General features: G+C 36.5%; 1 protein-coding gene across 1 annotated transcript; it reads left to right on the top strand.

Annotated features, from left to right (window-relative positions):
• Positions 1–41,262: 41,262 nt before the first annotated feature.
• On the top strand, positions 41,263–121,990 carry LOC131074132 (uncharacterized). Its single transcript, XM_058010703.2, has 4 exons — positions 41,263–41,397; positions 57,433–57,633; positions 73,939–74,133; positions 121,691–121,990. The coding sequence occupies exons 1-4, from the start codon at positions 41,263–41,265 to the stop codon at positions 121,988–121,990; spliced, it is 831 nt and encodes a 276-aa protein (XP_057866686.1).
• Positions 121,991–144,179: the final 22,189 nt, after the last annotated feature.

Below are 144,179 nucleotides of genomic sequence, written 5' to 3'. Positions count from 1 at the left end.
ACGCTAATTTTGCTCTGGAGTCATTGAAGATTATTGCGCTTTTTAGATTGTTTGAATCCATTTTCCATTCATTATTGCTTGCATCCATTGTTGCTTGAATTGATTATTGCTTGAATTCTTCATCCATCTTGCATCCATATAGCTTAATATCATATAGATTAAATCCTTTGTCTTGGTGTAGTCTAGTCACTGGTATTGCTTATAAAAATCTGAGAGCAATCTTATACTCGCATCTTTTAGAAGGCAATTGGTCACTTTGCTATGGTTTATTACTTATTGATTATTGATTACTAACCATGCATATAATGACTTAATTGAAGTGTTGTGCTTATAGCTATAGGTTCACTTTTTCACACACACATCTCTGGCACCCACCGTGGGGCCGAAAGACTACACTTTTTTGGCCTCCAAGACTGACCACTTTTTTTGGTTATTTTCCAGATTTCAGATTTTTTGATTTTTTTTTCGTCCATACATCTTGTACGATAATTTTTACAAGCTGAAATGACAAACTTTAGGTGTTGCATGAATTGCAAATATCCTATCATACGAACAGATCCTCTGTCATACAAGAAGATCCTCTGTCGTACGAGCATAAATCCTCTGTCGTACGAGAAGACATCATCAACAATCTCCTTTTGTATGATACTACATCCTATCTCGTACGAGTCAAGTGTCTATCGTATGATTCTGTATTTTCTGGTAAAAGAGGCAAATTTCATAATTTTCTCATTTTTGATTGATTATTCTGATGACTGACCTTGACTGTTTATCTATCTATCTTAGAATTTTTCATAGCCTAACTAGTTTTTGCAGAATGCTTGTCAAAGAATATGCTTGTCGCACAAAGACAATACGACTACTGATTCGTTGTCTTTGCAAGTTGCCTGAGGAGAATCGACTAAACGTCGTGTATTCTTTAAATTCATTTTTAGGCACCTAACTTGCTATCTGGTTAATGAACAAAATCTGTCTTGAGTTTTACAAAATTCTGAGAGGTAGGAGAGTATGCTCTTGTCTTTTTCTAGACAATCAGAAATCCAGATCCTTGAAGCTTTTTCTTTGTTTGAGATTTGTACATCTTTAGTAGGCCTGCCCTCCTGAGGGGTTGAAAAACTCTTAAAGCCGTTATGGCCGGTGTGAGGGGAACAACCTAAGTGGGAACGGCTAGATGCCAAGTACTCCAAACCACTATAAAATAAACATGATTTGATGAAATTCAAGTCAATGGCAGTGCTCAGGAATAGCTCTCCTCCATACCTTTGGGTATATTAAACCTTGGTTTTTAAGGCTAGGAGACCTCTTAATTGAGTTTATACTTCGACGTGCCAAACGAATCCCTGACTAAATCTAATTTAAAATTAGAAGCTACCCAGTTCACCTCCAAAAGGGGGATAATATTTGTGCAAGAGAGATAGTAACTCTCCCAAGATACTTGTCATTTCATGCCCCCATTAGCGTTTGGAGTCTGATAATACGACACTGAGAATCCATTGCATGAGATTCAGCGGTCATATTCTGATTAGCTATTGGGTGTGTACCTGAGTCTACAAGAAAAGGTTTTCTTTCCTCACCAAATTCCTTAGGGTTTGCATGCTGTGATTGGAGTCACTATACATACTACTTATTTTCTGGGTTTTCATCCCAGAAACAAAAACTGAAATACCAAAAATTGGTGAAGACCAGAAACAACTCATGAGTCAAAACTCTATCTATGTCAGAAAATAGTCCATCCTAAGTCAAAACTCTATTCGTGTCAAAAACTAGTCCATCCTAAGTCGAAACTCTATCCGTGTCAAAAACTAGTCCATCCTAAGTCAAAAATCTGTCTGTGTCAGAAACTAGTTTATCCTGGTCAAAAATCAGTCCATCTCTGAATTAGTCATACTTAGTTATCATACTCAGCAATCAAAAAAACTCAGAATTTCTAGGCTCTGTCTTGTGAACAGTCTTATGAGTCTGATAATCCATCGTGCTTCACCAAGTCCTGTGTCGCACGAGTCTACTGGTTTGTCGTCCTATACCATATCATCTATCGTACGAGTCTGAGTCATCTATCGTCCAGCACTGTATCCTATCTCATATGAGACAAAATTTCCTTCAATCTCTTGTTGTCCTGCACATGCCCATTTGTCATATGGTATGAGGTAGCAACTCGTATGAAACATAACTATTGTCGTCCTGTAGCTGCCTAATTATCATCCAGTCTAGAAAATATTGTCGTATGAGTCTCTGGTTTTGTCAGAACAGAACAGCCAAACTTGCCTAAAAATAGCTTATAGCAAACATAATACTAGTTATCATTTTCTTGAGCATAAATAGATCAAGATAGTGTACCTCTACCATTTGCATTGCACGATTTGGTCGATCACCTTTCAGCTAGTTCAATCAACTACCTATAAAATTTTAGTCACTTAGATAACATCTTATACAAGATAGATCATTCCTAAAACTAGACTGAATCTTACACTATGCTTAGAATCAACTTAGATAACATCTTAGACAGGATAGATCATTCCTGAAATCAGACTAAATCTCAGTTGTTTCTCCTAAACAATACTCTAAATAGAACAATTAGCTCTGAAATTGATCTTGACCTCTGCATCACAAACAACTTTAGGTCACACAAATTCATAAAGATGCCTATTCAAACCAGGAGTTCTCGTAAGAAACAAGCCAAAGACAAAGAACAAACCTTCACCTATTAAGATAATCCATTCTACGTGAAGGATCCACTCACTAACATGTTGTCGTCATCAAGCGGACAAATTTTTAATGAACCGAAATCTCCCACCATACATGAGACATAATACAATCATGGAAACAAAAATGACTGTAATATTCCCAAAAATCATAATGACTCCTCATCATCAAGTGAGATTGATGAAGACGTTGAACCTCCAGAAAAAGAAATCCTTGACTATCAGAAAGACAAAGACTCTAGAAAAATGATGAAAACTATCATGACCCGAGAGAAGGAAGACTATATCTTAGAACTAGCAAAACAAGGTGCCAAACTTCCTATTGGATATGATGTTCAGACACTTGTTACTAAAAAGGAAGACTCACCTATACTCATGGTACACAAACAGTTACTAGCTTTGCGAATGGAGGTCACAGAATTGAAGAATAAGGACAAGTCCCCAAAACAATATTCTCTAGAAACAATATGTCCCTTTCCACTTGACAAAAAGATACACGTGCCTCCATTTCCTCCACAAGTGGAAATCCCAAACTTTGACAAATATGATGGTACCTCATATCCTCAAGATCATGTTAGGGAATTTAGTGCTGCTTGTATGGAGTTCATGCATGATCAAACGTACCTCATGCATCTCTTCCTAAGGAGTTTAGGGGGTCAAGCAATGGAATGGTTCTCAAGTCTACCCAAAGGAATAAATACATTTGAAGAACTAATCCAACTATTTTTACAACAATACTCATACAACATTAGACATCCTGTGACTATGATCAATCTTTGTATTACTCAATAGAAAACAGGGGAACCTCTTCTTACTTTTCTCCAACGCTGGAGAAAGATGTTCTCTAGGTACCCACGACCTATTCCAGACTCTGAGAAAATGGATATATTTGTCAATAACTTGGTCCCCAAACTGAAATATAGCGTACAAATGCAAGTACACTAATCATTTAACAAAATGGTAGATAATGCCATTCGAATGGAAGATGTGCTCATAAAGAAGGGGGATATCACACATTGGAAAGAAACACAAACGGGGTCTAGCTCTAAAGAGAAGAACAAGTATTGGAAATTTTCCAAAGACAACAACAAGAATATTGTTAATGATGGATTAGTAGACACTGTCAAAACCAACTCAAAATCCACAATATTCAACTTGGCTAGTGGTACACAAGCACTTAAAGCTACTGAGATTGCAACAGAGAATCCACCAAAGAAAACAAAGGAATGGTTCAAAGAAAATCCTTGGCTTTCCAAACCTAAGCGTGATTTTTCTCCTCTTAAAGAATCATATGAATCCGCTTTCAAAACTCTATTGACAAACAACTTGATAACACTACTTGATAGCTTGAGACCATATGATCCAGATGTCAAACCAAGATGGTGGAGAGAAAATGAATATTGTGACTTCCATCGGAATAAGGGTCATAACATAAACAATTGCATGAAGTTAAAACATGAGATTCAAGATCTCATAGATGCTGGTAAAGTTGTTGGGAATCATCCAACCAATGCTGATCATAAAGCATTTAAAGACCCTTTACCTGCTTACGAACAAGGTGATTCCTCAAAGACCAAAGGAGGTTCCAAGGTAAATTATACTTATGCCAGCCAGGACAACATTATCAACATGATTGAGCCTTCACACTCTGAATATTGCAATGTGATTATAGTTCAAGATAAACCAAATGAATCACAATATGCAAGAGCTCCGACCCGATCTCAAAAGAAAGTTACCCTCCAAGGAGCTAGTTATTCCAACCCGGCTCAAGAAACATCAAATCCAACAACCTTTCCAAACAAACAAAAGGAATCAACCTTGGACAAATTTAAAAGGTTAACCTCATCATCATCCTCTGGATACAGCGTGGTTGAATAGTTAAAAAGGACAAATGCTCAAATTTCAATTTTTGAATTGCTACAACTCTCATCTGCTCACAAAAAAATCCTAGACAAAGCAATTCTCACTACCAACGTTCCAAAAGATTTAGACATTGATCGGTTTCAGTCTATGGTGGGTCATCTGACTTCACCTCACTATTTGACCTTCTCTGAAGAAGATGACAATTCATTAAATCATCCAAATAACCAGCATTTGCATATTGAAGCCATGATCCACAAACACAGAGTTAAACATGTTTTGATAGATGGAGGCATAGGGTTGAATATCTGTACTTATCATCTACTTACACAACTAGGATTCTCTAAAAATGTCATTGATCCAGGAAAGAAAATAACAATTAAAGCCTATGATGAGGAAGAGAGGACCTCCAAAGGTCTGGTATCATTACCAATCAGAGTGGGACCGGTAGAGAGAGATGTCCTTTTCCAGGTTCTCGCTATTCCATTGTCATACAATATTTACTGGGCAGGTCATGGATTCATGAAATGAAGGTAGTACCGTCAACATATTACCAATGCTTAAAGTTTCCTTATAACGGAGCTGAAGTCAGTATTCCTATTGATACAAATGTCATCTGTAATGCATTGACAAAAGGTGCAGATACTTTTGTGCCACATAATAGGGCAGCCTCTCCAAATGAAGATCTAGAAACATTGATGAAAGACTTAGAAAAGGGATTGAAGATTACTGATACCGGCATGGATGGCTACAAGATAGAACCGGTACTATCATTAGTTTCTCTCCCTCCATCACCAAGACAGTTGGGAAAACCATTAGAGGCTATGAGAACACAAACTTCAACTCCGAATACTATATATGATGGTCTCTTTGTACAGTCTTCTACCTCCTTGGTGGATGAAATAGAAGAGGATGATGTTCTTAACTGGCTCTTTAAGGAGGATAGTCAAAATGAGGAGGTACGACATTGTGAGATTTCCTCAAACCAATATGGTCGTGGTTATAAAATAATTCAACATATGGAATACTCAGGTACTGGTCCTCTGGGCAAACAAAAAGAAGGTATTACTGAACCAATTCAGCTACAAACCAAATCCAGACATGATAAGGCTGGACTGGGAGATAATTCGAAAAAGACATCAGACGAAAAACATGTTTCTAAGTCTAAGTGCCTGAAAAGGATATCACCTTTAACATTACACAAAGTAGATCATAAACAAACAAAAGTAGAGTGTAGAAAAGAGAGAGAAGAATCGGTAGTCAAGAAAGAAGAAATAGTTAGTGCTCAAGCTTCGACGGTATCAGCTATGATAATACAAGAAGTTGAGGTTCCTGAGGATATAAGAGATGAAGTTGTAAGAATTAGAGAATTGTTTGCACCATTAAAAGTTCTAGTCACATATACTGGCAGGCAACATGTAGATGATTCAGAGACTGATTCAAACGAGTATGAATGGGGTCTTTACTATCTTTCAGACACATCCACTATAGAAACTCTAGAAGAATCTAGTGGTGTCATAGATGATACTCAAGAGCTGATGCACATAAAACTAGAGAAGAAAATACAAGAAATTAGACAAAAGAGGTAAGCAAATTATGAACAAGGATTAAAAGAAGGAAGAATACCAAAAAGCTTCTCATCTATGTGCCCTTATCCTAAAACAAAACAAATCAGTTATAGCACTACACAAGAAGAGTTGGAAGCTACAGAACAAGAACTATTCATCAGTCCAGAGGAAGTTGAATGGAGTAGATGACAACAAATCATAGAAACAATGAGATCATGTCAACAGGTGTGTCAGATACAAATGACAAATGAACCACAACATGAAGGAACTTGTAGCATTAAAGATGTTGGTATTGATACCATACATATGCTTACTAAATTACCTGAAAGAGGCTTGGAAACTTCATCCGATGACTCTGATGACTCTAATGATAGTCCTATTCATGATGATATCCACTCAGCCTCAAATTCTAAATCATCTAATACAAACAATAAAAAGTTGCTTACTAGTCTTATTGATGTTAAACCATGATATGATGTCTAGTCTGGCATAGTAAACGATGTTACAAGTATGTCTATTGGATTAGATCGATTAAATATTAACGTGAACTTTAATAATCATGATCTGACTCTTCCTAGTCTTGAGACACTTATGCAAGGTATCATTCTGGAACTTGACTTTTTGATCCATAGCTGTGATAAAAATACCGTGAACACTTTTGAACCTATCCAAAATTTGTCCTTAGTACATCCCAAATTGATTGACTGTACTTTAGAGAATCAACCCTTGGATATACCTACTTTTGCCAATGACTATACATTATCCTATTATCTCAATGCAGTCAAACCTATAAACTCTTCCACCAGTGAACAGAGTGAAAATATGACTGAAGCAGATATCAAGTATCTTAGTCGCAAAAACAAGAAAAATAAAAATAAAAGATCTAATGGCGAAAACCATATTGTGGCAGTGTCAAAATCTAAAAAAGAGAAAATAAAGGATGTACCTAAAGGTGAAAACCTCTTTGAGGTGCCTGAAGGTGAGATACTTGGTATACTACCCAGTCATTTCCAGGAGCGGTCTTCCATATTGATCGAGCCAACTCAGCCAGTGAATATCGGGAATGAAGAGACACCACAAATCATTCATGTAGCTCAATCACTATGAGCAGAAGAATTGAAGGAGTTCACTCAACTATTCTTAGAAAATAAAATAAAATTTGCATGGATGTAATCTGATATGCTAGGCTTGGATCCTGATCTCATTATGCACCACCTTTCAATCACACCAGGAGTAAAACCAGTTAAGCAAGAACTCTGCAAGATGCACCCACATGTAGCGTTATTGGTCAAAGCTGAACTAGAGAAACTACTCAAAGCTGGATTTATTAGAGCAATAGATTATGCTGAATGGATTTCCAACATAGTGCCTATGTCGAAGGCAAATAAATCTATCAGAGTTTGTATAGATTTTAGAGATCTCAACAAAGCATGTCCAAAAGATGACTTTCCATTGTCAAATATTGATATGATAGTCGATATGATAGCTGGGTATGAAATGGACTCACTAATGGATGGATTTTCTGGCTACAATCAGATTAAAATTGCTCCTGGAGATCAAGAAAAGATAACTTTCACCTGTGCATGGGGAACCTTTTGCTGGAATGTCATGCCATTTGGGTTAAAGAATGTAGGGGCAACCTATCAAAGAGCAGTTACAACTATCTTTCATGACATGATGCATAAGAATATGGAAGATTATGTTGATGACACCTTAGTGAAGACTATGAAAAGATCAACGCATATTCAAGAGTTAGGTCCTATACTTGACAGAATGGAAAAGTTCAAGCTCCAATTAAATCCAAAGAAGTGTGCATTCGGAGTGACATCTAGTAAACTACTTGGCTACATCATTTCAAAGAAGGGAATCGAGGTTGATCCTGAGAAGGTCCAAGCTATAATGGAAATGCTGCCTCCAAAGAACATTAGTCAAATGAGAAGTCTACAGGGACGTCTCCAATCAATTAGAAGATTCATTTCTCAACTAGCAAACAAAGGTCAACCTTTTACAAAAGTATTAAGAAAAGGAATAATATACAACTAGGATCAGTAGTGTGAACAACATCTTCAGTAGATAAAAAAGTACATGTCTAATCCATTGATATTGATGCCACCTATTCAGGGTAAACCACTCATCTTATATATATCAGCAACCGATTCATCACTGGAGGCACTTCTGGTGCAACAAGATGACAACAAAAAGGAAAGAGCTATTTATTATATCAACAGGACATTGGTGTCTTATGCAATGAGCTACAATATAATAGAAAAAGCATGCTTGGCATTAGTCTTTGCATCACAGAAACTGAGGCACTATATGCTAGCACATTCAATCAAGCTGGTGGCCAAAATTGATCCACTCAAGTATCTTATTAATAAAGAAACACTCACCGGAAGATTGGCGAAATGGGTTATGATCCTTACAGAGTTTGACATTGAATATGTGGAACGCAAAGCCATAAAAGGATAGGTAATTGCTGATCAACTTGCTAAAGCTCCACTTGAGGATACTCAACCACTACACATCGATTTCCTAGATGAATCAATAATGCATCTTACTCAACAACCCTGGAAGATGTTCTTCGATGGTTCCTTTACTCAAAATGGTTCAGGTGCTGGCATATTATTTATTAATCCTCAAAAGTATTCAATCCCAAAGCCTCACAAGAATCTGTTTCCCTCCAGAAACAATATTGCAGAATATGAAGCTTTGGTGAATTGGATAAAACTAGCCATTGAATGGAAGGTTGCTGAATTACATATCTATAGAGATTCTCAGCTGGTTATCAATTAGATCAATGATACATATCAGACTCAAGATGAGAAATTGATGCCTTACAAGAGGATGGTGGATGATATCAAGAAGTACTTTGCTTTTATATCATTCTAACAGATTCCTAGATCAACGAACAGAGCAGCAGATGCTATGGCCACCTTGGCATCTATACTTGAGCTATAGGAGTCCAATTTTCACTCTGATTTCCTGGTCAAAGAGTTATACTACCCTGCTTATGATTTTCCTGAGACCCAAATAGTTTGTTCTATTATTGAACATGACTCATCCTGATACAGCCACATCTATTCCTATCTATGTGATCAAGTTATCCCTAAAAACCTTACTCGTAATGAGAAAAGAAACCTAACTTGAAATGCTTCGTGGTATGTTATCATAGCTCACGATTTATTTAGACAAGGTTTGGACAGTACATTGCTTAGATGTCTAGAAACTAAAGAATCTAAACATGCATTATCAGAAGTCCATGAAGGTATTTGTGGATCTCATTGGAATGGTTTTACTTTAGCTTGGAAACTATTACGGGTTGGCTACTATTGGCCAGACATGGAAAAGATGCCATTAAATTTGCGAAGACTTGTGAGAAATGTCAGCTTCATGGAAATCTCATACATGCCCCAACAAGGGACCTCATACCATTCATTACACACTAGCCTTTTTAGCAATGGGCCTTTGATCTCATTGGTTAGATATATCTGACTTCATCCGATAGACATAAACTCATCATAACTACCACTAAGTATTTCACCAAGTGGGTAGAGGCAGTTCCGCTCATCAAAACAACTGGTAAACAAGTCGCCTTGTTCATCCTAAACTATATCATTTGTAGGTATGGGATACCTTCGTCCATTGTAACTAATAATGGAGGACAATTCAAAAAAAAAGATCTAGATGAGCTTTGTGAGAAATTCAAAATAAAGAAACACTGGTCATCAGTATATTACCTTCAAGGTAATGGACAAGTTGAGGCATCTAACAATTACCTATTGACTATCTTGCACAAAACAGTGAACAAATCAGGGAAGGATTGGCATCTGTAGCTCAATCCTGCACTATGGGCTTACAGAACAAGTATCAGAACACCTATTAGGGCTACACCTTTCTCTTTGGTATATGGGTCCAAAGTAGTATTACCTATTGAAGTAGAAATACCATCTCTAAGAGTTTCGTTGCAAGGTCTTGTTACTGATGAAGATCATAGAATATCTAGATTGCAAGAACTTGAATTGCTAGATGAGCATCGGCAAGTGGCGTTTGATCATCTCATAGTGTATTAGAAGAGAATGTCCAGATGATATAACAAGAAGGTTCAACAAAGAGAATTTCAAGTTGGTGACCTAGTTCTGAGAGAAAATCCAAAAAATCAACAGTTTTACGACAATAAAGGGAAGTTTAAACCCAACTGGCTGGGTCCCTACATTGTTACTGTAGCATACAGCTTTGGTGCTTATCAACTCTCAAACTCAGAAGGAGAATAGTTCTGTGAACTGATTAACACCATCCACTTGAACAAATTCTTTGCTTAGCATTATTTTCTCTAGCAAACATGTACAGCTGAAAAAAGTCCTGAAAAAAATCCTAAAAATTAGAAAAAAATCTGAAGAAATCCAAAAAAAAAGAAAAAAAGAAAAGAAAAGAAATATATATATAAAGAGAGAAATTGCCCTGGTGAAAATCTGGTAAACAAGCACCTTGGTAAAAAAACTAAAAATGAATCTCTGCCAAGCAGGTAAAAACCTGGCAAATAGGTGCCTCTTGTACTCAAGCGCTCCATCTATCGATGCAACGTTGGCATTTCCCACTTTCATGCATCTTTTGCTTTCGCTTGTACATATTTTCAATCACTTTTATGACATCCTAGTTCGTTGGAACCCTCATGACTAGAAAATGATCAACGTCCTAGTCTTAGGTTACTCGACAGAGCATATTACATATCCTAAGCAGTGTCAACCAAGTCATTTTCCGTCAGTGAAACCTAGTCATCCATTCTGAGTCAGTCACCTGTCTCCTAACTACCAAAGAGTTTATCACTGAGTTCACAAGCAAAACAACAAAACGGAAAACAATCACTAAACAATTTGAGCTATGAAAGAAAATTTTCTTTGTATGTTGTCTTTTATATTGATTTTCGATTATTGTCCCTCTGAGTAACTCGACGAAGTCTATTGTGACTAAGAGGAGCAAGGATTGGGGGCATAATATTTTCTTTGTTTTTTGCTTGTAGGAATGATCCCGATGATCTGGAAACATATAAATTAGCTAGGTGTCTGTGATAAGAGCCTTCACATCAAGGTGAAATCACCTCACATACCTCAACTCCGCTTATTTGTATGCTACAGGGAGGTCCATATCATTTCTTTGTTTGTTTTGAGGGAATTTCTTTATGATGCAATTCGGGTCCCTGCGAAATCTGTCCAAGGATGTGAACGAAAAAAGGGTCATTGCGAACAAGATAATTAATATTGCACATTGAAAAAGAAAGGAACTCTAACCTGCCTATTGTGTTCATTATGCTCAGTGATGAATCTTAAGTATTTTAAATCTAGTGACTAGGTTTAGGTTGCATTTTGCATATCATTTTGCATTTCATTCTGCATTTTTGTGAATTTAGAGTGATTTCAGGATGATAATAATTTCTTTATCTTCTAAAGGAGAGCTGAAAGCATCATCATTTCTTATGCTAAGTGGTCTATTTATCATTATTTCTCTGATCAAGTACTTGTGTTTTGAGATGTTTAGCTGCATACATAACATTTCATATAGCTTCATATATTTCATTATTACTCATTTGAATTATCATTTATTTGCATATACAAGAAACAAAAATATACATTCATAATCATTTGCATTACATACATTCATATGGAAAAGAAATGCATACATATAGAATAAAGCATATAAGAGACATCTCATAAGTGAATCAACACAAGTATAGTGAAGTCAAATTAGATCTTGTATATATATAATGTCAAGTATAAGAGTACAAAATGATGTCCAATGATATATACAAACTCCCATCAGAGAAAGAATCATATAGGCTACAAAAAATGGGTGTGTCTACAAAAAAATATCTGAGCTACAAATGAATCATCTAGCTGGCGCCCTCTCCCTCATCGCCTTGTGGAGGAGGAGGAGCCTAATGTCCAGGATCCTATCGAGGTGCTCGTGCTCCCTCTGATCTAGCCATATACTATGAATAGGGTTGCACTTGGTGTGCAACAGGAACTGTGACACTATATGCTGCCACATAATATGCTGCCCTACTGCTCTGGAGAAGAACCTCCTGTCATAGAGACTCTATCTCTGCTCTCAACTCTACTCTCAATGTTGTGATCTGGCGATCACGCTTGACCCTCACCTTGACCAGCTATCGGTCTTGCTCTGCCAGCTGAGTCTAAGCCACTGTCAACTATGACTACAACTCTGCAAGACGTTCTCTCATCAATCGTCCTATGTCATCCCCCTACTCTCTCGTAGGCTCTCCACCACCATCTCCACTTGTGGCTCCACCCTGCTCATCTCGCCACTGCCAAACCTGCCTCAGAGCTGCTCGCTCCTCCTCTCCACCACCCAACCTCATGCCTACTCTCCCAAGGGATCCACCCTCACCCCTCTGCTGTCCAACATCAGTTGGCACCCTACTGCTGTTGGCACTAGGATCACCACCAGTCTGTCATGGAGCCTCTGATCTCTGTTCTTGTCCCTACCTATGGCCCTGCCTCTGGCCCTGTCCCTGTACCGATGCGGGGGCATCATCCTCTACATCCTCAATATGAGGAGCCTGCTCTCCTGGATCTATAAATCAAGGGAACGGATGCTGCTGAAAGTAATCCCTATACTGGGGCAATACCCCCACATCCACTACATCCTCCAGGTAATCCCATCTCAGGCGATGTAAACCTATCAGCTCCTGCATAGCCAAAGCATACGACAACCGTGGAGACCATCCCTGCCTTTCCTCATCAGCATAGCATGCGTAGGCTGTATACTACTACGAGATCCCCTAAGGCCGGCCATACTACCTCATCACTCGTGAAACAACGAATCACTCCACAACATACTATGATCTCCCGATCAGTGGGCATGTCATAAAAAGGTCCCTGCGAACTCTTTGCCAATCATCCCATAGCTCCAATCCTCTATATGGTCTCCAAACAACTGCTATAAGGTCATCGAGCTATCGTCACCAAAAATTTGTCTTGCCTAGATGGGGCTGTGTGATATATTCGGCATACCTGTAAATGATCGACTGCTCGAGCTCTCTATTGTCATCTACAATCGGTCGACAAATGGGAAGGTGCTCCCAAGCCCACACCTGTAAAATGTATACACCCACGGCCATGCTCCACCCATCTCTATAAACAATCTCATGCATCTCCCGATACATGTGGGCCAATAAACAAGAGCCCCAGCCAAGTCTTTGAGGGGTCTCTATCAACCTCTTTAGCATCCGGCCCCATCCGCTCTGGAAACCCTACTGCCCTCTGTCCGGCATCAAGAAGCAACCAATGAACCCTACTAGAACACATGACAGGGGATACTCCTCACTATACCTACTCATAAGTATGTCCCAACTCATGGAACGAGTCAAAATGTCTAGATCCTTGAATACGTTCCTAAGAGCCTGTAGTCCAGGTAATAATGCAATATCATAATCCACCTTATCCCCAGCAAAAGGGATACAACGATCATCAGAAAACATTCCAAATAAGCCTACAAGAGAAGTTAAACATCACACAAATCCAAATAAGTCAAATGCAAAACCAAAATTTCATGTTTACACTTTCAAAAATGATCGTTGTCTTTTGAACGGCAAAACACAGTCAAGCAGCATCTCGTACGAGCCAGGAATGGCTCTCATATAAGAAAACAACCTCGAATGATAAACTTTTACACATCGCATGACAAAATGGTCTTTTAATAGTCATTTCGTATGACACGAGGGTGAACCTCGTACGACAAAACTAGTAGGCTCAAACGAAAAAAGATTTTTTACCAGTTTCTCCTATGAGACAGGATCCCGTCTCACACGATAAAATGAGACACTTGACTGAAAACCCATGAAAAAATTCAAAAAAGCATAAAAAAATTTCAAAATTGGAAACATAAAGAGGCTTACGATCGATCACTTACCGCTTGCTCATAGTTTCAGGGTCGATTATGTCTTCTCTGGCGCTCAAATCGATGCTGAAAAGTAGGGACCACCATTTTCTTCGCAGAAGGCTTTTTGAATTTTCAAACTTGGAGGACTAAAATGATTTGAAAATGACACTTTCATCCCATATATAGCCTAAAACCTATTTTTTCAACTTGCTCTGATGGTTATGAAAATTGTACCCTTAGCTAATTTGCCTGCTCTGATTCCATTTTCAGGATCGAAATCAAAATTTGAGATCATTCTGCTAGTCAATTTCACAATTTTGACCACTTAGCATTTTTTCTTTCATCAAATGCTCATTCTTTCTTCAAATTGTGCTCAAATTTCAATGCTGAATCTTAATTTAATTTTGTTCTACACATCAACATTTCAATCAACTCTACACTCAATTTCTCATCAATCATCGCTGAAATTTTTCAAAAAATCCTCAGAATCAATTTGTGCTCAAATAACTTATTTTCACCAAACAATTGCCTATAATCAATCCCTCGCTATCTTTTGATTTCATTCCTGAGGGGGCATACTCACGACCTTATGACTTCACATCTCACAAGTCGAGAAATTTTTTCAAATCTTCATCAAAAGTCGAGCAAAATCTTTTCAATTAAAGAAAATCAATTCTTATTTCTAAGGGGCATCTCAGCTTCATTGCTTCACATCAAGTTGAGATCTCATGATCATCTGAATCGAATCAATCGCTAGGGGCATATCAGTTTCATCGCTTCAAATCAAGCTGATATTTGTCTTTCATCTGAATTAATCTCTTAATGTTAATCAGTTTCATCTCTTCAAATCAAGTTGATTATTCGTTTAAACTCAATCAAAAGTTTCAAGAGTATCTTTGATCACACTAATCTAAGTAGGTGTTCAGTATTCATTTCTTGATCAAGCTGAACGGTTCATTCTTCACTCATTGTGTCTTGATCAATCAAGTTCAAGATTGATTTTAATCATCATTCAATGTATCTAAGATCAATCAAGTTCTAGATCAGTAAGATCCGCTTCTTGATCAATCAAGTTCAAGTTCGGTATCTTTGTTTTCTATCGTTCCTCAGTTCAATCAAGTTCGAGATCAGTATCACTTTAATCAGACTTTATTTAGCTTTGTCACTTTGAATCAAGCTAAACACCTTTCTTTTCATCTAGTTCATGATCAATCAAGTTTATAAATGGCATCTCCTAGACATCACACATTCTTTGAACCAACGCACTGCTTGCACATTAATTCAAAGAGGGGCAAATGTAATACCCTAAAATTGGTCATCTAAACCTTGGGCCACTAATCTCGACAACATCACCAAGGTCCTAACCAAAGGCAATTAAATCAATCTTGAGCACATTATTAATTATTTAATCATCAAATATCACATGACAAATAAACTACTCAATATTAATTAAATAATTATTTAATTAATCAAATCATTTCCAATAATATCATTTTGATCATTTATCCCATTTTAATTTATTAAATATCCTTGCATATTTAATTAATTAATAAATTTGCTAGTCAATCATGCAAAAGGATTAATTTATTACAAAGAGTTGAATTGAAAAATAAAACAAAAAAAGAATTGAATTGAGAGAGAAATCAAACTTGAGATATTATTTCTTTTTCTAAATTTAGAACTTGAAATCAGAAAAGCAATTTAATTGAATTATTGAATTATTCTCTAAAAATTGGAACTCAAAGCTTTTCTTAAAAAAGAAGTTCAGTTGCATTGAAAAGACCTTTTTCTTGAATAAATCAAATATGTGTATGGAATTATCTATTTTTATCATATGTGCATGGAATTATCTATTTTTATCAGATATGCATGGAATTAATTTATTATTATTTTCCAATGCAACTTGGACTTCTAATTTGAATGCATTTCAATTAAACTATAATTGGAATCTATCTCAAGGTTAACTGAACATGATTTCTCAATTATTTCAATTAATCCAAAATTAAGCTTTTTCATCATCTCTCTTGTGATTCTCTGTAAATTTAGTCTTCAGCTCTCATTCCAATTCACCCCAGAGATTTTTGAGAACACGCTTGGAGATTATTATCACGCTAATTTTGCTCTGGAGTCATTGAAGATTATTGCACTTTTTAGATTGTTTGCATCCATTTTCCATTCATTATTGCTTGCATCCATTGTTTCTTGAATTGATTATTGCTTGAATTATTCATCCATCTTGCATCCATATAGCTTAATATCATATAGATTAAATCCTTCATCTTGGTGTAGTCTAGTCACTGGTATTGCTTATAAAAATCTGAGAGCAATCTTATACTCGCATCTTTTAGAAGGCAATTGGTTGCTTTGCTATGGTTTATTACTTATTGATTATTGATTACTAACCATGCATATAATGACTTAATTGAAGTGTTGTGCTTATAGTTACAGGTTCACTTTTTCGCACACACAGATATAGGGGGATAGAGAGAGGTGGATAATGAGACATGGATGTAGAGGTAAAGAGGTGGAGAGGGAGAGATGGAAAAACCTAGAGAAGAGAGAGAGAGGGTGGGAGGGAGAGGTGTTGACCTAGACAATAGAGAGAGGGAGTAAGAAAGGGAGAGAGAATAAGAGAAAGTGGTGAAGGTAGAGGGATTGGGGTAAGGAAGGAGGGGAGATAGAGAGGGAAAGTGGAATATATGGACAAAGTGACCTAGAGAGGGAGAGATAGGTATAGAGTTTGGGGAATATAAAGAGAGTGAGATAGAGAGAGTGAGAAAATGATGATAGAAGCATGTTGATTATTGAAATTTGACAAAATCTAAAAATTTATATGATCTTCTAAAACCTAGAGAGATCTGAAAACTCTCTCAAACATCCTACCAATATATACATGAAATATAATTGAAAGTATTAGACAAGAAAATAAGTGTATATATTTTAATATATTTTTTTTATTCCTTGTACTTAAATATTATATTTCATGTATATATTATTGTTTGGAGATTGAGTTTGACTTAAAGATAAATATGGGGAGTTAAAACTATTTCTACTTCTTCAAAACATTTAATCAAAGTGGGAGGGGGGAGAGAGAGATTGATAGATAGATAGATAGATAAATTGACACTACCACTATTTGGTGCTCACCAAATTCAAGACTTGCCAAATGTTTTGGATTGAAAAATTCCACCCTTTGGGTTGGATTTGTCTTAGGTTGGATGCTAAAGATTTATTTTTTGAAATGGTAAAAAATATTACATGTTTTTGGTCATGCTCTTCATCAAGTTTGCATGTGTTTCAATGTAGATTTTTAAAAATACCATGATAATATTAAGTTTTCTATTAGCTATCTCAACATATATTTTTTTTCAAATTTTGATTATTTAAGATTTTCATCTTTAATTTCTTTTGTTAGTGTGTATTATCAAAAACCAACATGTGACATTTTTGGTATAGTTTTTAACAAGTTCATCAAATTTTAAAATAAATTACATTTTTAGAAACTAGAATCCATTCTACATGTATTTAAAAATTATTTTCAATTAGTTTTGAAAAAATTTAGGGGGGAGAAATCTCATATTTCTATTTTTTAGGATGTGTCTACTTAAAAAATAAGTAAAAATTCATATGTTCATTAAATAATTAGCCAACAAATCGAGAATAAACTACATGGTGTTAGATAATTTCTCATTGAAGTGACTTTTAAAGTCTAAAAAAAGTTAACATTTTAGTGGAGCCAAAACAAACACTATGCTATGTTTTTTGATAAAAATAAGACCAAGTTGTGTGGCCCCACTTTTTTAAACCCTTAATCTCCACCATTTAAAAAAAAAGTAGTTTAGAAAGTAGATTCAAAGCACTAAAACTCTTGTTTTTGTTGCATCTTCAAATTTTGAGCATTATTTCTCATTGAAGTTTAGACTTTGCTAATTGTGAAAAGAAAGTGGCATCTTGAGACCCCCTTTTGGTACTACATCTTGGTGCACTTACCCATAAAATTTTTTGAGATATATCCTTTTTGAGGTGCCTATTTTTTAATCAATATTTTTATGTTACGGTGTAATAGGCATTTAGAGAAGGATATCTCTCAATGAATTTTATGTATATTATTAAATAAATATATGCTAGTTCTAGATATTTATTCTCAAAATTTAAGGACTAAGTCTATTACATTCCTCATTATTCATTTTCATAGTTGTGTACAAATATGTGTAAACATGAGTGTAATTAATTGAACAATATTCTTTTACATCTACATTGTTTTTAGCACTTTTTCATATGTGGAATAGTATTAGAATATACCTAATAATATTTATAATGCTAATAAGGAAATTTCTAAATCAATGTGCTTTTTAGAATTCACTACATTGAAATAGCCTCAACATATCAAAGAAAATTTTAGTACAAGCACATTACCTTACCTCTTGTCAAACCAATGGATAGTTCTAAGATTTAACATATGGACACATATTTTTTCTCTTATCATCACACATGGATGTTCTATAATTATATACATTAAACTTAATCATAAAGTACAAAATTATATTGATAAAGATGAGACACACATCAAGCATGTCCATAAACCCCCAATTCTCATGCTTGATGGGATAAATAATATGAAATAAATAGTGTGAACCAAGAAATTGGTCCTAACTCACATCTATGAGGTTACACATGAAATAAGAGAGGAACCTCTTATCTAACACCTTCACATTTTGGCCTTTTGTTTATTCCAATTTTGGTTGAACCTACTCTTCCTATTGTGTGGTCCTTTCCCTTTCATTTTTTATACTAGTGCTTATTAAATATACCTATACTTGTCTACATATATGACAATTTATTGTATTTTTAACCATTATCAATATACCATGATCTCATATTGTTACACCAAGCCTTTTAGATATTAAATATTGTGCCTACATTAACATATCACAATCCTAGAGCTACATAGCGAGCTTGTATTATACTCTAAAAATATCACACCATGATACAAGGGGACATCATGTCTTTCCTATTCATCACATTTGTTCCCTCATCCTCTTCTTGTTATAGTGTAAACATTTTTATCCACTTTTGGGGCACCACAATCCCCCCTTCTATCATAACCTTAAATGCCACATCTTTACACTTAGAGGTATCATGTTTTTCCCCTTACATCCTATAATATTATTGATAGATATTTTTGATGAAATCATTCCTTCTCCATTAATATATGAATATCCTATTACTATTTCTTATATTATAAACATCAATCCTTCCCCTTTACATATTATGATTTCATCATGTTATCTTCTCCTTAATATCACTTGCCTAGAACACCCTTACTAACATTTAGGACCTAATATTGATGGCTATATGATCATATTTATTAATTTAATTGTAAAAATACAATATTAAAAAAATAATGTTATACCATATAAAAGAAGAGTGTAAACAAACTAAATTTCAGCCACTCATTATCAGATTAGGTATAATTAATCAATACATTCGTTTCTAGGGAAGTGCTCTCTTATCTTTTGCATGAACACATTTTGGCCTTTTGTCTATTTCTTTTTTTAGTGTACCTACTCTTTCTATCATGGCTTCTACATTTGTGGGATTTTTTGTTTCCACCATTCATATTACACCTTTTTCCTATGGTTGTTGACATCCTCAATTATGTGCATATATTATGTATATTATCTTTGTTCATATTCTTCTACTCATGCTTTTGCCTTAAATATTCTTCTTCACTCATGCTTTTGTGGCCCTTTCCCTTTAATTTTCCATGCTAGTGCTAATGATATCTACCTATACTTGTTTATATATATATGAAAATTTATTATGTTTGTAACCATTATCAATATACAATGATCTCATATTGTCATGTCAAGACTTTTAGAGGTTAACCATTGTGCCTACATTAACATATCACAATCCTCGAGTTACATAACAAGCTTGTAGTATACTTGAAATCTATTACACCATGATACAAGGGGATTGATGAATAATGATGAATAGTAAATACCCAAAAAATACTAAGAGGGAGGGGGTGAATCAATATAGACTGAAACTTCTTAAACAACTTAAACTGCAAAGACTGCACTAACTGGTAAATAATATCACCAACCTAAATCAAGGCACTACCGGTAAAACACAGTATGACTGTAAAAGACATAAACTGGTAACATGTAGATCTTCTCAAAACCTAATATCTCATCTCAAATTCATCCATATGCTTAAGAAAGTAATACATCAGAAATACAATGACCATCGAATCAGCTTGCATTACCGCTTAAAAGAAAAATACTAACACATCACATGAAAAAGCATCACACATAACACATTGATTTTTCAAGTGGAAACCCAACTGGGAAAAACCACGGTGGGGATGAATACCCACAAGTTGTTCTTGAACTCTTCTGAAGTTTGCTATATTAGGAGCCTAGTTTGGTTAAACACTTTACAACAGGTTCTGCTAGGAATCGATCCTGCTAGGGATCACCTGGTTAAGGGATGGCTAAATACCCGGTTAGAGGTTAAAACCCTGTTAAAGGTTACCTTGTAAGAGGATTTAAAGAACTCAATGATTTTGAGTCACCCTATTAAAGGATTTACAAAAATCCTGTTAAAGCTACCCGGTAAAGGGATTTTCCAACTACTGAAATGGTTAGAAGTCAATAGGTAATACACTGATCTGATAACAACACTTAATGCCAAGGCAGATCCGCTTCAGTTTCTTTACATTTGTAATCACACTCTGCAAATCTCTTCTTACTCCTTTGGTCTGTTAAGAATCACCTCACATACATTCATTTGCCAACAACTTCAAAAAAAATCATCATCGACCTTATAGACAACAATTAGGTCAGTGGCCAAAACCTAAAAGCCTAAGCATCTATGTTAACAATACAGTCGGTCCAATCCTGGCCATTTAAACACATTACATAGGGTAAAACAATCTTGAACAAATCTCAAGACATTCTCCATCATCCATTCTTCACCGCTTCTAGAAGTTGATAACCCATCACGCTCTCTCCACCATTTACAAAGATTTTGCACATTCCCGAGGTAGATAGAATCAATATTCTTCATGCCATATCCTCAAGGAGATTCTTCATGCGCACAAGGCTGACATGGCAACATGATCTAATCTTCATTTGAATGCTAACCCATCATAGGATGTCATTAGTCGAATCACACAGAGTTGGAATGCATCAATTGGAAACCCTGAAGCTAAGACTACCAATCGGTAGTCATATTAAATGAAACCCCGATACAAACTTTGCATATACCGGTTCACACTCCAATATACTAGTTCACTTTTTGCATGTACCGGTTCATACCACCATACCGGTTCACTTGCCAGTTTTCTTACTTCAATATACTGATTCATACTTTAGCATATTGACATCAATGACAACATACAATCCCATCATGTCAATATCATCAAACTCTGCACATATGCCAACAATCTCCCCCTTTGGCATTGATGACAATACACAAAGATATCTCTACATTTGCTTCCATGTTATATGTCTTCAATAATGTAGACATCTTCTCTTCTTCACATCTTCTCCCCCTTTGACAACAATGCCAAAGTGGAGGCACAAACATCCATGATCTACTATGTTGTTCCTCCTGAGGAGTAACATCCTTCAACACATCAATCCTAAAAAGATTTGACAATGTAATACCTGACTGATGTGGAGCACATACATTTAGTTCACCTCTTGAAGGGGCAGCACCCCTAATTCACCTCTTAAATAGGTAAATGTAGCCTTTGGTAGAGGCTTGGTGAATATATCTGCCAACTGCTCTTTACTGGAAACATGTTCCAATACAACCTCTTTGTTCTGAACTTTGTCCCTCAGGAAATGATACTTGAGCTCGAAGTACTTGGTTCTAGCATGTCATACCAAATTCTTGGAAATATAATTGCACTTGTGTTATCACAAAATATACTCACCGGTTTAGATACAGGGAATTTGAAACCACTTAATACATGCTTCATCCAAATTTTCTGAGTGCAGTTAATAAATGCTACTACATATTCTGCTTCTACTATAGACTGAGAGATACAACTCTGCTTCTTGCTCATCCATGAGACTAGTCTACCACCGAGAAAGAATGCACCACTGGTTATGCTCTTCCGGTCTTCCACATTACCAGCCCAATTGACATCAGTAAACACTTTGAGATTTAAATCATTATTGTATGTATACCACAATTCATAATATATAGTTCCCTTCAGATATCTAAGAATTTGCTTGACTGCTACCAAGTGGGGTTCTCTTGGACTTTTCTTGAAACATGCAACAATGCCCACTTCATGTGCAATGTTCGGTCTGCTATGTACTACATAGTGCAAATTACCAATCATTGGCTAGTATTCCTTCTCATTCACCAACACTGAGTCATCTTCTTTTGACAATTTACAGCCAGTCATCATTGGTGTACCAACCAGTTTGCTGTCTTCCATGCCAAAGGTCTTCAACACCTCTTTGACATACTTGGACCGAGTGATAAAGATACCATCTTTCATTTGTTGAATCTATAGTCTAATGAAGAACTTAATCTCTCCGATTAGTGACATCTCAAATTTCTTCTTCATTTCATCTACAAACGCATGGCTCATCTTGTCATCTCCACCAAAAATTATGTCATCAACAAACACTTCACAGATCAGAATCTGATCTCCTTCTGTCTTCAGATAGATATTGCTATCTTCACTTGTTCTTTCAAATCCAATCTTCACAATATGGGAGTGTAAACATTCATACCATGCTCTAGGTGCTTGCTTCAATCCATACAAGGCTTTATGTAGCCTACACGCCATATCACTGTCTTCTGATAGGTCAAACCCAGCTGGTTGCTCTATATACACTTCCTCTTCAAGTATTCCATTCAGGAATGCAAATTTCACATCCATCTAATACACTTTGAATCCCTTGAAGGTTGCATATTCAATTAGCATTCAAACTCCTTCCAATCTAGCTACTGGAGCAAAGGTTTCTCCATAGTTTTCTCCTTCTTGAGCATTTCCCTTGTACATACCAATATTGCTTTGTTTCTTACCACTGTGCCATCTTCATTCATCTTGTTTCTAACAACCCATTTGGTGCCAATAACATTTTTGTGCTCAGGTTTGGGTACCAAAGACCATGTACCATTCTTTTCTATCTGGTCAAGTTCCTCTTACATAGCCTTAATCTAGTCTTCATCTTTGTGTGCCTCTTTAAATATTTTGGGCTCAAATTCAGAAATCATGCAAGAATTTTCTCTTACCTTTCTTCTTGTAAGTATTCTTGCATCCTTATCCCCTATGATCTGCTTTGGATCATGATGCATCTTTACATACCTAGGAATGATCTTAACTGATTCCTCTTGCTTTTCCTCTTCATCCTCATCTTCATCAGCATCTACTAGTGTAGGAGCACTATTACTTGTACTTGGTTGTTTTGCAACCGGTTCCCAGAAGGTTATATCCGGTTCATCTACCACTCGCTCGCTATTGGTTTCCTCAGGTTTCTCAGAGGTTTCATCAATTCTAACATTGATACTTTCAACAATTTTTTGAGTCTTATTGTTAAAACACTTGAGAGCTTTTCTCTTGGTGGAATACCCTAGGAATATTCCCTCATCACATTTTGCATCAAACTTGCTTTGATATTCACTTCTCTTGATATAACACTTGCTACCAAAAACTCTAAAGTAGCTTACTACTGGAGTCTTACTGGTCCAATACTCATAAGGATTTTTATCCTTACCTTTCTTGATGAGTACCTGGTTCATAATGTAGACTGCAGTGCTCACCACTTCTCTCCAAAAAGTGTGAGCAACCTTCCCTTGAATCAACATCATTCTGGAAACTTCAACTATAGTCCATTTGTTCCTTTCTGCTAGGGCATTTTGTTGTGGATTTTGGGGGCAGAAAATTGCCTCTTGATGTCATTCTCTTTACAGTACTTATTGAATTCACCAGAAGTGAACTCACCTCCTTGGTCGGTTCTAAGGCATTTAATCCTCTTATCACTTTCCTTTTCAACTAGTGCTCTGAAGGCTTTAAACTTTCCAAAAGCTTCAGACTTGTGTTTCAAGAATGTAACCCACATCATTCTTGAGTAATCATCAGTAAGAATCATAAAGTACCTATCTCCCTGAACACTCCTAGTTTTCATAGGACCACACAAATCAGTATGCACAAGATCAAGTAAATTATCTGCTGTGAAAGATTTACCTTTGAAGGTTGAGGAAGACATTTTCCCTAGTTGACATTCTCTGCACGAATGATTCTTTGGTTTTTTCAGCACAGAAAATTCTCTAACTACCTTGGTCTTACTGGCCTTCACAATATTATCAAAATTTACATGGCATAGTCTCATATGCCATATCCAACTATCATCAAACTTAGCCATTAGACATTGACTGATATTTGTATTTAACTAAAATAAGTTACCTTTGGTCTGCATACCGGTGGCCATCAGTTCACCACTCTTTTCTTTTATTTTGCACACTCCATCTTTGAATTCCAGAGTGAGTCCTTTATCATTTAGCTAGGCAACACTCCAAAGGTTATGCCTGAGACCTTCTACCCAATACACATTATCAGCACTACTTTTTCCATTTAGAGAGATGGACCCTTTGCCTTTTACCATGCATGGTGCATCATTACCAAATTGGACTACACCTCCATCATACTCTTCTAGTGACAGAAACTTTCTCCGATCACCAATCATGTGGTGAGAACATCCACTATCAATAATCCACTCATTAAAATTATCAAAGCAGGAGACAAGAGCGTTCTTGTCTGACACATCTTCCTTAATGGCTACAAACACTATGTCTTCACTTTCTTCATCTTCTGATTCATCATCAGTGACACCTTCATCGTCTGCAACAAGACTGTTTCTCCTATTTCCTCCTTTGAACTTTTTAAACTTCTCTGGTTTGTCCTTATTATCACTATTGGGACAATTGATAGCAATGTGTCCTATCCTATTGCAAGAAAAATATTTCAAAGGGAGCATACCTCTATATTTTCTAGTTCCCTTAGGAAGTCTCTTGGCAAGAAGAGCTTCAGAATCCATCAAGATCTCCTCATCATCGATATCCCTACTTTGTGTCTGGGTTCACAACTAGTACCAGCTTCTTTTCCCTTTCTAGATAGTGTAGCAGATGCCCTAAAAGTTGATTCAGTCTTCTAAACACTACCATCATAATTGTTTAGCTCATATGTGGTCAACTTAGCAATGATGGAGTCACGGGATACCTTTGTCTTGTCAATAGATCTCAAATCATGAATAAAGGCAACCCTTATTGCATAGAACGGTAATAAGGATCTCAAAACTTTGCTAACAACGGTGGGATCATCTATTTTTCCTCATGTACTCTTGATGTCTCCTACAATAGTTTTAATTCTTATCCCATATTATTGAATGGCCTCTCCTTCAACCATCTGCATGTCTTCAAATTTTCCTCTACGGCTTTCTTCCTTATCTTTCTTCACATGCTCATCACCGCTATAGATAGTCTCTAGAGTATCTCATACATCTTTGGGATTGTCTTTATCCTGAACATCTAGAAACTCAATATCAGATAGACGGCTGATAAGAGCTTCCAGGACTTGCCCATTATCCTAAATTTCTCTTCTTTGATCATCGATGAGAGTACCGGTAGGGACAACATAAGTATTATCAATATAGTTCCTACATTGAGCACCCATGCTTTTAATGTAGATCTTCATTATGTCCTTCCATATCTTAAAGTTATCTTTGTTGAACTTAGGACCTTCCCTCTTCATCATTAGAATATGATATTTTCCTCAAGTGGTTAAGCTTATAACATAGAGGACCTGAAGGACACTCTGATACCAATTGATGAATAATGATGACAGTAAATACCAACAGATACTGAGAGGGGGGGGTGAATCAGTATAGATTGAAACTTCTTAAGCAACTTAAACTGCAAAGACTACACTAATTGGTAAACAATATCACCAATCTAAATCAAGGCACTACCGGTAAAACATAGTATGATTGTAAAAGACATAAACTGGTAACATCTAGATCTTATCAAAACCTAATATCTCATCTCAAATTTACCCATATGCTTAAGCAAGTAATACATCAGAAATACAATGACGATTGGATCAACTTGCATTACCACTTAACAAAAAAATACTAAAACATCACATGAAAAAGCATCACACATAACACATTGATATTTCACGTGGAAACCCAACTGGGAAAAACCACGATGGGGATGAATGCCCACAAGTTGTTCTTGAACTCTTCTAAAGTCCACTCTGTTAAGAGCCTAGTTTGGTTAAAGACTTTACAATAGGTTCTGCTAGGAACCGATCCTACTAGGGATCACCCGGTTAAGGGATGGCTAAATACCCGGTTAGAGGTTAAAGCCTTGTTAAAGGTTACCTCGTAAGAGGATTTAAAGAACTCAATGATTTTGCATCACCCTATTAAAGGATTTACAAAAAGCCTGTTAAAGCTACCTAGTAAAGGGATTTTCCAACTGCTGAAATGGTTAGAAGTCAACAGGTAATACACTGACCTGATAGCAACACTTAATGCCAAGGCAGATCCACTTCAGTTTCTTTACATCTATAATCACACTCTGCAAATCTCTTCTTACTCCTTTGGTCTGGCAAGAATTACCTCACATACGTTCATTTGCCAACAACTTCAAAAAAAATCATCATCCACCTTATAGACAACAATTAGGTTGATGGCCAAAACCTAAAACCCTAAGCATCTAGATTAACAATACAATCAGTCCAATCCTAGCTGTTTAAACACATTACATAGGGTAAAACAACCTTGAAAAAATCTCAAGACGTTCTCCATCATCCATTCTTCACCGCTTCTAGAAGCTGATAACCCATCACGCGCTCTCCACCATTTATAAAGATTTTGCACATTCCCAAGGTAGATAGAATCAATCTTCTTCATGCAAGATCCTCAAGGAGATTCTTCATGTGCACAAGGCTGATAGGGCAACGTGATCTAATCTTCATTTCAATTCTAACTCACTACAACATGTCATTGGTTGAATCACACAAACTTGGAATGCATCAACCATAAACCTTGAAGCTGAGACTACCAACTGATAGACATATTAAATCAACCCCCGATACAAACTTTTCATATATCAGTTCACACTCCAACATACCAGTTCACTTTTTGTATGTACTGGTTCATACCACCATACTAGTTCACTTACTAGTTTTCTTACTTCAATATACCAGTTCATACTTCAGCATATTGACATCAATGACAACATACAATCCCATCATGTCATGTCATCAAACTCTACACATATGCCAATAGGGACATCATTCATTTCCTTTACATTTGTTCTCTCATCCTCTTATGTGATAGTGTAAACATTTATATCCACTTTTGTGGCACCACAATTGTAGCACCTACCAACAAACCCTAGGAAAACCTACACCAACTAGCACAAAAAGTGGTATAATTTTTTTTTGTGTTTACTAATTAAGATTTCATTTAACATAAACTAGGTAATGTGTTCTATAACTAGTTCGCTTAGTTTCTCCTTAGTGTGAATCTTAATGATTGGTTACCTAACTATGCTCTTGCCACAAGCAGAAACATGATTGTATGGTCACCAAATTCCCTAGGGAATATTGACATCACTACTTTAACTCAGATTTAACCTTATGATTCCTAACCAATACATTAGATTTACAAGAAACATGACAATGCACATATGTGCCTAATGATATAATCTTATCATTGAACACCACTACATGTGCTTAATTGTATACTAACTAACATACTATCCTCATGCAAGGATATGCCACATATGTTTCCCTCTAATTTCATAATGAATTATACCATCAATAATGCTTAACAACTATATAACTAAATATGAGATACACTTCCCTAGTCACTAGCTCCTTATAGGAACCCAATCCATACATTCCTTCAAGTCTATATTCACACAAATACAAAACATGACTTGGATGCTATGAATTACTAATGCATGATACTTCCTACTCCTTATAATGCATGGCATAATATAAGGAGCTACTATAATGTGTATTACCTATGAATACTCATCCTTAAGTCTAGCATAATCATACCACCACTTATGAGAATAATGCATCTAACTTGATGATATGTCACATAATATAATGACTTAAGTTCCATGACCATATAAATTATGACATAACTTATCCTCAATATTGCACACAACTCAATGCATAACCCCTAACCTTTCATTCTTATGCCTTAACATGATAAGTATGAGCTACTTGTACCAAGATAATAATGTCTATATTACTTCCCGCTCACATAATGCATTACTTGTGTGCTATTATATCTATGTCTACCCTATAATGCATACTGTCGTGTATATGTGAAGTGTACCTGTTATACCTACAACTGCAACACAAAACACTCAATAAATCATTACAAGCAATGGCTAGAAAATTAATCAACGAAAGATAAAACCATAGCTAATCAATCTATTTCCTCCTAGTAAATGCGAGTATGAATTTTGCTCTCAGATTTGGCTATGCAAATTCCAGTGACTTGACTACACTTAAATGGAGGATTTAAATGATGAAGATGCATGATCTAGATGAGATAATGATTTAAGCTAAATGATTTCATGATTATTCTAGAAAATAAGCTAGAATGAAGATGCAATTAAGCTAAACTTGAACATGATAACAATTCTAAGAATGATTTGCTAAGAGCTATATGCCTATAATAACAATGCTTGAATGTAAATGAGATGGGATCAATCGAGGGCTCTTTGAACTCCAAAATGGGGTCTATTTGTAGGATTTCCCAAGGCTAGAGGTGAGGTGGCAGGAATCAACGGTCAAGATTGATTTGAAGATATCAATGGTTAAATTGGAGGTGATTGGAGAAGAGATTTAATTAAAGGGAACAATTGGAGGTTGGTAGGAAAAGGGGTTGGATGAAAGGGGACAATGCCATATCCATGGTTACAAGTGTCAAGAAGCTTCTAGAAGAGGTTAGATGAAAGGGAACACTTAGTGACAAGTGTCACAAAGCTTTGCTCATGAGATGGCAAAGTGTTCAAGGAAAGGGGGTATGGTGGTTAGGATGTGCAAGCTAGGATGGGGTTAGGTGAACCCGGGGTTAGATGGAATGGGTTAGGTTTAGGATAATTTGAATTTAAAAATTCAAATAATAGGAAAAGGCTAATTAATTTCAACAACTCATGAATTTGATTTGTTTTAATTAATTAAATGATTTTAGAAGAAGTGAATTTGATGGGGGGAATTAATTAATTTGCATTAGTGAATCAAAGGGAAGTATTGAAATGAACCTATTAAATAAATCTTTAGATTTATTAATAGGTAGATGGATGGGGAGAATTTAATCAAATTTCTAATGAATTCAATTAAATTAGGAAGGGGGATTAATTAAATAATTGCTTATTCAATTAATTATCTTTATAGTATTTTTAGGTGTATACACATACATACCGGCTTATCCATGTTCCTAGGTGCATATTGACTTTTTCTACACATTATTTGTTTTATTGCAGCCATCTTACTAAAGCATGCATATCCATACGTGTTCTTAATTATTCTAATCCTATAAGTTACATTATTATTTTCAGCCTTATGGCTGATTTAGACTATATGATGCTAACTAATATCATCATTGTATCTCATGTTTTATTGCTCTATCATTGATAGCTTGATAAGGTCTTTAGTTTAGCTATCATTAATCAAGTCTAAGTGTCTCAAACAAGAATCCACCATCTATTTATTTTTCATCAACATTCACATGGAAGTACCTTTTTTTTTCATTTACTAGTTCTTTCCATTGTTTTAAGCATAGCATGTTGAAAGTAAATAAAAGCATTATTTCTTTTATTACCACATGATCACATTTATACATACATTTCTTAACATATTAAAGACACATAAAAGATTACATTTTTTATCTAAACTAATCTAATCATGAGCATATTGAGATTATAACTTACTAATTTACACAACAATATAAGCATGGCAAATCTATTACAAAGGTTTGTGTCTTCTAATCAAGATTACAATGCTTTCAAATGAAATAATACTACATGCAATCACACACACACACACACACACACACACACACACACACACACACACACACACACACACACACACATATAATTACATCTCCATTTTACATCACATTGCCTTACAAAGTTTCCACTGGAAGCCTAAGTCTAAAGTGTAGTCATGGATACAATTAAATGCTACCATTACATAATGAGAAATTATCAATAATCATGAAGTCTCAATACATAAATAATCTCCATAGAATCCATAGAAATCATGAAGAAAGAACCAATTCCATGCATGAAGAGATACACCAACAAGGAGGGACAAACCCCAATGACAAAGAGCTCCATCCACCTGACCAATGTGGAACCTACAAAAAACCACCCCCCAAGCTAGGAGATGTCACTATGTCCCCACACCACTCTCTAAACTAGGTTGACACTTAAGAAAAAAGGGACTAACACCGAGAAGGACTTCTCCACACATGAACCAATCAATAATATAATCTGACAATCAAATAAACTCATAGAGGCCAACACAATATATGGACACAAATGTGAAAGCTAGGATCAAAGGAACGCATGTACAAAGGGAGTGTCATCACATGCCATACCAGAACAAGGCTCAAGCCTAATGACATGTGGAGCTATTTCAACCTCTGAGAGACCAAGGGAGATTGGTTTTCCATCTCTATGGACATCTCATTATTATCGTAAAACATCCTCCCTAGAACTAAATCATGAGGCACAACCATATTTTATCTTTTTAGTTATCTAACTACCCATCCCATTAATTAATTAGTTATCACTTAATTAAAATATAAGGTAAAATTTCATGCACCCAAGGGGTGTGTAATTCATGCATCCTTACAAGAAACCTCATGAAGTCCATCTCTCATGACCCTTAGCATCTCAAAGGAGCCCAATCCCTCCACATGGACGCATAAACATCACACAACATGCTCAAATAAAAATAAATAAATCTGAAATAAAACATCATGCCATAGCATCCCACACATAGACAAATGCTCATGAAAATTAAACATTAGCATAAGATGAGAAGTGAGCCTCTTGACCAAGGAGATGCATAAACCAAATCATAATACTACTCTAGATAAACAACATAACTCAGAAAGGTCTCCACACTTGCTGTCCTGAAATTAGTAGCATACATAATGCAACCTCATGGTAATACCTTCATGAGAGTGCTCAAATAATCATAATATTGCATTAAATGGGTATCAAAATTGAGATTAAAGTAAATAACAAAAGCAACAACAGTAAGGTGACCTCCAGTACCAAGACAAGACATACCTCATGACAAAAAAAATCCATGAATGAAAGACAAAAAGAATAAGATGGGGCAACATTTATGTCACGCTTGGCCCATGCTAAAACTAGTGGGATTCACCCCAAACACAACTAAACTCAAAATTCTAGACCCTAACCTATGCACATACCAACTTGGCTCATAGGAGCAACAAAATGAAATCATCAAATATCTACAACTATACTTACACATGAACTCCCTGTCGCTCAAGCAAGAGGAACTCATAACATGGTAAATATGAACTCAACACGAATTCAATTAAAAACACTACATTACAGAATCACAAAAGTGTAAACATAGTGACTTTCTCACAATAGAAGAAAAGGGAGATAGAATTCAAAATATAGAATCATGATGCAAGAACGAGTTCAAACCACAACCTGTTGAAAAGAAGCACAACTTCATATTTCCAAATACACTCCCTACACAATAATCTGCTAAGCAAGTATTCCCCCAATACATTTTATTCATTGCCAAACCCATCAAATGGGTGACTGGCATGGCAGACCACATCATGGTGTGGCCGGTGTATTTTATCTTATTGTAGTTGGACCGAAGCAAAGGAGGGGGCAACATATAATAAACACCCCATAGCATAAGTGTTGGGCATGATACCCATGATATGGGTATTGTGGGTGCTACACCCATAGTATACATATCATGGTGCAACACACATGATACATATATTGTGGTGCTGGGACAAAACAACGACACACAAAGTGGTGTGAGGGGATACAAAAGGGAACTGCCACATGGGCAACATAACAACTATGGTCCCAACACAAAATAGTTTTGCCCTCTCCTTGTTGTTCATGCAGAAAAACAAGCTTGAGAAGAAGGAAAGAAATAATATCAGTGTGGCATGGGCCTGAGAAAATTCAACTCCCAGCCAACTACCAATGCCATCATAAGATAGTCAACAGAAGTACATATAAAAAAAAAGAACAGATCTGGACACATGAATAATAACTCCTCAACCCATGAAGGGTTTTAATAATTAAATTGCTAGATCCAACATAATAGACACCAAACTTGGGAGGAGTGATGGTTTTTTAAATATTTGAATTCCAAATAGAGATTATTAGACACTCAGAAATTAACATTCATTATTCCATTATCAGAAAATGCATAATATCAAAGCCCCATTCTCTACTCCACAACATTGCACTTAAAATTTCATATATATAAATAACACATGAGAAGTAAGCTTTATTCCTATTAAATTCATTTTCAAATAGAATTTTATGTAATAGATTACATAGCAGTATCCATCCTATGAAAACAATTATAGACACAAGGAAAACAACGAAAAATCTTCAACAAAACTAGGGTTTCCAGACCCAACTTGGAGAAATTTGAGTGAAGGAAATGCACGAATGGAGAAGAGCTTCTCCAAATCCTCCAGCAACAACAAGCCACCTAGCCAAGCAATCTTCCAAAACCACCAATTGCAAAGAGCCCAAAATATTTGCAGAAGCAAAGAAGAGTGAAAAAAAGTGGAAGCCCCACTGAAAAATTTCATGACAACATAATAAAAAGCCATCAAAATTCCTAAAATCCCTAACCTATCTTTCCACCAATGGAATTGCTCCCTTTAAAATATATTCCCCTTTTGAAACTATATAATATACTCATAATTTATTATTTTAAAAAAAAAAAATTTTCATTGACTTTTGGATGGGGGGATTTAAAATTGGAGAATAATATTTCAACTTCTTAATGATAGGAATGGGAAAATATATTATTATTTAATTTGCCTAGCTTTATTCCACATAATATAAAAATAATTATCATAAATAGATAGACTTAATTTAATAAATCAAGACAAGATTAAAAATAAATTAAATAAAGATTAGATAACCACTAAATAAATAAATAATAAACAATAAACAACATTATTAAGTAAATCAACTATAAATGGTAATTATTAAATAAAATCCCAAGCAACATAAAGTAATAAATATTGATTTAAATTCAAACGTGAGAATAATTAAATAATAAAAAATCGTTAAATATTAATAAACTAAAATAATGCTCAAATCATTAAATACCAAAATCTTAAATTAATACTAAATAATTACTCCATCACAGTAAATCATTTATCATAAATTAAATAAATTAAATAATCAATCTATTGTTATAATAAAAAAATCACATTTAAATAAATCAAACAAACTAAGTACATAATCTCACCATCCCACATACTCACAAACCATGATGACAATGAGAACATGGTGAATCACACCAGGACTAATTACAACTCTTGGCAACAATCCTAGACCTAGAGTGTGGGTAGGGAACCAATGACACCTCCAAACTACATATTCACCATTGGGAAGAGGCATGCTTGTACTTGTCAAGTTAGGGGAACTTGCATCCGTTTTCTTGGGTGGAATGAATTCCTTAGTACTTGCAACCACAAAGATGGTACATGTGCATATACACATATATAGAAAGCAAGTGTGAGAATATTGCAGCGACACATACCACTCACAATGAGTGATGTGGCATTGATTCCCCACGTAGACAGTCAAGCAGTATACAAACAATAACATAGAGCATCTCATCATACCAAATCAGGATTAGGGTTAGTACATCCACTTATTAATGATGTATGAACAATAAAGTTTATCAAACATATAGTTAGTCAATATAGTAATGCTAATCATCTACTCAACAACATAATATGAATCCATGTGAAATGTGAAATCATCTAATCAACATGAAAAGAAAAAATCAAGTCGTAAGCATAATCCATTACATCAATTAGGTCACATCAAATCTAAACATATATATTATCATAACAAAGCATATATATACACACACACACACACACACACACACACACACACACACACATGAACATTTGCATATGATCTAACAAGTAATGTAGTTAGTAGAGTTACACCTCATCTGCATAATCATTGAACAACATAAACCCGCATAATGTCTAGTATCATACTAAGCAACTGAAATACATTAAATCCTAGCCTTAGCTCGAAACACCATATTGGAACCTTGGCATACCCAATGTGAGTTTCACATCAACTAGATCGAGGAGAGGCACTACAATGATTCCCCCTTCTATCATAGCATTCAATGCCGCATATTTATACTTAGACGCATCATGTTTTTCTCTTACATTATATATTCTCATTGCTAGATATTTATATCGAGGGCATCATGGCTTCTTTATTCATCCAATGAGATCCTATTACTATATTACTATTTCTTACATCATGTTTTTCTCTTACATTATATATTCTCATTGCTAGATATTTATATCGAGGGAATCATAGCTTCTTTATTCATCCAATGAGATCCTATTACTATATTACTATTTCTTACATCATAAATATCAAGACTTCCCCTTACATATTATGCTTTCATCATGTTTTCCATTCTTTAATATCACTTACCTACAATACCCTTAATATCATTTAGAACATAAATTTTCTCCTAAAAGTACACTAAAGTTTTTGAAGAGTTTACCATATAAAATAAAAGTATGTAGACACACTAAATTCCAGCTACTCATTATTAAAATCGTAACACTAAGACGAGTATGCATTCATTTCTAGGGATTTTTTCTCTACAAACTATATCACTAAATCAACACTTGTAAACATATATGATGATGACAAATATTCTAATTCAAACCATCTCATTATTTTTAAAAGAATAATTGCAGTGTGCATTTCTAAATTTAAAGGAATCCATCAACTTGTGCCACACTTCCTAGCAAGTTATTAAGCCTTTTTGACAGTTGAATTCAGGAGTCATTTTTCATTTATGATAGCTAATAATTCATGGAAGAAAGGGAACACTATCTATATATGTTTACATGTCCTAGAAGATCAACAATGGTAGATTTCCTTTTTGTTTGTTGGAGAAAATTGAAATTTGGAGTTGTTGGGAAGATGCCAAATAATACATATATGATAACAATAGGTGGATGGATGAGTGTTGTCTTTTTATGGTTCTTCATGTTATGTGTGTTGAGATCCCTTTTTATTTGGATGGGATCATTTTTTGTTATTGGAGTGATCAGGCATGGTTCTTTCTATCTCTTTTGCTCTCCTAATTTATAAAAGGTTTAGGTTCCTTTCAAAAACCTATTTTTACTTAATCAAAACAATAGGTGGATGAAGTGTAGGAAACATTGTCATGAGATTGAACTTGAAATGAGCAATGATAAGCATGGCTAATATGGGTGGGTACATTGGAATGAGATTGAGATTGTAAGGGATAAGTTATAGAGGTGGAAGAACAAATTTGTCAAGATTGAGGAGGGTTTCAAGGAATTTTGTTTCATGGGTCCTGAGAAGAAAGATATTAAGGACACAAATGAGAACAAAGAGACCCAAGGGAGGTACAAGAGGTCAAAGTTTTTAAACATGTGTCTCCTTCTTATTATTGATTTCATACATATTACAGTTGTTCTCATGCTTGAAATAATCAAATCTAAGCTAATTAGACTAAAAGGATGAATCACAAAATCCTTAACTAATTAAGCTGATTTTAAACACAATACAATGAAATAAATGATAGAAATAGAAAAGATTAAACTAAATTAAAACTCCCTATTCTCCATTTGTGCTTCCATTATTCTTCTCCATTGTTGTTGGCATAGGTGGATCTCATGTATTGCACTTGATTTCTCGCATAAGATAAGCAACAATTTTGAAGACTATGATTCTAGAATGAATTGAGCAAAGAGGTTGAATTTATAGATTTTCAACACAAATGAGGTGAGGATTTGAACTCAAGTTTTGATTGATAGATAACTGAAATTGATTGATCTGTTAACCAAATTTATTGGAGAGTAAACTCAATTAAATTATCACTAGATTGAATAAACTAGCTAGTTGATTGATTTGATTGGGGAGATGACTGATTAGATGGATTATAAGCCCAAATTGATTGAGTGGTTAGAAAAAGGTGATTGAGAGTTTAAAAGGCATGATTGATGAGTTAACTAATTAGATAATTGATTTGGTCAATCAGTTCTGATTTTAGCATGTGTTGTAGAATTTTGAAATTGAATTTGATTTTCATTTTCAATTTGGACTTTCGAATGCTGAAATGCACATGAAATTAACTGAAATTCACATTTAGGGAAATGTGCATTTGGAAGAAATGAAATTCGAATTTGGGAGAAAATGAAATGAAATTAGATGGGATTAATTGGAATTATAAATTTGGGATTTGTAAGAATTAAATTAAATAATTAAATAATTTAAATGAAATTATTTAATCATAGGAAATGAAATTAATTAAATAATAAAGATTATTTAACTAAGGAAAAAGTCACAATTAATTAAATAATCTATATTTAATGAATAATTGAGATAGGGTTGTTATCACTATTTTAAAAATGGATGTTCTCAATCCATAATTGGCTAGGTTTTTGAAGATTTTGAGTCTGGTATGCCCTTGTTGCTTCAAAATTGTTTTAAGTCCTAAGGAGTTTAGGGTTTTAGGTTTTAGGTTTTAAGTCAATTCAATATTTGAGAAAAAAAACCTTTGGTTTCTAATCCTGAGTTACTTTATTCACTTAAGTAATGGGTCCTTTTGTCCTGCAAAGTGTTCCCCCCATTGTTATTTACCTAGGCAATCCCTTTAAATGTTTTAAATTTTATTCGCCTTTAAATCTGCCTTTTCTAATGTTCATCGGGCCTTGTAAAAGTCGATCAACTCTCAGTCAATCGGATGACCCACGTGGATTCACGACCTCAACATGCCCGAAAGTTACCTATTGTGAAATAGCGAAAAGGTTTGGTAGGGCCCAGCAATGAGGACTTCTCCCTTGGCTAAAGGGCGATCGGTTTGCAAAGAGATCAACGACTCACGTTGATTTGCAGCCGGGAGGTGCCCATGGATTACAAGTTGTGAAATGGTGAAAAGATGGTGGGCCCAGGTGAAGGGGTTCGTAGAAAGAGTAACAGTGGTGCAAGTCCCTGAGATCTAACAGCGTGCATTATTTCACGAGATAAAGATGATTGAAGATTACCTATCGCGAAGTAGTGAAAGGTTTTGGTGGGCCTGACGTCCAAGCTTCGACTAAAGATTAAAGACCGATCATGTTCTATCTGATCGGATGGCCCTTTTTATTTCGTGACATCAAAGTGCACATGTTTTCACTATTGCAAAATAGTGAAAAGTTGTGGCAGGTGCCAGAACCCGATAGGTTTTCTAACGAGTAAAGAGTGAGCAGTTCTGAGAATAATCAACGGCCTGCATTGATTCGTGGCCCAAAGGTGCTCGAAAGTTAGCTTTCACGAAATGACAAAATGAGATGGCATTCCAATGAACAGTCCAAGTGGTATGTATTGCAAATTAGAAAGTTACACATGGCTTCCAGGTCACGTAAGTCAAAGAACAAACTCGGTGACAAGGTGGTGGGCCCAACAAACAAAATGATATGAACTAAAGAAAAAGAGGTAACCTGTCAGACATAGGTGGTAATGAAAGAAGTGGATCCCACTAAAGTCTTTCAATGAGTAAGAGGTTGACATGTCAGTCCAAAAGGGATCAAATGCCAAAGTGGAAAGCGCTGACTCAGAGGGCCCACGTCTGCAGGTTCTAACAGTTTGATAAGGGATGAGCATCTCAAGAAAGATCTGACGGCGGGCGTTATATCGCAACCCAAAGATGCAAGCTTGTTACCATTTGTGAAATAGTGAAAATGGTTAGTGGTAACCAATTTGAGCACAGTTAGTAATATAAACTGCCAGGTTAAGATGGAGTAAAGACCGATCAAGTTTTAGTTGATTGGATGGCTAACACAGAGGACAAGATGCAAGATGGTTACCTATCGTGAAATAGTGAAAAGGGTTTTTCAGTCCGTTGCCAAATGAGGAAAAGTCCAAAGCTAAAAGTCGATCAAGTTTCAGTGGATCGGATGGTCGGCGTGATTTCGTTAGATGAACCTGCAAGCACTTTATGCTCTACAAAACAGTGAAAGAAGAAAAGGAAAAAATACTCAAAGTTGTTCTAACCTGTTGGAGCCAAATTTTCAAATTCTTGCATGAATTCAATTCTGAAGGGACGGCCGAAACATGCAATGTTAATGCTGCAGTTAAGGAGCCAAATTGTCATATATGTTCTCACATCAATTGGATGAGGATATCATTCCACAGAAGTAGTTGTAGAGAGCGCTGGTGCAGAGCAGAGTTTCTTCAAGCTAAAATTAGGTTCCCTTGTTCTTTGTTTACCCTTTTCTTAAAGATTATTGAATTGGTGTCTTGTGCTATTAAGAACATTGTTTTGATTGATAATTGGCTCAGTCGCATACTTTTAAAATGGGACCCAGAAGAGAATTAATAAGGAAGGTAAATTACTAGACTAAAATATTTGTGATGATTTTCTTGAGTAGTTAACCATGTCAACCAATGTCGGGGCTAGAGCCAAGGAGTTAGTACCAAAGAATCCCCATCTAAAAATTGGGGATGGTTTATATGATAAATGAAATTGGTTGAGGGACCCTCAAATAGGGATATCCGGTCTCAGTTTGTTTAAAGTGGGTTTTTGTTAGAGACAAGCCTCTTCCCCTATGAATAGTATCTGGGATTTAGATGTGGGAAAACTTGTGGTCCCTAGTGTGTTCATGGACGTTGATTTGTTGACCATAATCACACAAAGTTATGACCCTACTGCCAGATGCATCAGAAACATAAAGGGATTAGCCCTTGTTGAAATCAAGGATGAAGAATTTAGAAATGTTTTTATTCTTAGTGAAGCTTCGATCAATCTTGAGCCTATTTATTTTGAGGCATTAACCCAAGTTTACAATGCCCAAAGAGATCATCTTAGGAGTGGCCCATTGAGAGAAATCTTTGTCAAAATAGGGGGGTTAATAGTTGTAGGTCCTAGTACAATGGAGCCATTTTCCTTGAATCTATTTACCTGGAGAGCTTAGGGTATGTACTAGACACTGTGTCAAATTTTTGGGGAAGATGCCGAGAAAAACATGCCAGTCCATTATATGTTAATGATTGCCCATATTTTGAACCCTTCCGTGGCCATAACATTTGACTTTTCTCCTTTCCTCACTGATGCTATCCATGCATGCCTCATAGGAATTAAAAATGGTAAGGTGGACAAGCCATTTGGATGGTATTCCTTGTTGATGCATATGTTTCTTTTCAAAGGGGCAGATTATTTTGCAAAAGAGATGGACCTAGTTAAGGTCATGGATAAAGAGGAGATGCCAGTGCAATTGTGGAGTACTATTCTATCTTGGGATAGAGAGGATGCAAGTTATCTAAAGTTTGATAGATACTTTGCATCTAAGATTAGAGTGCTTTTATGTGCAGAAAACCCTAGGATTCCCAAGGCTCTCTTGGAATTCCTTCGGCCCAAAGAGTTTGTAGAGGACATCAAGATTGTTCATAACTGGGGAGATATGTATTTGTATCCAATCTCTACTATTCTCAGAGTATTTGGTTTCAGAGGGACACCTTATTTACTACCCTATCAAGCGCCATTAAAAATAGGAATTGTAGAAGTACTGAGGCAGATTGGAGGAGTGCAGGAAGCCGAGTTGACCAACAGGGGTAAAGGGAAAATTTTCCCAACCATCACAATGGCTCATCACTTTGTAATAACCAAAGGTGGATGGAACTATTTTGAAGAATTCTTCAAGTCATACATGTTATCAACTACAATATCTAGGTGTGCAGACCCTGAAGATTTTTTCAACGACATGTTTAGGAAGAGGGCGGTTTGTAAGATCAAGCCTCACCAATTCCAGTTCCCAAAAGATCTAATCAGGAATGAATTCAGTCTCGATGAGAAGGAGCTAAGGAAGGAGAAATGGATTTCCTACAAGAGAGCCCTTGAATTCATCCACCAATTTGATTCTAGCTATGATCCTCTTTCCAGTTTTACCCCATTTGAGGAAAAGATTAAATTCTTGATTCTTTATTTTGAGGATTTAATGCAAACCTTGAAGGAGAAGAGAGATACCATAATGCAGAATGATCCTGATACAGATAAATTGGTCCTATCCAAGCTTGCCTTTGCCAAGGCTATTCCACCAGGTAACTATATAATGCAGAAAAAATCTAAATACACCGTGATGATGCCAGTGTCAGGTGAACCTTCTACTTCTAAAGGGAATAGGGCCATTGAAGATATTATAGAGATTCGAGATTCACCAAAAAGGAAGAGTGTAGGAAAAGAAATTGAAACCGATGACCCTCAGTAATCTACCTCTCAGTCCCCAATTCATATAGGAGATGAGAAAGCTATGGTGGGGCAAATATTACAATTAGGGAGTCTAGGTGAAATTGCATACACCTACAATGAAACTCAAGAAGGAATACCAGAGGAGCCACCTAGTGCTGAAATAGACATAACTAATGGTGAGCTAAAAGGAAAAGAGTTGGACATCACTGTCAAGCAAGCTAGTAAAGAATTCCTAGCTGACAACAATTTTGTTGCATCAGGTGCTTTCATGCAGTTTCTATGGAAACAAAATATTCATCAGTTCAAGATCAAATGTGCAAAAAGAATAAGTGAACAGCCTCATAAAGATACAAATTCAATAGAAGAAGAGGTCAAACAAGAAATCATGAATGAATTCAAAGCCATCACTCCTAAGGCTGGAAGGGAAATGGTTTCAAAAGCTGGTATGCTAATTCTCCCTGAATGGGATATAGCTGATGCATTGGTCCTGGAAGCGGTAAGAAAGGAAACCAAGCCAATGAAAGGAGTGGTATTTAGCAAAGATGACACCTCTCTGGTATTGTGGTCCCTTAAAAGAGATGAGGGTAGAAGAAGGAAGGACACCTCATAGTCTAATCTCTTAGGAGGAATGATACTCAGGAGAGTCCAGGACACAGGAGTGATGGAAGCAGCTAGTACTATTTTGGAGCCTGCGAAGTTCAATGTAGCAGTATTAGAGAAGGAAGAAAAAGAAAGGGTTGATCTTCAAACCAAATTGGAGATAGTTCTAAAGGCTTATAATGAAGCAAAGAAAGAGGTAGCTAGTAGGGATAGTACCATTGCCAAGCTTCAAAGTTAGCTAATGGGACAATAGCAAGGAGATGAGTTCTCTACCTTGGCAATCTCTTCATCTCTAGCAAGACCTCCTCCTACTAGTCCCATCATAGAATTCCCTCCTTCTCCTATGCCTTCTGGTTTTCAACTAGCTAAGACCTATCAACATGAATTGGAGAAGATGAAATAGGCTCAGGCCTTATTTGCAAGAAAATATGAGGAGAAGATAAAGGCTACAACTTTGAGTTTTGCTGATAAAGTTGATGCTCCCATAGTACACATAAATATGAAGAGGATCATGGACACTCTTAGTGAGTTAAATGAGGACAAGGCTATTTTAGAGCCCATTATGAATAAATGGTTGCCCAGAGAAGTGGACCTAGAACTGATGTGTGCATCATATGATGAAATTGGGTCTGATGTTGTTAGTAAGTCCACATGTGAGTTGACCAAAGGTTTGACAAAGTTGGCAAAAGGAAGAACTAATGTGGAAAGGAAGGCCAACTTGTATAGGAAAGAGTATACCAAGCATAAATTTGCATTCTTTCCTAGAGGTTTTGTTAATCAAAATTAGTTGAAATATAAACAGGTATGGATGGATGAGTTAGGGGCTAATCTATCTCTAAGGGTGAATGAAATAATCAATAAAGATGATACCTCACTATTTGTTAAAACAATTGCGGAAATAGAAAAGATCAAATCACATTATGGTTTTTTGGAGTCAGAGGTAAGGAAAGTGAGGAATGCTTGGAAAAAGTTATTAAAGTTGAACAAAAGGCTTATTGGCTACTCATGGCCTACTGATGATATTTTCCAAGAGTGGTCCAAGAAATATGAGGTGCAAGAATAAGATTCTCCAAAACAGTTGGAAGATGCTCCAGAATAGTTAGAGGATATCGCAGAAGAGTTACCAACTGAAAAGGCCGCTGAGATAGAAAGAGACTTGTAACTACTTTTTGAACCAAAATATAGTTGTAACAAATTTTCTTAGGGAAGGCCAAAGCTTTGTATGCATCCATGTGGTTATAAATGGATACTAGGACTATGGAAAATGAGATCGCAGGAAATTGTAAGGAAACGCTGGAGAAATTTATCTGAGCTTTTTCTAAGTCTTATGGAGAACATTCAAGTGTTTTTGTAATAGTTTCTGAATTAATATCAATACACAAACCATCAACTTTGAGGCCTAGAATCTGTGTTGTCTTCAAGTGTACTTGCAAATATTTACTATTTTCAATTTGAGTAATCTAGGGTTATTCATTTGAGTATGGGTTGTAAGGCAATCTTAAATAGATGCGTTTCTTAGCTTTTCTCTTCAGGGGGGAATTAAATATGTAGGGATCATTTCTATCAGTAAATTCCTTGTGGGAGAATTTGAATTTGATGAATGCTATCTAGTTTGATGAGGGTAAATTCTTATGTATGTCAGGCATATGTGGGGTTTATAAAAGCCGAGGTGATGGGATGTATGAAGATGTTTAATTGTGAGATTATTGTTTAAACTTAGATGACTTTGTGGCCTGGATAAGGCACTGGTATCTATTGTGGTTATCTTTTACATATCTTGTAGGTCGATATTGAACATGAGCATAAGCTTTCTTTCTTTGTTTCAGTTAGTTTTGAGGTGATAAGATTCATTGGTTTTTTGACTGGTTTACTGTGGATTTGTCTTTTAAAAGTGTGAACTCAATTCACATAAGGTATACCCACCTGAACTTTGGATAAGTTTGAAGTGTAGAAGGTTCATCAAACCTTGTCATATGTTGCTCTGAAGTTTCCTTCTCCTTGATTTCTCTTTTGTAGATGGAGTTTATTATTTTATTATATGGGATTTTAGGGGGAATCAGAATTTGAGAACAACAAAATTGGTGACTCAGTCGGGGAACAGTCACTGTGTGAATCCAGATGCAAATTGGTGTTTAAATTAGTAAAGAATAATCTTGGTGTTGTCTGTGGTATAGATTGGTGAAGAATATCTTGGTGTTGTCTATGGTATAGATTGGTTTTTTATTGAAATATCAGTGTTGTCTAGAAATATCTTTTAGGATTTCTTCTCTATTTTTGATATGTGATTTTGTTCTGAAGGTTCGCAATATTTTGTTCAAGCTTGTTTTCATATTTCCCATAGTTTTGTGGGTGGCGACTCTGTTAGTCATAACCAGTCCTTGTGAAATAAATACGATTCTTAAAAGGAAACAAGCACAATGCAAGGAGGAAAAAACACCATATCCTTCATGAAAAAGCATCCTCATGAGACATAGGAGGGATTACCTAAATAGTCATGAAGAGGTTAGAAGAGATCAATATTACATGAGCCATTAAATGTTGCCTGGGTGCAGAAAAGTAACAATACTGGTAAGATATCTGATAGACCTGTCTATGCAAAATCAAATTCTTCTTCTAGAGAATCTGAACATGATGTATTAGGTTTCCATTCTAGATTATTTGGAAATATAGATGATGTTCATGCTTTAAATAAAGATATATCTCATGTTAGCTTTTCCAAGAGAGACAGAAGTAGTTCTAATGTAGTCAGACATTCTGTGCCCAGAATGGTCGATTGAAGCATCAGCTTGATTGATATAGACCAAGTTAACATATCTGACTCTCAGGCAATTTTCCCTGATGAAGATAAAGTATCCCAAGAGATAGAGGACCTAAGTAGGAAGGTTAATCACTTAATCTCCTTAAGAGCCCAAAAGGAAGCAAATAGGGAAAAAGAGGTCAAAGCAAAACTGATGGAAAGAGATAGGCTTCTTAGACAGATTGTTGATCTTGAATTGTTGGCCCAAGAAAAGGAAAAGAGTGATAATGAAGGTCCTATGACTAGAGAAATTCTAGTCCCTAAGACGAAGCCAGCATATAAATCAATAATCCAACCAAGCAGAGAAGTTCTTAGTGACCCACAACCTGCTAAGAATAATATTGAAAAAGGAAAGCAGAAGTGTATGGAGGATGGGTCTGGATCCAAGAATACAGTGGAAATTTCTCATAGATTATCAACACATGTAATAGAAATGGAAAGAATGAGAAAAGAAAAGGAAGAGCTAAAAATGGAGCTAGAGAAGGATGAGTTAGAAGCAGCTAACTAAGAGGTTAAAAGAAAATTGGATATCTAAAAGCTCCCCCTATCATCTTCTCATGAGAAGATCTCAATAAGCTCATTCCTCAGCAAGTTTCTCTCCCCACTGTTAAAATTCAGCCCACTTTGCTTGTCAATACAACAATAGCCAGTCAAGCCCCTGTAAGTAACTAGAATAATCAAATCTCTCAGACTCAAATCCCTACTGTGAGAATGAACATGGGTAATAACAATGTTGTTGACCCTTTCCAAAGGAGACCCATCAATTTAGAGTAGTACAGGCAGTTATTTTATGATGGAATTCTAGGATATGCCAACCATGTTCCTATTGAGTTAAGGGATAGACTCCATAAGTTTGCTATAAATAATGCAATTAGTGCACAGGAGCATTTAAAATCTTTTGGTGACTTGATAAATGATTATGAGAAAGTAGATGAAGATTTCATAATGAAATTATTTATCCAATCCCTAATAGATGATGCAAGAGATTGGTATAGGGGTCTCCCTATTAATAGCATTGGTTCTTGGGAGGATTTCAAGAATTGCTTTCAAGAACAATATGGTGACAAAAAAAATGTGAGTTTCATGTTAAATGAATTCAATAATATTAAAAAATCTGATAATGAAATGGTCATCGATTTCAATGCTAGATTTCAGAAAGTCATGCATAGGTTGTATCAGGTGATGAGATTGGATGATAACATGTGCCTAAACACTTATTACAATGCATTTGATTCCAAAATGGCTTATATTTTAAGGGATAAGAATCCACATAGCCTGAGAGATGCTTTCAAAATTTCTATCAATGTGGAGAGAAACGGAAAATTAGGAAGAAGAACTGATGGTAGGCTATGGCAGGAAACAAAACAGCAACCAAACAAAGTTGCTAAGGAGGAAGATAAGATAGAAAAGTTAGTCACTACTATGAAGGATCTAACTGCTAAGGTAAATAAAAATGATAAGCCTCACTATAATTGGCAAGATAGACCTCCCAGATTGCATGATATGCCTTATAATACCAATTGGAAGGATGGTAAACCTCATAATGAGAAGCCTAAGAATGTTCAGAGCCAAGACACCCCTGATCCCTTAAAAGGAAAAAATGTTCACAACATAGAGAACACTCCTTGCTGTATTTCTTGTGATGGGCCACATTATCCTCATCAGTGTGTAGCTGCTCAAGGCCTAGAAGAGTCCATGAGACAAGAGGCCGAGCCTGATATTAATATGTTTGAAACCATTGTAGAAAGTGACGAGGAATCTGTAGAAAGTTTATTTAGTGATGTGTTGGACAGTAAAAGGTCCTTTCAAGGACAACTAACACTTGATTGGTATCCTACTCTGAATGTGGTAACCATTGAAGATGAAGAAGTTCATCTTAGAAGGCCTAGTGAGGAAGAAGTGAAAAATCTCACCAAGGCTACTATAGCTAAGGCAAAGCACAATTATAACTTAAGGAGCACCAAAAAGGATATTGATCAAGGTGAACCTAGTTCTATGTTTGTAAAAGAGGTTTTTCAGAAAAAAGGCAACAAGTAGTGCTACTACCCCTCAAATGGGTCAAGAAAAGAAATATCAAATTAAAGATGTACCCAAGAGTACAGATGATAAAAATACTAATGATACACAAGGAGCTGCTACAACAAAGAAGGTGAGTCTGCTTAAGGCAGAAAGAGTTAAAGCTAATGTTGAGTTGAGAAGAAATTCCACATTTGACATGCCTCAGGCTCTTACACAAATGAAAGTTATTGTCCCATTAATAGAGTTATTGAAAATAAAAGAACATAGAGAAGCTGCCTTGTCTTTGTTTTCTAATATATCTGGCAGTAACACAGTCCTACCCACTGATTTAGTTAAAAATGGAAAGGACCAGGAGTTCCAAACCCCAAAGGTTTATGTTGGAACAACTATTACTCAAGAGACTTCACAGGTAGATCTTTTTTATGTCACTTTGTTATTGAATACCCGGTTGATAAAAAATTGTATGATAGATTCAGGTGCAACTGCTAATGTAATGCCTTATGGTGTTATGAAAGAATTAGGATTATCAGTGACTATAGTATATGGGAAATGCTATGCTATGGATAACAAAGAAGTGCCTGTGATAGGTACAATGAGAGATGTTGAAGTGAAGATAGCAGCATTCCCTGAAGCGACCTATAAGATGGATGTTATTTTCACTGACACTAAACCTCATTATGGCATGTTATTATCTAGGTAGTGGGCAGCAGTAGTAGGTGGAAATGTCCAATTGGATTTATCTTATGCTACCATCCCAATAAATGGGAATCAAGTCAAGTTATATAGAGAACCACGTGCTCCTAGAGTAATTGAAAATCTAGATCCTAGCATGCTCAATTGTATGATTGATGTGGATCTTGACAACTTTAGAGTACAACCAATTTTACCTCAGTTAAAGAGTACTGACTCCATTGTGATTGAATTAGAATCATAACAACATGGTCTATGGCAAATGTATTTTGATGGAGCTTGCTCCAAAGAAGGGTCTAGAGCAGGAGTTCTTTTTGTATCCCCATCAGGTATAACTTTTAAATATTCTTTTTTATTAGCCTTGCAGTACACAAACAACACTGTAGAATATGAAGCTTTGTTATTGGGGCTTGAAGTTGCAAAGAGGCATGGGATACAACTGTTGAAAGTTTTAGGAGATTCAGAATTGGTTGTCTCTTAGGTAAGATCCAAATATGCATCAAAAAATGATATATTGAAAAGATATAAGCATGCAGTTTGGGATGTCATTGAGCATTTTAGTGCTTTTTCTATTAATTGGATAGAGAGATCAAAGAATATCATGGAAGACTTTTTAGTCTATGTTGCATTGAAAAATGATGATGCAACACTAACCGGCATATCCACTGTGGAAATAAAATCTAGGCCTGCCATCCCTGATAATGTGTATAATTGGCAAGTTTTTGCCGATGATGAAGATATTCTTAGGTTCATACAATGCATTGATGATTATGATGGACAGAAAATTGACTACAATGCATTAGTAGAGGTGACTGACAATAGGGAGACAATATTTGGCAATGACTTGGTTCAATTGGAAACAAATGAGATACTGAAAGGGTTGGTAGAGCTTTAGGGCATGTTCAGCTATAATGACAGTCACCTGCACCAGCAATCTACTACCAAGTTAGAAGAATTGGAGGAAGTAAACTTGGGGACAAAATTATCCACTAAGTTGGTATACATTGGAAAAAACTTGCCTCCTCATGTCAGAACTAATCTTATTAATTTATTGAAAATATATAAGCATGTGTTTGCTTGGTCCTATGAAGACCTAAAGGCATATAGACAAGACCTATTTCAGCATGAAGTTCCTTTACTTCCAGATGCTAAGCCTTTCAGACAAAAGCAGAGACCTATTAATCCCCTACTAGAAACCAAGATGCCGGAAGAATTGACTAAGATAAGAGAAGGGGGATTATTAAACCTATAAGACATTCTTCATGGGTCTCTAATTTGGTCCCGGTTAGAAAAAAAAATGGGGACATAAGATTGTGTGTTGATTTTAGAAATTTAAATGTTGCTTCCTTGAAGGATAATTATTCTTCTCCCAATATGGAAGCCATGCTATAGAGAGTAACTAGCTATGATCTTTTGTCAATGATGGACAGTTTCTTAGGGTATAATCAGGTGCTAGTGAAGGAATCTGAGCAATTCAAAGCCGCTTTCACCACCCCTTGGGGAACATATGTTTATGTAAGAATGCCACTTGGATTAAAAAATGCTGGAGCTACATTTCAGAGAGCAATGGATGTAGCCTTCAAAGAATTCATCAAAATCATCATGGTTGTGTACCAAGATGATTTAACATGTTTCTCCAAAAAGGCTGATGACCATTGTGGACATTTGGAATAAGTGTTCAATAAAGCTTTGGAATTTGGTGTGTCATTAAACCCCAAGAAGTGTCATTTTTCTATCCTAAAGGGAAGTTGCTGGTGCATATTGTCTCCAAGGAAGGGGTAAGGATAGACCCTAAAAGAATTGAAGCAATAAACAATGTGCCTGAACCAAAGGGTGTTAAAGGTATTCAATATTTTTTAGGCAAAGTTAATTTTGTTAGAAGATTCATTGCAAACTTTATAGAGGTGGTAAAGCCCATTGTTAGACTACTCAAGAAGGATACAAAATTTTGCTGGGATCAAGAAGCTTCAAAGGATTTTGCTGAGATTAAAAGAGCCATTCAGGAAGCACCTGTGTTGAAATCCCCAGATTATAGTAAGCCCTTTTCTTTGTTCTCTTTTGCTTCATATCATAGAGTAGCTGCAGTGTTGTTGCAAAAGGATAATGAGGGATTTGAACATCCCATAGCTTTCTATAACAAGTCTTTACAAGCAACATAGTTAAGGTATGAGATCATGGAAAAACAGGCATATGCTTTGGTTAAAGTTGTCAAAAGCTTTTAGGCCATATCTTATAAATGCACAAGTAGTTGCTTATGTTCCACATGCTACAGTCAAGGACATTTTATCCCAATCTAAGGTCACAGGCAAAAGGTGCAGATGGATTAATAGAATCCAAGAATTTGATTTGGAAATAAAGATCACCAAATTGGTGAGAGGCTTAGGCCTAGCCAAGCTTATGGCTGGATCTAATCTTATTGATGTTGAAATAAACAATTTTGAAGTTGAAAACATTGTAGTCACCAGCATTGAAAAGCAACCTTGTTATTCAAAAGTAGTACATTTCTTGAGAGATGCTACATTTTCAGAAGGGATGACCCAAAATCAGAAAAGGACATTAAAGCTTAAGTCTCAAAAATATGTTCTCATTCAGGGTGACCTTTTTTGGAGAAATAGAGATAGGGCATTACTAATGTGTTTGGATGAATTCCAGGCCAAGAAAGTGTTGATTAAAATGCACGATGGAGTATGTGGAGGTCATTACTCTGCTAAGACAACTGCTGGAAAGATAGTTCGGGTTGGGTATTATTGACCTACCTTATTTAAAGATGCTCATGAACATGTTAGGAAATATGACCCATGCCAAAGGTTTTCATCCAAGCTAAAATATGAAGGAGCTTTACCTTTAAATCCAGTCATAGTGGAAGCCCCTTTTGTCCAGTGGGGCATTGATTTTATTGGAGAAATTGTTGAAAGATCAGGAAGAGGCCACAGGTGGATTATAGTAGCAACTGGCTATTTTACTAAATGGATCGAAGCCATACCCACCAGGAGAGCTACAAGTAAAGTTGTCATCGATTTCCTGATAGATAATGTTATAACTAGATTTGGAGTCCCTGCAAAATTAGTAATGGATAATGCTATGAGTTTTATGTCTGAAGAGTTTGTTAGATTTTGCACTAGTCATGGGATAATTATGTCTTACTCTTCACCCTATCATCCTCAAGGGAATGGACAAGCTGAATCTAGTAATAAAAGCCTCTTGAATATTATTAAGAAAATATTAGAAGAGAACAAGAGGTCATGGGGTCAAAAGTTGAAATTAGCTTTGTGGGCTCACAGAATTACTGTCAAGAAGGCCATTGGAATGTCACCTTTTGAACTGGTTTATGTTACACAAGCTAGAATGCCAGTAAGTAATCTTCTTCCAGTATATAAATTCCTACAAGCTAAAGACATGGAGTTGTCTGAGCCTATGGAGGACTGAATGATTCAAATGGTGGAAGTGGAAGAAATCAGAACTTTAGCCCATAAGAGAAATTTGAAGATCCAATTGCAATCTAAGTATCTGTTTGACAAAAGGACATCATTGAGAAAGTTTCAAATTGGTGATGTTTTTCTTTAGTGGAATGCAAAAGGACAGGACAAGGGAAAGCATAAGAAGTTTCAGTCATTATGGATTGGCCCTTTTGTGGTCTATGATGTGAATGGAAAAGACTCATACTTTCTAAAGAATATGAATGATGAAGTACAGGAATTTCCAGTGCATGGACAATTCCTGAAGCATTACTTTTCTTGATGTCCATGCACAATAGGTCCTCTATTTGTATATATTTGGGTTTGTTTTGGTTGTTTTCTATTTGGCTTGTTTTTTGGTTTGTTTCTCCAGAGTTTTTGAGTTTCTTGTGTTGATCTTGGGATCAACCATCCCCAGTTAGAGCCGCTATTATCACTATTTTAAAAATAGATGTTCTCAGTCCATAATTGGCTAGGTTTTTGAAAATTTTGAGTTTGGTATGCCCTAGTTGCTTCAAAATTGTTTTAAGTCCTAAGGAGTTCAGGGTTTTAGGTTTTAAGTCGCTTCAATATTTGAGAAAAAAAACCTTTGGTTTCTAATCCTGAGTTACTTTATTCACTTAAGTAATGGGTCCTTTTGTCATGCAAAGTGTTCCCCCCATTGCTATTTACCTAGACGGTTCCTTTAAATGTTTTAAATTTTATTCATCTTTAAATCTGCCTTTTCTAATGTTCCTCGGGCCTTGTAAAAGTCAATCAACTCTCAGTCAATCGGATGGCCCACGTGGATTCACGAACTCAAAATGCTCGAAAGTTACCTATCGCAAAATAGCGAAAAGGTTTGGTGGGACCCAGCAATGAGGACTTCTTCCTTAGCTAAAGGGCGATCAATTTGCAAAGAGATCAATGGCTCACGTTGATTCGCAGTCGGGAGGTGCTTGTGGTTTACAAGTTGCGAAATGGTGAAAAGATGGTGGGATCAGGTGAAGTGGTTCGTAGAAAGAGTAACAGAGGTGCAAATCCCTAAGATCTAACGGCTCGTATTATTTCGTGAGATAAAGATGATCAAAGATTACCTATCACGAAGTAGCGAAAGGTTTTGGTGGGCTCGACGTCCAAGCTTCGACTAAAGATTAAAGACCGATCATGTTCTATCTGATCAAATGGCCCTCGTTATTTCATGAGATCAGAGTGCACATGTTTTACCTATTCCAAAATAGAAAAAAGTTGTGGTGGGTCCCAAAAGCTGGTAGGTTTTCTAATGAGTAAAGAGTGAGCAGCTCTGATAATAATCAACGGCCTGCGTTGATTCGCGGCCCAAAGGTGCTCGAAAGTTAGTTTTCGCAAAATGGCGAAATGACATGGCATTCCAATGAATAGTCCAGGTGGTATGGATTGCAAATCAAAAAGTTACACGTGGCTTCCAGATCACGTAAGTCAAAGAACAAACTCGGCGACAAGGTGGTGGGCCCAACAAACAGAATGATATGAACTGAAGAAAAAGAGGTAACTTGTCAGACACAGCTGGCAATGAAAGAAGTGGATCCCGCTGAAGTCTTTCAGTGAGTAAGAGGTTGACACATCAGTCCAAAAGGGATCGAATGCCAAAGTGGAAAGCACTGATTCAGAGGGCCCACATCCGCAGGTTCTAATAGTTTGATAAGGGACGAGCATCTCAAGAAAGATCCGACAGTGGGTGTTATTTCGCAACCCAAAGATGTGAGCTTGTTACCATTTGTGAAATACCAAAAATGGTTAGTGGTAACTAATTTTAGCATAGTTAGTAATATAAACTGCCAGATTAAGACAGAGTAAAGACCGATCAAGTTTCAGTTGATCAGATGGCTAGCACAGTTTCGCGAGGACAAGATGCAAGATGCTTACCTATCATGAAATAGAGAAAAGGTTTTTTTAGTCTGTTGCCGAATGAGGAAAAGTCAAAAGCTAAAAGTTGATCAAGTTTTAGTTGATCGAATGGTCAACGTGATTTTGTTAAATGAACCTACAGGTGCTTTACGCTCTGTGAAACAATGAAAGAAGAAAAGGAAAAAATACTTAGAGTTGTTTTGACCCGTTGGAGCCAAATTTTTGAATTCTTGCATGAATTCAATTTTGAAGGGATGGCCGAAGCATGCGGTGTTAATGCTGCAGTTAAGGAGCCAAATTGTCATATATATTCCTGCATCAATTGGATGAGGATATCATTCCACAGAAGTAGTTGCAGAGAGCACTGGTGCAGAGCAGAGTTTCTTCAAGCTAAAATTACGTTCGCTTGTTCTTTGTTTACCCTTTGCTTAAGATTGTTGAATTGGTGTCTTGTGCTGTTAAGAACATTGTTTTGATTGATAATTGGCTCAGTCACATACTTTTAAAATGGGACCCAAAAGAGAATTAATAGGGAAGGTAAATTACTAGGACCGAAATATTTGTGATGATTTTCTTGAGCAGTTAACCATGTCGACCAATGTCGGGGCTAGAGCTGAGGAGTAAGTACCAAAGAACCCCCATCTGAAAATTGGGGATGGTTTATATGATAAAGGAAATTGGTTGAGGGACCCTCAAATAGGGATATCCAGTCTCAGTTTGTTTAAAGTGGGTTTTGGTCAGTGACATGCCTCTTCCCTTATGAATAGTATTTGGGATTCAGATGTGGAAAACTTGTGGTCCCTGGTGTATTCATGGACATTGATTTGTTGACCTTAATCACACAAAGTTACGACCCTACTGCCAGATGCATCAGAAACATAAAGGGATCAGCCCTTGTTGAAATCAAGGATGAAGAATTTAGAAATGTTTTCAAGCTTAGTGAAGCTTTGATTAATCTTGAGCCTATTGATTTTGAGGCATTAACCTAAGTTTACAATGCCCAAAGAGATCATCTTTGGAGTGGCCCATTGAGATCATTCTTTGTCAAAATAGGGGGGTTAATAGTTGTAGGCCCTAGCACAATGGAACCATTTTCCTTGAATCGGTTTACCTTGAGAGCTAAGGGTATGTATTGGACACTATGTCAAATTTTTGGGGAAGATGCCGAGAAAAACATGCCAGTCCATTATATGTTAATGATTGCCCAAATTTTGAACCCTTCCCTGGCCATAACATTTAACTTTGAAAAAATATGTAGGGCTATAAAGGAGAACATCAACATCCCTCACAAGAATAATCAGCAATGGGCTATTATTGATATGAATAATATGGAAAAAGACATTCTTACTAAATGGAACCTAATTCATAAGGTCTACAAATTGGACAACAAGAATAAGAGAGATAACATTGTTTGGAGGTTTCCTGATTATGACTGGATAAAGGTTAATTTTGATGGGGCTGCTAAAGGGAACCCTAGAAAGGCTGGTGGAGGTGGAGTTATCAGAAATGCTCAAGGAATTTGTATTGCTTCTTTTGCTTCCCCTTTTGGAACCCAAAATAACCATGTGGTTGAAGCTATGGCCATGCTAAAGAGCCTCTAGTTAGCCCAGGAATTCAAATTTAAAAAAATCTGGCTCAAAGGGGACTCTTTAAATATTATACAAGCCCTCAAAGGTATTAGTTCAGTTTCCTGGAATATTGCCAATATTATTAAAAATGCTAAAGCTATCCTAAATAACTATGTTAGCATTATTATAACCCACACATTTAGAGAGGGCAACAAGGTAGCAGATATCCTTGCCAATGAAGGGGTTAAATTGGAGAAGGCCATCAAATACATAGGGGAAGATCACATCAAGTGGGAGATTAAGGAACAATTATACTATGATCGCCTTAATGGATCAAGTTAATATCATGATTGATTTCTAGGGAACGAGTACCAATGAAAGATTTTGGGGGCGGATGAACTGCTACATGATGAGTGTTTCTTGGCATCATAACCAAGATCATATGTGTGCGAAAGGTAATTGTAATAATAGCCGGGTTCGTATGAACATGAGTAGCAATCTCAAAATTGTGAAAGACTCTTTACAAGGGGAAACTAGAAATTCAGAGCTTTACCCGCGGGCTGAGATTTGTAATAGAGGATATTGTCACCTGGAAAGCAGAATGGGAGGCAACCTTAACAGGAATGAACCTTTAGGTTTTGAGCATTGGAAGAGCGAAAGAAAGGTGTGGAGAAGGCTCCATAGACACAATTTCACTGATTATATGGAGAAGCTCCATGGTAGTAGAAACTCTGTGTCTCACAGGTTCGCTAAAAGCTAGAGCAATAACAGGGCTACCCTGTTTGGGGAAATCTGGCAAATCAATGAAACCTTGATCTCGGAGGTCACTGGACTCAAGATGGAGGGGACAAAATTCTATAGGGATAGAAAGTACGCTGTTGAGGCCTTAAAAAATTTCCCTAAGATAGAGGATGAGAAGGGCAACCTGGCAAAGAAGGACAACATATCATACTTCACCCCCCAATAGGTAAAACCTTTCTGGCAAAAAGTTCTTAGGGCTTTAATGGAATATTTAACTGTGGATGGCAGGTTTACAAAAATTTACAACTATCATTTCACCATCCTGAACTACTTCCGCCATGGGGCTAAAATATCTTTGCCCTTCTATTTAGCCTCTTCTCTAAACAAGAGCTTGGCCGACCATTTTAAAAAGCCCAGCTCCTACCCTCTAGCGCACCAGGGACTCATTCTGTTGATTTATGAATATATTAAGGATAAGACTAGGGCTGCCAAGGATGACCCTTTAATCATCAATGCTCAGATTTCTGAGAAATGCATAGACTTTGATTCAACTAGGGAGACCAGCACCCCTACCCATAAAAAAAGGAAGGTTAAAATCGTGCAGGAAGAAAAGGATGTGCTTTGTGAGGAAGAAGAGGGAAAGAATAAGGAAACTATTTCTAAAATGGAGATTAATAAAGAGGAGAATTATGGGGAAGGAGAGGAAGGGGGCAATTCTGAGAATCGTCAACCTAACCTTGAAGGCTCGAAAACTGAGAAAGAGGATTTGAAGCCTAAGGAAGGTGAACACCCTAATGTGGAGGAGACAGAATAGAGCAAGGATTTTGCGGACACCATTCTGGATACCGCCCGCAATTGCACCCTTGAATTCTTCAATTTTCAGAAGTGGGTGGTTGAAAACATTACCAACATGCAGGGTAAACAAAGGGAGCCGAAAGTTAAGATCAACAAGCTGATCAACATGTTTGACTCTAGGAAAAAGCACGAGGAGACGGAGAATAGTGAAGCGAAGGAGGAAATGGAAATGGAAGACTGGCTGGAGAAAGATTTGATAAAAGGCAACTTGAAACATCTAGAGGATGTCATTAAAATAATGAAGGAACAAGTGGAGGAGGATAAGGACAATGTCAATGCCCGGATGGCTAGAAATGAGAAAGCCTTAAGCCTTATGGACCACAGCCTCTAGGTTCTTAAAGTCTCCTCCTAGAATATGAATGCGCTAGTGAATCATCTAGAGAAGAAAAACTAGGAGAAGAACCTAGTAGTTATTGAAGATGCTCCTACTTCTAGCCTAAGCCACCAGACCCCTAAGTGCAGAACCAAGCAGACTACGACGGAGAAGGAAATGAAGATGAAAGAAAGCCAGATTGCTCAGGAAAATACCAACTTGAGAGAAGCGGCCAAGGCAATGATGCTTTTGGCGCAGGATGCAAAAGAAACCATGAAGAATTTCTAAATTTATGTTTATGCTGGACTTGGGGCCAATTTCTTGCTGGCCTCTTGCTGTCCTTTCCTCTGTTGCTGGTTGTTTTGTTGGTTTTTTGTAGCCGTTGTGTTTTGTTTCTTTCCTGAATATCATTCATATGCAACTCGGTTTCGAGTCCCTTAAAACCTATTTTTAATTAATCAAAAACATTTAACTTTGCTGCTTTCCTCACTGATGCTATCCATGCATGCCGAGTAGGAATTAAAAATGGTAAGGTAGATAAGCCATTTGGACGGTATTCCTTGTTGACGCATATGTTTCTTTTCAAAGGGGTAGATTATTTTGCAAAAGAGATGGACCCGGTTAAGGTCATGGATAAAGAGGAGATGCCAGTGCAATTGTGGAGTACTATTCTATCTTGGGATAGAGAGGTGCGAGTTATCTAAAGTTTGATAGATGATTTTCATCTAAGATTATAGTGTTGTGATGTGCAGAAAACCCTAGGATTCCCAAGGCTCTCTTGGAATTCCTTAGGCCCAAAGAGTTTGCAGAGGACATCAAGATTGTTCATAACTGGGGAGATATGTATTTGTATCTAGTCTCTACTATTCTAAGAGTATTTGGTTTTAGAGGGACCCCTTATTTACTACCCTATCAAGTGCCATTAAAAATAGGAATTGCAGAAGTACTGAGGCAGATTGGTGGAGTACAAGAAGCCGAGTTGACCAACACGAGCAAACAGACAATTTTCCCAACCATCACAATGGCTCATCACTTTGTAATAACCAAAGGTGGATGGAAGTGTTTTGAAGAATTCTTCAAGTCGTACATGTTATCAACTGCAGTATCCAGGTGTGCAGACCCTGAAGATTTTTTCAATGGCATGTTCAGGAAGAGGGCGGTTTGTAAGATCAGATCTCACCAATTCTAGTTCCCTGAAGATCTAATCAGGAATGAATTCAGCCTAGATGATCAGGAGCTAAGGAAGGATAAGTGCATTGCCTACAGGAGAGCCCTTGACTTCATCCACCAATTTGATTCTAGCTATGATCCTCTTTCCAGTTTTACCGCATTTGAGGAAAAGATTAAATTCTTGATTCTTTATTTTGAGGATTTAATGCAAACCCTGAAGGAGAAGAGAGAGACCATAATGCAGAATGATCCTGATAGGGATAAATTGGTCCTATCCAAGCCTACCTTTGCCAAGGTTGTTCCACCAGGTAAATATATAATGCAGAAAAAATCTAAATACTCTGTGATGATGCCAGTGTTAGGTGAACCTTGTACTTCCAAAGGGATGAGGGCCATTGAAGATATTATAGAGATTTAGGATTTACCAAAAAGGTAGAGGGTAGGAAAATAAATTGAAACCGATGACCCTCAATACTCTCCCTCTTAGTCTCCAATTCATATAGGAGATGAGCAAGATGTGGTAGAGCAATTATTACAATTAGGGAGTCTAGGTGAAATTGCATACACCTATAATGAAAGTCAAGAAGGAATGCCAGAGGAGCCACCTGGTGCTGAAATGGACATAACTGATGGTGATCTATAAGGAAAATAGTTGGACATCACTATCAAGCAAGCTAGTGAAGAATTCCTAGCTGACAACAATTTTGTTGCATCAGGTGCTTTCATGTAGTTTCTATGGAAATAGAATATTGATCAGTTCAAGATCAGATGTGCAAAAAGAATAAGTGAACAGCCTCATAAAGATACAAATTCAATAGAAGAAGAGGTCAAACAAGAAATGAAGGCTGGAAGGGAAATGGTTTCAAAAGCTAGTGTGCTAATTCTCCCTGAATGGGATATAGCTGATGCATTGGTCCTAGAAGCGTTCATAAAGGAATCCAAGCCAATGAAAGGAGTGGTATTTAGCAAAGATGATGCCTCTCTAGTAATGTGGTCCCTTAAAAGAGATGAGGGTAGAAGAAGGAAGGACCCTTGGGGAGTCTAATCTCTTAGGAGGAATGATAGTTAGGAGAGTCTGGGGCACAAGAGTGATGGAAGTAGCTAGTACTGTTTTGGAGATTGCTAAGTTCAATGTAGCAGTAGTAGAGAAGGAAGAAAAAGAAAGGGCTAATCTTCAAACCAAATTGGAGACAATTCTAAAGGCTTATAATGAAGCAAATAAAGAGGTAGCCAACAGGGACAGTACCATTGCCAACCTTCAAAGTTAGCTGATGGGACAATACCAAGGAGGTGAGTCCTTTACCTTGGCAATCTCTTCATCTCTAGCAAGACCTCCTCCTAATAGTCCCATCATAGAATTCCCTCCTTCTCTTATGCCTTCTGGTTTTCAACCAGCTAAGACCTATCAACATGAATTGGAGAAGATGAAACAGGATCATGCCTTATTTGCAAGCAAATATGAGGAGAAGATAAACGCTACAATTTTGAGTTTTGATGATAAAGTTGATTCTCCCACAATACACATAAATATGAAGAGGATCTTGGACACTCTTAGTGAGTTAAATGAGGACAAGGCTATTTTAGAGCCCATTCTGAATAAATGGTTGCCCAGAGAAGTGGACCTAGAACTGATGTGTGCATCAGATGTTGAAGGTGGGTTTGATGCTGTTATTAAGTTCACATGTGAGTTGACCAAAGGTTTGACAAAGTTGGCAGAAGGAAGAGCTAATGTGGAAAGGAAGGCGAACTTGTATAGGAAAGAGTATACCGAGCATAAATTTGCATTGTTTCCCGGAGGTTTTGTTAATCAAAATCAGTTGAAAGATAAACAAGTATGGTTGGATGAGTTAGGGGTTAATCTATCTCTAAGGGTAAATGAAATAATCAATAAAGATGACACCTCACTGTTTGTTAAAATAATCAAGGAAATAGAAAAGATCAAATCACATTATGGTTTTTTGTAGTCAGAGGTAAGGAAAGTGAGGAATGCTTGGAAAAAGTTATTAAAGTTGAATAAAAGGCTTATTGGCTACTCATGGCCTACTAATGATCTTTTCGAAGAGTGGTCCAAGAAATATGTGGTGCAAGAAGAAGATGCTCCAGAATAGTTGGAAGATGCTCCAGAACAGTTAGAGGATATCGCAGAAGAGTTACCAACTGAAAAGGCCACTGAGACAGATAGACACTTGTAATTGCTTTTTGAACCAAAGTATAGATGTAACAAATTTTCCTAGGGAAGTCCAAAGCTTTGTATGCATCCATGTTGTTATAAATGGATACCAGGATTGTGGAAAATGAGATTGCAAGAAATTGTAAGGAAACACTGCAGAAATTTAATTGAGCTTTTTCTAAGTCTTATGGAGAGCATTCAAGTGTTTTTGTAATATTTTTTGAATTAATATTAGTACACAGACCATCAACTTTGAGCCTAGAATCTGTGTTGTCTTCAAGTGTGCTTGCAAATATTTACTATTTTCAATTTGAGTAGTCTAGGGTTATTCATTTGAGTATGGGTTGTATGGAAATCTTAAATAGATGCGTTTCTTAGCTTTTCTCTTCAGGAGGGGAATTAAATATGTAAGAATAATTTCTATCAATAAATTCCTTGTGGGAGACTTTGAATTTGATGAATTCTGTCTAGTTTGATGAGGGTAAATTCTTATGTATGTCAGGCATATGTGGGGTTTATAAAAGCCGAGGTGATGGGATGTATGGAGATGTTTAATTGTGAGATTATTGTTTAAACTTAGATGACTCTATGGCCTGGATAAGGAACTGCTATATATTGTGGTTATCTTTTACATATCTTGTAGGTCGATATTGAACATGAGCATAAGCTTTCTTTCTTAGTTTCAGTTAGTTTTGAGGCGATAAGATTCATTGGTTTTCGGACTGGTTTACTGTGGATCTGTCTTTTAAAAGTGTGAAGTCAATTCACATAAGGTATACCTGCCTGAACTTTGGATAAGTTCAAAGTGTAGAAGGTTCATCAAACCTTGTCATATGTTTCTCTAAAGTTTCCTTCTCCTTGATTTCTCTTTTGCAGACAGAGTTTATTATTTATTATAAGGGATTTTAGGGAGAATCAAAATTTGAGAACAACAAGCGTTATTTGATTAAATGATGAAATGATAGAAACTCAAAAATTAGAAATGATCAAGGGTGATGATTGGATGAAATAATTGATTTAATCAAATAATTAAAGAATTACTTAATTAAATAGATGAATAATTAGTGTAAGATTAATGAGATATTTTTAGGTGTCTACATTTGCCCCTCTTTAACACAATGTCAAAATGACATTGTTTCAAAGAAAACAAAAAAAGTCTGCCCCAGTATGTCCCAACGATACTTTTGGTATAAATATGCCCCCTTGAAAAAAGTGGTCGAAAAATTGTAGAATGAAGACCCTTTTTTTGAAAATGTGCTAGTAAGTAAAAATGTGCAGTTTGGTAAGGTTTCGATCTCGTTTGGTATGGTTGCAGCTGCATTGAAGTTGGAGGGATCCACGACCATTAGGGTGGAAAGAAACCCCAATTTTGAGCTATAAATTGAAAATTGGTATTGATTTGAGCTCATTTACACTCACTTTCTTTGTAAGGATTACTTGGAGATTATAATGCTTTTGACATCCTTGGAGGAAAATGGTGGGTCATAGAGCGAGGTTTCATTTTTTTGAGTGGGTACGATCATATCAGAGACCTCCAGGAACTAGTGGCATGGTGAGTTTTCATTAATTTTTCTCATTTTTTTGTGTTTTTTCCAATTTTTTCTTCGATGTCTTGTAGTGTCAAATTTTTTCAATTTGTAGTTGATTGTCGATTTAACCGCATTTGTTAGTAAAAATTTGCATTTGATTTAAACAGTTTGCAATTGATATTTTTTCCACAATTGCAATTTGTAATTCGCATTTGACATTATTAGCTCACATTTGATAAAATTAGTTCACACTTGAAATTTTTAGTTCACACTTAAAATTTTTAGTCTGCAGTTGCCTTTTTTGATTCACAATTGCTTTAAATAACTTGCAATTGCTAATATAAATTCGTACTTGCTATTAAATGAATTTGTTTGTGCTTTGTGAATGATGTATCTAATGCATTTTGCTCTTTCTCAAATGCAGGAGCATTATCCATTCTTGATTGTGAGGCAGACGAGGCTCGATGATCTTGATCGATAATATGAGTTAGACACAGAGGATACCACTTTCCTTTGACAGGTTGGATTGTACCATATAGCACACTTGCCTAAGGTGACAGCCAATAGGGCCATGATTATTGCTTTGATTGAGCGTTGGCACTCAGATAATTTCTCATTTCATCTTCTGATAGGTGAGGAGTCTATCACACTTGAGGATGTGTGGCGTATTTAACACATTCCCATATTTGGTGCTCAAGTTACTTTTGATCACAGTGATGGAGTATTTGCTTTGTGTGCACTATTTGAGTGTTCTGAGGATGATCTCCATATTCAGGGTGATTATGAGATTCATTGGGATGATTTTGATTATGATGATCTCACCGTTGTTCTTGGTTGCATTATTACTAGATTATTGATCCCTGATAGACATACCCATGGTTTCCCTGTTGGATGGGGATGAGTGATTCATGATATGGTTATTGATAGATATGTGTTTTCTTGGGGTCCTTGTCTTCTTGCCACTTTATATCCATTAGATGCATGGGATTGTGTATTTGTAGTAGAAATCCATTGGATGTGGTGTTACTTTGCTCCAGATATGGGCTTGGGAGTACATAGCTATATTTTGTCATGTGATTCATGTTGATTTAGTGCTGGAGCAGCCATATGCCTATAGATACACTATTGGAGTGAGACATAGGGCATCGGGTAACACTTTTTATTGGCATCATCAGATTGATATTTTATAGTACTTCTCATGGAGACCTTATCTCACTTGCCTTAGTTGGGCTAATGATATCCATCATCTTCCTTCTTTTTTTTGATCGGTAAATATTTTTACTTTATATTAATGCGGAAATTTAAATATACAAAATTGCATTCTTCCACGATGCATAAATGTAGTGAACATCAACCCCATATCACCCACATTCATATCTTATGAACTACCCAACCCTACAACTTATGACATCCAAAAGAAAATAAACAGATCCTTGCTAGTTCTACAAACCCAGAGGTTCCAGAAATAATTTAATTTTTAGAGCAATAACTAACAACTAAAAATGCATAAGAACATATGAAAAACACTGGCCAATAGGCTACTCACTCACTATCACCCTGGATCGCCTTCTCCCCTCCCTCCTTAGTGGTCGGTTCTTTCCCCTTTGCCACTTCACCTTTCATCCTTGGGATGCAATCTAGACATCCAAAGTTAGGGTCACCCTCCAAACACACCAATAGTTGAATGGCCCGTCCTTCTTCAAACCTATCTCTCAGGTCCTTGCCAACTTCTATCCTTTCCACCACATGCAAAGCATTTAGGACTTCATCCGCTCTGGTTAATTTCACATAGAGCTTCATCGCTTCCCATCCCACTTGGGCACGTTCTTGGCATTGGTCTCTGATTTCATCCTTTGATCCATGAACAAAGGGAATCAAATCCTCCTGGTCATCCCCTTCCTTAATAAGGATGCCAACTCGAGGTACCACCCATTTTAGGATTGAATCAAGGTTTATCAAAAAATTCCCATCGATCAGTTTGGTCAGTGTGAGTTTTATCTTCTCCACCTCCAGCTCGAACTCACAAGCCCATGCCAAAAACAAGGAGTACACCTCCATGTTCATCCGATATCGATGGCAGACATAAACCACCTCCTCAGCAAGCATGAGATGAGCCGCTGCCCACAAATTCTCTGCTTTAAACCGGAAGAGTCCCTACATCCGCTTCTCCGATACCTTACCTAGAAAAGGCACCAACTTCTTATCCATTCATAGAGTGAAATTAGCTTCCATAGTCACCTATAGATTTGAAACAACAATTCCTACAATGCAATGTCATACAATGCTACAAAGATACAATTAATTCTAGTATAAACAAACCCTGGCATGCAGCTCAATAGGTAATAAATTCTTCCGCCGTTATATAGGGTGGATAATGAGTGTCAAAGATATGACATTAATGCCATGAGATCATATGCATGATTTGTTAGAGTAATCGGGTCTTTACTTGATTAATTAAACAACATTTGTTTAATTCTTTAAGTTCCCTATTATCTCTTTTTACACTTAATCTAACATTAGGTGCATAATAATTAATTATTTTATTAATTATTATGTGCAAGCCTAGGTTTTCCCTTTTAGGGTTTCTTGACCTATTAGAGGTTAATTTTCTTTTTTTTGTATCATTATCACATTACACATTTTGTGAATATTGAGCTCTCATCTTTTTTAGCATATTTTCTGTGTATTGTTTTTTTTGTTATTTGAATCCTTGCTTCTCCTTGTAATAAGTTATTAAGCTTGCAGATATCTTTGCGCTCTTGTGGTGTTGTATTTCTCAACTCTCACATAGTATTAGAGATTCAGATCTACAACTATCTATTCTTGTTTTAAGAATTTTTGCACTAGAAGCAGATCTGGGGTTTCAAGAAGGTTTTTTTATGCACCTAGGGATAGGCCTTTTTTCTGAGCACTTTGGGCCTAAATAGACCTCACCATCATGCCTAGAAGGCCCACAAACCCCTATAGTCATATAGAAATTGCCTAGTTTTGACTGAGCATCTGGGGGTATTTTTTCTTCCGTACTAGGTTGTACGACCTTGGCACGCAGTTCAAGAAAAAAATTTCAAAAAAAATATTTTTTGCCTTTTTACAGCATACAAGCCGATTTTTTGATATTTTGAAAAAAAAAGAAAAAAAAATCAAAAAAATCAAAAATCATTTCAACGAGGCGAAAAAGATTTTTGGAAAATCAAAAATGTTTTAAATTTTGGGCACCGGACTGACAGTCCGGCCGTCGGCCTGCTCGTCTGGCGCTGGCCTTGTCAGTGCGGGCCCCACCCTCTAGCTGCCAGCCTCTGGCCTCTTGTCGGCCACTGTCGGCTCCTGCTCTCGCCACCGGCTCCTGTCGTTCCACCTACCAGAGCCCGCCTCCCTGCTGTCGGTGCCTGCCACTCCGCTAGAGTGCCACCGCTACCATGCCCTGCCAGCGAACCTTCACCCTCTTGTCTCTTTAAGTGGGGGTTCATTTTTTGGCCATATCTTGAGCATATAGAGTCATTTTTTCAAAAACAAATAAGCGTCGAAAAGCTGGTTCTGAGCTGAACCTCGTGGTGTTGGATTTTTTGCTCAATTTTTCTATTTGACTATACTTTGTTCCAGTCAAAGTCAAGTCTCTTTTTTGCACTTTCGGAGCCATAGAATGGGCAAACAGACTCCATTTTTTTTGAAAATGAATAGGCATTGGAAATCTCTTAGAATACTCTATTCAGATGATATTGTTTCTCATATTTTTCATTAGGTACATGAGATTTCAGTTTGTAGTTTTTTTGCTTATGCACTACTTACTTCTCATCAGTATGTACTAGGGTTTGGGTTTATCTATTGTGGGGGATGTTTTTTCTCACTTTCTATCATTTATATCAGAAATCCAGAACATGAAAGCTCTCAGAAACAAACAAACCCTTCTGCATCTTTTGTCGATTCTGAAAGATCACATAATAAAAAACATCAACAAATAGGTGCAAGTGTAGAGTTTTTTCATGGCAGATCCTTCAGTTGAGTTGTTGACATCACACAACTATCACACCTGGAAGCCCCGCATCATGAGGCTTCTCTAGGAATGAGGGTTGTGGTCTTGTTTGAATGAGGTTCAGCCTCTATTGTAGCATCCTTATTAGCTTCTTCAGGACAGAAACAAGATGGATGAGGCCATAGGTTTGCTCTCTTTGCATGTCTCTGGTAGTCTTTTGTTTCACCTTGATGAGTTCCTCACTCCTCACACTATGTGGTTGAATTTTTATTCTCTTCGGGAGGGTTAATGAGATTTGGGCATTACAGATTGAGGCATAGCTAGTTTTGTCACCTGATTCCTTTCCCACCATTGAGGATTTTTTGAACAAGTTCAAGAGTACCAGATCTATTCTCCAGGGATGTGGCAAGATCAAGACACACACAGAGTGCATTCACTTGATTCTTTCGAAGCTTCAGGGTCATTTTCAATTTTTTTCCTCTGCTTTCTACTCCACCATGGATGGCTTGGTTTTCTCTCTTTGCGTTTGCCTCATGAGCAGTCTCATCTTTCTTAGCTGGACTTTCTCTAAGGGTGCAAGAACAAAGCATTGGTTTCTCAGTCCTCTAAGGAGAAGAAAAAGTAGAAACCAAAGCCAAAGAAGAATTTTGCAGGCAGTGAGCATTCCTCCAAGACACCTCCTAAGTCTGATTCTAAACCACCATTTCCTTCGAAACATGGGAAATCTTCATAGTCTGGTGAGTCTTCCTCCAAGACTAAGAAGAAATCAGGAGACACTTGCAGTTTTTGTGGCAAGGAAGGACATCCAGTTTTCAGGTGTTGGAAATGCTTAGAGGCTTTAGAGGAAGCCATGCAACAATATCACATCTCCTCACCTCAGGCATCTTCTCCTTCCACAGGGAAATGTCATTCTCTCACTACTCGGGCTTCGACCTATGGGTCCACTTGGATATTAGATTATGGTGCTTCTCACCATATGACTCACACTCAGTAGTTGGTTACTTCTCTTGCCTCTTGTGGTGCTTCATAGATTGCAGTGGGTGACTCAGTTCAGCTTTCAATCTTGGGTTTAGGTTTTGTCTCTTTGAATGGGGGTAGTCTACAGGATGTTCTGGTTGTCCCTGGCATCTCGATGAACCTCCTGTCCATTTATCAAATTTTCCATTCTATCTCTGGTAAGACAGTTGAGTTCTTACCACATGATGTGGTTATTCAGGACCTCCATGACTCTAATTTGGTTTTGGCTACTAGGAGTGTTGATGCTGCATCTTGTCTGGACAAATTTGATGGATTTGAGCCCTCTGCGGGTGTAGGTTCATTTCTTATAGCACATGTGGATTTAGTGAGTACACTTTGGCATGAACGCTTGGGCCATGTCAATTACAGATATCTTTAGCAGATGAGTACATAGATACTTGTTCTTGGGCTCCCATAGATTTCCTACACTGATGGTGTTTGTCATAGGTGTGTGCTTGGAAAGCATCATAGGGATCCCTTTCCAAAGGGAAGAGCCCCTCGTGCTTTGGCACCCTTAGAGTCGATTCATAGTGGAGCATCAGTTTACTATTCCCTACACCCCTTAGCAGAATGGTGTCGCTGAGCACAAGAACATAACTTTACAAGAGATGGTGAATTGTATGATTTAGTCCAGGTCCATGGATTTGTCTTTTTGGGATGAGGCAGTCAATTGTGCCAACTATATTCAGAATCAAATGCCTCACAAGGAGATTCGACATATGACTCCTGAGGAGGCTTGGTCTCATGACAAGCCTGATGTTTCTTTTTTTTGAGTGTTTTGCAGTGAGGCATGGGCTTTTATTCCTAATGCTTAGAGGAAAGCAATGGAGTAGAAGATTTGACCCCTAATTTTTGTTGGCTACTATGAGGATGTTAAGGCATACAGGTTGTTTGATCCTGATTCCAGAGAGGTCCTATTTTGATGGGATGTTCAGTTTGATGAGCGCCTTCCCATAGTGGATACCTTGACTTTGGTGCCTACTCCTCTACCTACTCCTCCCACTGCATCTCTTTAGAATTCTTTTGAGGATTATTATGATGATGGTGCTGATGATCCACCATCCCCACCCCCACCTCCTCCACCTCAGATGCCCAGGTGGGCTCACTTTACTATTGAGGCTACAAGTTCTATGGCCGGTGATCCTTCAGATACTCATTGCACCCATTCTCATACTGTGGGTTCTAGTATTTTGAGTCATGCCATTTCAGATGATCCTCAGAAGTTTTCAGAGGCTACAGGTCACCCTAAGTTGGATTGTGCTATGGAGGAGGAGTATTCTTCTTTGACGAGGAATCATACTTGGGATTTTTTTCCTCTTCCTAAGGGTAGAAAGATGGTTAGGTGTCGCTAGTTGTATCGCACTAAGTATGTTATTGATGGTTTGATTGATAAGTACAAAGAATGTCTTGTTGCGAAGGTTTTCTTGCAAGTTGAGGGTATTGATTACTCTAAGACATTTGCCCCTGTCGCCAAGATGAATTCTATTCGCTTTGTACTATCTCTTGCATCTTCTCGGGGATGGCCCATTTTTTAGATGGATATGAAGAGTGCTATCTTACATGGGGACCTACAGGAGGAAATATATATGGAGCAACCTCAGGGATTTATGCAGGACAGTTCTTTGGTTTGCAGACTTCGGCGTTCTATCATGCCCAAACTTTTGGGCACAAACGGGATAATTTTTTTTTTTTAAATAACAACCTAATAACATTAAATGTTTCTAATACGAGGTGCACTATCAAGTTTTGTCTTAACTATGTTTTGGGTTAACTCTAACCCCTAACTCAAGTAAACGAAAATAATTTAAATTAAATGTGGAATATTAAAAGAATCATTTATTATCTCATAAATTTTAAATCAATAAATTAATTTAATCAAAACTCTCTAAATACTTGGCAAAGATAATATTAATCTCCAATATCCATTAATTTCTTTTAAGAACTAAATAAATTAGTCCTAGCATTTAGATTATTAATGCCTATAATTTATTTCAACAATAATTAAAATGGGGTTAATCTAATTCGACTAACAGGGTCAATTAAATTCCTAATGTAAATTGACCTATAAAATTTAATTGGGAATAGCCTAAATTTAGGCGGACTATATAATTTCCTTATAGTAAAAAAAAAATATCTTTACTAAAAATCATTTTTTTTAGAATTTAAAAATAAGAATTTAACTCCAAAGAAATATAATTTTAAAACTCATATTCCTATATCCATATGCCTATATGTTTTATAAACATATATATATATATATATATATATATATATATATATATATATATATATATATATATATATATATATATATATATATATATATATATATATATATATATATATATATATATATATATATATATGCATATATAACTAATACACACACACACACATATATATATAGCATATTTTATTTTAGAGTTTCATAAACATTAAACCTAATTAGGAACCCTAAAATTTAAAAAAAAACTATAAATAAATGATTTTACCTTAACCCCTCTTTTATTCCTTTTATATTATTAAATTCACCCTAACCCCAACCGGGTTAGGGTTCCATGAATTTTCTTTTGATTGAAAGGAGGAGGAGGGTCGATGGCCATGACAACTAGAGGTGGAGGTTTTGAAGAGGGAGGGAGCGGTGGTGCGGGGTTTCCTTGGCCGCCATTGTGTGTACACATAGCGGCCGCGGTGCACACAGTGGGCGATACTACCGTGGCCGTCCACTGTGTGTTCACATAGTGGCGGGTCGCAGACGCCACTGTGTGTCCACACAGTGGAGGCCATGGGTCGTCCGCTGTGTGGTGACATAGTGGCAGCCGCGGACCGTCCATTGTGTGTCCACACAGTAGTTCAGCCCTTTGCCCCCCCCCAATTTAGTTTTTATTTTATTTTTAATAACAAATTTAATTTTTATTTATATATATATATATATATATATATATATATTTTTATATATGTATATATATATACACGTAAATATATATATATATATATATATATATATGTAATCCATTCTGGACTTATTTTAATGTTCCGATTCATAAATATATTCTATTTAATGCATGATCATATATATATATATATATATATTAGTGTTAGAAAACTCTGTAATTTAATTTATTTTTTAATACATTTATATATAAGCATGCAGCCCCCTTTTTTTTTACAGCAATATAAAGATCTATATTATTTTGCTTGTTTTAATAGTGAAACAAAACATGTTTTCTACATCATATTCTTTTGTGGATGGGTTAATTTTTATTATGTAAGAAAGAAAGAAGAATGATTAAATGACAGATTTTAACAACATTTGAACTTTGCAAGAAAATACTTAATAAAACATATTGCTTTTCTTTCTTTTTCATTTCCAAAAATCAGAAAATGAATAAATGACAAAATTTAACAACATTTAAACTTTTCAAGTAAATCCTTATTAAGACATATTGCATTTCTTTTCTTTTCTTAAATTTGCAGAAACAAATAGAATACAGAACTCATTATGAAACATAATTTAATTTATTTACAATAGTATTATAGAATACAAAATTTAATAAAATGCACTTTTCTCATAGTATATTCAATTACAAAATCAACCTTTACAATGGATTCTCTTTTTTTTAAAAAGTAAATACAATATGTAGCTTTTCATTTACATTTCTGTAACTAAAATAAAGCATCCATTTTCTTATTCTTTTTCTGCAAACCAAGTAAAAATACCAACTCCTAGCTTGACTTTTTCCTTCCATTCCAAGCAACTTGCAAATAAATCATAAGTCTTGACCATGGAGTGCTCACCTCCTAGCCTAGGCTTACTAGAAGCCACCCCCGAGCTTGGAGAACCAAGCCCTAGACAATAAGAAAGGGGAAACAAGCACAACAACATATTCCCAACCAGGGCTACACTTCACCACAAAATGTGATGATTTTACATGGGTGGTAGTGGACCAAATACCCTAAGGAGACTGTAAGAATAGTAGTTAACAAAGCCAACTCATGGAAAAACAAAGATATATCATAAGTTCATTAACCCCACATTTCTTATGCCTCCCAAGGCATTCATGCCATACTTTCTCCCCTTATGACTCTCAAATGCACAAACCAGGTCATGCAGCAAGGGTCATATATACACCCCTTGAGTTTGCTCTCATAGTGAGAGTCTCTCACTTGAGGGCTATCAAACTTCTACCACCCACAAGACCATCCTACTCTCCCAAGAGTAGAAAGCCTTGGTTACTCCCCAAACACCAAAAATGCATACAAGAAAATAAAAAACAGATTGCATAATAATAATGTTCACAAAAGAAAATACAAGAGAATCACTTTCACATACAACCAAACTTTCCAACATAGACATGCAACGTAAAAACAAAGAGATGAACCAACCTTCAATCTGCCCAAAGGTATGCTTAGAACTAGTTTGAGGATGAGCAGCCCAAATCCACAAATCTTCCTTCCACACTTAGCCCAAAATTTCGAATCCAAAAACCAAACTTTTCAAAATGCCTAGTCTCCAAAAATGGAGAGTGGGTGATTACCCACAAAATTTCTCATTCTTGCCTAAGAAGACCTCAGTGAGAGTTCTCACAGGTTTCTAAAACTATAAAAGGAAAAAGTAGGAAAAAGATGAAAAAGGATCTCTCATCAAAAGGGAAGGATATCTAACCTAGATGGCACCTTCTAATTTTGAATTTTCGCACATCTTAGAAAACTCAGTTTTTGAGGTGACTAAACAGTCACATGGGAGTAGACACATGCCTAAAAATACTCCTAACCCAAAGGTATACCTTATGGACTCTAGGAAACACCTTTAAACTACCCTTTGGAGTCCATTTGACCCCTTTTAAACCCATCTGAAGTTAAATTTCGGGTCAAACCTAAGTTGACCACCCTAAAGATTCTCTACCCAAGGAAAATTTATAATCACATTCAATTATTTGAAAAAGCTATAGTTGAACAACTCCCTTCAAGAGACAAGTCAAAATTCAAGACATAAATCAACACATGTGTCAAGTGACACAATAAAATACATTACAAAATTACACATGGAAATTGTCTCTTGTTGGATTTAATAAATCAATAATAAAATTTAACACACATACATCATTCACTATTACAAATAAAATACGATACATACGGGGTGTTGTCTCTCCAAATAGACAACCCCTGGTTTTACGAACGTACATAGGTCTAGGTTTGGTTCTCCATAATGTTTCCATGGTCACATGGATAGTTTTCCTATGCATCTCAATTACACATTAGTAATTCCAAATACACTCATATAATATCAAACACATGAATAAGAATACACATCAAACACTCTGCATACAATTTACATTTAAACAAATCGATATACCTTATATCCAAATAAATCCACATAAGCAATTATCATAATACACATAATTTTGATCCATACATAAAACATGCATTCCTATTTCTATCATCATAGTAAAGTCCTACAAATCCAATAATGACATACATCATCTCAAATTTATCCTATTCTAGAATCATATAGAGTTCTATATCATAAAGCATATAAATAAAGCATCCATATATATTAATGTTATCGAAATCATGAAATCATATAAGTTCTAAATCCATATTGCATAAAATAAAGCATCCATAATAGTCTCAACTTGAAAATCACTCAAATGCTAGGATGAGTCGGGGTAGGGCCTCACACGTTCATTGTATGGTCTCAAACAAGACCCTCGGGCTTCATATGAGAAGATGGATTGTTTCTTACTCTCCACTGGTTTCACCTACAATCATTTCAATCACACATTTTACATTCAACTTCTTGAGGGTGAGATCCCGATTCTTGTGCTATATGTTGATGATCTCCTCATCACAGGTAGCTCATCCTCTATAATTCAGCATATTCAACAAGCTTTGATGGACTAGTTTGAGATGATAGATCTTGGTCTTTTGCACTATTTCCTTGGTCTTCAAGTGATTCAATCTTCTGATGGGATCTACATTTACTAGCAGAAGTATGATATTGACATGCTTTGGTGCTTTGGCATGCTTTATTGAAAGCCTTCTCCCACTCCTTTTCAGCTAGGGGTTGTTTTGATTACTACTTGTCCTACTCCTTTAGTAGATTCTACACTTTACAGACAGTTGGTTGGCAGTTTGTTGTACCTAACTCACACTCATCCCGGTCTTTCCTTTGGGGTTGGCCTTGTCTCTCGATTCTCCCATGATCTTCATGAGTGTCATTGGCAAGTTGCCAAATGTATTTTGTGGTACATTCAAGGCTCTATTTCTCATGGCATTCACTACACATCAGGGGAACCTCACATTGTTGGCTACATTGAATCAGATTGGGCTGGTGATGTCACTGATTAGAAGTCTACTTCTGGCTTTGTTTTCTATCTTGGCTCTAGTCCTATCACATGGTCTTGCAAAAAGTAGACTACTTATGCATTATCATCTACAAAGGTTGAGTACCGAGTTGTTGTGCTCGCTAGTCGGGAGATCTTATGGCTTTGACAGTTGATGACTGAGTTTAGTTTTCCTCCTAAAAGTCCCACTATTCTTTGATGTGACAATTAGAGTGTTATTCATATTTACTGCAACCTAGTAGAGCATCAGCGGATGAAGCACATTGAGCTTCACATGCATTTTATCTACTAGTTGATTCAGGATGGTTCTCTCATTCTGGAGTACATTCCCACTATCGAGCAAGTTGTAGACATCTTCATGAAACCTTTTGCATCGCCGCGCTATCTTCAGTTGTGATCTATGCTTGGGGTGAAGGAAGTTGTCCTTGGGGGGTGTTTATGAGGCCTTCCTTCCTTATTCTTCTTTCTGCATGTTTTTTTATCTCTTTTTGGAGAGGAGTTTTTTCCCACTGGGTTTTCTTCTTTTTCTCCATTTCATAGAGATTTCATTGTATTTGGGTACCTAATCAGGCCTTGTTGTCGGGACCCATCTTTCCTGCTTTCAGTAGTTGTTCTAGGTTTTATCTTTTCCGTAAGTCTAGCTTAAGGGGGGATGTTAGAGTAATTGGGTCTTTACTTGATTAATTAAACAACATTTGCTTAATTATTTAAGTTCCCTATTATCTCTTTTTACACTTAAGCTAACATTAGGTGCATAATAATTAATTCTTTTATTAATTATTATGTGCAAGCCTAGGTTTTCCCTTTTAGGGTTTCTTGACATATTAGAGGTTAATTTTCTTTTCTTTATATCATTATCACATTACACATTTTGTGAATATTGAGCTCTCATCTTTTTTAGCATATTTTCTATGTATTATTTTTTCTATTATTTGCTTCCTTGATTCTCCTTGTAACAAGTTATTCATCTTGTAGAGATCTTTGGGCTCCTGTGGTGTTGTATTTATCAACTCTCACAAGATTTACTGCCATCCTCCACCCGCTCCAATCATGCGACCTACCACATATAACTGCCTTCTACAAAGAGAAGGCACCAACTTGTATTATGTACTTGCCAAAATTTTCTCTCTCTTTCATGTTGAAGACTGCACATTTCTAAAAGGCTGCAATTAATACCATTTCCACACACGACCATCTTGTTTCCACCATTTGTTTAGACAACTATCCAATTTGCTTCCAACGTTAGATAGCAAATCTACCACTACATTTGTTCCTCTCCTTATATGTGAGACACAAAAATCCACAAATGCTTTGAGCTTCTCTCGGATCATAGCCACCCATCGGTTTAATTTCCAGCATGGTGTGTTGCCTTTATCTATTGCATTAATAACTATCTGAGAGTCCCCTTCTAAGTGCAGCCATTGGACATTCATATTTAAGGCTAGTTTTGTTGCTAGAAAGGCTGCCTAGACCTTTGCTTCATTATTAGTGCCATCCTACACATGTTGTGCTCCTTTGAAAAGGATAAATCCATTATCATCCCTCGCCACCACCCCAACCCCTTAAATTCTTGGATTTCCTTTTGATGCACCATCGAAATTAATCTTTATCCATTGTTTACTAGGTGGTTCCCATTTAACCGTCTCTGAAGAAAGAGATGGATCAACCCCTAAAGACCCATTAACAGGTTACCCATCATCTTCCTTTTCGTCAACAACAGAGATATCTTATTGGGCAAGATGTTGGTGGTCATGAGGTTATTGATATGCATCTTCTTGGTCATGTACTTTGACAGTTTGTGGAGATACAAAGTATTCTAGATGTGACAACTTCTTTTTCTTGAACTACTCATGAGATCAGTGATTGGGGTGCATGTGTGTAGCCTCATGTTGCTATTGTTGAGTTTGATAGTCTTGCTCCTATTCAATGGGGTTGGTGATTTGGTGTCACAGATCTAGGGACTACAACATAGTATAGCATCTAGTGAATACAACATAGGCATATACCTTTGACAGATCCAACAATCCTGATTCTCGCTCAAGAGATTAGACATGGTAGGAGTCCTTGGGGGAGAGGGAGAGGTGGGGGGAGACATGGAGGGAGAGATGGAGGTGGGAAAGATGGATGAGGGAAAGATGGATGAGGGAGAGATGGAGGTCAAGAAGGATGAGATAGGGGTCAGATAGATCTGATAGCAGAAGTTACAGAGCACGTAGAGAGTGGAGAGTAGGATGTGGATATTGGTGGAGAGACTGCATCTATAAGCAGTTCTCATAGGAGTGAGAGCGAGGGAGATGAGTCACAATTAGGCTCATTGAAAAACAATGGGGATGAGGGTGGGTATGATGGATATGATATTGACATTCCCCAGGCTATGGAGATAGGAGGTGAAGAGGGAGGAGATGAGGAGGGATTGAGAGATCAGGTGAGGAGCCTAGAGGACTTGGTTGCTACTTTGTGTCAGTGAAGGATAGAGGATAGAAATTAGTATCAGAAGGCGATGGATGATCTTATATTAGAGAGAGATCAGATAGCCTTTGAGAGAGACTATATAGTCGATGAGAGAGACCATCTGCATAGAGAGATGATGCAGTGAGGCAAATATAGTTGGTTCAGACTTCTTACGATCAACATTTTATTTTGGGTACTGACACACATCGATAGTCTGACATACTCTACTATGCTTTGAAAGAGGCCTTATATTATAGACATCTCTATGATGGTGTTTTCTCTAAGGCACAAAGAGATCCTAGATTTAGTGAGTATAGAGATCATTCAAGCTCTAGCAGGTCTACTTCTCGACGGACCAACAGTGGTGGTCTTATGGGTCCACCTTGGACATCGTCAAGACATCCTGGGGTAGGATCTGGTAGATGGGATCAACTTGGAGATAGAGGCAACATTGGTTGAGATGCTTATGTTATTGATGATGTATCATAGATTCGGTGTACTTTGATATATTTTTATGAGATATATGATATGCATTTTTGATGAGCTATTTGATGATGTATTTCATGGTTTAATTTTATATTTTTATTTTTCTTGTTGTTTTTATGCTTATGTGATGATGATTGTAATGTGAATGTGATATTATGTAGTGATTTGATGTACCTTTATTTTATGATGTATGATGATTGATGAAATGTTTATCATAATGCAATGAACTAATGCAATATTGTGTGAAGTGATTTATATTAAAATACGATGTGAATTTTGCTGTGTCAAGATAGGTGTTGAAAATTATTGTTTTGGAAGAATTGTTAGTTGTTAGATGTAAAATGATATGAAATGATAAATCAATTAACCAACCTTTATTTATTCTAGAAGTAGATATGATAGAAATGATTTGATTGATAAAATTTTGATGATAAAGTCTTCATTTCTTTATTCATAGCGCAATACATTGTCATCATTGAGCCTTATTATTTAACAATGGAGCTTATTACACCAGGGTTTGAGGAACCAATATGTATAGATATCCCATTGCAAAGAAACAAACATGTACCAGACAAGGAGGGAACCCTCCATTCTGGGAATTACGCTAGGGGTCAAGGTATGTGTGGCATTCATAAGTTGAATGCTTCTATCATAGACACCCACTAGAGAAATTGCCCCAGAACTTCATTGGTTCAAACCACAAAAAACAAACAAAGAAAGAGGATCATGCCCATCACGACTCCTCTAGTCACTTTTTGGACATCCTTGAGTATCTCAAAGAAATGATCTTCACGAATTTGATAAAAAGAGTCAATAAAAATAAACAAAACTCATTAGTTGGACTAAATGTGTCTTTTCTTTGATATGTTTGATGTGATTTTGATAATGTTTGGTTTAAGAAGTTTTGGACCTCATTTAAGACTAACCTATTTGGTTTCAAGTGTACCAATTCTGTTTAAGACAAAATGATGATCACGTTGATATTTTGATAGTGATTCAATAGGTTAGATAGTTAATCAGTTTGATTGCAAATGTTTTGACAAGATAGTTGTATCCTCTGTTTAACTTCGTGTGAAGTGTTTGTTGGATATCTGCTAGGGTGTTTGATTCTTGCGAGACAATTTATTGCAAATTTTTAATTGATTTTTCAATGTTTTTTGATATTTTTTTGATATTTGATGTTTTTTTATTTTATTTTGATTTTTTATGGTTTTTAAGGTTTTTCCAACTTTTTTATGATTTTTAGAATTTTTTCAGGACTTAATCTGAATGTTTTTGATTGATTTTTTTTCATGAATTTATCTTAATGTTTTTTATTGATTTTTTTCAGGACTTTATCTGGATGTTTTTGATTGATTTTTTCAAGACTTTATCTGAATTTTTTTGATTGATTTTTTTAGGACTTTATCTGATTGTTTTTGATTGATTTTTTCAGTTATGCCCCCAAGTATGCAAATCTATGATAACACGATGTTCTGCAGAATGCGGTGGAGACAATGAATTTTTGAAATACAAATTATGCTAATGTAGTATATGATATGAAGATGTAGTTCTTATTCAAATAAGGATGAATGTGTGTGCTCCTCACCCTGAAATGCACTGATTTGATTGAAGGTGTGAAATGTTGCAAAGATAGAAATTCAATCCATTCTCAAAAGACTTCAGACAATCCAATCTAACACACTATGCAGCAAAGATTTATGAATGGAGGCGTGGAAAAATTCTCCATCTATTATTGAAACTTTGATCTTCTTTTGCCAAGTTGTGTGCATTTGAATTCATTCTGACTCTTATAACCAACAAAGACCCTTGGAATCCTATGTGGCTAGCTACATGAGTTATTCTAACTTCAAAAGAATCTTGGATAGAGCCTCGCTACCAGAAATAATTTAGGGCTCCGACGAGGTTATGCTCCATTGCCAGCATATGTCCATAGCCTTGATGGAGTTACTTGCATGTTCCCATAGTCAAGCTTTTATTGTCGCACTTGTATGCATGATATTTTAGTAATATATTATTTTTTTTGCCTTCAGATGGATATTGGCATAGTGTTTTTGTTTTCTTTTCTTCATTTTCTTGCCTTGACTTATAAGTAATGAAACCTACTTGGGTATGACAATTATAGTGACGTTGAAGTAGAATTTATTGATTTTTCACTAACCACATGACCAACTAGGTATCTGTAATGATTTAGACCATTGATTAATGTGTGAGATATAGTAATTGAAAGATTTTGGATAAGCAAGATTGAATAGAAAAACCTCTACACAATCATAGACAAATCTCAATGACAAGGTGACATTAGGGATGGATGACTAAAGGTCTCTAAGTACTTCATGAGCAAATATCTAGGAAAAGAGACTACCTTTTTTCTTTTCGGTGCAAACATCTGAAAAATTAAGACAATTATCCTTTGCTTATGGATGCAACTACATGAGAATGCAATAATCATATGCAATGGTGATATGCAAGTTACTATGATTTAATTTGAAATGAAGGTATGAAATGTAGTAAAGAAATATGCAAATGCAGTACTAAAAATTGAAATGATCCCACCCTTAGATGTAATATCTTTTTAGGTACATGTTGTTAATGGGATCGGGGAGTGGATCTCCCTCCATTGTTTGCAAATAATAAGAACTGTTTCCAATTAATTTGGTTATGATAAAAGGACCTAACCAATTTTGGCATTTGATTGAAGATTGTATTGATGTACTATTGTGTTTTCATTGATGTCAATTGTAACCAGTAATGATGTTGTTTTGCAACCCATAGTTGTGCAAGTGAAGGAAATTGGTATTACTATTGAAGAAATGAGATCAATTGGTAACCCTACTTGTTGATATGCCAAACCCTATTCAATGAATCTTGTTGAATCGGTTGTGTTGATCTATGATTAAATGGTTATCGGTTATGATTATGCTACATATGCATGTTGTATGTGATGAGTTTCAAGTAGTTTTTGGTGTGTAGAGATAATTGTTTTATCTTGGGAATGAGTGAGTGCATAACATGAAGAGGAAACCACGTGATGAGTTATAGGAATCGATAATCAGTGATCAAGGAGCGGTCAAGGTTGTCTTGTATAATGTGCAATTATTTCTATGTAATCTAATGGTCATGTTTGAACTGATTTACTTGTAATCTCTATGAGATCTTAGGTTTGTGATGTGTTACCGATCTATTGTTTTGCTAATAAGGTCGATGATTTGTTTTATTGTAGTGTTGGAAATTTTGGTTAAGTGTCAGTGTGATTGATTGCTGAACCAGAAGGAATATCTGCAATATGTGTGAAGGCATATAGGAGAAAGAAAAAGATATTTACTAGATCAACAAACTCTTGTTGTTCTCTAACAATTACAATAGATAAATTCCTTAACTGGGTAAGATTTAATAGGATTAGTGCTATCTAAATCCTCCAACCAGGTGATCCATTATCTTGGATTTCAAATCCTCTATCGAGGTTACTCCTAATAGGGTATTGCTTCTAATAGGGCATTATAGTCAATCCCTTAACAAGGTGGTCCCTAACAGGATATTTTGTAAAATTGGATCCCTGCCTGGGACGGGAATGGGCTCTACAACCAAGACTTTAGGAGGCTTAGCTCCTAACAGGGAAAACTTTAAAAGAGTTCAGAATACTTGTGGGTATTCATCCCCATCATGGTTTTTCCCATTTGGGTTTCCATGTCAAAAATCATTATGTCAAGTGGTGAATGGTTTTTTTGGTTATGTTTGATATGGTTAATTTTCTTAATTGTTAAATCCACTTAGTTATGTTAAGATGACTGATAGTAATCTAAAATATTCTTTTACAATTGTTAGTAAATTATTTTTATGTTTTGGTTAAATGGTTTGAGAGTTTTAGAGCTATTACACTATTATTTTGTTATGCCAGTAAACGAGTTAACTTGATAGTGCAATTGCAGTTTGTAGTTTAGTGTTTGAACTAGTTAGTCTAGAGATTGTTTTTGAGTTTGGTGAAAGCTAAGTCAATTTTCTATCTACTTATTCACCCCCCCCCCCCCACTCTTATTATTTTTCTAGATCATTATTGATTCATCATATCATCAATTGGTATCAAAGCATTTCGGGTCCTCTAGTGTCTAAGCCTAACAACTTAAGGTAAAGATCTAGAAGAACAAGATGAAGAAAGGAGGTCTAAAGTTTAATAGGGAAAACTATAGAATATGGAGTGATAGGATGAAAGTCTATATCAAGAGTCTAAGAAGTCAATACTAGGAACATGTTGTTACCAAATATACCTTGCTTAGTGGGATTCTATCTGATAATCAAAATAAAGAGAAACAAGAGAATAATCAAGCATTGGAGGATATTATTAGTTCTTTGTTTGATTCAGAGTATGTTGATATCCATGGTCTAGAGACTGTTTATGATGTGTGGAAAAAACTTGATATCTATAGCGGTGATGAGCATATGAAGATTTCCAAAGAAGAGAGTCTGAGAGGTAAATTTGATGACATGCAAATGGCTGAAGGTGAGAATATTCAACAGTATGGTCAGAGGATCAAGGAGATAGTCAGTGAGATCAAGAGTGATGGTGGTAAAGTGGAGGATGCCACAATAGTTAGTAAGGTGTTGAGAACCCTTCTAATGGTCTATGCTATCCGAGTTGTAGCTATTCGGGAGCTAAAGTCTATTGATAAAATAAAGGTAACTCTTGAATCCATCATTGGTAAACTTATTGCATTTTAATTAAATGGTTATGATGGTAGTGCTAAAAAATCTGAATCTGCATTTAGAACTTCAGGTTCTAACCAACCTATGAAGAAAAGAAGATAAGCTAGTTACATTTATGAGTCTAGTTCTAATAGAGAAGTTGATGATGAAGATAGTCTGATCGAGCTTGAAGAATTGTTGGCCAAGCGGTTACCTAGAGGTACCGGTAAGTACAAAGTTAAATTACCTCTGAAGTGTTTTGCATGTAACCGAATTGGACATAATGATGCTAACTGTCCTAATGGTGACAATGAGCATAAGTGTGAGAAGTACAATAACTATAAAAGAAAAGGTAAAAGAGATTGCCTCATTGCAGTTGACAGTGGAATCACAGGTGAGGAATTTGAGGGAGATGCAAATGAAGACATTGTCTTTATTGACATTAAAGAGGAGGCGTCTGATCAGAAGGTATTAGTTTCTTGCATGGATAGTTTTGGCGATTGGATCATAGATAGTGGTTGTTCACACCACATGATCGGTGACCAGAGTAAATTTATTACTTTGAAGAAATTTTATGGAGGAGTTGTGAGATTTGGAAATGACTCACCCTACATGGTAAAAGCAAAGAAAACCATTTCTCTCAATGGAAAGAGTAGTGTAGATGATGTCTATTGGGTTGAAGGATTAAAGCCCAATCTATTGAGTGTATCTAAACTCAATGACAGAGGTTATCCATCGGAATTCAAGAATGGAATATGCAAAATCTATGGGAGGAAAGGTGAACTAATTGCAACTGGAAAATAGACAAAAGGTAACTTGTTTTACCTAAATCCTAAAGTCAACAACTGTTTAATTTTTAAAGTAGATGACAGTTGGCTTTGGCATCAGAAATTTGTGATATAAATTTTGATAACATTGTCAAAGTCAGTAAGTCCAAGTCAGTAAGAGGTTTGCCTCAGTTGGACAAACCAGTGAATGCTTTGTGTAAGGAATGTCAATTAGGGAAGATGACATCCTCAAATTTTAAGAGCAAATCTTTCTCAACAGAACATTTGTTAGATTTGGTTCATATAAACCTCTTTGGACCAATACAGACTAAAAGTATTCAAGGTGATAGATATTTTATGATCTTCATTGATGATTGCTCAAGAATGATGTGGATCACATTCTTGAAGGACAAAGAAGAATCCTTTAGTAAGTTTAAGGCATTCAGGGCCTTAGCTAAAAAGGAAAGTAGTAAGAAGATAGAGTGTCTAAGAACTGATCAAGGAGGTAAATTTACTTTAGTGGAATTCACTAGATATTGTGAAGACAATGGAATTAAGAGGCAACTTTCTGGACCTAGGACACCACAGCAAAATGGTATTGCAGAGAGGAACAACCGGTCAATTGTTGAAGCTGCTAGAATGATGCTTATACAAGGAGGTGTAGCAAAACATTTCTGGAGAGAAGTTGTTAGCACAACTGTATACATTATGAACTGGATATTGGTGAAGAGAGGTAAGGATAAAATGCCTTATGAATACTGGTATGGTAGGTCACCTAATGTCAGTTACTTTAAGGTTTTTGGTAGTAAATGTTTTATCAAGAGAGGTGACTATGTTGGTAAGTTTCATTCTAAGAGTGACGAAAGGCATATTTCTTGGTTATTCCACCAAGAGAAAATCCTACAAATGTTACAACAACCGAACGAAGAGAATCATTGACAGTGATAATGTCCGAGTGGATGAGTGTCTTGAAGTTTTAGGAGAAACCATTGAGGAGAAGAAGGAAGATGAACCTTACATTCTGATTTTGGAACCAGAACCGGTGAAGCCAGGAGCTGGTGAAGTGAATTTTGTAGTACTAGTTCAACCAAAATAGGTAGAATCTACAACAGATGAAGATAGTGAGGAAGAAGAACCTGAAGGTAATGATAATGTTATTCCAAGGTATGTAAGACTCAATCATAATCCTAATCAAATTATTGGAAATAAAGATGCTGGAGTGTTAACCAAAAGAAGATTTAGAGAAAATTTCTTGTATGATCTCCACTATTGAGCTTAGAACTGCTAAGGAAGCCTTTGAAGATGATCATTGGATCAAAGATATGGAAGATGACCTTGACCAAATTGAATAGAACAATACATAGACCCTAGTACCAAGACCACTGAACTAAAATGTGATAGGTACTAAATGGGTATTGAGGAATAAACTGAATGAAGATGGAGTAGTAGTGAGAAACAAAGCTAGATTGGTATGCAAAGGTTATGCACAAGAAGAAGGAGAAGACTATGGTGAGACATTTGCACCAGTTGCTAGATTGGAAGGTGTTAGGAGTCTACTTACATTTACAACATATAGGGGATTCAAATTATATCATATGGATGTGAAGTCAACATTTCTAAATGAAATACTGGAAGAGGAAGTATAAATTAAACAACCAGATGGTTATGCTTTGACTGATGAAAAGGATATGGTGTGTAAACTACACAAGGTGCTATACGGTATCAAGAAAGAACCAAGAGAATGGTATGAAAGACTACATTTACACTTGATGAAGATAGGTTCTGATTAATTAAGAAAAATAGGTTTTCAGGACTTGAAACCTTTAACATAGGAGATTAAAATAAGACATCTAAAAGTCCAGAGCATATAAACCGCTTACAAAATGAATGGCAAAAAAGCCAGCAAACCAAAAAGATAGCAAAAGATAAAAACAAGAAAGAAACTAGGAAAGCACTACACAACTATAGTCTTCAGAAGGTCCTTTGCCTTTTTCACCAACTGGTCATAAGTGGCCCCAACAACTTTGAGATCATCCAGGTCCTTGTTAGGTTTCTTTTCTTTCTTTTTGCCTCTAGTTCTAGTTCTGGGTCCTTGAGCCTCTCCTATTCCTTTAGTGTCAGGGTCAATATCCAGGGTCTCCTTCTCCTCATCCAATTTGCTGATGAGAGTATTAGTGTTGCTAGCAAAAATCTTCAGGATGCTTAAACTTTGTTTTGCAATACTCTTGAGGCAATCCTCAATTTTGCTGACTTTACTATTAGTGCCTGAAATAGTTTGATCTATAGCGTTAGCAAGTGCTTTCCTTTCCAGGAGGTCTTTCTCTATTTTCTCAAATCTGGGGTTGAAGGAGTCTCTTATGTTTTTAGCTTTTGCAATAGAATTTTCCAGGTCCTCAATGTAATCAGCAATAGTCTTCCCTTCCCCAGTGTTGATAGTTTCCAGAATCTAAATTCTATGGTTGATCTTTTTGTTGTCATCCATAGCTTTCTTGTAACCAGTTATTAGCCACTCCATAGTGTCCATAAAACCTTGCATACCCTCTAGAGGAGGGTTAGAGGGAGGATCAATCTTACCAGGGATATCTTATTCCTTTTTTGGAGTGTTACGAATAGTAGCTATGTCTTCAACCCTAAGAGCCCCACCAGTGGTCACCTGCTCCAGGTTCTGTTAAGCTTCTGAAGTCCTTTCCTACTTATAAGCCTCTAGCTCCTTCATATTATCCTCCTTCCTCTTATGCTTGTTTCTAGTCTAAGTTTGGACTTTAGTTTTCTTTTTCAGAGAACCCTGAGGTTTCTCCTTCTCTGAGTCTTTAGAGAGCTCCTCCTCTGAGGAAGAGATAATCTAGAGGATTCTGCCTTTAGGTTTTTTACCCTTTGAGGAATAAGGTCTGGTTTTCATATATTTCTTCTTCTTACAAATTTCAAAATCCAAAACATCCAAGCTCTCCTCAGAATCACTCGATGGTTCACTATCAGAATCCTCATCTATTGAAAAGATAGAGTCAGGCCCAAACTCCTCAGACTCAATAGAGGGGTGCAGGTGGGCTATTTGATTAGCCTTGAGATGGTCATAAATAAGGACCATTAAGCCTTGATGCATGGTAGTGTCCCCCATAGGGTTCTCTTTGTAGGCCTTAATAGTGGCATTCATCGAGCATAACAGAAAATAATGAAAATTAACCTTCTCATCATGCCTAAAATGATTCAGCAAAACAAAATGGTAGTCGTATACTTTATGTGAGGCCTCACCTCAACTCAGTCTGACATTCAGAGGATTTTATATTTAGACTATTATGGATACTTTATTTTGATGCATTTTGAGACTTAGAACTTATATGGTTTCAGGATTTGGATAACATTGCTATGATTTGATGAATTACTTATATGCTTTATGAGATAGAACACTACATGATTGTTAGATAGGATGATATTGCAATGATAGATGTCGTTATTGAATTTGCAGGACTTTACTATGAATATACAACTATGATGTATGGTTAGTTTATGTGAATTGGGGATGAAATTGCTTATATGAATTTGCTTGATAAAGGATGTATTTAATCTATGCAGATGAAAATTGTATGCAAGTAATGATGTGTATTGTTATATTATTGAATTATATTATATATGGATATTTGGAAGTACTAATGTGTAAATTGAGATGCGCAGGAAATTTACCATGTGACCATGGAAAATTACAGAGAACCAAACCTAGACTTATGTATGTTCGTAAGCCAGGGGTTGTCTATTTGGAGAGACAACACCCCGTTTGTGTTGTATTTTATTCGTAACAGTATATGCAACATGAGTGTTAAGTTTTATTTAAATTTAATGTGTAAAAACCACAAGAGACAATTTCATGTTTTATTTTGTAAAAGTGTTTTATTTGTGTCACTTGACACATGTGTGGATTTAAATTTAAATGTTTTATTTTTGTCTCTTGGTGGGAAAGTGTTTAACTATAGTTTTTCTTAAATAATATAATGTGTTGTCATAAATACTTTGGGAATATAATAATTGGGGTGGTCAACATATGTTTGACCCGAAAATAAACTTCAGAGGGGATTAAAATGGGTTAAATGAACACCTAGAGGTAGTTTAATAGGGTTTCCTAAAGCCCATAAGGTATACCTAGGGGTTAGGGGTAATTTTAGGCAAGTTTCTACTTTTTAATGATCTATTTAATGCTTTAAAAATTGGCTTTTTTGAGTTGTGCGAAAATTCAAAATTAGAAGTTTAAATCTAATTGAGATTTTTCCTTTGGAATGAGTGTCTTTTTGCATTCTGCTTTTCTTTCCTTTTTGGTTTTTAGAAACTTGTGAAAACTCAGGGAATGAGCTTCTTAAGCAAGATTTTTGGGAATTGGAGGGTAATCACCCACTCTCCATTTTTGGAGACAAGAGAAATTTTGTAAAAGAAAAAGAATAGTTTTGGAATAGAAAATTTAACTAAGGGTAGAAGAAGAAGAACCGTAGATTGGGCAGCTCTTCCTCAAATATCAAATCTACCATTGGGCAGAATAAGGTTGGTTTGATTAGTCTTTAAAATGGTTATTTCTTGCATGTGTTTGAATGTATGAATGCTGAAAGAAATCTGTGTTTCTTGTGTATGTCTTGTTTTAGAATTTCATTTGAAAATCCTTCATTATGCTTGTTGTGTTTTGGGAGTTTTCTCAAGACCTCTTACTCTTGGGAGAGAGGAGGATCTTGTGGGTGGTAGCAGTGACAACCCTCGAGTGAGAGAGTCTCGTTTGAGAGCGATCACAAGGGATCTTTGTGTGACCCTTGTTGCATGGCCTGTTTGTGCAATGGGGGTCATAAGGAGGGATATAAGGCTAGAATGTCTTTGGGGGGCATAAGGAATAAGGGTTTGAGATTCTTGATATATTTATTGTGCCATGAGGTGGCTACTTGTTTATTTCATACTTGTAGTTCTCCTCAGGGTATTGGTCCACTACCACCCTTTGAAAAGATCATCACCAAAGTGTGGTGCTGTGAAGCCAAGTTGGGAGTGTGTCTTAAAATCTATATGTATTTCATCTTCTATGTGTTTGCTTGTTTGTTACCCGTCTAGGAATTGGTTCTCCGAGCTCGGGGGTGGCTACCAGTTAGCCTAGGCTGGGAGGTGAGCACTCCGTGGTCATATTGTGTTTTTATTATGCAGGAAAAGTCAGGAGAAGAGAATAGGAATAGTGAAAAGATGCAGAAGATTATTGTTGAAGATAGCTAAATCCATTTTGTAGTTATTTGTTTAAATTTGTAGTAGAAAAATACCTCATTCGTTGAATGAGAAGCAAGTTGTAATTTTGAGATAGGACATGTGATTTAATATTGTAGTTAAATAAAGAAGTATCTTGTAATATTTGCAGAATAATGAAAGAGTTGTAAAAAGCCAGATATGTTTCTATTTCCATTTTGAAAAGTAAAGGGATTGCTTTGATTTGCATGCAAAAGCTTCTTTTGTAATATAAAAAAATAAAAATCATGATTTGGATATGCTATTTACATGTAAATAAATTAATTGACTTTTTTTTATTTAGTTGGGAAATTAATAAATGCATTTATTATAGAAAAGTAATTTGTATCTTTAAATAGTAATTCCTAAATTGTATTTCCTAAATTGTATTTCTAAATAGTGTTGAACAAGAGCTTAACAATAGATTTGCTTCATTCTTTTATCAGCAATTAGAATAATTACAGAAAAAGGCCCTAAGATTATATACCAAATATATATATATATATATATATATATATATATATATATATATATATATATATATATATATATATATATATATATATATATATATATATATATATATATATATTAAATGTGCGCATGTGATTTGATTTTTACATAATGTTATTCCTTGTTATATTTGTTTTAAAAAAAAATTGCATGTAAATCTTATAAAAAAAAATATATTTGTATAATTTCACCCTTGTAACTTTTATATTTATAAATTTATATAAATATATATATATATATATACATATATATATATATATATATTTATATAAAATATATTTAAAAAAAAAATATAATATAAAAAAAAAAAAAAGAAATTTGGGTTTGCTCGCGGACTCACTGTGTGTGCACACAGTGTGGGCCGCGCGGCTTGCACTGTGCGAACACATAGTGTGGGCCGCTTCAGCTCCCACTGTGTGGACACACAGTGTCGGCTGCGGCCGCCACTATGTGGACACACCGTGGTGAGAGCCGCTAGCGGCTCCCACTGTGTGGACGCACAGTGGTGTCGCGCCGCCACTGTGCGTTCACATAGTGGCGCCCTCAGCCCATTCCTGTCGCCCTTCTTCGAACCTGCAACAAAAAAAAAGTCCGCCACCTTGGGGTTTCGGCCCTGTAAAAAAAATGCAGTGGTAAACAAAAATAAGGGATTAAACCCTAGCCCGGGTAGGGCTAGGGTAAATGAAATAAATTAATATGATAGTTTAGAAGTTATTAATATATATAAATTAAAAAAAAAAAAACTAAATCCCTAATTAGGGTTGGAAGGCAAAGTGACTATTATCTTGGGAAGATGATTTTAATGGATTAATATATAATGTATATATATATATATATATAAATTCTGGTTATAAATTGAAGAAAGTATTTAATAGAGTTTTAAATATTTAAAAGAATTTAATAGAGTTTTAAATATTTAAATTCCTCCGTATGATTACTCATAGGAAGTAAAAAGGAAAGTGAAATATATAAATTTTACGAAGAAAGCCTAGCCTTTATAATTTTAAATGTATTTAATGTAATAAATACTTAATTATGCCCTAGTTAATTTAATTAGAGCATTAAAATTTAAAAAAAAGATGTTTAGAGTATATAGTCATATTGGGGATTGAATTAATTTTCCTCTCCTAATTTCTTTAACGTGATTGATTTAATAAAATTTAATGACTAGGTATCTCGTGGAGATAAAATTAGACCAGATAGATTTCCGCAAATATAATTAAACAATAATCGATGCTTGGTTCATTTCAGAATTAGCTCGAATATAATTATGGAAAATTTATTAACGCTTGTCATGTGAGCGAACTTGTTAATTAAATAGTATTTAAAAAAATAAATAAATCGTTCCGTTTTTGCCCTAAATTTTGGGCATGACATTTTGGTATCAGAGCAAGGTTTCCACACTAGGAACCTTACTCACTTATGTTTCACCTTAGAATATTTAAAATTATTTTGTTAAATTGATTTTTGAATTTAATTGAATTAAATATTATTCTAAAAGAAATTAATTAATTATTTTGCCTTATTTTCCTCATAGGATGCCTCCGACGACGCGACAAGCTCGCAAGCGCGGACGGGGTCCTAGACATGTGCGCATAGCACGCGAGGAGGTAGAGAGGGAGGCATCGGTTCCAGAGGAGAACCCAGGAGCACTCCCGAACAGCCAAATGAACCTAACCGAGACCTCTTAGCAGCCATTCAAAATCTTATTGGCATAGTTCAGGAAAGGATCCCAGCAAAGAACCCTCAGGTTAGGAGTCATAGATCTGTTGATAGAGAGCAAAGCAGGAACCCAACTTTGATTCCTGTAGAGAGTCAGGGTGGTAATGAGCCAGAGTCAGTGCATATGCCAGGACCACCTCCAGCGGTGGAACCAATTTATTTTGAGAGAGGTTGTCGAGATTCAGGGGATCTCATCAGGGAGGTCATGCGCCTCCAACCACCATCCTTCGGAGGTTCTACAGATGGAGTAGAGGCCGAGGCATGGCTTCTGAGTCTTGAGAGGTGCTTTGCATTGCGTTCTTATGAGAGCAACTTGAAAGCATGTGTTGCAGTTCATCTCCTGAGAGGGACAACCTCCACTTGGTGGAGACAGGAAGACTACAAATGCGGATTAGTTCCTGATACTCTCACTTGGGAGATATTCACAGAGAGGTTTCGTGAGAGGTACCTATCAGAACACTTCAGGCAGCGTCGTATTGACAAATTTCATGATCTCCAACAAAAAGGCTTGTCAGTAACCCAGTATGAGAGTAAATTCTTTGAGTTGTTGCCTTATGTAGATTATCTAAAGGATGAGAAACTTCTTGTAAACTGCTTCATCAGGGGATTAAATGTCGGTATAGCCGGGCCTGTTAGGATGTCCGCTCCAGAGAGTCTTTGGGTTGCTATAAAGAAGGCACTGATTGCCGAGGAAATCCAGGTCAGACCACAGGACAATAGGGATCGGTTTCAGAACTGAAATCCCGCACCTCAGACTTATGGATTCCAGAAACCACATTGGAAAGGGAACAACCGAAATTCTTAGGGGTTCTCCAAACCCCCTCCTCCACAACAGACACCACAGAACCAGAGGCAGAAGCCTCCACAGTATCAGCAGGGCTCCAAGCCCAAACAGTGGCAGACTCAGGGACAGAAACGTGATCAGAGAGCATAGGGGTAGTACACACAGCCGACGGAGACTCTACAGTCCTCTAGGGGTGGGTACAACGGATCCAGTAGGATAGGAGGTCAGGCATTCTCTAGGCCTTAGGGTGCCCAGTTCCAGGCATGGGGTGCTTGCTTTACATGTGGAGCCATGGGGCATATGGCGAGGGATTGCCCTCAGGGACAGGTAGCAGGGAGTCAGCGGATGGCCGCTTCAGAGCCAACAGTTGGCGATATGGGCAGGTCCCATAGAGTATTCACAGCGGTTGACAACCGCCAGTTGAGCATCAAGCCATGGTTATCGAATCTTCAGGTATAATCAAAGGTAACAATGTATCTATTTTGTTTGATTCAGGAGCTACTAACTCCTTTATATCTCCATTGGTTGTGGAGCGTTGCGGGCTAGTGGCAACTAGACAGGGTGTCAGTTGGGAAGTGGAATTAGCTTCAGGGGCTAGAGTGTCAGTGGAATCAGAGGTTAGAGCTTGTCAGCTGCAGATTGGCAAGACCACCACTTTAGTAGACCTTAGAGTGACTCCACTTGGATCTTATGGAATCGTACTTGGCATGGATTGGCTTTACGCCCACAGAGCCAAGATGGATTGCCGCCTGAAAAAGATCGAGTGTGAGGATGATCATGGTTCGCCCATAGTTATCACCGAGATTCAGAGACCCGTGTCTCTTTGTATGATCTCCGCAATGCAGCTTAAGCAGAGCATGTGGAAGGGATGTCAGCTTTTTGCTATCACTATCAGTGACAGAGGAGAAGAGGAAGAAAAAGAAACATCGCTCGATGATCATCCTATCCTTAAAGGATATTCAGATGTTTTTCCTTCAGAGTTACCGGGAATGCCTCCCCGTAGAGAGATTGATTTTCATATAGACCTAGTACCAGGAGCCGAGCCAGTTTCCAGAGCACCTTATAGGATGACCACAAATGAGTTAAATGAACTTAAAATTCAGCTTGAGGAACTCCTTGAGAAAGGTCATATTCGACCTAGTGTATCCCCTTGGGGTGCACCAGTCATCTTCGTTAAGAAGAAGGATGGATCTCTCCGATTGTGTATGGATTATCGACAACTAAATAAAGTAACCATCAAGAACCGATATCCTTTGCCCAGAATTGATGATTTATTTGACCAGCTTCAGGGTGCCAAAGTCTTTTCCAAAATAGATCTGAAGTCAGGATACCATCAGTTGAAAATAGTGGAAAGTGATATCCACAAGACCGCATTTCGCACTAGATATGGTCACTATGAGTTTATCGTAGTTCCATTTGGGCTTACGAATGCCCCAGTAGTTTTTATGAGCCTCATGAATGGGGTGTTCCGTACCTTTCTGGACCGTTTTGTTATTGTGTTCCTCGATGATATACTGATATATTCTCGGAATGAGAAGGAGCATGAGGAGCACCTGAAACAAGTATTGCAATGTTTGCGGGATAATCAGTTGTTTGGCAGCTTATCGAAGTGTGCTTTCTTTCGGTCTGAGGTTAAGTACCTTGGGCACGTTATTTCCGGTGATGGGATCTTAGTTGACCCATCAAAGATTAGGGCTATTATGGATTGGCCAGTGCCTACCAGTGTGACAGAGGTCAGGAGTTTCATGGGCTTAGCGGGGTATTACTGATGTTTTGTCGAAGGTTTTTCCAGAGTCGTACACCCTATTACTTCTCTTCAGCGTAAAGGGAAGAAATTTGAGTGGACAGAGAAGTGCGAGAAGGCCTTTCAGGAACTCAAGAAGGCACTTACTAGCACTCCTATCCTTGTTGTACCAGATCCTATAGCGGACTTCATGGTTTGTACAGATGCTTCACTAGAGGGTTTAGGGGCAGTTCTTATGCAGGGTGGTAGGGCCATAGCTTTCGAGTCTAGGAAACTTAAGACTCATGAACTTAATTATCCCACTCACGACCTTGAGCTCGCAGCAGTAGTGCATGCACTTGTGAGGTGGAGACACTTCCTTTTAGGTCATCACTTCGAGTTGCATTCAGATCATCAGAGTCTTCAGTACATCTTCACTCAGCCGAACCTTAACGCATGTTAGAGGAGATGGATGGAGTTCTTATGCGAATATGATTTCGACGTTCACTACATCAAGGGAAAGGAAAATGTAGTTGCAGATGCCTTGAGTAGGAGACGTCATGAGGTTTACACCATATCCATGGGCATGAATTTGAGAGACCGTATACTTCAGCACTTGCCAGAGGATGGATGGTATGCAGAGGTTGGTCAGGTAATACGATCTCAGGTTACTCTGGAAGGGAAATATGTGGATTATTCTTTGGAGTCCGATGGACTGTTACGCCTCAGAGGGCACATTTATGTACCTTCCTCTAGAGGGTTGCGAGAGTTCATTGTCTCGGAGGCTCATAGAGCTCCTTATGCAACGCATCCTGGGGTTAAGAAGTTGCATGCTGATTTGAGACAGTTGTATCATTGGCCGGGAATGCGGCAGCTCATTGCTGAGATAGTCGCTCGATGCCTTGAGTGTCAGAGGGTAAAGGCGGAGCACCGCCATCCTGGTGGGTTGCTTCAGTCTCATGCTATACCAGAGTGGAAGTGGGATACTATATCCATGGATTTCATCATTGGTCTTCCTATGTCTTCTCGTCACCATGATGCTATCTTGGTGACAGTTGACAAGTTGACCAAAGTAGCTCACTTTTCACTAGTTCGTACTACATTCACAGCTCCAGCAGTAGCACAGGAGTTCTTGCGAGACATTGTTAGACTTCATGGCATACCCCGCAAGATTATATCTGACAGGGATTCTCTTTTCACTTCTTCCTTTTGGAAGTCATTACAGGCAGCTATGGGCACTAAGCTCAATTTCAGTATAGCCTATCACCCGGAGATAGATGGTCAGACAGAGAGGGTCAATCAGGTGTTAGAGGATATGCTTCGCATGTACGTCATGGATCATCAGACCCGATGGGAGGAGTATCTTCCCTTAGTGGAGTTTGCCTATAACAATGGGCATCACACTTCTTTAGGGATGCCACCCTATCAGGCATTATACAACAGGCCTTGCAGGACGCCCTTGAGTTGGGATCACATAGAGGATAGAGTTGCTATTGGTCCTGAGTTAGTTTGGGATATGGAATAGAAGGTGGATTTGATTAGGTAGCGTCTCAGAGAGGCTTAGGATAGACAGAAGAAATATGCTCATACAAAGAGGATAGATCATAGTTACTTGGTTGGAGACAGAGTTTTCTTGAGAGTGCGACCGCATAAGAGTCCAATCCGTAACGGAAAGGGTTCTAAGCTCGCACCTCGCTTTGTAGGACCTTTCGAGATTCTTGAGAGGATAGGCCCAGTTGCCTACCGTTTAGCTTTGCCACCTAGCCTGTCACGCATCCACGATGTGTTTCATGTTTCAGTTTTGAGAAAATATATCTATGATGAGTCTCACATTTTAGATTGGGATGCCTTGCAGGTGGAGTCAGACGGGCAGATAGCTTTGGAGCCCATTCGCATTTTGGCATGCCGGACATTGGCCCTTCGAGGTCGAGAGCTGGACCAGGTTAGGGTCCAATGGAATTGTTATGATGAGGTTATGGCTTCATGGGAGGACGCAGCACGTATGAGATCAGAGTACCCCCACCTCTTTGATGAACTCTAGCAGGAAGTTCATGCCTAGAGGGGGAGGATGTGAGGCCTCACCTCGACTTAGTCTGACATTCAGAGGATTTTATATTGAGAATATTATGGATACTTTATTTTGATGCATTTTGAGACTTAGAACTTATATGATTTCAGGATTTGGATAACATTGCTATGATTTGATGAATTACTTATATGCTTTATGAGATAGAACACTACATGATTGTTAGATAGGATGATATTGCAATGATAGATGTCGTTATTGAATTTGTAGGACTTTACTATGAATATACAACTATGATGTATGGTAAGTTTATGTGAATTGGGGATGAAATTGCTTATATGAATTTGCTTGATAAAGGATGTATTTAATCTGTGCAGATGAAAATTGTATGCAAGTAATGATGTGTATTGTTATATTATTGAATTATATTATATATGGATATTTGGAAGTACTAATGTGTAAATTGAGATGTGCAGGAAATTTACCATGTGACCATGGAAAATTACGGAGAACCAAACCTAGACTTATGTATGTTCGTAAGCCAGGGGTTGTCTATTTGAAGAGACAACACCCCGTTTGTGTTGTATTTTATTCGTAACAGTATATGCAGCATGAGTGTTAAGTGTTATTTAAATTTAATGTGTAAAAACCACAAAAGACAATTTCATGTTTTATTTTGTAAAAGTGTTTTATTTGTGTCACTTGACACATGTGTGGATTTAAATTTAAATGTTTTATTTTTGTCTCTTGGTGGGAAAGTGTTTAACTATAGTTTTTCTTAAATAATATAATGTGTTGTCATAAATACTTTGGGAATATAATAATTGGGGTGGTCAACATATGTTTGACCCGAAAATAAACATCAGAGGGGTTTAAAATGGGTTAAATGAACACCTAGAGGTAGTTTAATAGGGTTTCCTAAAGCCCATAAGGTATACCTAGGGGTTAGGGATAATTTTAGGCAAGTTTCTACTTTTTAATGATCTTTTTAACGCTTTAAAAATTGGCTTTTTTGAGTTGTGCGAAAATTGAAAATTAGAAGTTTAAATCTAATTGAGATTTTTCCTTTGGAATGAGTGTCTTTTTGCATTCTGCTTTTCTTTCCTTTTTGGTTTTTAGAAACTTGTGAAAACTCAGGGAATGAGCTTCTTAAGCAAGATTTTTGGGAATTGGAGGGTAATCACCCACTCTCCATTTTTGGAGACAAGAGAAATTTTGTAAAAGAAAAAGAATAGTTTTGGAATAGAAAATTTAACTAAGGGTAGAAGAAGAAGAACCGTGGATTGGGCAGCTCTTCCTCAAATATCAAATCTACCATTGGGCAGAATAAGGTTGGTTTGATTAGTCTTTAAAATGGTTATTTCTTGCATGTGTTTGAATGTATGAATGCTGAAAGAAATTTGTGTTTCTTGTGTATGTCTGGTTTTAGAATTTCATTTGAAAATCCTTCATTATGCTTGTTGTGTTTTGGGAGTTTTCTCAAGACCTCTTACTCTTGGGAGAGAGGAGGATCTTGTGGGTGGTAGCAGTGACAACCCTCGAGTGAGAGACTCTCATTTGAGAGCGATCACAAGGGATCTTTGTGTGACCCTTGCTGCATGGCCTATTTGTGCAATGGGGGTCATAAGGAGGGATATAAGGCTAGAATGCCTTTGGGAGGGCATAAGGAATAAGGGTTTGAGATTCTTGATATATTTATTGTGCCATGAGGTGGCTACTTTTTTATTTCATACTTGCAGTTCTCCTCAGGGTATTGGTCCACTACCACCCTTTGAAAAGATCATCACCAAAGTGTGGTGCTGTGAAGCCAAGTTGGGAGTGTGTCTGAAAATCTGTATGTATTTCGCCTTCTATGTGTTTGCCTGTTTGTTACCCGTCTAGGAATTGGTTCTCCGAGCTCGGGGGTGGCTACCAGTTAGCCTAGGCTGGGAGGTGAGCACTCCGTGGTCATATTGTGTTTTTATTATGTAGGAAAAGTCAGGAGAAGAGAATAGGAACAGTGAAAAGATGCAGAAGATTATTGTTGAAGATACCTAAATCCATTTTGTAGTTATTTGTTTAAATTTGTAGTAGAAAAATACCTCGTTCGTTGAATGAGAAGAAAGTTGTAATTTTGAGATAGGACATGTGATTTAATATTGTAGTTAAATAAAGAAGTATCTTGTAATATTTGCAGTATAATGAAAGAGTTGTAAAAAGCTAGATATGTTTCTATTTCCATTTTGAAAAGTAAAGGGATTGCTTTGATTTGCATGCAAAAGCTTCTTTTGTAATATAAAAAAAAAAAATCATGATTTGGATATGCTATTTACATGTAAATAAATTAGTTGACTTTTTTTTATTTAGTTGGGAAATTAATAAATGCATTTATTATAGAAAAGTAATTTGTATCTTTAAATAGTAATTCCTAAATTGTATTTCTAAATAGTTTTGAACAAGAGCTTAACAATATATTTGCTTCATTCTTTTATCAACAATTAGAATAATTACATAAAAAGGCCCTAAGATTATATACCAAATATATATATATATATATATATATATATATATAATATGTGTGCATGTAATTTGATTTTTACATAATGTTATTCCTTGTTATATTTGTTTTAAAAAAAAATTGCATGTAAATCTTATAAAAAAAAATATATTTGTATAATTTCACCCTTATAACTTTTATATTTATAAATTTATATAAATATATATATATATACATATATATATATTTATATAAAATATATTTAAAAAAAAATATAATATAAAAAAAAAAAAAGAAATTTGGGTTTGCTCGCGGACTCACTGTGTGTGCACACAGTGTGGGCCGCGTGGCTTGCATTGTGCGAACACACAGTGTGGGCTGGTTCGGCTCCCACTGTGTGGACACACAGTGTTGGCCGTGGCCGCCACTGTGTGGACACACAGTGGTGAGAGCCGCTAGCGGCTCCCACTGTGTGGATGCACAGTGGTGCCGCGCCGCCACTGTGTGTTCACACAGTGGCGCCCTCGGCCCATTCCCGTCGCCCTTCTTTGAACCTGCAACAAAAAAAAAGGCCGCCGCCTTGGGGTTTCGGCCCTATAAAAAAAATGCAGTGGTAAACAAAAATAAGGGATTAAACCCTAGCCCGGGCAGGGCTAGGGTAAATGAAATAAATTAATATGATAGTTTAGAAGTTATTAATATATATAAATTAAAAAAAAAAAATTAAATCCCTAATTAGGGTTGGAAGGCAAAGTGACTATTATCTTGGGAAGATAATTTTAATGGATTAATATATAATATATATATATATATATATATATATATAAATTGAAGAAAGTATTTAATAGAGTTTTAAATATATTTAATGTAATAAATACTTAATTATGCCCTAGTTAATTTAATTAGAGAATTAAAATTTAAAAAAAAGATGTTTAGAGTATATAGTCATATTGGGGATTGAATTAATTTTCCTCTCCTAATTTCTTTAACGTGATTGATTTAATAAAATTTAATGACTAGGTATCTCGTGGAGATAAAATTAGACCAGATAGATTTCCACAAATATAATTAAACAATAATCGATGCTTGGTTTGTTTCAGAATTAGCTTGAATATAATTATGGCAAATTTATTAACGCTTGTCGTGTGAGCAAACTTGTTAATTAAATAGTATTTTTTTTAAAAAAAAGTCGTTCCATTTTTGCCCTAAATTTTGGGCATGACACTTTAGTAAACCTACCATCCAATGTAATGTAGCGCATTAAAACAAAGAGGACCTCCCGCCATGGTTTAACAAAAGCCCTAGTGGTATAGTAATCTTTACTTAGCTTCACCAGACATTTTTTCTCCTTTTCTGTTTCAGGATTTTTGTCAATGGCCTCCTTACTAACTTTTTTGTCTCTATAGAAGTTGCATCCTTCCCTTCTGAGACCCATGGCTTGGGAAATTGTTGGCATTATGTGAACCGGTATAAGGACATAATGATATTGTATGTGGTCATTGATGTCAATATGTGATATGAAGTGAACTGGCATATGTGATATGTGAAAAGAAAGAATCAGCATATGTGTGAACCGGTATATATGCCAAAGTGAAGTGGTATATTTGTTCAAAGATGAACCGGCATGTCAAGGTGAACCAACATGTAGTTATGGGAACCGGCACATGGAAGCATTGTATGACTACCGGTTGGTAGGTAGTTTTCACTTCAGGATTTCCAGTTGAAATACCTCAAGCCTGTGTGACTCAATTGGTGATCTTTGTGTGATGAGTTAGTAGTATAACGGAGAACATATCGTGTTGCCATGTAAGCTTTGTGAATATGAAGGATCTTGCATGAAGAAGACTATCTATATCTACCTTGGGAATGTGTGAAGTTTGTCAAATGGTGATAATGCGTGATGGGTTATCAGCCGCCATGAAATCGGTGGATAATGGACGATGGAGAATGTCTTGAGATCAATTCAAGATTGTTGCATTTAATGCAGCATGATTCAACAGTCAGGATTGAACCATTTGAATTTCTTGACCTAACAAGTTTAGGGTTTAGGATTTTTGCTACCGACCTATCTTTCCTATAAGGTCGATGTTGTGTTTCTTTCTAATGTTGTTGGCAAAAGTTGTATGTGTGTATCCAAGGGAAGTGATACATGATTCTTGCCAGACCAAAGGAGAGAAGAGATATCTGCAAAGTGAATGTGCATAAGGTGAAGAGGAGGCAAAACTGATGTGCATTAGCATTGAGTGATGTTACTAGATCATTGTAATTCCTATTGATCTTTAACCACTTCAACAGTTGTCAAATCCCTTAACAGGGTAGCCTTAACCGACTTGTTACAAATCCCTTAACAGGGTAACTTGAAGTTATTGAGTTCTGGGAAGCTATAGAGCTCTGGAGATCCTTTAGCTATTGAGTTCTTGAAATCCTCTAACAAGATAACCCTAACCGGGTTTAACCCTTAACTAGGTTTAACCCTTAACCGGGTTTAACCCTTAACCGGGTTTAACCCTTAATTGGGTATTATAGCCATCCCTTAACCGGGTGATCCCTAACAGGATCGGTTCCTAGCAGAACCTATTGTAATGTCTTTAACCGGACAAGGCTCCTAACAGAGTGGACTTCTAAAGAGTTCAAAAACAGCTTGTGGGTATTCATCCCCACTATGGTTTTTCCCGGTTGGGTTTCCACATGAAAAATATGTGTGTCATGTGTGATGCTTTTATCTTGTGATGTTTTGTTATTACCTGTTGAGCATATGATGGTTCTATGTTTTATGCCTATCTATAAAACATATTGAACTAACTATTGTGAAGATCTGATGATAGTTTACCTATTCATGCATGAGGGTGTAATGGTACTATAGTATTAAGCAAAGAGGATAGCTTAGTGAGTAACCGGTCTATGATTGCTTTAGTTGTTCTAGGTCTTACCGGTTGCACTCTGTTTCAACCAGTATCACTATTTGCCAGTCATTTGGAGTATTTGTTGTCAAACCAGTTCTGGAGTGTATTTTTGTTTGCACTGATTCACTCCCCCCTCTCAGTACTGGTTTGGTACTATTCATTCATCTTTGAGTTATCAATTGGTATCAAAGTGTCCTCCAGTTCCTCTGTGTTGTAATCTTAACTGCTTGAGATAAAGATCCTAGTCAAATGATGAAGAGGGAAGGTCCAAAGTTTAACAAGGAAAATTTTGGTATATGGAAAGATAGGATGAAGATATTCATCAGAAGCATGGGTGCTCAACACTGGAGTTATGTTGAGAATGTCTATGTTGTCCCTACCAGTACTCTCACCGATGACCAAAAGAGAGAGATACAAGAAAATGGGCAAGTCATGGAAGCCCTTATTAGTAGTCTACCTGACATTGAGTTTATTGATGTTCAGGACAAGTTAAATCCCAAAGAGGTATGGGATGCTCTTGAAAATATCTATGGTAGTGATGAACATGTAAAATAGGCTAAGGAAGAAAGCCTGAGAGGGAAGTTTGAAGATATGCGGATGGTTGAAGGTGAGACCATTCAGCAGTATGGAATAAGAATTAAAACAGTTGTTGGAGAAATCAAGAGTGTAGGTGGGAAAATAGAAGATTCCACTATGGTAAGAAAAGTCCTAAGATCCCTGTTGCCGGTCTATGCAATTAGGGTTGCTGCTATTCAGGAGCCGAGATCAATAGACAAGTCTAAGGTATCCTTGGACTCCATCATAGCCAAGTTGACAGCCTATGAGCTAAATAGTTTTGATGGCAGTATTCAAAAAATCGAATCAGCATTTAAAGCCTCTGCTATACCATCCAGAAAAGGAAAAGAAGCTAGCACTAGTGGTGAACTTAGACAAAGCAGAGAAATTAATGATGAGGAGATTCTGATGGCATTTGAAGCTCTCCTTGCAAGGAAGCTTCCTAAAGGAACCGGTAAATACAAAGGTAAGCTACCTTTGAAATGCTTTTCTTGTAACCGGATAGGACATATTGCTATAAATTGTCCTAATGGCGATAACAAGGACAAACCAGAAAGGTTCAGGAAATTCAAAGGAGGAGACCAGAGAAACTATTTTGTTGCAGTTGATGAAGGTGTCACAGATGAAGAATCAGAGGATGAAGAAAATGAAGACATTGTGTTTGTTTCTATGAAAGAAGACGTGTCAGACAAAAAGGCTCTTGTCTCCTAGTTTGATAATTCCAATGAGTGGATCATTGACAGTGGTTTTTCTCACCATATGATAGGTGACCGGAGCAAGTTTCTATCCTTATAAGAGTATGATGGTGGTGTGCTTGGCTTTAGCAATGATGCACCATGCATGGTCAAAGGAAGAGGGTCCATCTCTCTGAATGGAAAGAGTAGTGCTGACAATGTGTACTGGGTTGATGGTCTCAGACACAACATTCTAACTGTTGCCTAGCTGAATGACAGTGGCCTCACTCTAGAATTCAAGAATGGAGTCTGCAGAATCAAAGGAAAAGAGGGTGAATTGGTGGCCATTGGCATGCAGACCAAAGGTAACCTATTTCATCTGAATTCAAATATAAGTACATGTCTTATGGCTAAGTTTGATGATAGTTGGATATGGCATAGGAGACTCTGCCATGTAAACTTTGATAGCATTGTGAAGGCTAGTAAGATCAAGGTAGTTAGAGGGTTGCCGGTACTAAGCAAACCGGATAATACCTTGTGTAGAGAGTGTCAATTGGGGAAAATGTCTTCCTCAACCTTTAAAGGTAAATCTTTCACTGCTGACAACTTTCTTGATCTTGTGCATATTGATTTGTGTGGTCCTTTGAAAACTAGAAATATGCAGGGTGATAGGTACTTCATGATTCTCACTGATGACTGCTCAAAAATGATGTGGATCACATTCTTGAAAGACAACTCTGAAGCCTTTGTGAAATTCAAATCTTTTAGAGCATTAGTGGAGAAGGAAAGCGGTAAAAGGATCAAGTATCTCAGAACTGATCAAGGAGGGGAATTCACTTCCGATGAATTCAACAAGTATTGTGAAGAATTTGGCATCAAGAGGCAACTATCTGCCCCCTAGACTCCACAACAGAATGGCCTTGCAGAGAGGAATAACCAGACTATGGTTGAAGTAGCTAGAACCATGTTGATTCAAGGAAAGGTAGCTCACACCTTTTGGAGAGAAGTGGTGAGCACTGTAGTCTACACAATGAACTAGGTACTCATCAAGAAAGGTAAGGACAAAACTCCTTATGAGTATTGGACTGGTAAGACACCTGTGGTTAGCTACTTTAGGGTATTTGGTAGGAAATTTTACATCAAGAGGAGTGAACATAAGGGCAAATTTGAAGCTAAATGTGATGAGGGAATATTCATAGGATATTCCACCAAGAGTAAAGCTCTCAAGTGTTACAACAATAGGACTCAGAGAATTATGGAAAGTATCAATGTAAGAGTTGATGAATCCTTTGAGAAAACTGAGGAAACTAGCAGTAAGCAAACTGTAAATGAACCGGTTGCAACCTTTTGGGAACCGGTTGTCAGTCAACCAAGTACCAGTAACAGTGTTTCTAAACCGGTGAATGTTGATACTAATGAAGATGAGGATGAAGAGGAAAAGAAAGAAGAACCTATCAAGACCATTCCTCAGTATGTCAGGCTGAATCATGATCTTAAGCAGATCATAGGAGATAAGGATGCAAGAATCCTTACAAGAAGAAAGATCAGAGAAAACTCATGTATGATCTCTGAATTTGAGCCCAAATCATTCAAGGAGGCTCATAAAGATGAAGACTGGATGAAGGCAATGGAAGAGGAACTTGACTAGATAGAGAAAAATGGTACATGGTCCTTGGTACCCAGACCAGAGCATATAAATGTCATTGGCACCAAATGGGTGTTCAGAAACAAGCTGAATGAGGATGGCACAGTGATTAGGAATAAAGCCAGATTGGTGTGCAAAGGGTATGCTCAAGAAGAAGGAGAAGACTATGGAGAAACCTTTTCCCCTGTAGCTAGATTGGAAGGAGTTCATATGCTTCTTCCTTATGCAGCTTTTAAAGGGTTCAAAGTATATCAAATGAATGTAAAATCTGCATTCCTAAATGGTGTACTTGAAGAGGAGGTGTATATTGAGCAACCAGATGGGTTTGCCTTATCTGAAGACAGTGACATGGTATGTAGGCTACATAAAGCCTTATATGGTCTAAAGCAAGCACCTAGGGCATGGTATGAGCGCCTACATTCCCATCTTGTGAAGATTAGATTTGAGAGAACAAGTGAAGACAACAATATCTACTTGAAGTCTGAAGGAGATCAGATCCTAATCTGTGAGGTTTTTGTTGATGATATTATCTTTGGTGGAGATGACAAGATGAGTCATGAGTTTGCTGATGAGATGAAGAAAGAGTTTGAGATGTCACTCATAGGGGAGATTAAGTTCTTCATTGGATTGCAAATCCAGCAGATGAAAGATGAAATCTTTATCACTCAGTCCAAATATGTCAAAGAGGTGTTGAAGACCTTTGGCATGGAAGATAGCAAACTGGTTGGTACACCAATGGTGACTGGTTGCAAATTGTCAAAAGAAGATGATTCCGCATTGGTTGATGAGAAAGAATACCGATCAATGATTGGTAAGTTGCATTATGTTGTGCATAGCAGACCATATATTGCACATGCAGTTGGCATTACTGCAAGGTTCCAGAAAAGTCCAAGAGAATCCCACTTGGCTGCAGTCAAGTGGATTCTTAGGTATCTGAAGGGAACAATTGACTATGGATTGTGGTACCCATACAACAATGATTTCATTCTGAAAGTATTCATAGATTCTGATTGGGTAGGAAATGTAGATGACCAGAAAAGCAGAATCGGTGGTGCATTCTTTCTCGGTGGTAGACTGGTCTCATGGATGAGTAAAAAGAAGAGTTGTATCTCTCAGTCTACAACGGAAGTGGAGTATGTTGCAGCTTTCATGAACTGCACTCAGACAATCTGGATAAAACATGTTTTAAGTGGCTTCAAAATCCCTTTATCTGAACCGGTAAGTATATTTTGTGATAACGCAAGTGCTATCAATATTTCAAAGAATCCGGTTTTACATTCTAGAACCAAGCATTTTGAGCTTAAGTATCATTTCTTAAGAGAAAAGGTTTAGAATAAAGAGATTGCACTGGAACATGTTTCCTGTAAGGAGCAATTAGCAGACATATTCACCAATCCTCTCCCAAAGACTACATTTGTGCAATTAAGAGGTGAATTGGGGGTACTACCCCTTCAGGAGGTGAACTAAAAGTATTTGCTCCACATCAGTCAGGTATTGCATAGTCAATTTTTTTTTGTTGATTGATGTGTTGAAGGATGCTACTCCTTAGGGGGAGCAACACAATGGAATAGGGATGCTTGTGCCTCCACTTTAGCAGTGTTGTCAAAGGGGGAGAAGGAGTGAAGCGGAAAAGATATCTGCAGAAAATGGGGGAGAAGATGTGAAGCGGAGAGACATCTTTGTATATTTCCATCAATGCCAAAGGGGGAGATTGTTGGCATTATGTGAACTGGTATATGGACATAATGATATTGTATGTTGTCATTGATGTCAATATGTGATATGAAGTGAACCGGCATATGTGATATGTTAAAAGAGAGAATCGACATATGTGTGAACCGGTATATATGCCAAAGTGAAGTGGTATATTTGTTCAAAGATGAACCGGCATGTCAAGGTGAACTGGCATGTAGTTATGGGAACCGACACATGGAAGCATTGTATGACTACCGGTTGGTAGGTAGTTTTCACTTTAGGATTTCCGGTTGGAATACCTCAAGCCTGTGTGACTCAATTGGTGATCTTTGTGTGATGAGTTAGCAGTATAATGAAGAACAGATCATGTTGCCACGTAAGCTCTCTGTACATGAAGGATCTTGCATGAAGAAGACTATCTATATCTACCTTGGGAATGTGCAAAGTTTGTCAAGCAGTGATAACATGTGATGGGTTAACAGTCACCATGAAATCAGTGGATAATGGATGATGGAGAATGTCTTGAGATTGATTCAAGATTGTTGCATTTAATGCAGCATGATTCAATGGCCAGGATTGAACCATTTGAATTGCTTGAGCTAACAGGTTTAGGGTTTAGGATTTTTGCTACCGACCTGTCTGTTTCCTATAAGGTCGATGTTGTGTTTCTTTCTAATGTTGTTGGCAAAAGTTGTATGTGTGTATCCAAGGGAAGTGACACATGATTCTTGCCAAACCAAAGGAGAGAAGAGATACCTGCAAAGTGAATGTGTAGAAGGTGAAGAGGAGCCAAAATAGATCTGCATTAGCATTAAGTGCTGTTACCAGATCATTGTAATTCCTGTTGATCTGTAACCACTTCAATAGTTGTCAAATCCTTAACAGGGTAGCCTTAACCAACTTGTTACAAATCCCTTAACAGGGTAACTCGAAGTTATTGAGTTCTGGGAAGCTATAGAGATCTGGAGATCCTTTAGCTATTGAGTTCTTGAAATCCTCTAACAAGTTAACCCTAACTGGGTTTAACCCTTAACCGGGTATTATAGCCATCCCTTAATAGGGTGATCCCTAATAGGATCAGTTCCTAGTAGAACCTATTGTAATGTCTTTAACCAGACAAGGCTCCTAATAGAGCAGACTTCTAAAGAGTTCAAAAATAGCTTGTGGGTATTCATCCCCACCGTGGTTTTTCCTAGTTGGGTTTCCATGTGAAAAATATGTGTCATGTGTGATGCTTTTATCTTGTGATGCTTTGTTATTACCTATTGAGCATATGATGGTTCTATGTTTTATGCCTGTCTATAAAACATATTGAACTAACTATTGTGAAGATCTAATGATAGTTTACCTATTCATGCATGAGGGTGTAATGGTACTATAGTATTGAGCAAAGAGGATAGCTTAGTGAGTAACCGGTCTATGATTACTTTAGTTGTTCTGGGTCTTATCGGTTGTACTCTTTTCAACTAGTATCACTATTTGCCAGTCATTTGGAGTATTTGCTGTCAAGCTAGTTCTGGATTGTATTTTTGTTTGTACTGATTCACCCCCCCCCTCTCAGTACCAGTTTGGTACTAATCATTCATCTTTGAGTTATCAGAAATAAGGTCTTCATCAATTACAATAGACTGGTCTCCCATTTTCAACATACCCTTTCTCTAGTTTTTGCAGAAAAAACTGGAAACCGTGCCATCCCATCCGTGGAGTCTCTCCATAAATTTCAAAAATCCACCCTTCTAGAAAATGCTCCAAATCGCCTCCTTCTGTTTCCATTCCTTTCAGGTGCTAGGTTTGTATCGTCATCTATTTCTGCCCATATTTTTATTGTTCAGAGCCAAATTTTGAAATTTGTAGAGAGTTTTAGATAGAAAGCTTCTCGAAACTATCAATTTAACCCAAAAAGCGTGGGAAGTGATAGAATAAGTATTATAATAAATGAGGCTGACATTATTATAATAACTTGAAGTACTCCATTTAGTCCTTTTCATTATTATTTTGTCCATCAAAAATCTTTGGAGTGCTACTATATCGGTCCTTAAAAATGATTAGTCTGACATGCTCAAGGAGTCCTTGTTCTCCTGTCCAAGTAATCATTTCATCTTTATTAACCACCGCATTGGCTGCCTAGTCAGCAGACCCATTCGCTTCACAATAGATATGGGATATGTAACTTTTTTCAAAAGTGTTGATAAGGTCTCTAGCAGCTTTTATGATATTGTTGATAGACTATGAGAGCTTAGAGGTCCCCTTGAGACATTTGATGATGTTGTTTGAATCCCCTTCAATCCATATGTAGGGGCAATTCCATTTTTTAGCAAGGAGAATACCTTGGAGAGCTTCCATTGCTTCTGCTTTATGGTTTGTTTGGCTCCCTATTGGGACAATAACCATTTCCTTGTAAATACCTTTATCATCTCTAAGAATAGCTCCACAACCGGCAGGGCCCGAGTTACCTTTTGTTGCACCATCAAAATTGACTTTGAACAAGCCATGAGGGGGGTTTGCCACCTAACTTCAAGTCTTTTATTTTGATTGGGGTCAAAACTAATAGCAATCTTATAATTCTAGGAGCTTAAAATGTTGGATTCCAAGGGGTTGGTCGAGAAACAGGGACCCTCAATGATCCCAATATTCTCCATAATCACCCATTGTATTTTCTGGAACACAATATCCTGATTGAGGGATATGTCCCTAAAGATACGATTATTTCTTTCTTTCCATAATCCCCATAGGATGTGAGGAAGTGATAGCTGCCACAGAGATCTCAAAAAGGTGTTATTCCAATCAAAATCCCAAGAGGAGAATAGTTCACTGATAGTGTTAGGAAACACCCAATCAATGCTAAAACTTTTAAGAAATATTTCCCAGACTAAGGTAGAATAGGAACAGTGGATGGCCAAGTGGTCCACTGACTCTTCCTCCTAAATTCACAATGTGAATCTATTAGGGAAGGAAAAACCTCTTCCCTTGAGGTTGTCTAGGGTCAAGATCTTATTTTAAAGGATGGTCCAATAGAAAAAGTTGATTTTGGGGGTCAGACCCTTAATCCAGGCTTTAGACCAGAAAGGATTAATAGGAGGGGTGGAGGAAAGGACACCATAAATTGAAGAAATAGTTATAATACCTTTGGGTTCATGTTTCCAAATAAGGGAGTCTTCCTCTTTATTCAACCAGACCGAAGATAGATGGATCTTGAGCTTAGTGAGGCTAGGGTGGATACTTTCAATATTCAGCCATTTATTGCCAGACCAATACTCTGCAACTAAAGGGCTGAAAATTTTAATATAGGAGGGAGCATGAGAGGCCCATTCAGGGATTTAAGTCAAAGGTTTATCAGAAAGCTAGGGGTCTTCCCAGAATTTAACTTTCCTGCCATTTCCTACTTTCCAAATTACTCCTTTAGCAATGCTTTCTCTGCACTTAGAGGCATGATTCCATATATGGGACCCATTAATACTAATTTCCAAATTGATAAGAGAATAAAGAGAGGAGGACAAAAGAGAGTACTTACTTCACCAAATTTTACACCATTCAGTGTTTAAGTGGAACATTCTCCAGACTTGTTTGGACAGGAGAGCTTCATTTAAGGTTCATATTCTTCTCAGGCCCAGACCTCCTTTACTTTTTGGTCTGCAAACTTGATCCCAGGCCACGAGAGACATTATTTTCTTGTCCTCAACCCCTGACCATGGGAATTTTCTTTGAATTTTCTTAATTGCATCAGCATACTTAACTAGAATTCTAAAAAGGCTTCGGGAATATATTGGTATACTTTGAAGAGAAGCTTTTAGAAGTTGAAGCTTTCCAGCCTGACTTAAAAGGGCTCCTTTCCAGCCAACTAGTTTTTAATGAAATTTAGCCACTAGTGATCTCCAAAAAGGACCAGGAGGTGCAATTCCCATGGGGAGGCCAAGATAGGTCGTAGGAAGATCAACAATCCTACATTCCAGGATTCTGTTGATTCTCTATTGTCTTCTCTCAGGAGTATTGATGAGAAAAACTTCACTTTTGACCCAATTAATAAGCTGACCAGAAGCTGAGGCAAACTTACAAAGAGTAATCTTTAGGATTTTAGGTTCAGAGATACTAGATTCCCCCATGACAATAGTATCATCCATAAACTATTGGTGGGAGCAAATGAGGTCAACAAAAGAAGGTTAGAGTCCCTTAAAGGAGCCTTGCATAACCATATTTTCCATGGACCTTCCAAAACATTTTGCCATAATGATGAAGAGGATGGGGGAAATGGGATCCACTTGCCTTAGTCATCTAGAAGCTTGGAAAAAGGGGGAAGGGGAACCATTGACAAGAACAACAAAAGAGGTTGATGTGATAAGCTGGATGAAGAGGTTGATAAATCTAGTGGAAAAACCATAAGCCATAAGAACCTTCACAAGAAAAGGCCAGTCAACCTAGTCATAGGCCTTGGAGAGATCAAGCTTGAGGATGAGTCCCTGCTTCTTAGCTCTAACAAGAGAATGAATGTTCTCATGAATAGTTATAATAGAGTCAAGAATTTGTCTTCCAAGGACAAAACTATTTTGCTAATGATTAATCAAAGCAAGAAGGACAGACACAATTCTGGTAGTAAGAACCTTGGAGATAATCTTATAAAAAGATTTCATAAACTAATTGGTCTAAACTTGTCCATAGAGTTTGCACTTTGAGTTTTGGGGATGAGAGCAATGAAAGTACCATTTATTTCTTTCAAAAGTTTTCTAGCCCCAAAAAATTCCTTGACCCCATTGGAGACATCTTTCCTGACAATGTCCTAGAAATCTTGGAAAAAGAACATGGGGAAACCATCTGGGTCAGGCTCTTTGTTACCATCAAAAGAAAAAAAGCATTTTTTATTTCCAAGATCGAAGGAATGGAAGAGAGGGAGACATTCATCTGTTCATCAATCAGACATGGGATATTATGAAGGAAAGAAGTTTGAGCTTCAACATCCAATTTGTGATCCATCTTGAGTAGTTCCAAGAAATACCTTTTAGCTTCATTCCTTATTTCTTCCTCCTTGACCAACTCCCCATTATCCACAATTAGTTTGGTTATCCTATTAGCCACTTTATGCTTCATCATCGACATATGAAAGAATATTGTATTCCTATCTCCTTCCTTAAGCCAAATGCATCTTGATCTCAGCTTCTAGAAAGTTTCCTCTTTAGCATTGATTTCATGGTATTTTTTAAGAGTATACTTTGAAGAGAAGCTTTTAAAAGTTAAAGCTTTCCATCCAGAGAACCAGTGAAGATAATAATATATATCTCAAGACTGAAGGATATAAGATATTGGTTAGTGAAGTGTTTGAGATGATATTATTTTCAGAGGCAATGATGCCATGAGTGATGAATTTGCAAATGAGATGAAAAGTGAATTTGAAATGTCTCTAGTAGGAGAGATAAAAATTTTCATAGGTTTGAAAATTCAATAGATGAAGAGTGGCATTTTTATCACACAGTCCAAATACGTGAAAGAGGTATTGAAGACATTTGGAATGGAAGACTGTAAACCAGTTGGGACATCAATGGTTATATGCTATAAACTATATAAGGAGGATGATGCTACATCTATTGATGAAAAGGAGTACAGGTCTCTAATAGGGAAACTGCATTATGTTGTTCATAGTAGACCGAATATTGCTCATGCAGTTGGATTAGTTGCCAGATTTTAGAAGAACCCAAAGGAGACACACATGATTACAACTAAAAGGATATTCAAATATTTGAAAGGTACTATTGATTATAGATTTTGGTATCCATATGCAAGTAACTTTGATTTGAAAGTTTATACAAATGCAGACTGGGAAGGAAATGTTGATGACAGGAAGAGGACAACTGGTGGTGCATTCTTTGTCAGAGGAAGGCTTGTATCTTGGAGAAGCAAGAAGCAGAGCTGTTTATCACAGTCCACAATTGAAGCTGAATATGTTGGAGCGTATATGAATTTTACCCAGGCAATCTAGATGAAACACATTCTGGAAGGATACAAGTTGAAGATCACAGAACAAGTAAATATTTTATGTGATAATACCAATGCAATAAATATTTCAAAGAATCTAATGTTGCATCCTAGAACTAAGCATATTGAGCTGAAATATCATTTCTTTAGGGAGGAAGTGCAGAGTAAAGATGTGTTATTGGAGCATGTATCTACTAAGGAGAAGCTAGCGGATATCTTTACTAAACCTCTACCTAAGACTACTTTTGAGTATCTTAGAGGTTAGCTAGGGCTTGTGCCCCTACACGAGGTCAATTGAGCAGATGTGGAAGACATCATCCCGAGAGAAAATTGAAGATCTTCAAGAAGGATTGGTGTAGAGTGGAGCTACTCCACAAGGGGAGAAACAAGTTGTAGATCATTGTTGCAGAATAGTGAAGTATGACACTACATGTTTTACTTTCACTATATGATTATAGGGGAGAAGAATCATATGATTGATAGGGAGAAGAACTATAGTCAGTTACCACCTGAAGACATGGAGAATTAGTTGAAGGAGATTACATGGTAAAATATAAACCAATATTCCTATACTTGTGTATGTGCATTACTCTCAATCATCACAATCAAGGGTATTGATATTTGTATTTCCATCAATGCTAAAGTGGGAGATTGTTGGCATTTGATGGAAGATTGCATCAATGTATTATTGTGTTGTCATTGATGTTAATTGTAACTGGTAATGATGTAATTTTACAACTTGTAGTTGTGAAAGTGAAGGAAACTAGTATTACTATTGAAGCAGTGAGATCAAAAGGTAACCCTACCTGTTGATATGCCAAACCCTAGCTGAAGGAGCTTGTTGAATCGGTTGTGTTGATTTATAATCAAATGGTGATCGATGATGATTATTCTATGTATATGTGTTGTATTTGATGAGTTTCAAGTGGTTTTTGGTGCGTAGAGATAGTTGTTTTATCTTGGGAATGAGAAAGTGCATAGCATGAAGAGGAAACCACATGAGGAGTTACAAGAATTGATTAGTTGTGATCAAGGAGTGGTTGAGGTTGTCTTGTACAATGTGAAATGATTGCTATGTAATCCAATGGTCATTTTTGAACCTATTTGTTTGTAATCTCTATCAGATCTTAGGTTTGTGATGTGTTACCGACCTATTGTTTTTATTATAAGGTCGATGAGTTGTTTTGTTGTAGTGTTGGCAATTTTCGTTAAGTGTTAGTGTGATTGATTTCCAAACCAGAAGGAGTATCTGCAATAAGTGTGAAGGCAGATATGAGAATGAAAAGGATCTGATCAAGTAGAGTAGTGCTATTTACCAGATTAGAAAATCCCTATTGTTCTCTAACAATTACAATAGTTAAATCCCTTAATCGAGTAAGCTTTAACAGGTTTAGTGCTATCTAAATCCTCTAACTAGGTGATCCATTAGCTTGGACTTCAAATCCTCTATTGAGGTTACTCCTAATAGGGTATTGCTTCTAATAGGGCATTATAGTCAATCCCTTAGCCGAGTGGTCCCTAACATGATCTATTCCTAATAGGACATTTTGTAAAGCTTTAACAGGCTTAGCTCCTAATAGGGTGAACTTCAAAAGAGTTCAAAATACTTCTGGGTATTCATCTCCACCTTGTTTTTTCCCATTTGGGTTTCCATGTCAAAAATCATTGTGTCAAGTGGTGAATGGTTTGTGTGGTTATGTTTGATATGGTTAATTTGCTTAACTATTAAATCCACTTAGTTATGTTAAGGTGACCAACAGTAATCTAAAATGTTCTTTTACTATTATTAGTAAAGTATTTTGATGTTTTGGTTAAATGGTTTGAGAGTTTCAGAGCTGTTACACTACTATTTTTTTATGCCAGTAAACCTGTTAACTTGACATTACAATTGCAGTTTGTAGTTCAGTGTTTGAACCAGTTCATCCAGAGAATTTTTTTGAGTTTGGTGAAATTTAAGTCAGTTTTCTATATATTGATTCACCCCCCCTTCTTAGTAGGTGTCAGGATCATTATTGATTCATCATATCATCAACTAGTTAGGCTCAAACTTTCCTCCCTTTTTGCGTTCATCAAGGTTCCTTTGATTTTCTGTAAGAATGATGTCAACTACTTCAAAGAAATGTGAATTAACTCTTTTATTGTATTTCCTTCTCATTCTATTTTGATATCCTTGTAAATGATTCTGAGTGCTTTGTCATTTATCATCTAGGATTTCTAGTTCTTTCAGACATGCTATTTTGTCGTCTTCTTCTAAGAATGTTTTTCAGGGACACTTTTAGTGATGGTAATTCTACCTTGATCAGAAAAATAGATTCTAAACCATAAAACAAAGAGTAAGGTGTGGTACCATTGGCTATGCGAACACCAGTTCGATAGGCCTAGAGAGTTGGGTTCAGTTGAAGATGGCAATCTCTTCTAGTGTCATTGACAACTTTCTTTAAAAAATTTAGAATGGTCTTGTTTTTTGCCTCAGCTTGACCATTGCTTTGGGAATAGTACAGTGTTGCAAAATGTTGTTGGATATGAAATTGTTCACAAAGCTCACTCACCTCTTTATTTTTTGAAGGGTCTTTCATTGTCAGTTATAGATATAATTCAAAATGAATTTTTTTATTTGCTTTCCTATTGTGAAGGTCATTGGGATTACCTCAACCTATTTTGTGAAGTACTCAATAGCTGTGAGAATAAACTTATGTTTGTTGGAGGAGGTAGGGTTTAGTCTCCCTATGAGATCTAGTTGAGAAGCAGAATCCTAACCGATGAAGCTTGGTGATCGGTTGTGAAGATTTATCATCGAATGATGATTGGTGATGAGGATGCCATGAAAGCATGTTGCACATGATGAGTTTCAAATAGGTTTTGATGCTTAAAGGTAACCATTTATCTTGGGAATGATCAAATTCATAGTATGAAGTGACAAACTCGTGATGTGTTACAAGATTCAAAGTGTGATGATCCGAGAGCGGTTGTAGATGCCTAGAAGAATGTAAAGTTTATTGCAATGTAATCTACGGTTATGATTGAACTGATGTGTTTGTAATCTCTATGAGAATTTTAGGGTTTGTGTTGTGTTACCAACCTAAAGTATTTGTTTTTGAGGTCGATGGATTGATTGAATGTGTGGTTGGCAAATTTAATTAGGTGTGAAAGTGATTATTGCCAAACTAGGAGGTGTGTTTGAAAAATCATGTGAAGGCATATAGGAGCAGTAAAGGATTTGATTCAGCAAGGAAGTGTTATTTTCGGACCGGTCAAAGAACCTATTGTTCTCTAACCATTACATCAGTAAAATCCCTTAACCAAGTAAGGTCTAACAATAATGTTATTGAAATCCTCTAGCCAGGTGATCCATTAGCTTGGATTTAAATCCTCCACTAAGGTTACCTTTAATGGGGTATTTGTAGTCAATCCCTTAATCATGTGGTCCTTAAATGGATTTGTTCCTAACAAAACATTCTTGTATATGCTTCTAACTAGGCTTGGCTCCTAATAGGGAGAACTTTAGAAGAGTTCAAAATAATTGTGGGTATTCATCCCCACCATAGTTTTTCCCATTTGGGTTTCCACATGAAAAATCATTGTCTCAAGTGGTGAATGATTTTGTAGATGTGTTTTTGGTATGGTTGATATGAATGATTGGTAAATCTGCATAGATATATTTAAATGATTAAAAATGATATAAAATATGTTATTATTGGTATTAGTTAAGTTTTTTAAGGGTTTGGTCAAAAGATATTTAAATTTCAGATCTGTTGTATTATATCACCGAAGTATTAGGTCAACCGGTAAGGTTTAACAATGCAACTGCAAATTTGTTAAAGTGTTTAAACCGGTATAGTTTGTGAGTTGTTTCTTAGATGAAAATAATTTTGGTGAAAATTAATTTATTTTCTAACAACTGATTCAGCCCCCCTCTCAGTGGTTGACCAGATCTTTATAGTTTCATCACATTATCAATTGGTATCAGAGCTTTCTAGGTCCTCTTAAATATAATCCTAATATCTCGAGGAAAGGATCTAGGAGAAAATGATGAAGAGAGAGGGTTCAAAGTTCAATAAAAATAACTACAAAATATGGAGTGATAGGATGAATATTTATATCAAGAGTTTAGGAATTCAGTATTGGGATCATGTTGTCTCTAAGTTTAACTTGCCTAGTGGAATTCAGATAGATGATTAAAAGATGGAGCAACAAAATAACAACCAAGCATTGGAGGCCATCAATAGTACCTTGTCAAATTTAGAATATGTTGATGTTCATGGATTGGAGACTTCATATGAAGTTTGGAATAAACTGGAAGAAATCTATGGTGGTGATGAGCATGTAAAGATAGCCAAGGAAGAGAGTCTCAGAGGAAAATTTGATTATATGAGAATGGTTGAAGTAAAAACATTCAACAGTATGGTCAAATAATCAAGAAGATAGTTGGAGGTATAGTGGAGGATTCCACTGTGGTTAGCAAGGTATTGAGAACCCTTCTATCGGTCTACACTATCAGAGTGGCAGCCATTCAAGAACTCAAATCTATTGACAAGACAAAGGTAACTCTTGACTCTATCATTGGTAAATTAACTGCATTCGAATTAAATGGTTTTGATGGAAGTATTCAGAGGTCAGAATCTGCATTTAAAGCCTAAGTCTCAACCCCACCAGTAAGGAAAAGTAGAGAAGTAAGCTATATTCATGAATCTGGATCTAATAGAGAGGTAGATGATGAAGAAATCCTGATAGAACTTGAAGTGTTGTTGGCCAAGTGGTTACCCTGTGGTACCAGTAAGTATAGGGATAAATTACACCTGAAATGTTTTGCATGTAACCAAGTAGGACATAAGTAATATGTTTTATATTTGTTGCACAATATGAAACCATAACATAAACACAATAATAGGCATAAAAAATGGATTGCGAAGCACCAAAGGGGGTATTTACATCATTTAAAGACCATTTATCCATTATATACCCATAAAATAGCCTTAAAACACCTCTAATATGCCTAAACAACTTGTAAAGTGACAATTAATGACATAAACCAAGGAAATTTCGGGATTTGGAATTATTTTTATTTAAAAGGGGGGTTTCTTTTCACCCAAAGGGGTATGAAAACCATTCAACCACATATATATGTGTGATGTAAAATGTAAAGAGGGGAGAATAGAGATACAAGAAGTGGAGGCAATTTTGTACTTTTACACTTTTTATCAAAAATAACCAGTTGCATTTTCTTTCTCATATGTGTTGAGAGTTAACATATTTTTAGAAGGTAGTTGCTTGTGATATTATCTAAAGGAGGTAAGGTTATTTGTGTTCTGCCAATGAAATTTTGTGTTTCATATTGTAGATTTGGATAAAAAAAGATTTACTTATGAATTGTAATTGTTTCTTGTATTTCTTCCTTGGATGGTCTCTTAAATTTAGGGTTAAATTCATTCAAGTGGTTTACAATATAGACATTGAAGTAGAGCTCATAAGAAACAATATCTGACAGAATCACCAAGAGGGGGTGGGTTTAAAAATTCTCATAAGTTTACATAATAAGTCTTGAAGAAATATAAGACTATGTAGCCCAAATAAGAGGAAAGGCACTGATCATTTGTAAACAAACCCTTTAACCATACCAATCACCCTTTACTTTTAAGAATTAGGATGAGTAGAGTAGGTAAAGTAGGTAATTTAGCCAAAGTGTAACATATATACTTTTGTAAGATACATAGATCAATACACACATTTGAAATCAGTTTGTTTAAGAAACTTATGCCATTCTGAGACTAGGAGATATCAGATTAAGACACTAAATCTGCTATAAAAAGCAATAGTTGAAGGAACAACTAGTGAGTAGGTATACTCGCCTAGGTCCTGTAGAGCCTAAAGTGAGAGAGTTAGTAACCAAATAGGTTCACTCTATAAGTTGGCCAAGTCAATTGGAGGGTTTGATCATAGGATTTGGCATTTCCTTAGAACTTATCCAATCTATTGATTTGAGACCCAACAAGTCCTACAAGAATGCATTGAGTACATCTTATAGTGCTAATGTGAAATGCTATAAGTGTCAAAATTTTGGTCACATAGCAAGGTATTGTCAGCTGAGAACTGACAAGCAAAAGATAATTGTATCGGATGAGAAGTTGGAAATAAAACCAAAACACAAAGTGTTAGAAGAGGAAAAGAAAGAAGAGAAACCGGTTTGGGTAGAGAAGGAGAAAAATAAGATAGAGTCCAACCTGATTGTACATACAACTCTACATGCTAAAAGGAGGAATTTATGGCTAGTTGATAGTGGTTGCTCAAATCACATGACCGGAGATAAGAAAAATTTCATCAATCTTGATGACTGGAATGGTGGTTCAGTCTGGTTTGGAGACAACTCCATCAAGATCAAAGGTAGGAGTACACTGAATATTGATGGAAAGATCAAGGCTCATGATGTGTACTATATTGAAGGACTGAAACATAACCTGCTGAGTGTAAGTGAGATGTGTGAAAAAGCATACAAGTTCTCATTTGACTCTACCAGATGTCACATAAGAAAGAAGAGTATCAATCAGGTGGTAGCAGAAGGAAAGAGAATAGAGGTAATGTCTAATTTCTAAAGGAATGCTATGCCCCAATGCATGATGGGACAAGTTGATGAAAGCTAGTTGTGGCATAGGAGATTAGGCCATGTGAATTTTGATAATCTCGTTAAGGTAAGTAAGAACCGGTATGTAAGAAACATACCTCAGATCATAAAACTGGCAAGCACATCCCGTGATGAATGTGTCAGAGGCAAGCAAGCAAAGGTTAGTTTTAAAATAAAATAATATAACACCTCAATACCTTTGGAGTTGATGCATACAGACTTATGTGGGCCAACAAGGACAAGAGCATTGGCTAGAGAAAGGTATTTCATGTTGTTCATAGATGATTACTCAAGAATGACTTGGGTAACCTTCTTGCATGATAAGTCACAAGCATTTGAGAGATTCAAAATTTTTAGGAAGATGGTGGAAAATGAAAGTGGACATCGGTTAAAATTCTTAAGATCTGATTGGGGTGGAGAATTTTCTTCTAATGAATTTGTTGACTATTGTGAGAAACATGGAATTCAAAGACACTACTTAGCTACACGGACACCTCAACAAAATGGGGTGGTAGAGAGAAAAAATAGGACAGTGAAGGAGATGGCTAGGACTATGTTGAATGAGGCTAACATTTACTTACATTTTCCTCCTTATTTCCATTAGTTTCTTCTACTTTACTTACATTTTCTACCGTTTCCTCTGTCTGTGTTTGTACCTCTTCTTTTGATTTTTCAGTCTGTACAAGTACCTCTTCAACTATTGGTTTCTCTAATTATAGTTTCTCTATGTTAGTTACCTTATCCTCTATTGGTTTCTTAGTCTCCGATTACTCTTCTTGTGCCGGTATCTCATTCTTCTAAAGGTCAACAGTTTGTGTTGGCATCTTAGAGATCTCACTGTCCTTAACATCATCTACCTTAACCTTTGCAGTTTCTTTATCCACAACAATGTTATTTCCTATGTATCCACATACATGGTGAAAATTATTTCAGACTCTAGGTTAGTATCATCAAGAGTTACTTCATGAGTTGCCGTATCCGGTTAATTTTCTGTATGTCCTGGTGATGCCGAAGTTAATGGAGGGGTGTCCTGAGTCAGTGGAGGGACATTATCTATTACCTTTATAGAAGGTACACCACCAATCTTGCCTTTCCCTTTGTCCTTTCAGTACACCTTAGCAAAAGATTTGTCTATTTTCTGTTTTTCATTTTCCTCTTTCTTTTCCTTTTCAACAAAAAAGATATCCCATTTGTCTGTAGTCTCATCAGCAATCTCCTTAACTCTACCAGCCATTAGGGAGACTTGTCGGTGTCCAGTGACAAAAACTAATCGGTTTTCTTCAGAGATTAGCTCATCAATTTCCTCTCTAGAGTTTATAGGGTGCACTACCAATAATTCTTCAACATTTAGATTTTTATCTATTTCCATCACTGACATCCTTTTAGCTTCTATCCTTAAATATAAGTCATTTGGTAGATCCTCTACAACTTCAATCAAAACCTTTTTATAGATATCTAAATGCAAAATTATACTGGCCTCTATAGTGTCCTTGTCTGAATCTTTGTAAGAATGATAGTAATTATTTACATTGCAAAGATTTACATCTTGTGTTATCTTATTTACCAGTTCCTTTGGTGTCAGGGTATATGGTGTCTTAGTCTATTTCAGTTTCATTTTAGGTTCCCTTAAAGCTTGCTGCTTTTTCCTCAAAATTCTAGTCCTTTTGGGAGAAGGAGAGGGTACCAGTGAGGGTTTCCTCTTCTTTCTTTCAACTCTTTTGAAATCTCCTACTTTCCCATTGTCTATATCTGAAGAAGTAACAACTAGTGAAACATGAGCTTCAGGTTTCAATCCTTTCGGTTCACTGGCAGATATACCACTTATGTTCATTACATTTTCTTTGACCTCCTTGGCCATCTTAGATGCATCTCTGATAAACTTCTCTCTTCTTTTTCTTTGTTTTTGCATTGAAACAACACTCTCAATGGTCTCAGCATTTCCAAAAAGTTTCTTTAGTTGGTTCTCTAGGTGCCTCAAGTAGTGTTTTTGCATATGTTTCAAGAATGGGTAAATCAACTTCATAACCCATTTTAGTAACCCAAATATTTCTAGGGCTAACTAGTTCCATCCATGTCTCATCACATTTGATTACAAAGAAGATTTTCTTGTCATACTTGTCTAATATGCTCTAGGGTAACCTTTCTCTAGCTCTCATCTTAGTTTGAAATTTTTTGAAGTAATCTATTATAATGTTCTCATTGTTAGAGTCCATACCGGTGATAGCTTCATTTGTTTGCCTATCAGGATGTCATATCCAAATTCCTTATGACCAATTTTAGGTATCTCTTTGGTGAAGTAAAGAATCAGACACACAAGAAGGTTGCCAAAATGAAATGTCCATTTCTTGTCACCTTTAATCTTTTTCAAGTTGTCTATTAATTCATCTTTAAGCCATTCACAAACATCAATCTTAGCATTGTTCTTTACCATCTCATATGCATTATGAATACATAATATGGAAACTAAATTCAATCTGTTTGTATGAGTTACTCTGTATCAAAGTACCATACTCACATATCTGACATTAGGATCAGTAATGTCATTAACCCTAAGAGATGTGTTGTCAGATGTAGCTTGGGTTAACTCCATAACTTCCTTGTTAGGTATCTTCTTAGTTTTGTTGGTCCTACTACCGGTTGAGGGTAAACCAGTAACTGCCTTGATTGCTTCCTTAGACATTTTAAAAATAGAGTCAAGCTACATGAACTCTCCATGAACTCTACTCATAACTAAATGGACTACCTCCTTAGGAAATTCAGGTATGTTCAGTATCTCAATGAATCTTAAGTCTTCAACTATCTTATGCTTTGGTTTGATTAAACCTTGTTCATCAGTAATGACACTACTATACATGTTCTCCAAGTCATCGGTTCCTAGATTTTCTATGTTGTGGTGAATGTAGATTCTAGGGTCTTCGACAAAAGTGACTCCCTTCAGAATTTTAAAAAAAAGCTCTGATAGAATCATCTTGCTTGGCAATTTTAGGGATGATTTTAAACATAGGCCTAGGACAATTAACATTTTCTACCATAGTAGGGTTTGCAATAAACTCAGGTACAAAAGATGAATATTCCATTTCAAAAGATAAATACCTCTTAGCTTGAAATCCTTGAATGCCTGAAAATCACTTTGTTGCTTCGCCTTTAGATTGCCCTTGCTCAATTTTGCGCTCTTTGAATGCTTGAATGCTTGGTGAGTCAAAATGAGGGTTTTTCGGTGTTATATAACCATAAATTTCTTCAAAAACTGCATTAAATGCTCGCTAGTTAAGTGAAAACCTAACATATCCGCCGGTAAAGAAGAAATGTATCTTCTTACCATCAACCAAGGGTAGAATGCATGATTTTCAACTTGCTACAATACCCCCTAAGGATTATTCCTTAGTTAGATGAAGAATATCCTACTCATGGAGGGTTACTCTGTTCTACTAGTGCAGAGACAGATTCATAAACTTTTTGATCTCCCTTCTTAATCCTTTGTTTTGAAAATTATTGCTTTATTTCATTTACCTTTTCTTTTCCCTTCACACTAGATCCTTTATTATTTGCCGGTATAGTCTTTCTTCTACAAATTTTTTCAATATGTCCAATCTTGTTACATGCATAACAAGTTACATTATTCCTCTAAATATCTTTTCCATATCCTTGTCCAATTTGTGTTCTGCATTGATTAGATAAATGCCCAAATCTACCACAAACACAGCATTTCACATTCATTCTGCAATTTTCTGAATTGTGACCAACTTTGTGGTATTTGAAACATTGACCGGTGGGTAAGTTTGTATTCTAATTATTTCTAAATCTGCACTGATTTTCTCTATGACCAAATTTGTTGCAATTTAAACATTTCCCATTAAATTTGTAAGCATTAGGTTGTCTTACCGGTTTACTATGATCTTGATTGTTTGTAGTCCCAGAACTTTCTCCATGTTCAAATCCAAGTTCAATTGTATCTCCATCTGGTTTTTGTCTTTTCAGCATGTTATCAAGTCTTTCTGAACTTTTCTTGAATTTGTCTTTGTATTCATTTGCAATGATCAACTCATTTTCAAGAATTCCAACTTGTCTCACAAGCTCTTCTATATCATGTTGCATGTGAATCAGATTTGTCTTTAGCATATTAATTTCATGACAAAGTCTCAAATTTTCATTACCTCCATCATTAAGTCGCCTAGTCAAGTCTTCCTCATTCTTCTTTCTGTCTTCAAGATCCTTACATAGCCTCATGGTTAATTCTTGCATTTCATTCCTCATTTTAGTGTTCTCTTGCCTCAACTTGTTTGCAATATCACTAAGAGTTTAATTTTCATCATCATGTTTCTGCATTTTCTCATGAAGTTCCTTTCTCTTATTTTGTGCTATAACTAGGTTCTCCTGAAGTCCTTTAATGAATTCCTTGGTAGTCCTTAGATCATCATCAAGTTTGATATTCTTTAATTTTTCTACATCAAAATCTTCAAGAGATCCTTCCAATTGTTTTCTTAAATTCTCCATCTGTGCCAGTTTCAGAATCTTCCTCAAGTTCTTAGGCTTTTGCAAATAGAGGACCAGGCTCTAATACCAATTGTTAGATTCAACAATAGTCCCAAAGACACTAAGAGGGGGGGTGAATCCATGTCTAACCGGTTAGTGTTATATTTGAACTTATTTATAACTTTGCAACCCAAAACAATGTACCGGTAAACAAGAAATAATGCAGTAAAGAGAAATAATAGAGACAACATAAATGCACACCATAACACAAGATATTTTAACGAGGAAACCCAGTGTGGGAAAAACCTCGATGGGATTTGTGACCCACAATATTTACTCACTGGCCAATATGAATAAATACTACTTACAATAGGGGCCTGCACATGCAGGAAGGCCAACTTCCTAGATCGCACTGCTCAAAAGAGTCTCACTGACTACAATATGGATAATTAAATCCAATACAATGTACTACTCAAGATAGCATCTCAAATGTCTAGTTCAGTACTGGTTTAAGTTCAGTCAAATACCTTAACCAAAACCTTCATTGTCCATTGTATTACCTTATACAATAATATCCTATCCATTACAATTACCAAAATTATCTATAAGATATCATACATATACAATTATTTACAATATACCAAGTCAGCTTACAAATAATTAATTAAATTTACAAAACAATTAACATAAACAAAAATTTATCCCATGTCGGCCAGAGTGTCGATATACTTCATTTCCAATGTAATTTGGATGTCGGCGAAAGTTCCTACTGGTGTCGGTGTTTGGCCGTGTATGATGTCTGTGATGTTGGTGCATGTATAGAAACCTGTTGCTAGTTGGTTGCCATCAATGACAACATCAACTATTCTTATTAGAGTGTATAATGCCAACAAACTGGTATAAGGAACAACTGATGGAGAGTGCATTGAACACAAAGGTGACAAACTGACAGAAGCTATGCTTGATTAAGAGTGATTGAGTGTGAGTTGAGAGAAGGAAGACATTGTGAGAGAGGTTTTAGAAAGATCATCAACAAATTCAAGTTGTAGAGTGGGTGGAGAGAATACAGACCAGTAAGGGTGAAACCGGTAGAGGAGATTATTATAAGGTTTCAAAACTTCATTTGCAATAGTGATTTCATTTTATAGAGGTATATTCAAATGTCCCAATGGTACTGATCATGGTTTAGCAGTTAAAGAAGACTTTAATGACAGATGGAATCTTTCTATCACCAAATCTAGTAAAGAGAAGGGTAGGGAAGGTCTGGTGTGGTGCTTTCCTCTTCAGGGATGGATAAAGGCCAACTTTGATGGGGTGTCGAAGGAGAATCTAGGTAGAGCTATTTATGGGGGCATTGTCAGGAATTTTGCTGGAAGTTGCCTAGTGGTAGTCGCTGGTCCTCTGGGTAGTCAAACCGGTTGTTATGTTGAAGCTTTAGTAGCTTTGATTACCTTGATAATTTCTAAGAACCTAAATCATGACAACTTATGGCTGGACGAAGACTCACTAAATATTATCAAGTGCTTGAAGGGGAAACCGAGCCTTCATGGTCTATAGAAAACATAATTTTTAAATCTAGAGAAATTATCGCTAGCTTCAAAGTTATAATAATTGAACATGCTTTTAGAGAAAAAAAATTGGTTGTGGATGGCCTGGCGAACCTAGGCGTTAATTCTGAAGCTCAAACCATTTGACATGGGGAAGATAATATCAATTTTAGTATTAAAGATGTCCTAAGAAAGGATAGATTCATGGGGAAAGAAGGACCGCACAATTATGATAGTTGAAATGAGTAATTTATGCATTTATAAAAAGGTAATGATTACTTGGCAAAGTGGCAGAATCATAATCAAAGATATTAACCCTCCGCACACTTTGTGGGTTAACATTTTCAAAATTTCGAGAGACAATGAGAAAGAAGCTATGAGTTTGTAGAAGAACAGAGGTTACATTTTGAAATTGAATATGGCAAGGGATCTAAGGAGGGAGGAACCAGATAACATATCTAGATGGAAGGAAATGCCAAAAGTATGGACGAAGCTGGAAAAAGGGTCCCTGACAAATTTTATGGAGAAGCTGGTTGATTACGATAAAGGTAGTGTTAATCTTGCAGTCTCCAAAATAACTAAAAATTGGAGTAATGGGTCTTTTAAAATCCATGGTGTGAGGTTCAAATTGGATGCGAGCCTCATCGCAACTGTAATAGGTATACCCCACTCAGGTCTCCATTTTTTTAGAGATCTTAAAGTTTCCAATAACACGGTTAAACTTTTCCTGCATAAGGAGAAGGAGAGGGATAAAATAGGCAAAGCTACGGGGGGTTATTATGATTCCTCCAACATCAAAAAAATTGGGGCCGTGTGTTGAATGCTATCATGGAATACATAATAGTGGAGGGTCATTTTACTAGGGCCCATACTTACCATTTTGTGCTATTACACCACTTTAGGCATGAGAAAAGGGTTTTCTTGCCCTACTACCTCTTCAGGTCTCTATCAAGGTCTCTCAACAAACACATCAAGAATCCTTCAAACCCGGTGCTTCATTGTAGCCTCATTCTGCTGATTTATGAGCACTACAAAATTCTTGCCATTCAGGAAAACAAGATATTGTCTACTTCTCCAGGGAAAGGCAAGAGAAAGCTAGAGGAAGGCGGACCCAACAAGGAAGAGTTGACTGAGAATAAAAAGAGCAAGATTGTTACTAGCATGAAAATCCAAGAGAACAAGGACATAGAGGAAACCAGAAAAGATGGTAGTGAAATGGATACAGATGAGTCTGGAGGTGATGAAAGTTGGAATGATGAGGATGTGGGAGCCGAGGGAGATAAAAATGAGGACGTGTCAGATCAAGAAAGCCCAACTCACAGTGCTAGCCTTGGCAATGTCAATAGCTAGCCTATGGTGGAGAAGGATAATAAGGTTAATGAGGAAAAAGAAATAGATTCTAAGAGGGAGAAGAATAAGGAACCTGAGAAGGAAACAACTAAGGATAGTCTAAGTAAGGATAAGGAGGGTGCTGGAGAAGGGTTATTCCTGGATAACCTCAAAAACCTTACCAAGGCTAGATTGGGTTTTGACAAGTGGACATATGAATTCTTGAACAATATAGAAAAAAATGGTAAGAAGATGGATGAGAAAAGGAAGGAAGATGATATGAACTAGAAGCAATGGAAGCAGGATATGGAGGAAAAAGCTAGAAATATGGAAGCTCAGATTGACAATATGGAAGAAGGTAAAGCAGCAATGAAAAACCTATTGGGAATGATTCCAAACATCTTGTCTACTATTACAAAGAACCTAGAGGAAATCTCTAAGGTCCTTGAAAGCTCCAGCTCTCCCAAACCAGTGGTGGACCTCAACATTGATGAAGATTCTATTGAGACTGGGATAGGGGAGTCTACTCCTAGTGGAGCGGCAAAGAGAACTAGGGAAAGCTTGAAGAAAGTCATTGTGGCGTTTGCTAAGGAAATCCCTAATCTTAGGGGTAATATCAAAGAACTGTATGGGATTAGCACTAACTTGGCTAATTCCTTGAAAAACATAAAATAGTTCCTTTTCTATGCTTTGTCTGGTTTGGCCAGCTGTCATTGATTTTTTGGGGCTTTTTTGCTAGTTTCCTCTAGTTGCTATGCTATTTTTTCCTATGTTTGTTACTTTTGGTTTCTTAATGCTTTTCTCTCATAAGGATCTGTTGTAAAAGGGTTTTGAGGCCCCTTCAAAACCTATTTTTACCTTAATCAAAAACAGTGATTTCATTTGTATATCTGAGTTTTATATTATTTTCACTAAGTTGTAGCTTAGTGCAAGGGTTGTAGCTCATTTAGGCTGTAGCCTATAAATTGAGCATGGGTTGGTTCTCCTTTTAGTTTGTGCTCCTTGGATTGGTGCCATAAATATTGTAATTGGAGATTCATTGTGAGGCTGGATTGGAGCAGAAGATCTCCAACAACTATTCTCATTGAGTTTTTTCCCACATTGGATTTTCCTTGTATATATCTGGTGTTGTGTGATGTATTCTTGTGCATGTGTTATGTTAATAGTTTAGCAATTCCTTTCACACACTCTGATTGCATTATTTAAGTTACCAGTTAGCACTCAGTTTATTTTATATATTACTAATATCTTCTTTTTGAAGGAAAAGAGTTTAAATTACTGATTCACCCCCCTCTCAGTGATCCATTGTGTCCAATAGTCATTGGTAGGTGAGATAAAAAAAAATTATAGGTTTGCAAATCCAATAAATGAAGGAAGGTATCTTTATTACTCAATCTAAGTATGTGAAAGAAGTGTTGAAAACTTTTGGAATGGGAGATTGTAAACCAGTTGGAACACCAACTGTTATAGGTTGTAAATTGTCAAAGGAAGATGATTATGCACCAGTTGATGAAAAAGAATAGAGATTAATGATAGCTAAGCTACATTATGTTGTCCACAACAAAATAGAAATTTCTCATGTAGTAGGATTGGTTGCTAGATTTTAGAAAAATCTAGAGGAATCACACATGATTGCAACCTAAATAATTTTTAGATACTTGAAAGGCACAATAGATTATGGATTATGGTATCCATATGCAGGAGACTTTGACTTAAAATTCTATACTGATGCAAATTGGGTAGGCAATTTTGATGACAAGAAAAGTACAACCGGATGAGCATTTTTTCTTGGAGGAAGATTAGTGTCTTAGAGCAAAAAGAAACAGAGTTGTATCTCTTAATCAAAATCAGAAGCTAAGTATGTTGTAGCTTACATGAATTGTACCCAAGAAATTTGGATGAAACACATATTGGAGGGTTTCAAGATAAAGATATCAGAAATGGTAAGAATTTTCTATGATAACACTAGTGCTATAAATATTTCAAAGAACCCGGTGTTACATGATAGGAAAAAGAATATAGATTTGAAGTATCATTTCCTGAGAGAGAAAGTTCAAAGAAAGATGTATCACTGGAGCATGTTTTCACTAAAGAACAACTAGCAAATATTTTTACTAAGCCTCTATCTAAGGCTACATTTGAATATCTCAGAGGTGAGTTAGGGGTTGTACCCCTACATGAAGTCAATTAAACAGATATGGAAGACATCAATCCTAGAGCCTATTGAAAATCTTGAAGAAGGATTGGTAAAGAATGGAGCTACTCCATAGGGGGGCAACTAATTGCAGATCGGTGAAGCATGGATAAGACACAAAATGGTTTACCTTCACTTTGGCATTGTTGTAAAAGGGGGAGAAAAGTATATGATTGATAGCCTTATATGTTAAGGAGAGAAGACAAATTGTAGACCAATTACTAGCTGAAGACATGAAGATATAGTTGAAGGATAGTATATGTTAAAAATGTAAACCAATATTCCTATACCTATGTGTATTCTTTACTCTCAAATCATGACAATCAATTGGTATTGATATTTGTATTGTCATCAATGCCAAAGGAGGAGAATGTTGGCATTGCATGAATATTGCATTGAAGAAGTATACTGTTGTCATTGATGTCAATTGCAACTGGTAATGAAGTAGTATAGAAAACAGAAATGAAGCAGTAAAGCAACCAGTAATTAAGAAGTGAAGATCAACCGGTAACCCTATTCAGTTAAGAAGCAAAACCCTAACTGATGAAGCTTGGTGATCAATTGTGATTATTTATGACCGAATGATGATTGATGATTAGGATGCCACGAAAGCATGTTCCAAGTGATGAGTTTTAAAAAGGTTTTGGCATGTAAAGATAGCCATTTATCTTGGGAATGATCAAATTCATAGTATGAAGTGACAAATGTGTGATGTGTAACAAGATTCAAAGTGTGATGATCTAGGAGCGGTTGTAGATGCCTAGAAGAATGTAAATTTGATTGCAATGTAATCTATGGTCAAGATTGAACCGATGTGTTTGTAATCTCTAAGAGAATTTTAGGGTTTGTTTTGTTTTACCGACCTAATATTTTTTTTTTAAGGTTGATGGAATGATTGAAAGTGTGGTTGGCAAATTTTATTAAGTGTGAAAGTGATTGTTGCCAAACCAGGAGGTGTGTCTGCAGAATGATGTGAAGGCAGATAGGAGTGGTAAAGGATCTGATTCAGCAAGGGAGTGCTATTTCCAAATTGGTCAAAGGACCTGTTATTCTCTAACCATTATAGGAGTAAAATCCCTTAACTCGGTAAGCTCTAACACGCTTGTTGTTGAAATCCTCTAACTAGGTGATCCATTAGCTTCGATTTGAAATCCTCCACTGAGGTTACCTTTCATAGGGTATTTCCTTTAACAAGATATTTGTAATCAATCCCTTAACCGGGTGGTCCTTAATTGGATATGTTTCTAATAGAACATTCTTGTATAAGATTCTATTCAGGCTTGGCTCCTAACAGGGTCAACTTTGGAAGAGTTCAAAATACTTGTGGGTGTAATACCCTAAAATTAGTCATCTAAACCATGGGCTCCTAATCTCGACAACATCACTAAGGTCCTAACCAAGACAACTAGATCAATCTTGAGCACATTATTAATTCTTTAATCATCAAATATCACATGGCAAGTCAACTACTCAATATTAATTAAATATTTATTTAATTAATTGAATCATTCCAAGAAAATCATTTTTGATCAATTATCCTATTTTAATTTATTAAATATTCTAGCAAATTTAATTAATTAATAAATCTGCCATTTAATCATTCAAAAAAAGGAATTAATTTATTACAAAAGAGGAATTAATTACAAAGCAAGAGTTAAATTGAAAATAAAATAAAAGAATTGAATTGAGAGAGAAATCAAACTTGAGATATTATTTCTTTTTCTAAATTTAGAACTTGAAATCATAAAAGTAATTGAATTGATCATTCTCTAAAATTGGAACTCAAAGCTTTTTCAGAAAAAAGAAGTTCAGTTGCATTGAAAAGACTCTTTTCTTGAATAAATCAAAGAATTATCTATTTTTATCACAAGTGCATGAAATTAATTAAATCTTATTTCTAATGCAACTTGAACTTCCTATCTAAATGCATTTCAATTAAACTATAATTGGAAGCTATCTCAAGGTTAACTGAACCTAATTTTTCAATTATTTCAATTAATCCTAAATTGAGCTTTTTCATCATCTCTCTTGTAATTTTCTATAAATTCAGCCTTCAACTCTCATCCAATTTACCCCAGAGATTTTTGAGAACACACTTGGAGATTATTATTACGCTGATTTTGCTCTGGTGTCATTAAATATATTGTGATTTTTTAGATTATTTGCATCCATATTTTGTTTTACCCATATTGCTTTAATTATTCATCCATATTGCATCCATTTTAGCTTAATATCATGCTCATATTGATTAAATCCTTTGTCTTGGTGTAGTCTAGTCACTGGTATTGCTTATAAAAATCTGAGAGTAATCTTATACTCACATCTTTTAGAAGGCAATTGGTTGATTTGTTATGGTTTTATTATTCATAATTATATATGTCTAACCATACATGTAATGACTTAGTTGAAGTGTTGTGTCTTGTAGATACAAATTCTTATTCAATTTTTAACACACACATTTCTGGCACCCACCGTGGAGCAGAAGACTACATTTTTCAGCCTCCAAGACTAACTTTTTTATTTTTGTTACTTTTCAGATTTTTGACTTTTTGGATTTTTGGCCGTACAGTTCCGCATCATATCGTACGACATTTCTCATAGGAAAAAACAACAAACTGTAGATGTCATACGAAGTGGAATCCTGTATCGTACAAACTGGAATCCTGTATCATACAAGCTTAAAATATGTCGTACGATTCTGTATTTTTCTGGTTAAAAAGACAACAAAAAGCAAATTTCATGATTTTGGTTTTTTGTTCAAATTGATTATTTTGACGACTGACCCTTGTTGTTTATCTGTCTATCTTAGAATTTTTCACATCCTAATCAGTTTTTTTTTGTAGAACACTTGTCGAAGAATATGCTTGTCGCACAAAGCCAATATGTCTACTAATTCGTTGTCTTTGCAGGTTGCCTAAGGAGAATCAACAAACATCATGTATTCTTTCAATTCATTTTTTAGGAACCTAACTAGCTATCTGGTTAATGAACAAATTTGTCTTTCATGTTTTTAGAAGATTCTGAGAGGTAGGAGAGTATGCTCTTGTCTTTTTCTAGACAATCATAAATCCAGACCCTTGAGGCTTTCTCTTTTTTTGACATTTGTACATCTTTAGCAGGCCTGCCCTCCCGAGGAACTAAAAAACTCTTAAAGCCTTTACGGCCGGTGTGAGGGGAACGAACTAAGTGGGAATGGCTAAACGCCAAGTACTCCAACCCACTATAAAATAAACATGATTTGATGAAAATCAAGTCAACGACAGTGCTCGGGAATAGCTCTCCTTCATACCTTTGGGTATATTAAACCTTGGTTTTCAAGCCTGGGAGACCTCTTAATTGATTTTATACCTCGATGCGCCAAAAAGACCCCTTAATAGATCCAATTAAAATTAGAAGCTACCTAGTTCACCTCCGAAAGGGGGATAATCTTTGTGCAAGGGAGATAGTAACTCTCCCAAGGTACTTGTCATTTCATGCCCCTATTAGCGTTTGGATTCGGATAATATAGCACTGAGAATCTATTTCATGAGACTGAGCAACCATATTCTAATTAGCTATTGGGTGTGTACCTAAGTCTACAAGCAAAGGTTTTATTCTCTCACCAAATTCCATAGGGATTGCATGTTGTGATTGGAGTTACTATTCATTCTATGTGTTTTCTGTGTTTTCATCCCTCAAACTAAAACTGGAATACCAAAATTGGAGAAAACAAGAAACAACTCAGTGATCAAAAACTCTGTCTGTGTTAGAACTAGTCCATCCTAAAGTTAAAATTTTGTCCAAAACTAGTCTATCCTAGTCAAAACTCAGTCCATCTCAGAATTGGTCATACTCAGTTGTCATACTCATATTTAGATGAGGTTTGGACAGTACATTGCTTAGGTGTCTATAAACTGAAGAGTCTAAACATGCGTTATTGCAAGTTCATGAAGTTATTTGTGGATCTCATTTGAATGGTCTTACTTTAGCTCATAAACTACTATGGGTTGGCTACTACTGGCCAGACATGGAGAAATATGCCATTAAATTTGCTAAGAATTTTGAAAAATGTTAGCTACATGGGAACCTCATACATGCTCTGACAAGGGATCTCATTGTCATGCCCAAACTTCTGGGCAAAAATGGAACAACAATTTTTTTTTGAACAACATAAACTCATAACATAGTCAACATTAAAATGAAATCAATAGAGTTTTGTCATAACTAAGATGTAAATAAAATTTTCTTCTAAGGTTGGATTAATTAACCAACTCAAGGAGCGACTTTATTTAGTGGAGATTAATTGATGTCGCAATTTAGTTAGTTAGTTCAATTATCTTAATTAAGTTGTCCCTAATAAAAAAAAAGCGAGGAATAATTAGTTATCTCAATTTCATTTAAATCATTCCCAGCCTAATAATGATAATATTATTAAAAAATTAATTAATTGAAACACACACAAATTCATTATTTAAATCTAACTGATAAGGGTTCGAAATTCTACATTGCCATTGGTCAACTAAATCTGATATAAGCTAAAGTCGATTTTAATTTTTTCTAAACCTTTAAATTTGACGATATAATTAATCTAGCCAACATTGGCCTCAAGGACTAAGAATTCACAAAAATAATTAATTATAATTTTTTTCCCCAATTTCAACCCTATTGACTATATATAATCGAGTATATTAAATAACTATATAATTTCCCTAGCTAAATAAAATAAATTAATTCAACTATGCGATTAATGTAATTAACATTAATCCTCCATATTAAACTATAGAAATACACTTGTAGACACCTAAAAATGGTCAACACTTGCGGAGTCATACTTTAACATTTGCGCATTGCCTTATTTTAGGGTTTTTGCGTTGCATTAACATTTCTCCTATGATTCGCACTTGGTCTTCATCATTTGCGAGCATTGAGTCTTTCTTCTACATTTTTCATTTATCTCGCTCTCGAATTTGGTCTTGTCGACAACACTATCCAGTCATGATTTTGATCGATTTTATCCTATCGCATCAATGTGCGTGCTCATTTGTCATCATTTTGGACATAGTCAATCCTAATTAGGGTTTTGTCCTCTTATCAATCTTATCATGTGGCGATCGATTTGTCATCAATCCTTATCATTTTCAATCTTGTCATTTTGCGATCGATTTGTCATCGATCATTGTCATGTTCGATCTTGTCATTTTGTGATCGATTTGTTATCGATCGTGGTCATTTTCAATCTTGTCTTCTTGCAATCTATTTTGTCATCTTGTCAATTTTGTCATTTTGCGATCAATTTGCCATCGATCGTTGTCTGTCTCAATTATGTCAATTTGGATCAATTAGTCATTGTTCCTCGTCAATTGGCGCATTTATCAATCAAATCATTTATCACAGTGGTCCTTTGTTAATCAGAATTGAATCAATATCGATTATCCTTTGTCAAGACCTAATTGTCATCCTTGCATTGCTAATTCATCTTCTAGGGTTTTGTGATTTAATCATTTAACCTTGTTTGTCATTTCTCCCTTTAGGATTAATAAATTATTTATTTATCCTAAGTCTTCTTGTCACAATTAAATGATTATTTAATTGACTAACTAATTCTTCCCTCTTTGTGAATTAATTAATAAATGAAAAATTGTTAATTAATTCACTTAATTCCTAATTTCCTAATTCCTAATTTCCTAATTTTCATCAATTTCTTAATTCATAATTTTTCCTCTTTTTCTAATTTTCTAATTTTCTAATTTTCTAATTTCTAATTCAATTTCCTCCTATTTCTCTCCTAATTTCATGGGAATGACATTTCAATTTGTCATAATTTGTCATAATTTGTCATAAATTATCAATCAATCAATTTTTGCATAGAAAGTGCATAATTTGTCATAATTGACATTTTTGATTTACAATTTACATTTGAATTGAATCATGCTAATTTGATCATTTCTCCAATTTGTCTATAAATTGGATGAATTTCTTCAATCTCGTTCTAATAATCACTTGTTTGAATTACTTTGTCGAATCAATCACGCTTTGAGTATTCTTGTGCCAATGTCAATCTTGCTTTCACATTAGGTTTATGCACTTGAAGGTGAGATCCACAAACAAAGGCTATTTGGAGAAGAAAGAAGGACAATGGAGCTGCATGAAGGAGACATTCAGATCTGCATTTGGTTTGCTTAGTTTTTAGCTTTGAATGTTTTTCTTTTCATGTCTTTATTGAGTGTGTTAGGATTGATCATTGCATTTGAGCTTTCGTGATTGAGCTTGATCAATTTGTCTATTTGCTTGTGATGATTTCCAATTTCCTAGCTACATTAATTGGTGAACCCGACGTGAACTAACCCCCTAGTCATGCTTTTGAGTGCTTTTGAGTTGATTTGCAGGTTAAAAACCCAAGAAACAGGGTAATGCAGGGTTTTCTGGGAACTTCTACGCCTGTGTCAAGCATTCTGCACCTGTGTTAAGCATTATGCGCTTGTGTCAAGGACAATGTGTGCCTGTGTCAAGCATTATGCGCTTGTGTCAAGACTTCTATGCCTATGTAGGGACAAAAACAGAGGTAAAAGACAGTGGTTTTCACTTACAAATTGTTTTCTTTTACATTCTGTTTCTGCTTTTTTGGTTTTGTTGGTACTGATTCTCTGTGCAGAACCTTGGCATATGCATGACAAAGATGATGAATGAAACTACTAACACGTTTTTGTGCAGGTTCGATAGTCAAAGACTAAACATATCAAACTTCTGACTTGGGTTTTGTAGGTTGCCTTGGAATACGACTAAACTTTGTGTTTGCAATGAATGTATGTTTGCCTTGATTGTTGAGTTTTATATTGGAGTAGGAGAGTATGCTCTCATCCTTCTTAGGGTGATCAAAAATCCAGATCTTCAATACCATGCTCATGTTTTTGATTGTGTGTCACCTTTAGAGGGCCTACCTTCCCGACCATTTGCTTTTGCAAGCAAGTGATAATCATGAGAAGGGAATGACCCAAAGTGAGTATGGCTAGAATACCTTGGCATTCTAACTCACTATAAACAAATACCTAATGGGCGAAAGCTTTGAAGGAAGGGTTACGTGGGAATTGCAGTTACTTGGGAAGTGATGACCCTTGGACTCTTTCTCATATCAACATCTAAGTAGGGCCTCATGGTCTAAATCGTGCTTGCACGGCTACATTTGTTTGGTATCTTGATGGGCTTAATGTCTCAATCACGCTTGCTTGACATCAAGGAGTAACGCTTAACAGAAATCCTTACTAAACACCTTGTATTTAGAGGCCAAAAATCCTTCTAGTTGCTTGAGAAGGACAAGTTCGGATACTTTTAAGAGATACTAAGTTCGCCATGGGGAGATTTCCATGGGGACTGATGCTTGGCTGCCCTGAGAAGTGAGTGCCGTGAAGGGGAGCCCGTGGGGTCAAGCGTCTATGTATTCTCCTTGAATCCCATAACGAGTCTACCTCTCAAGTACCTAATGTCCTTGCTTACCATAAGAAATGTGTGAATGAGCATGATTGTCTTGAGTCTAAGTTGAAGTATCTTGTCTTCTTTGCTTGTCAAAAGTTGAGTTGTGTCTCATTTAAAAAAGAAGACAAATTGATTCAAAACAAGGTTAAACACAAGAACATTTCATCCAACAAAGTTCAAAACACCTTCAAACATGGTTGTCAAACATTGTTCAAAATCTTGTCTCAACATTCATGTCACTTAGATTTAGGTTTATCCTAGGTTTGCATTTTGCAAATTCATTGTCAATTACAAGGTTAAGTTTCACCTAGGTCATACTCCTTTGCATATCAATAAAAGTCATCCATTTACATGTGTCCTCTTGCATTAGACTAAAACCATTGTCATACATTCATATTTGCATACCCTAGGTCTCTTCATCAAGCTTAGGTCATTATCATATCATATTAGGGTCATTTGCATAGTAATTGTCCCTTTGCATATAGTGTCAAAACTAGGTTTTGTCATGCTTGAGTAATGCAAATCTTTGATAAAACCCTAAGTTATTGTTAGGAAGTCTAGACCTTATCAAACCTTTGTCTTTTTGTCATCATTGTCATTTTGGTCAAACCTAGCTTAGTATCCAAGCATATAGGGGAGACATTGTCATTTTGTCCTTTTGTCACTTGGTCCTTTTGTCCTTTGAGGTCTAGACATCATTTCAATTTCCTAAGGGTCTCATTTTTAGAATTGCATTCATAAGTTTGTCCAAAATCTTCAAAAACAACAAAAACATAGGTTGCATTCTTGCCATAGATTGCATTTTTATTTATTTAGGTTGCATTTAGTTGCATATCGTACATCATCCTTTTAAAATAAAAAATCCCAAAAACATTGCATAGTGACATATCTATTGAAACAAGGTTCCAAGCACCAATGATGCAACAAAGTTTGACATATCAACCAACAATGCAATCGAATTTTAGTCCAAGGCAATCACAATTATATCCAACCCAACAACAAGGCAATATAGATCAAACTTTTTATGATGAAACAAGTTTCCAAATACAAAAACTAGAGGAGAAACTAGCTCAAGAAGAGGAGATATTGGAACAAAGAGTGAAAAAGATTGAGAAGAATAGATCACAAATGTCCAAAATGTTTCAAAAATTTCCAGGTCAAAATCCAAAGATTGATCCAATTGATGTAAGATCTCTTCTTGAACGATCAGACATACCAGCTCTCCTCTCCCAAATAGAGATGATGAAACAATTTCAAGAAAAGAGACAACAACAATTTCAACATTATGTGCCTCCACAACAAGAACAAGAAGGTGTTTACTATCAATCAGATTTTCAACCAATACAACCAATGGTTCAACCAATGGTCCAACATATACAACCAACACAACCAATGGTTCAATTTCAACAATATGTCCAACCAACTATACAATGTCAACAAATGGTTCAATCAATGGTGGAATATCAATGTCAACAAATACAACCAAACATTCAAAAACAAAGGTTGCAGCACACACTAACCCAAGTTTCAAACATGTCAGAACAATTGAACCAAGTCCAATATCAAAACATGACATCAGATCAAAACCAAATTCTTTCCAAACAAGTTCAAATTCCAGATACAACTATGTCAAAACCTCGAAAGAAAGGTGGCTTTATTGCAATGATCTTAAGAAATTTACCAAGTGAGTTTATTGAGGAAGATCAAGATAATACACTTATGTCTAGCAATGTCTCATCCCCCCATAAACAAATTGACTCTCCAGTGGCATCTATCCCTACACCTTTAGAAGTTTCACAAGAACCTTCCATATTGTCCTCATCAAACAATACACCCAAGGATGAAATTACCCAAGGGCTATCCATAATTGATTGCCACGATAATCCAATTCATGATGCACATCCTTGTCATGTTTCAGAAATACAAGACCCAATGCCACCATGCAATTTATTGCCATTACCTATTTTAGAAGACCCCATTCGAAGTCCCTCTTCCTCATGTTCATGCATTGATTCCTTGCTAGAATCCATCACAAATGTTCAAAGTGAATTTCCTTCATGCCAAACCATTGATTCCTTGTCAGAATCCCCCATGCATATCCGAAGTCTAACCCCATGTTAAGAGGATAATTTAGAGCACGAAGAAATGTGTCTTGAAATAGATCAAGATCAAGATCCTGAAACCTTATCATCCCATCCAATTGTTGACCAGGACCCCATGTTCCCAGACACTCACAATGATTCCCCTATTCTTGTCCATCCTATCCAAAGTCCTATTGACACTCCATTCCCTAAGAAAGATCAAGATATCCCAGTCCATCCAATCCCAAACAATCCCATTCCATTTCATAAAAAAAATGTCCTTTCAAATCCCATTGACATTCCAGATATCCCTTCCATCCTTTCTGATGATCCCATTAAAAGTCAAGAGTAAAGCAACTTTAAAGAGGATTCCAATGATCTTCCTCCTTGTCAAGATCAAATTATTCCTTTAAATCCTCCACAAGATCCTCTTCTTCCTCCATCTCCTTGTCTTAATGCTCCATATACACTCCAAGATCGCATTCCTTTTGATGATCCCATTATTTCTCCCATTCCATCTCTTGAAGAGCCTGTCATTGAACCATGTCCACTACACAATCCTAGTCCCCCTCATGATCCTAATCCCCCTCATGATTCTAACATGTCAGTGCAAGATGTTCATGAACCCTCAACATGCACAATGGGTTCTTCCACTTTGGTGAAATCTGATCCACTTCAAGATCTCATTATTTCTCTCATATCATATCCACCTCATAATGGACTCGCGTCTTCTTCCCAAAGGAAAGAGTATCCTACAAGTCAAGATATTCATAAAGGCCAAGGGGTAGACCTTTACAAGAAAGAACTCCTCAATATGAAAGAAGATCTTAAGGGTCATGTCTACACAACTCACTCTCAAGACGTGGGTACCCCTACTAAATCCAACATCCCTTCAAAATCAAAACGTACACCTTCCCTATCATACTTTCCATCCATCTTAGGTCCTTATATCCCTTCATCCTCTATGCAAGGTCAGAAAAGGCACACATCCTTGAGTAAATTTCATCAATCCAAAATAACTCCATTTCATTCATATCCATCCATGCATTCCTTTCCCCCTCCAAGTAATTTGAATGCCAAGCATAAAAGTCATAAGTCTAAAAATCCACATGTATTCAAGGATCAACATGTCCAATATAATCGACATGTCAAAACAAAGAACAATTTGATCTATAAAGAAAAGGAAAAATCCAAAAGGTCACAAAGGCCCACTGAGCAAAATAAAGCAAAGTCAAAATATATATGGGTTCCTAAATCCCTTGTGTTGGCAATGCACTCCAAGGAACCACAAAAGCATGAAAAATCAAAAACCATGTGGATCCCTAAGTGGCTCCTTGAAGCACAAAAGCCTAAAGAAACATCCAACTTGGCATCTAAAATTGCTATTCCTCCATCCAAACCTTCCAAGTCTATTCCTTCATCACCTTCTTCATCCATTTTGGGCTCTTATGTCCCAAAATCCCAAGCTATTCCTCCGTCAAAATCTCAATATACAAAATACGTCTTTCCTCCATCAGTCCATCACCCCTCAAGGTGTGTGCCAATGTCGATCTTGCCTTCATTTCTATCCACTGAAGCCCAATTCTTCCAATACCCTACCTATTATCCAATGCATATTTTCCATCCTTCGATCCCTTTGATCCCATCCTTTGCATAAATCCTTGCCTTAGTTTCATCTCATTTTCCATGTCCTTATCCTACCAACGTCTTTGAGCATACTTTTAAAGGTCATGGTCCATTTTTTTTCAAGGCTACTATCCAAAAAAAAAGATGCTTGAGTCCTTCTTCCATCCCCTATCATGTGTCCATCTTCTATTGAAAAAGTCAAAAAAAAAAAAAACAAGTGAAAAAGAAAAAGAAAAAGAAAAAAACAAGTAAAGCAAAAATAATTCGTCCACTGGTGAAAACCTGGCAAATAGGTGCCTTGGGAAAGTATCGTGATGAAAACCTAGCAAACAAGCATCATGCATAATTTATGAACTTCTTGCACACCACACTTGGGGGCATGTTTCCTCCTTCATATCCTATTTCCCTTCATTATCCTATCATACCCCTATCATTACCCTTCATATCCTATTGTCCATCATGTCCATTTCCTCTTTCCACCTTCGATCTTGACAAGGCTAAGGATCATCATGAGCATCATGTATATTGTTTGCAGCTTTTAGTCCATCATAGCTTTTGGTCATTTATCCATTTTCTTATTATAACTTTTCATCCATATTCCCTGTCTTATTGCAACTTTCTGCCACTATCCCGTATCCTACCCCGACCTTCAGTCCATGTCCCTTAGCTTATTCTTGGTCTTGCTTACCCTATCCATATCTTATCACTATCCATACACTCTTTCTGTCCCTTGATCTTGATCTGACATAAGGACGCAAAATTTAAACGTGGTTTCAAAAAACCTCTTGACATGTCCCTCATGCCATGTCACTGCTTTACATTGTCATATCTAGTCTCTTGTACCATCATGCAATAGCCCTTGAAAATTGCATCCGTATTGTCTCCATGATAAAAGGCCTTTGTCTTCCCTTTATTCACCTGTCATATTCCTTGCCTTGCTAGACACCGGGGGCAAAAAAAATCAAAAAAATTGAAAAATGTCCTGAAATAATTCAAAAAAATTGAAAAATGTCCTAAACAAATCCCTAAAAAAATCAAATAATATCCTGAAAAAATCCTTAAAAAGTCAAATAAAGTCCTGAAAAAATGAACAAATTTTTTTCAAAAACATTAAAATCCAAAAACACGCATTTTGCAATAAATATCCTCTTGGTGCATAAGACAAATCACTGAGTATACATCCAACGACTCACAATCCAATGTTGTGCTTTAATGAAATCATGCTTAAACAGATGAACTTTTCAATCAAACCAGACATTCAAACTGATCACAATTGTCATATCAATCGAACATCGGCATCACTATCATTCGTCCTTGGCTACTATCATGGGTCTTATATAGGGTGTGGTATACTCGAAACCAGACTGTGTCCTGTCTTAGACGGGGTACCGCATTCCCTGAAACCAGACATCATGATCATCTTATCAACACTTTCAACTTTTGATGACAAAGATCAAGGTGTTTGTTTGATTTGTTGGAATTTGTGCATCTTATCTTTTTACTGATTTATCTTTGGCTTCGATCATGTTCCTATATTGCTCGATGATGTCACTGAGTGATTTAGAGTGACTGGGATGGATCATGGTTTTTTTTCTTTTTGGTTGTGATTGTTGCTTGTTTGCGATGTGTCTATCTTTTGCAAAAAGGGTTGCATTTCAGCTCTGGCCTTCAATGCCATGATGCTAAACATCCATTTTGCTACATTAAAATAAAGGTTCTCACCTACAAAGTGCATTACTAAAAGCAAGTTTTTCTTCGTCTCTAACTGTCCTCTATTTCATTTCTTCTTACTAACATTTCTTCCATCAGTTCAGATAGTTAGTTCAGTCTAGTGCTCCGATTTCCCCAAACACATATGCTGCATCCTGCATCCATTCAGTTAGTACATTTGCATTATATCAAGCATCACATCGAGCACCGTATCAAGCATTTTATCCATTTCATATTATCAATGCATTAAAAACACATAAAAAATACATCCATACATGCTCCGCAATGGTACATAAACAGTGCATAAGTCATCCATACATGGAAAATAACATAAGTCATAACACATTGCATCCCATCATATCGATGCATATCATATCATATGTCACAATAATATCGGAGTACAAAATTGGACTGTCTGTCCTAAGTATGGCCCGCAGGCTGACTACAAAATGTCAAACTACATCTGTCCATCATAAGGAGTGCATGCCTCTGTCACTGGGTGCTCCCTCTATCCTCCTCATCCTTGCCATGTCTCATAGATGATGTCCCTCCTGGTCCTGGATGTGGTGGTCTCATAGGTCCACTCACCCCCATGCTACTCAATGACCTCCGAGAGCGTGCCCTGCTCTTTGTCCTCGATCATGCCTGATATGAAGCTGCTCTCTACTCTAGTGGGACTACACTCTCATATAGCGTCCTCCAATGGCGTATCTCCTCCTCAGTCTCTACTAGCATCTGTGCCATCTCCTGTGCACTGGCATCCCGAATCGACCCAATATACTCAGTGACTCTCTATTCTTCTCACTGTGCCTGAGCTATTGTTGTATCTCGAGCCACTGTAAGTTTGGCTATCTCTGCTCTGAACTTCTCATGTTCTCTCTCTAAAGTTGCAATATGATCATGCTGACTCGCTATGGTAGCCCTGCACATCTCCATCTCCTCTATCCTAGCTGTCTCCGGCTCTATGGGTATATCCTGCAATGCCTCATGCTCGCCTGAATCTGGCTCATCCTCATCATCCCCATCCTCATCTCCATCCTCATCATCCCCCTCATCCTCCTCGTCCTCATCATCTCCCTCCTCCTCTCTAGCAAGTGGGAAGTCCTTCTGTCTCCTAGGTACTGGAATGTCTGGATTTGTCAATGGCACTGGCCGTCATCGTGCAAACCATCTCTCATACTCCTCTGTTGTCCCGACGTCTGCCACATCTAATCTCCAATCCCACTATCTCTGTTGTAGCTATGTGAAGTTAGCATATGCTATGTGTGGCTGAATCATACTCCCCCACTGACTCGTCTCTCTGTGAGATCGCGCAAAGTGTGCAATCCTCCTAGGTACATCCTGCCTCTCTCCAAACTATCGTCTGACTCTCTCTGGTAGGTACATCTTAATCACTCTCTGGCGATTCACTGGCCGCCCAATCAGGTACCTCTCCTGTCTACAATATGATAGCTCATCACTATCATCTGACCATCCAGGGCAATCACAATATGGCCTCCATGTGAACTCTCTCAGTCTGTGTAGCTCATGTCGCCAATACAATATGTATCCAAAAGGACCCTGTCTCAGTGCTCCCCCATAGAAGTACACATATGGTCAGTGAGGTACTACCTATCTCTCTGCAATCGGTCGACATATGGCTATGTGCTCAAATGCCCATACCTATAACAGTGTGACTCCACAACTCAATGTCTGCACTCCCTGATATGCTATGTGATGCAACTGAAAATATAGCATAGCCAGTACACATGGTCCCCATGCATACACCGTACCCTCTATCACCATCCGCTCTAGCACTCTTCCCCATCCAATAGGGAATCCATGTCCTCATCTATCTCTTGCTAGTAGGCATGCTATCACCACTGTTATCACCACATATTGCTGATCATACTCTGATGCCATGGTCTCCCAGCCGATCTCCCTCTCTACAATATCCAGATCATCTGTGTCGCACTCAAATAATCTACACAATGTGTCTCTCCCTATCACTGGGTCATACTCTACCACCTCTCCATGAATCAAAATGCGGAGGATATGCCATACATCCTCCAGTGTCACCATCACCTCTCCAGTTGCCAGATGGAATGAGGAAGTCTCTGAGTGCCATCGCTCTGCCAATGCGGTAAGCAGTCCTGTGTTTGCCCTAATCTCAGGCATGAATGTGACATAGTATATCCCAAGTCTTGCTAATGTATCTCTGTCCGTGCTCCTGAGTCTATGTCGTAACATGAAGCAGTCTGGTCGGTTCTCCCACGTGATCAATGGATACTGTCGACTCTGCATCACAATTGGGGCATATTTTTTCAGTTTTAGGGTTTTCTCCTATGGGTTGCATTTCATCCATTCATGTCTAAATCAGGGTGTTCTTTATCTATTTTTACCTATCTTACCCTTATCCCCCCTTTCTGGATCATTTGCATGTTGTTTTTGACCTAAATTGAGTTCCCAGGGCACAACTATGCTTGTGTTGTGTATCTTGTGCCTATGTCATATAACTTGCACCTGTGTACCTCTACACAAGCACAAAAGACATCACACAAGTGTAGGATTCACCCTACACAAGCGCAGAAGTCAGTTTCGACATCCCCTATGGGCCCTGCAATGTCCCGCAAGCAAGTTAAATTCATAAAATTGAAAACATGGGTTTTTCAGATACATACCGCTGCTCCTGCATCGTCTGGTCATCTGTACGTGCGTACACGTTCTCCGAGGTGATCTGCCATTGGAATGTTCATCAGCTCTCTACAAGTGTCCTTTTCTAGAGCACCAAATTCTCCTCTTTGGCTAGTGCAAATGAGCAATTTTCACTCTCTTGGTCTCATTTATAGATCTTTGTCAGTGCATAAATGGATGTGCACCCTCTCCATCTCATGTTGGTCGCAGTCTTTTGTACCTTCAATTGCTTGTCCTTCATGCATCCGATATCTGATTGTTAGTCCATTCGATCCTATCATTTTTATCGATCAATTGGCCTCTTTTTTGCATGTTTCCGCCCAATTCCTCGAGGGGGCATGCATATGTCATTGTCAGTTGTCTGGGGCATTTTCATTACTGTTCTTTGAAACAACACTTAAAATCGCATTGTCTCAAAGAGGGGAAAAATGTAGACACCTAAAAATGGTCAACGCTTGCGGAGTCATACTTTAACATTTGCGCATTGCCTTATTTTAGGGTTTTTGCGTTGCATTAACATTTCTCCTATGATTCTCACTTGGTCTTCATCATTTGCGAGCATTGAGTCTTTCTTCTGCATTTTTCATTTATCTCGCTCTCGAATTTGGTCTTGTCGGCAACACTATCCAGTCATGATTTTGATCGATTTTATCGTGTCGCATCAATGTGCGTGCTCATTTGTCATCATTTTGGACATCGTCAATCCTAATTAGGGTTTTGTCCTCTTATCAATCTTATCATCTGGCGATCGATTTGTCATCAATCCTTATCATTATCAATCTTGTCATTTTGCGATCGATTTGTCATCGATCGTTGTCATGTTTGATCTCGTCATTTTGCGATCGATTTGTTATCGATCGTGGTCATTTTCAATCTTGTCGTCTTGCAATCTTTTTTGTCATCTTGTCAATTTTGTCATTTTGCGATCAATTTGCCATCAATCGTTGTCTATCTCAATTATGTCAATTTGGATCAATTAGTCATTGTTCCTCGTCAATTGGCGCATTTATCAATCAAATCATTTATCACATTGGTCCTTTGTTAATCAGAATCAAATTGATATCGATTATCCTTTGTCAAGACCTAATTGTCATCCTTGCATTGCTAATTCATCTTCTAGGGTTTCGTGATTTAATCATTTAACCTTGTTTGTCATTTCTCCCTTTAGGATTAATAAATTATTTATTTATCCTAAGTCTTCTTGTCACAATTAAATGATTATTTAATTGACTAACTAATTCTTCCCTCTTCGTGAATTAATTAATAAATGAAAAATTGTTAATTAATTCACTTAATTCCTAATTTCTTAATTCCTAATTTCCTAATTCCTAATTTCCTAGTTTTCATCAATTTCTTAATTCATAATTTTTCCTCTTTTTCTAATTTTCTAATTTTCTAATTTCTAATTCAATTTCCTCCTATTTCTCTCCTAGTTTCATGGGAATGACATTTCAATTTGTCATAATTTGTCATAATTGACAATCAATCAATTTTGACATAGAAATTTGTCATAATTTGTCATAAATTATCAATCAATCAATTTTTGCATAGAAAGTGCATAATTTGTCATAATTGACATTTTTGATTTACAATTTCCATTTGAATTGAATCATGCTAATTTGATCATTTCTCCAATTTGTCTGTAAATTGGATGAATTTCTTCAATCTCGATCTAATAATCACTTGTTTGAATTACTTTGTCGAATCAATCATGCTTTGAGTATTCTTGTGCCAATGTCAATCTTGCTTTCACATTAGGTTTATGCACTTGAAGGTGAGATCCACAAACAAAGGCTATTTGGAGAAGAAAGAAGGACAATGGAGCCACATGAAGGAGACATTTAGATCTGCACTTGGTTTGCTTAGTTTTTAGCTTTGAATGTTTTGCTTTTCATGTCTTTATTGAGTGTGTTAGGATTGATCATTGCATTTGAGCTTTTGTGATTGAGCTCGATCAATTTGTCTATTTGCTTGTGATGATTTCCAATTTCCTAGCTACAACACTATATTAAAATTTAATTCTTTTAATAAAAAGGATCAATTATGTCCATATAATATTATAAATTCAACTTATTAAATAACCTTAAATGTTAGTTATAATTTAGAAAGCTTAATTCGAATTTCTCACCCCCCAAATTCACATGCAACCCTAAGTTTAAAATAAACAAATTATATTAAGAACTAAAATGCCCTTAATATTAAAATGCTAACCCTAACCCAAAATTGGGTTAGGGTTGCATTTTCCCCATTTTTTATTAAAACCCTTTTTCATTTTCTATTTACCTATACCCTAACCCGAAATGGGTTAGGGTTTATTATATTGATTTTTTTTTTTTGTGGTGTGTGTGTTTGAGTGTGCAGGCATAGGGTCGGGCTAGGGCACGACAGCCATGGAGAGGCGGAGGGTTTTGAAGAGGGAGGGGGGCAAAGTGATAGCCAAGTTTGAAGAAGGGGGAAGAGTGATGATGTTCATTGGGAATCCACCATGGTAGCCAATAGTGGTGGCCCTGACGCCGCCCACTGTGGACACGCACAGTGGTGGTGCCAACGCCGCCCACTGTGGACATGCACAATGGTGGCACCAACGCCACCCACTGTGGACACGCACAATGCTGGCGCCAATGCCGCCCACTGTGGACACGCATAGTGGTCACACCAACGCCGCCCACTGTGGGGGGCTCAGCTCCACCCACTATGGGTTTCCACAGTGGCGCCGCCAACACCACCCACTATGGTTGCCCACAGTGGGTTTCGACAGTCGCGGAGTGGCCCACAGAGTCTCCCATGAGAAGGGGTACGGTTTCCCCCCCCCGCCCCTCCGCCCCAACAATCATTAGCATTTTGTTTTAATAAATTTTATAATAGTTTTTTTTTGTTTTTATAATATATGTAAATATATGTATATATATATAAATATATATAAGTATATATATATATATATGCACCAATGGTTTTTAAAATGTGTCTGCATTTATATTTAAGTTTATATATGTATGTGTATACATACATATACATATGTATGTATGTATATACATACATATACATATGTATATATATATATATATGTATATACATACATATGTATGTATGTATATACATATATATATATACATATGTATATGTATGTATATAAATACATACATATGTATATGTATGTATACACATACATATATATATGTATGTATGTATATATATATATATATATATGTGTGTGTGTGTGTGTGTATGTATGTATACACATACATACATGTGTATACATACATACACACACACACACACACACACATATATATATATATATATATGTATGTATATACATATATACATATATATATGTATATGTATGTATATATATATATATATATTTATATATCAGTCATAGAAGGGTTAAAAGCTCTCTTTTTTTTTACAGCAATGTATTTTCTTTTGACAGTTACACTAATAGCCATCTAAAGACAATAAATAATATTTTATTTTTTATTTCTCTTGTTTATAGATTAATATTCTACAATGAACAAACATAAATGAAAATGACAGAAGTAACACAAAAAAAAATGACATAAATAATTATGACTACAGGGGCATTTTCAACTTCATTTAGATATTTATAGTAAAGGTAAACTTCATGGTTCTACTTTAGTTTCTTGTTTATTTTATTTTGTTCTATGTAGGCTAAAATGATATCAACAACAACATTTAATATTGCAGGAAAATACTTAAAACACATTTCATTTTCGTTTTTCTTTTTTAACATATAGCAAAGATTTTGTAACTAACAAGTTTAGCTACAACAATACATATTTTTCTTTATTTATAGATTAGTTTTCAGCTATGCCTAAACAGAGATAAGTATGACCGAATAACAACATTCAAATACTGTAGGAAATTATGAAATCACACATTGCTTTTCTCTTTTTTTTTAATATTTCTTTACTTAAAATTTTGCAGAAATAAACAGAATACAAAACTTATTATGAAACATAATTAAATAAATTTACAACAGCATTATAGATTTTAGAATTTAAATAAAGTGCACTTTCCTCATATAATATTCAAATACAAAAGTCAACTTTTACAATGAGTGGGATAACCCAACTGGTCTCTCATTCCAATAATGAGGACTTAAATACAATAATACATTTCTTTTTTTCAAAAATAATTACAACATGTAGGTTTTCATTTGCATTCTGCAACTAAAATATAATATCCCATTTCCTAATCTTTTTCTGCAACTTCAAGTAAAACCAGCAACTCCTAGCTTTTTCTTCCAAGTGACCTACATTTTAAATTTAGGGTTGTGACCATGGGGTGCTCACCTCCTAGCCTAGGCTTACTAGAAGCCACCCCCGAGCTTGGAGAACCAAGTCCTAGACGGGTTACACTCAAGCAAACACAAACAAGCAAAAAGGAGAAAGCATAACGCAACAAACACAATCCCTTCCCAAGCTGAAACTGCATCACACAATGTGATGTTTTA

The sequence above is a fragment of the Cryptomeria japonica genome, chromosome 9, assembly GCF_030272615.1.
Source record: "Cryptomeria japonica chromosome 9, Sugi_1.0, whole genome shotgun sequence".
NCBI lineage: Eukaryota > Viridiplantae > Streptophyta > Pinopsida > Cupressales > Cupressaceae > Cryptomeria > Cryptomeria japonica.
Note: the sequence above shows the minus strand (reverse complement) of the source record. Positions and strands in the feature narration are given on the sequence as shown.

Coding starts and splice junctions, on each gene's coding strand:
- LOC131074132 (XM_058010703.2), top strand. CDS start 41,263: ATGGAAGCAGCTAGTACTATTTTGGAGCCTGCGAAGTTCAATGTAGCA. Junction 41,398..57,432: donor ATAATGAAGCAAAGAAAGAG/GTAGCTAGTAGG, acceptor AATATTGATCAG/TTCAAGATCAGATGTGCAAA. Junction 74,134..121,690: donor AGGAGGGATTGAGAGATCAG/GTGAGGAGCCTA, acceptor CTTGCCATTCAG/GAAAACAAGATATTGTCTAC.